Raw genomic sequence first — 115,895 nt, 5'->3', positions numbered from 1 at the left:
TCATGCATCACTTATTATGGCTCACATCAATTGCTCTTAACCCAATAACTGAAACTCAAAGAGTCCACAGTCCTCAAACAAAGGCTCTATTGCAAATAAGATCCAAACTGGATGCTGCAAATAATAGGTACCAAATTCTGCTGTCTTTATATTCCTCTTGCTGGTAGACGCAGATGGTACTGTATATCCTTGAATCAATCCTGAGGTAGCAGTCCTCTATTCAACAGGTGTGGCTACATGAGTCCCAGTCATCTACTCAACAGGTGTGGCTACATGAGGTTTAATTCGTGTATCATTTGCCATTTCCACTGGCTGTGTATTCTTGAATCAGGAACCCACGCTAAGGCAACTGCTCACATCAACTTGCTTAGTATTTCTTAATTTGCATGAATGGTTGGGCTGTGTCTTGTCTTCAGATCATACGAATATTCAAGGAGGCCAACAGACACGCTATATCATTCTCTTGCCCCCTTCTCCCACCACCTGTACACACCTGTAAAAAAAAGGTAAAGGTAGTCCTTTGTGGAAGCACCAGTCGTTTCCGACTCTGGGGTGACATTGCATCGCAATGTTTTCACAGCAGACTTTTTATGGGGTGGTTTGCCGTTGCCTTCCCCAGTCATCGACACTTTACCTCCAGCAAGCTGAGTACTCATTTCACCGACCTCGGAAGGATGGAAGGCTGAGTCAACCTTGAGCCGGCTACCTGAACCCAGCGTCCGTCGGGATCAAACTCAGGTTGTGAGCAGAGAGCTTCGACTGCAGTACTGCAGCTTTACCACTCTGCACCATGGGGCTGTCTACACACACCTGTGTACACATCTGTGCAGGGAGCAAATGTCTTTGAGTTCCAGTATTTTTCACATATACATTTAGAAATATTTCACAGCCCATTTTACAAAGACAATGTGCAATGTTCTTTCTTTCTTTGTAGGACTTCCTGAAGTCCAATCATTCCCAACCGGGTGTGGCTGCAACCAGACCGCAGGAAGTCCTGCAAACACAGAACATTGCACATTGTCTTTGTAAAATGGACTGCAAAATATTTCTAAATTTATATGTGAAAAATACTGTGGTTAATATTTTGTTCTTCAATATATGTATTAGTTAAAACCCTCACAGAGTGTTCAGAAGTCATATACCTTACTCATACCCACGAGCTCTCTGGTTTGATAATCTTAAAATCCCAGCCTGATTCCCCGTAAGATTAAACATTCTCTCCAGGAAACCATTGCGGGTCAATCTACGAAAAGAACTTGATTTAGAAACCGCAAGGGAAAAGGCTAAAGCAGAATAAAGAATGCAACACGGGGCAGCTAGGAAGGAAGCTCTTGCAAGGTCACGGGGCTGCCACTTCTTGGGCCGCGGCCAGATGTACATTTTTATCCAACACAGCAGCGAATGCTCTTCAGATTTAAAGTGCCTGTCCCTATGACAACATCTGGGAGTAGTCGGTGAACTGTGGGTATCCCGTCATGCCGCGCCTTGCTGTTGGACCTTTTTGATAGTGGATAAAATCCGGTCCTAAATGCTTGACGACGGGCCAAAAACAGATTTCCCCTGTCTGATCGCAACAGCGCTAGCAAGTCATCTCAACTTGTATCCCAGACTGGCGCCATTTTAAAAAATCATAGCAATACATGCTTAACCACAGAATCAGCGAAAGGCGGCAGGGGCTCCCGGGTGCTTTAAGCGCCACAACAGAGGCATTCCGAGAAACCGCAAATGTTTCTTTTTAATTTGTTTAATTTTGTGACACAATCATTATTTAGTCCATGCTTCTAGAACAGGGGTGGCCAACAGTAGCTCTCCAGATGTTTTTTTTTTTTTGCCTACAACTCCTATCAGCCCCAGACATTGGCCATGCTGGCTGGGGCTGATGGGAGTTGTGGGCAAAAAACATCTGGAGAGCTACCGTTGGCCACCCCTGTTCTAGAAAATATTCCCTACAAGGTTGAGCCAATCAGTGGCATTGTTTATGCACATGCGCAAAGGTTGGGCCGTCTGATCAGTCAACGACGGGACAGGCACTCTGCAAGGCGGATTATGTTTGGGATGTCTGATAGGGCAACGATGTTTAAAATAAGGATGGACAAAACAGGAGCGTCTTGCTGATGGATTAAATGGTGCATCTGACCGTGGCCTTGAATTGTTTTTTTTTTTTAAAGCTGCTCCAGGGGACAGAGCCCACAGAAGGCTCAAGGGTGACTTGACAGAGCTCAAATGTTTTAGGTGGGTCTGGGGGCGTGAAGAAGTCATCTTCAGGTGACTATGGACAGCAATTGCTGGATGCTTATGACATCGGAGCTATGGAGAAGTCCCTGTTAGTATTAAGTATTGAGGAAAGGTTGAAGGAGCTGGGGATGTTTAGCCAGCCTGGAAAGGAGACAGCTGAGAGGTGATATGATCACCATCTTCAAGTACTTGAAGGGCTGTCATATAGAGGATGGGGTGGAATTGTTTTCTGTGGCCCCAGAAGGTAGGATCAGAATCAATGGGTTGAAATTAAATCAAAAGAGTTTCCGGCTCAACATTAGGAAGAACTTCCTGACCATTAGAGCAGGTCCTCATTGAAACAGGCCTCCTCAGGAGGTGGTGGGCTCTCCTTCTTTGGAGGTTTTGAAACAGAGGCTAGATGGCCATCTGACAGCAATGAACATCCTGTGAATTTAGGGGGAGGTACTTGTGAGTTTCCTGCATTGTGCAGGGGGTTGGACTAGATGACCCTAGAGGTCCCTTCCAACTCTATGATTCTAAGTAAAGCAATGTTCTGCAACATGCACAGTGGAACCCAGCGGTACTTTCCAAAGCACCAGCCAGCTGCAGAAGACTGGGAAAAGCACATAGCTGTTTGGAAAGAGAAGGGTGAAAGATGCCCTTTATCTAAAAGATGAAATGGCAGCTTATCAAGTTGAGAGTTTGTTGTGGCTAATTAGTCTTGGAACCTAACATGTACTTGGAAATATTAATAAAGTGTTGTGCGGAAAGTATCAAGAAAGTAAGTGCCGGGAATGGAATGAAGATAGATCACTGCATAAACCTCAGACTCATTAAGAGTAAAAAGTCACGTTTATGTATCTGACTAATAAATCTACCATGGTTGCTTTTGTGTTCTGTTTTAAAACAATTTCCCTTACAGTTGTATCTTACAGCTGTTTGTGTGGTTATCTCTATGCACATCGGTGAATGACTTTTCTCTCCAGCCCCTCAAATTTCTTAGGTTTGGTGTTTTATCATCTTTTTCTCTGCCAGACAGCCAGATATGACACATGTTTACTGAGTTCTACCGAGTTCTGCTGTGTTGACACCCAAGTATACATAGGGTTTGCGGCCTTTGTCCCTTGCAAGTCCTCCAGTATTTATCTCCTATCCTTATTCTTAGAAGGTTGTGGGTTGTATAAAGTTACCAGGCTCTGAAATGGGCATATTTTCAAAAAATTGAGCCAATATTATTGGAAGAGAAAGTGATTTTGAGGTTGGCATTTCATAACATAGTCAGTGCAAACCATATCAACACCGCCAGGTCCTTTTTTTTACGAAAAATTTTGAATTTTATTAAGAAAGGGAAAGATACAAGCAAAACAAAACACTAAAGCACTAAAAAACACTAAAACGAAAAAGAGCACAAAACACAATGAACATGACAACATACAGCTTCTAACTATAAACAACTACAACATAACTACAAATACCCCCCACAGGAGAGGGAGAGGATTAAGCTTGTACATAAAGCATTCATTACTCCATCACCACTTTAAAGTTGATATAATTATTTTATATCAAAACCTCTGTTTTTAACCCACTCGTATACAGGGTCCCATTCCTCCCGGCATTTCTGCACATTACCACTTCGCAGCCGGGTAGTCAACAAATCTGATTCCGCTATTTCTAAAAGTTTAATGATAAATTCTTCTCTATTAGGGGTTCTATCTTCCTTCCAGTATTTTGCATATAACATTCTGGCAATTGTGACTATATACAACAGTAGTTTCAGCTTGGACACAGGTAAGTTTTGTCTACAAATGTTTATAAGATACAGTTCCGGGACATGTTTCACTTGTATATGTAGGATTTTTTGGATCCAGATGTTGACCTGTGTCCAGTATTTTCTAGCCTTTTTACATTGCCACCATATATGGAACAGAGAGCCTTTAACTTCAGTGCATTTCCAGCATTTGTTAGAATAAGAAGGATATATCTTTGCCAATCTATCTGGTGTTAGGTACCATCTATATACCATTTTGTACATATTTTCCTTAAGATCTGCCGGCTTTATTAACTTTATATTTTGCTTCCATAGCTTTTCCCATTCTTCCAAATCTATATTGTAGCCGAAGTCCTTCAGCCATCTGATCCATGCTTCTTTAACCACCTCATCTTGCATCTTAACTTGGAGCAACCAGTCATATACTTTGGTAATTAATTTTTGTTTAGACTCCAGGATCAAGTCTAAGTCCGAATAAGAGTTCAAGAAGCCGATCTCTTTATCTTTCCGGAATCTTGATCTCACTTGACATTGTAGCCACCAAGATAACTTTGAAATCTCCTCCTCAATCAGTTCGTTTTGGTCATTTAGCAGGAAAGCATAATCTTGTTGGATTTCCCAGTTATATAGTTTGGGGTGTGATGCAGCCTCTATCGGGGATATCCATCTTGGAGTGTGTTTGTACATCACTTTAATTTCACTCCAGACTGCATACAAAGATCTTCTTATTTCATGCCTAAGGAAGCGTCCGGTTTTGATAGGAGTTTTATACCACATGTAGTTATGCCATCCTTCTCCTAACCCATCGCCCTCTAAAGACAGTAATCTTTTATTTTCCAATTTACACCAGGCTCTCAACCACGCAATATTGCACGCTTTATAATACAGTTTCCAGTCAGGAAGAGCTAGTCCTCCTCTTAATTTAGAATCTTGCATAACTTTCATTTTAATTCTGGCCTTCTTACTCTGCCAAATAAACATTTTGGTCAATTCATTAAGTTGCTGAAAGAAGGATTTAGGTAGTGTAATTGGAATCGTTTGAAATAGAAACAGCACTCTCGGCAAAATGTTCATTTTAATCGTTGCGACTCGACCAAGGAGCGAAATTTGGAGATCTTTCCAATTAGTTAGATCCCTCCGGATCTCTCTCAAAATTTTTTCATAATTATCTCTGTATAAATTCTTTAAATTATTAGTCAAGAAAATTCCCAAATATTTCACCTTCTTTTCATTCTTGAATCCAGACAGCTGTTCCAGCCTTTCAATTTGGTCCTTTTCCATATTTTTCGTTAAAATCTTGGTTTTGATGGCATTTAGTTTAAATCCAGATACTTCTCCATACTCTCTTAATCTTTGTTGTAAGAGCTCAATCGATGATATGGGTTGTTCCAATGTAACCAACACCGCCAGGTCCTAAAGCTGTCAGCAGCTGGACCTAATCCAGAATTCCTTAATTTTTTTTTAAAGATCAAAGAGGTTATAAATTTGGCTTCAGAAAGCAGCCATCTAATCCATCTGGGATAGTATATGGCTGCTTGAATTGTCCCCGAATGCAGTCTTCAGGTTATTCCTAATCCTGCCCTCCTGTTATGGTTTAGTTAACCCTCTAGTCTGGTTTCTAATCCTTGTGCTATCGATTCCTCAGCAATTTCAAAGGTGGTTTGTCTGTTGTCTTGATCTCTCCCTTGAGGCTTGGGGCTCTTCAGCTTGGAGAAACGTCAACTGCGGGGTGACAGGATAGAGGTTTACAAGATTATGCATGGGATGGAGAAGGTAGAGAAAGAAGTTCTTTTCTCCCTTTCTCACAATACAAGAACTTGTGGGCATTCAGTGAAATTGCTGAGCAGTCAGGTTAAAACGGATAAAAGGAAGTACTTCTTCACCCAAAGGGCGATTAACATGTGGAATTCACTGCCACAGGAGGTGGTGGCGGCTACAAGCATAGCCAGCTTCAAGAGGGGATTGGATAAAAATATGGAGCAGAGGTCCATCAGTGGCTATTAGCCACAGTGTGTGTGTGTGTTTGTATTTTGGCCACTGTATGATACAGAGTGTTGGACTGGATGGGCCATTGGCCTGATCCAACATGGCTTCTCTTATGTTCTTGCATTTTCCTTGTGCCCTTTCACCTTGATTGGAACACACGTGTGTGTAACAGTGCTTGAAAACTGGAAAGAGACAGGCTGAGGAAAGGCTGTGCTCTGATCTCTGTGCTCCAAACCCCCACTCGTTCTGATACTTTGAAGTGTGTATATGTATTGATCCTATTTCTTAAATATATTTCAGATTTTTTAAAAAAATTAAGTTGTTTCATGGTGTCCTCCCTAAGCCAGGTAATGTTTGCACTATGCCAATAACCTATTTGTCTTGGACGTGTTACCGGTATTAAATGTTCTGCTACTTGGAAAAGTTCTGAAAAATATATTTAAAAAAAAAAACTTCCCAAATTGCCCCCAGCTTTTTAGAAAATGAGTGGGGCGGCCTTTGCAACAGCTGCAGCCACTAGAGCAGGGCAGGCCAAACTTGCTTAATGTAAGGCCACATAGAATAAATGCCAGACGTTTGAGAGCTGCAAGATGGTTGGGAGGGAGGGAGGGAGGAAGAAAGAAGGCAGGGAGGGAAAGAAAGTTGGAAAGAAAGCAAGTTTAACTTTAAATGCATTCTCAAAGTCACTAAGTGGCTTGGCTTGGAGAAGTGATTTAAAGAGACAAATGCCTTCTCCAGGCTGGCCAACAGGATGGTGGGGGCTTTGAGAGCCACACAATATGTGTGAAGGAGCCACACGTGGCTTCCAAGCCACTGTTTGGCCAGCCCTGGGCTAAAAGATGGAAAGGGAAAATGGGCTTGCCCTGGGCTTTTTTTGGCAAATGAACCCAAGGCAAAAAAAATCTATGCAAGCCCTTTTGTCCCAAGGTGCTTGGCAACCCGAATGTGGGGTGGAGTACTTGGGAGAATCCAGGTATTAAAAGAGCACCTGAGGATCATGTTTTTTCATTTGGGGAATGCTGCTCTCATGACCTCAAAAGCCTCTGTTTTAGACCTGGGGTTCAAGAGAGAATCATATGCACCGAGGAGACAATCATAAGCTAATCTTGCTTCCATTTTCAGTTCCGCCAGCTTTTTTGATGAGAGTTATGGGTTACCGTTTATAAATAGCTTCCCCCACCCATCTCTCCTTCACATGTGGTTTGCTGGCTGCTGGCACTGAAACTTGGTGCATTTCCCCTCTGTTGAAAGCTCTTCTCTAAGGCATGTCTGACTCCCGCTCTTCCGTCCCCATGAATTGGCAGAAGCTGCTGGTGGTGGGATCTCTTCTCATCCTGGCCGGGGGTGAGTAGAAGTGAAACAATCTGGCATGGACATTGTTTGTGCTCTGCGACTGGCGTTTTGAGAATCTTGCAGGGGTTGGAAGCTCTTGTGCCTTTCACAGCTGTGTAAAAGAAGCAATTCGTTTCGTTTCTCGATATTACAGTCCTTAGACCAGATGTACATATAAAACGCTTACAGATATAGATATGTATTACAAATAAGACATTTCAAAAGTTTAAAACTAGGATAGAAATTACAATTTCATCTAAAACCTGAGAGCTAACTGCAGAACAGTTTCCGTGCCCTGAGTATCACCGTACGGAACCTGGCTGCTTGGTGGGTAATCTGAGGAAGTCTCTTGTTTAGAAAAGAAGCAATTTTTGCCGGTTGCCCAGTGAATGAGGAACAAAAGTCAGAGCTGCTGAAAAATCCCCCTCTTTAATAGTTGTTAAAGGTAATGAAACCTTCTCACCCTTTCCACTAGGCTGTTTGCCCAAGTTCTCAGTTTATACCCATTACCCCCCCCCCCCGCCTTGAGATTTTGCGATGACTGGGAATGATTTTTTTAAAACAAATCTTCTCTTGGATTGATTGATTGTATTATACGATGTTGTGAGCCGCCCTGAGTCTGCTTGCGGAGAGGGAGGGATATAAATTGAAAGTAATAAATAAATAAATAAATTTATTGTAGTTATTTATGCTTTTCGGAGCCCACATTCTAGCCTTCGCTTGTTTCTTTTGGTTTCAATGGGAAACTTCTTTCTGCCCATAATTAGTTTTCTTTCTTTCCATCTAACGCAGGGGTCCCCAACCCCTGGGCCGTGGTCCGTGGCCTGTTAGCAGAGACCTTCACCTACTCCTTATTTATAGACCCCCGGGGGGGGCAGGGACAGAGGAGCAGTGTGGGGCAGCAAAACCCTCACAGCATCCTCACCCTCACTGGTCCATGGAACAATTGTCTTCACAAAACTGGTCCCTGTTGCCAAAAATGTTGGGGGCTACTGATCTAAAGGATCCACCTGGTTCAACGACCAGCAGAGAGGAGCCCAGGTCTGTATTTAGAGGCAATCAAAATGTCATTGCGGATATTTATTTGACTTGCTTACAGGGAGCTTTTCTGCCACTTCACCCAGGGGGGTTTATAATTCACAATGAATGCCCACAATTCAGTTCATGCAACACAAAAGGAAAAGAAGACTGGGAGAGAAGAAGAATGCAAGGAAATGCAGGTGCTAATTCATAAGGTGCTTCTGGGTGTTCTTGTTCTTAATATTGTCTGTCTGCTGCGGTTCTTGGGGGGATGATCTCCCATTCTGCTCTTATTGCTGCTGTAAATGCAGAGAATTTCACAGCAGCAGTGGAATTTCCACATGGGGGTATTTCCTGCTGTTTCCCTCTTTGGCTCCAGATTGCTTTTCCCCACTGTTTTTTTTTTTTAAATGGTAGTCACAATATCAGAAGTGTGTAATGACACTATGCAGAAGTGGTCAAACTTGTTTAACATAAGAACCACATAGAATAAATGTCAGATGTTTGAGAGCCGCAAGTCGTGAACATCAGATGTTGGAGAGCTGCCAAAAGATAGGGAGAGGTAGAAAGAAAAGTAACTTTAACTTTAAATGAGTTCTCCAAGCTGCCGGCTGGCTTGGCTTGGAGAAGTGATTTAGAGAGACAAACGCCTTCTCAATGCAGTGCTGGGGGCTTCAAGAGCCACACGATATGTGAGAAAGAGACACATGTGGCTCCCGAGCTGTAGTTTGGCCACCCCTGCTAGCAATATATCTATGAACAGTTTTTCAAAAAGACCCACCCAAAAGCCCACCAATGGTGGGAACAAATTGTAGGGAAGGGGTTGAGAAAATTGTGCTAGGAGGTGATGTGGATATGCACCTTCCCATCCATGCTTTCCCAAAACCCACAGAATCAGAACCCAGGGCTCCACAACATCAGGAAACTACAGTTCACCCAAAGTCGTCAGCTCCAGCTGGAAACACCACGGTTACAAATGAGACCACCTCCAAGCCTATCCCCACAGAGTCGATGAACCAGACAACAACCCGACAGACAGCAAACACAGGGGCCTTGAAGAACGTGACATCTGCTCCAGCAAGGAATAAAACCACCGCTCCCTTGCCAACAACCTCAGCGCAGTCCAGCCTCTCACCTAAACCAGCACCTGCTGCAACTGGGGTTTACAGTGTTAAGAACCGAACAGCAGATTGCATTAAAGCTTCCCTGGGATTGACCCTCATCATTCAAAACAGCAAAACAGTAAGCTTCCAGCTTTTCCTTTCCGATTCTTTCCCACACCCCTGGTTTTTTGAAAAGATCGCAGCCAGCGATCCCCAGTGTAGTGTCACAGTGCCTGCTGATGCATTCGCTAATGCCCACTTGTTTTGTCACCCCAGAAAGAAGCCAATACTGGCTTTCAACAAACTCACTGAGCCAGGAGGTACTTCAGAAGACCTCAGGGGACATCCCTTTTGCATCTGAACATAAGAACAGGGGAGGGGACGGTGGCTCAGTGGTAGAGCATCTGCTTGGGAAGCAGAAAGTCCCAGGTTCAATCCCCGGCATCCCCAAAAAAGGGTTGAGGCAAATAGGTGTGAAAATCCTCAGCTTGAGACCCTGGAGAGCCGCTGCCAGTCTGAGAAGACAATACTGACTTTGATGGACCAAGGGTCTGATTCAGTATAAGGCAGCTTCATATGTTCATATGTTCAACATAAGAGAAGCCAAGTTGGATCAAGCCAATGGCCCATCCAGTCCAACACACTTGGCCAAAAAAAGCAGGTGCCATCAGGAGGTCCATCAGTGGGGCCAGGACACTAGAAGCCCTCCCACTGTTGCCCCCCAAGCACCAAGAATACAGAGCATCACTTGCCCCCGACAGAGAGTTCCATAAGGACATAAGAGAAGACATGTTGGATCAGGCCAATGGCCCATCCAGTCCAACACTCTGTGTTACACAGTGGCCAAAAAAAGCAGGTGCCATCAGGAGGTCCATCAGTGGGGCCAGGACACTAGAAGCCCTCCCACTGTTGCCCCCCAAGCACCAAGAATACAGAGCATCACTTGCCCCCGACAGAGAGTTCCATAAGGACATAAGAGAAGACATGTTGGATCAGGCCAATGGCCCATCCAGTCCAACACTCTGTGTTACACAGTGGCCAAAAAAGCAGGTGCCATCAGGAGGTCCATCAGTGTGGCCAGGACACTAGAAGTCCTCCCACTGTTGCCCCCCAAGCACCAAGAATACAGAGCATCACTTGCCCCAGACAGAGAGTTCCATAAGGACATAAGAGAAGACGTGTTGGATCAGACCAATGGCCCATCCAGTCCAACACTCTGTGTCACACAGTGGCCAAAAAACCCAGGTGCCACCAGGAGGTCCATCAGTGTGGCCAGGACACTAGAAGCCCTCCCACTGTGCCCCACTCCCAAGCAGTTCTATCAATAAGCTGTGGCTAATAGCCACTGATGGACCTCTGCTCCAGATGTTGATCCAATCCTCTCTTGAAGCCGTCTATGCTTGTAGCTGCTACCACTTCCTGCGGCTGTGAATTCCATGTGTTAATCACCCTTTGGGTGAAGACAGACTTCCTTTTATCCATTTTAACCTGACTGCTAGGGTTGCCTAGTCCCCCGCAGCCTAGAGTTGCCAGCTCCAGGTTCAGAGATGTACCATAGAGTTTTCCCTCCCAAATTGCTAGAGTGCCTGGGCAAACCATAGAATTTTCCCGGAAATGCCTAGAGCAGCGGGTGCACGACATCACCGGCACGATGATGTCGCTTGCAGGTGACATCATCGTGCGGGTGACGTTGGAGGAGGTTCAGAGCAGGAGAACCCCTGCCCGCCTGAGGGCTTGGCAGCACTACCGACTGCTCAGCAATTTCATCTGCAGGGATTCCCCATTCAGAAGCAACTATGCTCATTGTAGGAGAATGCTTTGCTTGAACCACCAAACATTTTGGCAGCCATTTTTTTGTGACTGGTCCCACCTCCCACAGTACCCATTTTGGGGTGGTTCCCAAACACTCTTTCTCAAAATTCCAAACGTGCCCCCAAATTTAACTGGTTTGGGGTTCACAGAATCATCAGAGTTGAGGAAAGGACTGTAGTGTGGTGCACTGGTAGAACATCTGCTTTGCATGCTAAAGGTCCCATTCACCTGATAGGGGAGGGCGGGGTATAAATGCAATAAATAAATAATAAATACCCAGCACGTCCATCCCCCTCACCCTAAAAAGGGTCAGGTAGAAGGCGATGCAAAAGATCTCTGTCTGAGATCCTGAAGAGCTGCTGCCAGACTAAGCAGAGAACACCAACCTTGGTAGGCCAATGGTCTGACTTGATATAAGGTAGCTTCATCTTTTCTTGCAACTCCAGGTCGAACATATGGAGCAGAGATCCATCAGTGGCTAGCCACAGGGTATAGATGGAACTCTCTGTCTGGGGCAAATGATACTCTCTATTCTTGATGCTTGGGGGGTGGGGCAAACAGTGGGAGGGCTTCCTGGCCCCACTGATGGACCTCCTGATGGCACCTGGTTTTTTGGCCACTGTGTGACACAGAGTGTTGGGCTGGATGGGCCATTGGCCTGATCCAACATGACTTCTCTTGTGTTCTTATGTTCTTTCCTTTGTGCAGGGGGTTGGACTAGATCAGTGGTCCCCAACCTTTTTGGCCCCAGGGACTGGCCCCAGGGACTGGCCCCAGGGCTGGCCCACCAACTGTGACCCCAGAGCCGGCAGGGTGGGGGCACCCAATTCAGCCTCCCCTCCTGCAGCACCCCCTCCCCCTGTTTTCCTCCCCCGTTTCCTCCTCCCTCCTTCCCCCCTTGCGCAGCCTCACCGCCTCTTAAAGGTGAAACTTGACTCCTACTTTGTTCTACTGCTTCAGACCAACACGGCTGTCCACTTGGATCTATCCTCCTCCCCCCTTTTCCTCCTCCTTCCGCTCCCCCATGCAGCCTCGCCTCCTCCTCTTCCCCCCCACTCCCATTTTCACCATTTTAAGGCTGCGGAAGGGGCCATGAAGCTCCTCCCAGGCCGTCCCCCCCTGGGAAGGAGGCAAGGGCAGTGTCCCTTGCCACTGCTTCAGCGTTTTTCCCAGTCAATCAGCTGATCGGTGGGGGGTGGAGTCGACCTGGGAGGCACTTCACCGCCCCTTCCTGGCCCTTAGAATGGTGAACATAGGAAGGAGGCACCGTGGGAGGGGGTGCGGCAAGGCTGCGAAGGGTGGGGCGGGGGCAAGGCTGCGTGGTCCATTGCAAATAGGCCGCAGCCTAGTACCAGTCCCTGGCCCAGGGGTTGGGGACTCCTGGACTAGATGACCCTGGAGGTCCCTTCCAACTCTATGATTCTGTGATTCTTACGCAATCAGATGAAGCCTAGATTTGCAGTCCTGGGTTCTAAAAGCTAGCACACTCCTGATTGTATACAGCAACTCGGGAATATGAAGAACAATGGGGGCAATTAAAACACAGGGAACTGTGAGTCCCTGCAGCTTGCTTCTTGTCCTTTAATCTCTCCAGTCTAGTTTTAGGTCTGCACCAGTCCTCAGTAGAGGAGTCAAAACAGGCCACTATACAGAGGCTACGGCTTGTAAACCAGTATAGTATAGTTCAGGGATGGCTAAACTAGCATAACGTAAGAAGAGCCACATAGAATAAACATCTGATGTTTGAGAACCACAAGGAAGGGAGGGAGAGAGGAGGGAAGGAAGGTAAATCGATGGAAGAGAAAAAGCAACTTTAACTTTAAATGCATTCTCCAAGCTGCCAATTGAAATATAAATAAAATAAATAGCATGGGGGCTTTGAGAACCACACAATATGTGTGAAAGAGCCACATGTGGCTCCTGAGCCACAATTTGGCCACCATGGTATAATTGCTACAATGAATTCAAGATGCTGTGCCTAAGGGGGCAGATGGAACTGCTGAAAAGGGTGGGGCTTCTAAGTAAAAACCCTAGATGGGTAGTTGGCTCTGCATTGCTTTCTTTTCTTTCCGCAGAAGAAAGACGAGTATCTAAACATTGACCCAAACGCCACACAGACATCAGGAAGCTGTGGGATTTGGCAGTCAACTCTGAATATTACTTTCCATGGTGGTTTCATCCGCTTTACTTTTGCAAAGGTAAAAATTCCCTTTGTGCTGATTGTTTGGGACTCAGGATTTAAGGCTTTTTCAGGCTGACAAACAGCTGCTGTGATTCCTTTTCTATGAGATGGATGGATGGGAGGGAGGGAGGGAAGGAAGGAAGTCCCAAGTTCTGTGGCTGCTCAACCGGGTTACCTGAGGCTGCCATGCTAAAGCGTGGCATTCCTAGAACTCATCACCTGCTCCACTGCCTCTCACCACTTCTAAGTGTCCCCTTTCAACAGCCAGAGAAAAGTCATGGGGAAACAGAACCCCCAGCTCCTTTGCCACCTGAAGGAATAGCACCAACTTGCATCTCCCTCTCCTTTCACACTCACTGCTGAGGGGACCAGCGCTCATGGGAGCTGAGCACTCTAGGAGAGTAGTGTTTAACCACTTGCCCCTCCGCTTTTTGCTCCTGGTACATGTGGACTGAACAGGGGCTTAACATGGGTCACAGAGAATACATTGACCACATTCAAAATGAAAAGAGGTTTAATAAGAAAATTAAAAGCACCCACCGAATTTGCAAACACAACAGGCCGAACAAAGATTTTAAAAGGTGATAACACACAGTCCTGTAACCCCCAACTATGTAGATATCCCTACATGTGGTATTGGGACAGGAGATACAATTCTACCTCTATAATGTCCCCTCTTAGTCGTCTCTTTTCTAAACTCAAAGATCCCAGACTCTTCAGCCTTTCCTCATAGGGAAGGTGATCCTACTCCCTAATCATCTTGGTTGCTCTCCTCCATGTTTGCTAGGACCATGTGAACCCAAGACACAGCCTGTGCCCTCCCATCCCAGCCCCAGCTGTGCCTTTACCTCCCCTCTTAACTTCTGACACAAGCAGGCAGACAAACACAATGTTAGCAGTGAGCTCTCTGTAGAAGCCCAAGCTCTCTGCAGGTGTTTCCTCCAGTTTCCTCTCCTGTTATGAGGAGAAAACAGTTTTCTCTCTTGTTATGAGGAGAAAACAGTTTTCCCTTTTGTTGTGAGAAGAAAACAGTTTTCTCTCTTGTTATGAAGAGAAAGTTTTCTCTTTTGTTGTGAGAAGAAAAGTTTTCTCTCCTGTTATGAGGAGAAAACAGTTTTCTCTCCTGTTATGAGGACCCACATATGCTGCCCTGAGGTACCTGGTTGAAAGGTGGAAGAAAAATGTATGAAACCAATAAGAACTGCATTTTGCTAGGAGACGGTGATACCTAAATAATAAAAGTGGAGTTCTGAGGGCAAGGAAGGCCCTGGGAAATTGTGTCATTTCCCAATAAGCACAAAATCCTCATTGTTTGGAATTGCCTCTCGATTCTCGTTCCTTGGGAGCTACCCAAGCGCAAACGCCTCATCTTGCAAATAAAGACTCAGCTTCAAGGGTTTGCTCTTTACTAGAAGAGAGTGTTAATGTTTGCTGAAGGGGGATCCTGAGGATGCATTGTGCAAACGAATGTTCAAGTAGCGCCTGGAACAGCTTCAATGTCAAAAGAAACTTTCGAAAATCTCCTAACCTTTCCCCCCTTCTTTGAGAACAATATGTCTCATAGCGCAACATTGCACAGATTCAACCCTTCCCTCTGAAATGAGGTTTTATGGATTGCTTTGAAATATGAGCAGAAAGGGACTTGCCAGGCAACTTCCCCCCTCTCTCGCTGGGGCTGTGGTGCTCTGTATTCTTGGTGCTGGGGGGCAACAGTGGGAGGGCTTCTAGTGTCCTGACCTCACTGGTGGACCTCCAGATGGCACCTGTTTTGTTTTGTTTTTTGGCCACTGTGTGACAGTGTTGGACTGGATGGCCCGCTGGCCTGATCCAACATGGCTTAATGTCAAGCATCAATATTTCTCAATAATCAGTCTTTTGTCAGTAATCAGTCCTGAGAGGGAGGCAGCTCCACGATAAAATTAAGTGAGACTACTGACCATGGTCTGGTGGCCGTTTCCAAAGGTTGTAACAGTCTGGGAGATTTCCGCCCCCCTTCTTTTAGCCATTATACATATTGGACAAGAGGCAACGTAGGCGGAAATGTCTCTTTTCGTGAATGGCCACCAAAATTGCCTATTTACTAAGTGTAGGGTTTTGACGTAGCCAAAGTGCCCTGAGATTTTGCTGTCGTGACAAAATTGGAGCACTTCCTTTCGGAGACTTTCTGGCATGTACAGTTTACTGCCTTTATGCCAGAATCCTCCTTCACCCTTTACCACTCCTTCAGGTCAGGCTTCTCCTTGGGTGCGTTGGCCTTTGGAGCGAGGGGAGGCCTCGAGGTCATTCCGGGTAGTCAGTCGCCAGGTGGTTTGGGTCGCCACATCGAAAGCAGCGTGGGGGGTGGTAGCTAGAGCTCTCTCCACCATATAGTTTGAAAGTTGCCAGTTCGGTTATGTCCCTCAGTTACGTCCTGTTCTTTGTCTGAGGAACTATAATGGCACTCAGAAATATGCATGCTTGGCACTTCTCTTATGTTCTTATGTTCTAGATGTTTGCCTTTCAGCATCTCAGAACATTTTTTTGGTACATTGAGATGCAATTTAACACACTCCTTTATTATATTTATGTACTTAAAACCTGAGAGCAGAAACATGGCATCGTGTGTGCCAACAAATGGAATATAAACACCCTCCAACATTTCATGGATGAAAATAGGAATATGCTTGTAATACTATAGGATCAAGTGTAGGAAAAGACCTGCTGGATGAGGACAGTCATTCACCTAGTCTGGCATATCAGTGGCCAACTAGATGCACCAAAAGGGTTGCAAAAGAGAGGTGTGGAGCCCCAAGTTTAATCTCAGTGGCTGGCCTCCCCATAAAAGGGTTGCCAACTGCCAGATGGGGCCTGGAGATCTCCTGGAATTACGACGGAGTCCCCAGACTACAGAGATCAGCTCCCCTGGAGGAAATGACTGCTTTGGAGGGTAGCTGTTATGGCACTATGCCCCACTGAAGTCTCTCCTGCCCTCAAACCCTGCTCTCCCCAGGCTCCACCCCCAAATATCCAGGGATTTCACAATCTGGAGTTGGCAACTCCTAATGAAAAAGTTTCTGCTGGACTCTGTTTAAATAGGTAAATAATTCTTACCTTTGGGTGTTCAGCAGCACCTTTGGGTGTTCAGTTAGAAAACATTTGGGCTATGATTGCCTTTGCTTTAAGAATTTGCTAAGAGGTTTATTGCAGCTTGAAGAAGTTCTCTGTTAAGATGTCTATTCCAGCTTGAATAAGCTCTCTACCAAGAGGTGTATTGCAGCTTGAAGAAGTTCTCTGCTAAGAGGTCTTTTATAGCATGAAAAAGCCTTTTTGTGAAACAAGGGTATTAGTACAACCTTGTCCCTTTCCTCTTTGAAAATTGAATTATTTGGCTGCATCCATTGAGAGACATTCATCATTTGGAATATCACACCAGGATTACATGGGAAAGCTGGACAATTTTACCATATAAAGGAAAAGAACTCTTGGTGTAAGTGCTTCCTTTTGTTCTAAGGACTGAGTATTATGGTTGTTTTGATGAAAGTAATATATGTGGTTTAATACAATTATTTATATATGAATGGTTTTTTCTTGTTTATGTAATTTGATATAGAAGCTGGTTTCACGTGGGGATTTTTGCTTTTTGGACTCTGTTTAAATGTCTGTATATTTAAAGAGCTGACCATGTGCTATGTTGTATTAATTCCAAGCAGAAATGTGGGTAATTGTATCATCTTTTTTTTTTCTCCTCAGACTGCAGATGTATATTATGTCTATGTGATCGAAACTAGTTTAACGGTACCCTCTGAGGGTAAGTACTGTTGTGATCCCCTCCCACTTTGTGCATTTGGTGACCACAGTATCATAGAGTTGGAAGAGATCTCCAAGGCCGTCTAGTCCAACCCCTTGCACAATGCAGGAACTTCACAAATATCTCCCCCCCCCCTCACTTCATCCGTACAAATGGCAATGTACAGGCCGGAAAATGTGCCCAATAGCCAGGGTTACAGAGCAACTTGAACTCCCTTGAGCTGATGGCCCTTTTCAGACATACCAGGAGCCTGTGCTTCTCGTCATCTGTATGTGCAGTAAAAGAGGTGACACGCGGTTTTGGCTACAATCAAACACTAATGAAGATTAAAATCCATGTCTTGTCCCAAATTTCAAATGACATTATCTTGACGGGCCTGGGTTGTTGGCCTGGAAGTATGTGTGGAAAGTAATTAGGGCTGCCAGGTCCCTCTGCAGCTCAACGGGGGACTCCTCTCATGTGCACTTTGAGCTCGCAGCATGATGACATCACCCAGAGGTACCATCATCACGCCGGGCACATTGCGCCGGGGGACGCTCTAGGATTTGCGGTAAAACTCTATGGTACCACATATTGCGTGGCTCTTAAAGCCCTCACCGACCCATTTGCTGCCACGTAGAAGGCATTTCTCTCTTTAAATCACTTCTCCAAGCCAAGCCAGCCGTTCAAAGATAAAGTTGCTTTCTTTCCATTTCTCTTTCCCTCCCTTCCCCCATCTATTTGCCTGCCTGTCTTGCGGCTCTCAAATATCTGACGTTAATGACTGACGTTTATTATATGGTTTTTATGTTAAGCAAGTTTGGCCACTGCTGCGTTATACCCCACTGAAGTCCCTCCCCTCCCAAACCTCAGCATTCACAGGCTCCACCCCCCCAACCTCCAGGAATTTCCCAACCTGGAGCTTAGGGTTGCCAATCCCCAGGTGAGGGCAGGGGATCCCCCAGTTTGGAGGCCCTCCCTTGCTTCAGAGTCATCAGAAAGCGGGGGGAGGAGAGGGAAATGTCTGCTGGGAACTCTATTATTCCCTGTGGGGATTTATTCCCAGAGGAAATAATGGAGAATTGATCCGCAGATATCTGGGGCTCTGGGAGGCCCTATTTTTTGAGGTAGAGGCACCAAATTTTCCGTATAGCATCCAGTGCCTCTCCCCAAAATACCCCCCAAGTTTCAAAAAAGATTGGTCCAGGAGGTCCAGTTCTATGAGCCCTAAAAGAAGGTGCCCCTATCCTTCATTATTTCCTATGGAAGGAAGGCTTTTAAAAAGGTGTGCGGTGTCATGGGTGCTGGGGACCCTGCAGAGGAAGACGAGTCTGCCAAGGAAACTGTACCCCTGCCACCTGCACCAGTACCCCTGCCTCCTGCTAAAGAAGATCCCAGCCCCCCTGCCTCGCCCTCTCGGGTGGCTCGTGTGCGTGACCGCCTCCGTCAGGACCTCAGGGATCGGAGGAGGGCGGCACGCTCACAAGCAAGACGCTCCCTGAGTCCTGAGTTTTGAGAGGATTCTGGCCCTCCTAAGAGCAAGGATGCTTGAGTTGTAACAGGATCCTGGCTGCCTCCCAGAGCCAGCAATTAGCCCAAATGGGCAACAGCCAGCAGAGGGCTATATAGCTGTGGGCTTTGGGAGGAGGCTTTGTGGAAGCAACTAGTCATCTCCCTGACGTTCTAGCATCCACTCCGGCTTGACTTTGGTTCCTGACTCCCTGACTTTGGCTTTTGACTTCTGGACTCCCTGACCTCGGCTTCTGGACCTCGGACCTGCGACACTTGCACAGCGATTTGGATTTGGCACCTCGGACACTCCTGCTTGCTGGCTACAGACCTCGGACTGCCTCTGGACTTTGCCTGACCCGGCCCCAGCCGTGACATGCGGTCCCTTTTAATGTGATGGCCGGAACTCCCTTTGGAGTTCAGTTCTGCTTGTCACACCTGTGCTCTGGCTCCACCCCCAATGTCTCCTGGTTCCACCCCCAAAGTCCCCAGATATTTCTTGAATTGGACATGGCAACCCTACTGGAGCGGGCAACTCTAGGCTTAAGCATATATAACTTTCTTGGCATTGATAGATTCAGGTGGGTAGTTGTGTTGGTCTGAAGAAGCAGAGCAAAGTTTGATTCCACTGGCACCTTGAAGACCAACAAAGTTTAATACGGAGGTGATGAGCTTTCGAGCGCACGCACACTGCACCCAATATGGAAGCTTATACCTTGAATAAAACTTTGTTGGCCTTAAAGGTGCCACTGGACTCAAACTGTGTTTCTCTCCACTGAACTTTTTTGGATTTAGCTAATGTAGCAGTGTGGTTACAATGCTGGAACAGGGATTGGGGACGCCCAGGTGTAAACCCCCACTCTATCATGCAGCTTGGGCTAGTCCGGGGTGGCCAAACTTGCTCAATATAAATGTCAGACGTTTGAGAGCTGAAAGACATGAATGTTAGATATTTGAGAGCCGGGAGGGAGGAAGGAAGGAAGGAAGGAAGGAAGGAAGGAAGGAAGGAAGGAAGGAAGGAAGGAAGGAAGGAAGGAAGGAAGGAAGGAAGGAAGGAAGGAAGGAAGGAAGGAAAATAGATGGGGCGAAAGTGGTGGAAAGGAAGCAAGTTTAACTTCAAATGCATTCTCCAAGCTGGCTGGCTTGGCTTGGAGAATTGATTTAAAGAGAGAAACGCCTTCTTCAAACCAGCTGGCATGGCGATGGGAACTTCAGGAGCCACACAATATGTGTGATAGAGCCACATGTGGCTCCTGAACCACAGTTTGGCCATCCCTGGGCTAATCTCTCTCTCCACTGAAAATCTCACAAAGTAGCATGAAGAACATCATGTTTACCTCTCTGAGGCTCTTATAAATTGGACAGAGATCAGCTGCCCTGGAGAAAATGGCTGCTTGGAAGGGTGGGCTCCTTGCCACTGTTCCATGTTGAGGCCCCTCCCCTCCCCAAACCCCACCTTCTCCCAGATCCACCTCCAAAGTCTCCAGGTATCTTCCTACCAATTACTCTTCAACCAAAGTATGATTTCCCTTCCAATACCACTTGGGTATTTATTTGTGTGTTTCAGGCTCCCAGTACTATGGAATCGAAACTGTCCGGCTCTTTTCGACTCCGATTGGCAGCTCTTTTAAATGCTTCAGCAAGCAAACCATAGATGTGGACGTCAGCTTTCAGCTACTGGCCATCAATACCCAACTGCAAGCTTTTGATATTGTCGGGGACCAGTTTGGGAAAGGTAAGGGAATGAATGCATGTTAAGGATTTTCCTACTAAAAGGATCAGACGGATGCATCTCCCCACCCTTAGAAGCAGGTGCAGTGCAGAGACTTTTTTTAAAAAAAGGAATATAGGGAAGACAGGAAATAGGGAAGATATGGGATGTAATTAATGTCATGTATAAACTGGGAGTTCCAGGTTCAGATCTTCCCTCTCTGAAGCTCTGCTGGTGACCTGGAACCAAGCACTCCCTCAGCCTCACTTAGGCTTATCGGGAGGATAAATGGGAAGCAGGGATCAAGTGCACTGTCCTGAGCACGTTTGCTGAATGGCTGGGCCAAAATTCTCCTGTGTGAACTGGAAGAAATGAAGGAAGGGGACATTCACGCCTCCAGTCGAAGGTGCTAGGAAAAGACTCCAGCTTCTGCCGCTGCTTGAAATGAGCAGCAGGAACAAAGCGGAGGGATGCTGTGATGTCACTTCCAGGCAAGCTCCTGTGATGTCACTGTGTTGTGTGATGCTCTATGGGCGCTCTCTTGCAAATGATGTTGCAGTGTCACAGTATGTAATTTTCGTCAGTCTTTGCCAGTGTCTAAGCAGTGTGAGCTAGCTCACAGTTTTTTAGCCTCCAGCTCACACATTTTTGTCTTAGCTCAGGAAGGATGGCCCCAGAGCACACTAATTTGTGTAGTAACTCACAACTTAAATGCCAGCGGCTTACAAAGTAGAATTTTTGCTCACAAAACTCCACAGCTTAGAGGGAGCAATGGTCTTCATGCTCCCCCAACCCCTCCCACTGGTTTTCAGCAGAGGGCCAGCAACCTTGAAAAGGATCAGCGAGTCCTTGGAAGCACATGACCATGTTCTCAGAGTCTTTCCCTCCTTGGCATTTCTGATTTAAGAGAACGAACAGCTGAGAGCTAAGAAATTAATGAATTAAGGTGTGTGGGGGGAAAAAGACTGCTTTGATCATCAATGGCCAGAATATCTAATTAAAACTTCCCAGAACATCTCTTTTAAAGAACGTGCTTCCAGGCTTTGGGTGTCAGAACTGGGAACTTCAAGAACGACGCATTACTTTGTTTCAAAAGTCAAGACGTTTATTTATTTTATTTATTTATTCGGGATTTATATCCCGCCCTTCCCACGAATGGCTCAGGGCGGCTTCCAGCAGTTAATCCAACATAAAATTTAAACAATTTCAAGTATAAAACAATTAAATTTAAACAGTTAAAACCTTAAAAACAGAGTAATTCAGTTTGCTGTAAACAGATGGCTGGCCAGTTACATCAAGTTGTTATCCTAGCTAAATATAGGCTAGGTATAGGCTAGCCGGAAGAGGGTCGTCTTACAGGCCCTGCGGAACTGCGCCAAGTCCCGCAGGGCCCTCACCTCTTCCGGCAGCTGATTCCACCATTATTGAGAACTAGTGTCCAGGAAAAGAGCAGGTTGACTCTGATAACTTTCACAGTTATCGGCACATTCTTATGCAGTGGTAACAGCCACAATAAAACCATTTCTCACACCCAGAGAGACAGGCGTCTGTTCCCAGGCCCCTTATCTCCAAACGCGGGGGAAGGAACCCCGCTGCTCCTCTCTGGCATCTTTGGCTTCAAAGGCCACCTGCAGATGTTTCCCAGGGCTATCTGTCACCCTTCAATGGTTAGTATTTATTTGAAATGCAAAGTTACAGGGTTAGTAGACATTTCTAATATGGAGTCAGTTAGGCTAATAATAGTTGCTCAGCACATAGGAAAGTTACAAGTTCTGACATTGGGTGATTCTGAAAAGCTGCAGTCCGCTAAATGAGAAGCACATGATGGTTACTGTGCAATACATGCTTAACAGGCTGGTTTCCTTTGCAGAGGAAGAGTGTGCTCTGGACAGAAACAAGAGAATCATCCCAGCTACGGTCGGCCTCAGTTTGGCAGGATTACTGGTCATTGTCATCACCACCTGCGCGATTTACAACAGGAAGCCCAACAGAGGATACGAACGCATCTGATTCGTCACGGCACTGAGGAATGTACCCAGCAAGATGGCGTTACGATTGCTTCATAAATTATACCCCACTTAAGTCCCCTTCTCCCCAAATTGCATCCTTCCCAGAATCTACCTCCAGATCTCCAGGAGTCTCCCACCCTGGAGCTGGCAACCCTAACTAGGGGTCACATGAACTCATGAAGCATCTTAACAAGTCAGATCATTGGCCTCCCAGAATTGGTGGCTTTAGCTCCCTGGCTCCACTCACAAATCTCTACGAATTTCCCAAGCAGGAGTTGGCAACCCACAGCCAGTAACACTTGGGCAGGGAAAGCCAGGGCTGGCCCTGCCACTCAGCAAACTAGGCAATCGCCTAGGGCGCTGGCCTTCTGGGGGTACCATAAGAACATAAGAGAAGCCATGTTGGATCAGGCCGATGGCCCATCCAGTCCAACACTCTGTGTCACATAAGAACATAAGAGAAGCCCTGTTGGATCAGGCCAATGGTCCATCCAGTCCAACACTCTGTGTCACATAAGAACATAAGAGAAGCCATGATGGATCAGGCCAATGGTCCATCCAGTCCAACACTCTGTGTCACATAAGAACATAAGAGAAGCCCTGTTGGATCAGGCCAATGGCCCATCCAGTCCAACACTCTGTGTCACATAAGAACATAAGAGAAGCCCTGTTGGATCAGGCCAATGGTCCATCCAGTCCAACACTCTGTGTCACATAAGAACATAAGAGAAGCCATGTTGGATCAGGCCGATGGCCCATCCAGTCCAACACTCTGTGTCACATAAGAACATAAGAGAAGCCCTGTTGGATCAGGCCAATGGTCCATCCAGTCCAACACTCTGTGTCACATAAGAACATAAGAGAAGCCCTGTTGGATCAGGCCAATGGTCCATCCAGTCCAACACTCTGTGTCACATAAGAACATAAGAGAAGCCATGATGGATCAGGCCAATGGTCCATCCAGTCCAACACTCTGTGTCACATAAGAACATAAGAGAAGCCCTGTTGGATCAGGCCAATGGCCCATCCAGTCCAACACTCTGTGTCACATAAGAACATAAGAGAAGCCCTGTTGGATCAGGCCAATGGTCCATCCAGTCCAACACTCTGTGTCACATAAGAACATAAGAGAAGCCATGTTGGATCAGGCCGATGGCCCATCCAGTCCAACACTCTGTGTCACATAAGAACATAAGAGAAGCCATGTTGATCAGGCCAATGGTCCATCCAGTCCAACACTCTGTGTCACACAGTGGCAAAATTTTTATATATATATATATATATACATACACACGCACACACACACACACACTGTGGCTAATAGCCACTGATGGACCTCTGCTCCATATTTTTATCTAAACCCCTCTTAAAGGTGGCTATGCTTGTAGCCGCCACCACCTCCTGTGGCAGTGAATTCCACATGTTAATCACCCTTTGGGTGAAGAAGTACTTCCTTTTATCCGTTTTAACCTGCCTGCTCAGCAATTTCATCGAATGCCCACGAGTTCTTGTATTGTGAGAAAGAGAGAAAAGGACTTCTTTCTCTACTTTCTCCATCCCATGCATTATCTTGTAAACCTCTATCATGTCACCCCGCAGTCGATGTTTCTCCAAGCTAAAGAGCCCCAAGCGTTTCAACCTTTCTTCATAGGGAAAGTTTTCCAGCCCTCTAATCATTCTAGTTGCCCTTCTCTGGACTTTCTCCAATGCTATAATATCCTTTTTGAGGTGCGGCGACCAGAACTGCACACAGTACTCCAAATGAGACCGCACCATCGATTTATACATCAATTTATACCAAATTGGGTGACCCCCATGTGACTCAGTGATGTTATCAGTGTAGTTGGGGGCACCAGAAGTTAGCCTTGCCTAGAGTGCCAGACAGTCTAGGGCCAGCCCTGGTGGGTGCATCTGATTCGTCACAGCACCGAGGAATGTACCCAGCAAGTTGGGTTGCCAGCCTCCAGATGGGGCTGGGAGCTCTCCTGGAATCACAGCTGATTGCCAGACTACCGGGATCAAGCCTGCTTATTTTGCGGGGGCAGCTGCTGTCACCTTTAAAATCCCTTGGTTGCACGCTTTTAAACTGAAAGCCCGGGACACTTGTTAATATCCTGGCTTTCAGTGAAGTCGTAAAAAAAACAACAACCCAACCCTCCCAACCCAACCCAAAGAGAAATTATAATAATAATTAATAATCGCTCAATGTTCAATTCTCTCAGGTTTGAGATTCTTTTGATTAATTTTTAATTTTTTTAGGGGGGTACAGAAGGGAAAAAAGGGGAAGGTTTTGTTGTTGTTGTTCAGTCGCACAGTCGAGTCCAACTCTTTGCAACCCCATGGACCAAGTCACGCCAGGCCCTCCTGTCTTCCACCATCCTCCGAAGTCTGCTCAAATTCGTGTTTGTTACATCAGTAGCGCTGTCCAGCCGTCTCATCTTTTGCCGTCCCCTTCTTCTTTTGCCTTCTGTCTTTCCCAATATGGAAACCAGAAAAGGTCGTGGTTATAAATTACTGGCAACGTATTCAAACTATTAAGGTGTATAATTCAAAAAGTCTTAAAAATACATTTAGTACAAAGCTGATAACATCAATTTACACAAGTGAATTCCTGACATCAAATTTACTCAGCAAAAACCCAGCAAACCGGGAAAACTCGAATAATCAGTCCAAGATATATCAAATTCCACCACAATTATTTCCACACTTTATGAAGCAATCATAATGCCATTTTTCAGAGATTGTGAGTGCAAGAGCTAAACCCCAATTCCATGAGTTGATCACGGGGCCGCACACTGGAGCCAGCTGTTTCACACTGAATGGCTTCGTCAGATGTTCAAAACGGGGTCTTGCAGTATTTCATATATTCATTAATCAATACATTCAACATTCAGAGTCAAGATTGCTAGCTCCTCCCAGGAAATCCAGGTTTTTCAGTCTTTCCCAGCATCAGGATCTTCATTTTGCTAAACCAGCTGGGGGAGGTTTCACACAACTACTTAAATTGTAAGCTACCGTGTTTTTCTGTCTAAGGCTGGCTCTGGAAATTTTCTCATAATTCCACCCCCCCCCCCAAACACTAATAATTGAAGGCTGTGTTCCTTCAAATCACCGGAAACATGATTATGGACAAAATAGGGTTGCCAGCTCTGAGTTGGGAAATGCTTGGAGATTTTGGAGGTATAGCCTGGGGAAGGCAGAGTTTGGGGATGGGAGGGACTTCAGCAGGGTAGAATGCCATAAAATCCATTTCCTCCAGGGGAACTGATCTTGGTTGTCTGGAGATGAATTGTAATAGCGGGAGATCTCCAGGTGCCACCTGGAGGCTGGCAATCCTCGGACAAAGACATGTTTCTATACTTTTCCCACAATAAGAATAATGAATGCAGAATTAAGGCGTTGATGAATCCTGAAATATTACCCTTCTTTGTGTGTTCTGTGTTTTTAAATATATATAGGAAATAGTATGTGTATATATGATAATCATGATAATATGAATACAACTTTAAAATGCTTTTATGGAAATCTGTTACGGCTACGTATCCTTCTGTTTTGCTAATGATTGTATTTTTTTCTGTGTGAGAAAAAGAACTGGAAAAACTAGGACATTTTTGCTTCAGCAATTCCCTTTGTATTCGGAGGAAGAAAGACCATTACTTTCCAAAGTTTGTCCCCAAAGGAAACAGGGAGGGGTTCACATACAACAACGCAGCAGCATCCCAGCAGCTGGTGTATTAGTTAAGAGCGGCAAACTCTAATCTGGACAACTGGGCTTGAATTAGGGTTGCCAGCCTCCAGGTGGGGCCTGGAGATCTCCCGCTTTGATAACTGATCTCCAGCTGGCAGAGATCAGCTCCCCTGGAGAAAATGGCTGCTTGGAAGGGTGGATTCTAGGGCGTTGTACAATGCTGAGGCCCCTCCCCTCCCCACATCCCTCTCCCAGATCCACCCCCAAAGTCTCCAGGTATTTTCCACCACAGCCCTGGCAACCCTAGCTTGATTCTCCACTCTTCCACATGCAGCTGCTGGGTGACGTTGGGTCAGTCACAGTTCTCTCAAGACTAGCCCTCTGAGAGCTCTCTCAGCCCCACCTCCACCTATCTCACAGGAAGAGAAGGAGATTGTAAACTGCTCTGAGACTCAAGGGCAGGGTATAAATTCTTGTCCTCCTCTTTCTGTAGTTTTGCAAGAAACACATGTTAATCTATTGCACTCTTTGATACTTAGCTGTAATTCACTGGGAACTTTATATGCAGCCTCTGAAGATTCAAGAGAGAATGGCACTGCCGTTTGTCTTAGGATGGAACATAAATGTCAGAGTTAACAAGAAAGGAAAATTAAATGCAAAGAATGACACTTAGATCAATCAATCAGCTGTGATTTGCCAGCACTTTACACACACCCCTGCCTCAAATAACAAACAAAAAACCTTTTTTTCTGGGGAACTAGCTATGTTACTTTGTGCCAGGGGAATTGCTATTAGGAGTTTTTAATGCATTAATTAAAAACTCAAGACAGACCTGGATGCAGAATTTGGGTTAAGATATTTAGAACCCTATATAAAAATGCAACGTTTATTTCAGTTTCATGATGTTTGGGGCAAGGTATCTTATCCACAAGTTCACAGATATTTATAGGGGATAGACTTCTCAGCTTTGTAAATACACGTCACTGATGGTGTAAAATTAGGAAGTCTGTTTACATGTCACTCTCCTGGTGAAAAATCCTTAAATGGAGATTGAATGCTATGCTTCTAGATTTCAGAAAGCTGAATTTTTTTTTATTCTGAGGTAAACTGGTGCCAAAAAATTTCCATGACTACACTATGGAAGGCATAGTTGTAGAGACTCATTATCATCCGTTTGCCTGATTAGCTGCATACACAGTGGTTAGAGTGCAGGATTGAGATCAGAGAGACTTGGTTCCATTTCCCAGTCACTGGGAATGTTTGTATGTTTTAAATATTTTTATATATTTATAGTTTACATGCTCTTTTAATGTTTGAAATGGGAGGGAAGGTGGCATCTGATCTCAGAAGCAGAATTTAAAAAAAAATTAATAAAGCCTAATCCACCTCACAGGGTTGTTGTGAGGATAAAATGGAGGGGACAATGATGTAACAAAGAAAGGAATACTTCCTCCTGTTTTAAAGAGGTGTGTGTGTGTATATCATGACAGGAAGGCTCCTGCCTTTTTTTTTTTAAAGGTACATTTAAAGAGCACTAGAGCTAGTGTTAGCAACTCTTGGTTGGCAAATTCCTGGAGATTTGGGTGGAGCGGTGCACACCTGAAAACATTATGTTGTGTGACTATGAAAAACACGAGGGTTGCCAAGTCCAATTCAAGAAATATGTGTGTGTGTGTGGGGGGGGGAACAGAAGCAAGGTTGTGACAAGCATAATTGAACTCCAAAGGAAGTTTTAGCCATCATATTTAAAGGGACCGCACACCTTTTAAAGTCCTTTCCTCCGTTGGAAATAATGAAAGATAGGGGCACCCTCTTTGGGGGCTTATAGAATTGGACCCCCTTGTCCAATCCTTTTGAAACTTGGAGGGTATTTTGGGGAGAGGCACTGGATGCTATGCTGCAAATTTGGTGTCTCTACCTAAAAAACAGCCTCCCCCTGAGAGCCCCAGATACCCGTGGATCAATTCTCCATTATTTTCTATGGGAATCGGTCTCCATAGGGAATAATGGAGTGCCCAGCAGACATCCCCCCCCCTGCTTTCTGATGACCCTGAAGGGGGGGGGAGGGCCTCCAAACCAGGGAATCCCATGCCCCCACCTGGAGATTAGGAATAAGCAACAGCTCCTTGTAGAATGCACCTCTTGTCAATTTTCTATCATCAAAAAAATCCACTCAAAATATTCGTTTTGTATTCCAAATTTTTACTTTTTTGAATAGGTCCGGATTTGCACCAGGTAGGCAAAGAATACTTCAATACACTTTTTAGTATCAGTTTACAGGCATAACTGGTCTAAATTCTCCTGTTTCACAACTGCTTTATCCAAGCCACATTTTAACCAATAATCTGTTGACGTTTCTCACGCTTCTATGTGTCATTCTCATTAAGTTTTCTCCAACCTTCACTATTACGGTTTTTTGATGATAGAAAATTGGCAAAAGGTGCATTCTACATGGAACTGTGGCTTATTCCTTGTCTTCTATCCATGTGACTTTTTTCTGTTGCCCACCTGGAGATTGGCAACCCTAATAAAACACCGATCTGCAAAACAGGCCCGTATGCGAACCCAGAAGGAGGCAAGCTTCTCTAGGATATGACTCCCTGCAGCTGAAGCAGGGGGGTGGGGGAGGGACTGGCATTCTCCTCGCCTCACGTTTACTCAGCAGTAAGTAGGGTTTATTTATTTCATTATATTTATATCCCGCCCTCTCCTATTGGGCTCAGGGTGGCTAACAACAATCAACAATTTAGAACAGATTTAAATTATTAGAACAAGACATTGTTAAAATATTAAAGCAATTTTAAATTGCCAATCCCCAGGTGGGGGCAGGGGATCCCCAGTTTGGAGACCCTTCCTCCCCCTCCTCCCACTTCAGGGTCATCAGAAAGCGGGGGAGGGGAGGGAAATGCCTGCTGGGAACTCCATTATTCCCTATGGAGACTGATTTCCTTAGAGTATAATGGAGAATTGAACTATGGGTATCTGGGGCTCTTGGGGGGGGGGCTGTTTTTTGAGATAGAGGCACCAAATTTTCAAAACAGCCTTAAGTTTCAAAAGGATTGGACCCGGGGGGTCCAATTCTATGAGCCCCATAGAACCCCAAAGAAGGTGCCCTTATCCTTCATTATTTCGGTCCTTTGAAATGTGACCGCCAGAACTCCCTTGCTCCTGGCTCCACCCTCCGCCCCCAAAGTCTCCTGGCTCCACCCCCAAATAGTTCCTGAATTGGACTTGGCAACCCTAGCAGTAAGCTCCCTTGTATTCAGCGGGGCTTACTCCCAGGCAGCGTGGCAAAGCTGCAGGACGAGTTCTCTGCTCATGACCTGAGTTCAATCCCAGCGGAAGCTGGTTCAGGTAGCTGATTCCAGGTTGACAACCTTCCATCCTTCCAAAGTCGGTGAAATGAGTCCCCAGCTTGCTGCGGGGGAAGTGTAGAGCACTGGGGAAGGCAATAGCAAACCACCCCGTAAAAAGTCTGCCGTGAAAGCGGCGTCACCCCAGAGTCGGAGACGACCGGTGCTTGCACAGGGGACGACCTGCGCCTTTTTACTCCCAGGCAAGCGCGGCGCCTCCGCCTTCCGCTCAGTGGCCCGACCTCCTCGTAGGCCCGCCTGATAGGCCCGGAGAAGCGCTGCGGCCCAACCTCCCTCCTCCGCCTCCTCCCAGCTCCCTTGCAGCCATGGCGGCGGCGGGCTTCGTGCGGGCGGCCGACTGGCGGCGCCGGGCCCTGCGGGGCCTGCAAGACCCGTGAGTGCGGCGGGGCTCAGAGTGGGAACGCGGGGCGCGGAGGGGAGGCCTGGAGGGGGCTGCCGCGGCCTCTCCCTCCCCTGTCTTTTTCAGGCCGCCCGAGGGAGAAGGAGGGCCGGAAGGGAAGGAGGTTTCCTTCCAGAGCTGCTGCACCAAGGTGCCTCTGAGCGTGTGCAAAGCGCTTTGGAGCAGTCCGGTCTGCTTCACGGGGTCGTGATGGGGAGGAGGCAGGAGAAGGGAAGGACCTCCGAGGTCTCCCTGAGCTCCGTGGGCGGTGGGGAGTGAACAGAGTTATAGTGGGTGCTGTTTTGAGTCCAGTGGCAACTTGAAGAACAACCAAGTTTACTTTATTTGGGGTATAAGCTTTTGTGTGCAGGCTCTCCTGAATCTATCTGAATGGCCTGGATCAGGGGTGGCCAAACTTGCTTAATGTAAGAGCCGCACAGAATAAATGTCAGATGTCTGAGAGCCACGAGACATGAACGTCAGATGTTTGAGAGCCACAAGGGAAGGAGGGAAATAGATGAAGGAAGGAGGGAGAGGCAGAAAGAAAGCAACTTTAACTTTAAATGCATTTTCCTCGCTGCTGGCTGGCTTGGCTTGGAGAAGTGATCTGAAGAACAAATGCCTTCTCTGTGTAGTAGTGGGGGCTTCAAGAGCTACACAGCATATATGAAAGAGCCACATGTGGCTCCCGAGCCGCAGTTTGGCTGCCCCTGGTCTGGATACTGATAGAACCATAGGAGTTGGAAGAGACCTTCAGGGACATCTTGTCCAACCCCTGCACAATGTTGCCCCCTCACACCCACCCTGTGACATCTGCTGCACACCCAGAAGATGGCAAAAACACCTTCAGGATCCTTTGGAGAGCCAGTTTGGTGTAGTGGTTAAGTGCGCGGACTCTAATCTGGGAGAACCGGGTTTGATTCCCCACTCCTCCACTTGCACCTGCTAACATGGCCTTGGGTCAGCCATAGCTCTGGCAGAGGTTGTCCTTGAAAGGGCAGCTGCTGTGAGAGCCCTCTCCAGCCCCACCCACCTCACAGGGTGTCTGTTGTGGAGGAGGAAGGTAAAGGAGATTGTGAGCGGCTCTGAGACTCTTCAGAGTGGAGGGCGGGATATAAATCCAATATCTTGTTCTTCTTTGCCAAACTGGCCTGCAGAAAATTGTTTCCTGGCCCCAAAGCGGTGAACAGCATTTCCCTGGGCATGTAAGAAAGTGCTACAAGAACTAAACACTGATGCAGCCCTTCCTGTCCTCCTTTTCATGATCAGCCTAAGGTCACAAAATCAGCATTGCTGTCAGATGGCTTTCCTCGCTCCTCTCTTGGCCTTCATCACAGCTGCCGGTTAGGATAAGGATGTAGTTTTATTTTTGCTATGTACTGACTTGTTATTTTTCATCAACCTTCCTCATGGGACTCAAGGTGGGTTATGCAGAGTAAACCAATATAATCAACAGGATTGGACAGGCAATAAACAGTGCAGTAGGATTTGGGTTGCCGAAATCTGGAACCAACCAAAGTGGGGTGTGTCACATTCACCTTTCACACCAGCTGGCAACTTGGTGGCCGATTTGTAGCTGCAGCCACACATAGTGGGATATCGCACACTGTTCAATAATGTGCCCTCAGGACAGTGTTCTTCAAGCAGTAATGATTGCTATAGCTCAGAGGCAGTGCAATGGCCAACTGTGCAGCCTCTGCTGCATGGCCCTAGTTGCTTCCATGACGCCCAAAACATTGCTGTAAGGGGATGCCTCTTTGCATGGCAAATGCAGTGGTTCGGTTGTTGGATTCAGGCTGGGGAGGCTGAGGTTCAAATACCTGCTTAGCCAGGAAAGGTGATTTGGGGCCTGTCACTCTGTCTCCTAACCTAGCTTGCAGGCTTGTTGTGAGGACAAAATGAAGGAGGGGAACACCCAACATAAGCCCTGAGTGAGCATCTTGGAGGGAGGGCGTGGGGAAATGTGGCAAAGAGGTATAGCACAGGAATAGTTTGTTGCATGGCTGGAGCTGAGTGCGGATTCTGGTGCCCATCTCTGAACATATGGAGAGGACTTTGATTTCATTGTGGAGGACCTGGGATGGGGCAGGATTGCATTTTATAGACCTTGCATCAAAGTGTTTGATTCCTGATTTTTTTCTAGCTTTGCCCCTTTATTATCATTTCCATCCTACTATAATTGCATAATTAAACTTGTGAAATGATTACTAACTTCCCGTTTAGGGATAGGAAATAGCTTGGTTGAATCAGTCTTTAATGTACCTGTGTGTTTTGCTGTTTGTCCCCAACACAGAAAATGGATTTGGACTCCAAGAGCCACAAAATATACTTCTGCAACAGGTAACTTGTCTGAATTACTTTCTTCCTAGGAAGCTTGTTTTAAGCGCTTCTGATAGCTTTAGAACACCAGCGTAGTGCAACGGTTGGATGCTGGAGCAGGATCTGGGTTCCAATCCCAACGTGGCCATGGAAGCTCGCTAGGTGACCTTGGGCTGGTCACTTACTCCAGCCTAACCTACTTTACAGGACTGTTGTGAGGATAAATAGGAGGTCGACATAAGCTGTTGGGGTGCCCAGGCATTCCAAGGCACATGGAATTTTCAAGCTCTGCCTGATTTCTAGACTGCAAAGATCAGCTCCCCAGGAAGAAATAGTTGCTTTGGAGGGGGGACTCTATGACGTAACTCAGCTGAGGTCCCTCCCCTCCCCCAAGCCCCACCCTCCCCAGGCTCCACCTCCATTCTCCAGAAATGTCCTAATCCAGAGCTGGCAACCCTAATTTGTTCCAGGTTTCCTCATACCATTCCAGAGTCCTGAAAAGGGACAGAATAGTGAGGTGAAAGGTCCCATCATTCCAGCATACCTGGGCATCATTCTGACCTGGGCTGGAACTCTGCAGCTCTTGCTGGGTGGAGGATTCGTCTTCCTGCTCATCTGGCAAGGCAGCAGCAACCATGCTGTGCCAACCTGCAGTGTTGTAGCTTGGTATGGGCCTGGCTTCCAGGTGGGGTTGCTTAAAGCCTATTCTTTCCTCCTGCGGCACTGAACCTGGACAACCTTCCTGCTTCCTGCATTAAACGTTTCCCACCTCCCATAGGCAGAGAAGAAGAGTGGATGTTTCATGATCAACATTAACATGGTTGAAATGGTTTGGGAGATGGTTTCTTGTGCTTTATCATCACTTCTGGTGGAATGAGTTTTGCAGGGGGTTTGAAACAATACAGAAACCTGTTTCATAGTGGCAAAAAGGCTTGAATGCCCTTTGATTCAAGCAATCCCCCCCCCAAAAGCAACTTCTGCAGTTCCGCAGGGCTTGTAAGGCGGAGATGTTCCGCCAGGCTTTTGAATAATGGACAGTGATGGTATCTGAGTTGGCACCTCACCTCATTTCCTGCCCCTCTGAGCTCTCCCCTCTCCCCCATGTGATGGAACAGAAGAAATTAATAAGCTGCCATCGGGGAGTTTATAAGATGTTTGCAGGGCTTTTTTTTGTAACATGATCTCCTTTGCATATTAGGTCACACACCCCTGATGTAGCCAATCCTCCAAGAGCTTACAGGGCTCTTCTTAACAGCGCCTACTGTAAGCTTCAGGAGGATTGGCTACATCAGAGAGGTGTGGCCTAATATGCAAAGGAGCTTCTGCTAGAATTCCACCCCTGGGCCACACACCCTTGATGTAGCCAATCCTCCAAGAGCTTACAGGGCTCTTAGTTCAGGACCTATTGTAAACGCCAGGAGGATTGGCTACATCAGGAGGGTGTGGCCTAATATGCACAGGAATTCCTGTTACAAAAAAAGCCCTGGATGTTTGAATGTTTTTATTGTTTTAAATGTATGTACTTTGTATTCCTGATGTGCATCGGCCAGAACCTGACATCAGCCAGGATGAGGCGATTAATTAAGCGTAATAAATAAATAGATCCTTTCTAATTACCTTCAACGCTCTCTTAAAAAACAAACCTGTTGGTCTGTCTACAATGACGCATCAACTTTTAAGTGAAAATAAAGCCCAATTAATATGCGAGACGTGCAAATTCTGTTAATTAGACCTCAAAGCATGTCGTTTGGCCTTAAGCAGCTGAGTGCGTGTGAACTCTTTTTCCCATATGCTGTTCCCCTAGTTAAAAATAGGTTTAACAATGCTGTTGTCTGAAGAAGATTGGTACCTGTATTGTGTATGTCTTTTCAATTTTCAAAAAGTTTCAGAAAAAGACAGGGATGGGGAATAGGAAAATAGAAAGCACAATATATTCTGCTATTATTTTGCATAAGAATACTTTCAAAAAGCTTAATTCGGCAATATTTTCTTTACATAAATTGTCCCCTATTATTTTGTCTCAACTGTACATAATCCATTTTCAAATTTTATAGTATACGCCTTTTGTTAAAATTATCTAGTAATTTTAACAATTCCAGTAAATTTTATAGTATAAAATACAGGAAAAAAATAAGTTCACACCAGAGAATCTTAAGAGTCTTGGTTGTCTAACCAGGCATAAAATTTCATCCAATATTTTCTTGCTTCTTTAGATTTCCCAAACCTCCAGGAATTTCTCAACCCAGAACTGACAGCTCTATATTTGACATTTAAGGAGAAGGCAATATGTTTCTAGGGAAGGAGGAGTTAGCTCTCTCATGCATGCATACGCCATTTTCCCTCCTGACAATAGATTCCCTGGGTTAAGTACTATTAGAAAAGACATACACAATGAGTCTAAATTCTAATTGTGTATATCTTTTCTAATAGTACTTAGCCCAGGGAATCTATTGTCAGGAGGGAAAATGGCGTGTGCATGCATGAGAGAGCTAACTCTTCCTTCCCTAGAAAAACATTGCCTTCTCTTTAAATGTCAAATGTAGAGCTGTCAGTTCTGGGTTGGGAAATTCCTGGAGGTTTGGGGTTGGAGCCTGGGGAGGGCAGGGTTTGGAGAGAGAAAGGACCTCATTGATCAGCAGAACTGATCTTGGTGGTCTGGAGATCCATTGGATTTCTGGGAGATTTCCAGGCCTCACATGGAGACTGGCAAGCCTAGCTAAACAACATGCCTGGAATTGCGATCAGCAAACTTAAATGTCACATGTGTATCCTTTCTGTTTGTTATTTGGAAAACAGATTAAAATAATCAAATAAAATTATGCCTAGACATTCTAGACATGGCCTGTTTCTTTTGCAGAGTTGTATTTCCTATTTTTTTTCCTCCCCCCCCAAACCAGGACAAAGCACCATTGAGAAGATCCTGGTTGCCAATCGTGGCGAAATTGCATGCAGGGTTATGCGAACGGCCAAGAAGCTGGGGGTGAAATCTGTGGCGGTCTACAGTGATGCTGACAGGAATTCGATGCACGTTGCAATGGTAGAACATCTCCGTCAAACCTTTGCAGGGCTTCTCTGGAGAAACTGTTGTAAAACTGAGTGAAGCCGTGGCATCGCTGCTGCACAAATTTAGGTGCCATTGTTCCTGATTTAACTTTCTGTTTCACAGAAGCTGCAGGCACAGTGTTTGATTTTTGCAAACTGATGATGTATTTTAAGGGAGGAACAGCTGAACTGTGAAGAAGCAAAAAGGAGTTGTTAATGCAACAAAGATTTCTGTGTCTGGAGATGAACATTTTGGTAGTTCTCAGATTATAGGGTGAGAGCCAGTTTGGTGTAGTGGTTAAGTACGCAGACTCTTATCTGTGAGAACTAGGTTTGATTCTCCACTCCTGCATTTGCAGCTGCTGGAATAGCCTTGGGTCAGCCTTAGCTCTCGCAGGAGTTGTCCTTGAAAGGGCAGCTTCTGGGAGAGCTCTCTCAGCCCCACCCACCTCTCAGGGTGTCTATTGTGGGGCGTGGGAAGGTAAAGGAGATTGTGACCGCTCTGAGATTCAGAGTGTAAGGCAGGATATAAATCCAATATCTTCATCATCTTTCTGCCAGCATCTTGCAGATGCTGGGAATTAATACATAGTTTTATACCTAATTACACAGCTGATTCCCCACTCCTCCACATGCACCTGCTAAGTGAGCTTGGTTCAGTCACAGTTCTTAAAAGAGCTTTCTCTCAAGAACCATTTCTCTCAGAGCTCTCTCAGCCTTACAGGGTGTCTGATGTAGGGAGGAAGCGAAGGAGATTGGAAGCTGCTCTGAGACTCCCAGCGAAGGGTGGGGTATACATCCAATCTCTTTTTCGCCTCTTCTTCTGGCTGCCATCAGCTATGCAGCCTTCTGCACTAGGAACTCCCTTCCAGCAGCCAGACCTTTTTAGGGCCTAGGAACTCCCTTCCAGCAGCCAGACCTTTTTAAGTGTTGTCAAATCACAGGAGATTCATGGCAACCCTGTAGGGCTGTCAAGGCAAGAGACATTCAGAGGTGGTTTGCTGTTGCCTGACTCTACATCATGACCATGGACCACCGTCATGGTCTCCCATCCAAATACTAACCAGGGCTGACCCTGCTTAGCTTTCAAGGTTGGGCAAAATTGGGCTAGCCTGGGCCAGAATAGAGAGTAAACTTTGCTCAGCATGCTCTGCTGTGTCTTATCTATTTAGGGACCGTCTCTTCCTATATATGCCCAGAGGTCACTTCATTTGGCCTCCCAGGATAGGGTGACCATCCCCGGCTCAAGAAATGCCCATCTTGCTTCTACCAGGGCCAGGACCTTTTCATTCCTGGCCCCAACCTGGTGGAATCAGCTCCCTATGGAGATCCAGGCCCTAGCTGGCTTGTTAGGGCCTGTAAAACGGAGCTGTTCCACCAGGCTTTTGGATGAGACGGCGGGTATCTATCCATTAGACCGGTTGGCCTCCCCTACTGTACTATCCTGCTGTGCTGATCTGCTGTACCGTCCTGCTATACCATCTTATTATACCTTGCTGGACCATCCTGTTGTACTGTTACTGAATATTGTAATTGTAATTGGTTTTTATTGTAATGTTATTGTGATTTTATTATTTATGATGTACTCTGCTCTGAGCCCCATGGGGGAATGGGCGGAATATAAATAAACTAATAATAATAGGGTAGAAAGGGTTGTGTCACTGCTTAGATCTCATGACCCTTTCTTACATGCCATTTTGGGGGTCAGGCATTAGTTTTTCTCCAGGCTGCCTGACCCTAGGAGGGGTTTTTTTTTGTGTGGCCATCTTCTGGGCGTGAAACAGGTGTCACTGGGGGTTTGTGATTCCAGGAATTTCCGTGCCACTCTTTCCTATAAAAAGATTCATAGTGTCAAATGTAGAAGACATGAAAGCTCTTTTTACCATATGTGGTGGACTTGTGAAAGAGCGAAAAAGTATTGGCAGATGATTCAACAAGAAATTTCAAAGATCTTGGGATATGGATTCAAGAAAGTAGCAGAGACTTTTTTATTGGGATCACAAATGAAAAAATTTCCAAAAGGAGATAGAACTTTGATCTGGTACTTGCTTTCAGCGGCTAGGACATTGTATGTGCAGTTATGGAAGCAAGAAAAAATACCAGAAAAATGGGATTGGATTGTAAAAGTTATACCATGGAGTGAGATGGACAAACTAACAAGAATCTTAAGAGACTATGATTTGGAAGTGTATGAAAAGGAGTGGGAAAAGTTTAGATGTTATGTAGAAGAAGAATGGAATACAAAAGGATATTGGACAATTTTTTGATAATGATAATACTAGAAAAAAGTAGAATATGAATATAGGTTCTTATGCTTTAAGGGTACCTTTAAATGTTAGTATTTTAAGTATATAACTTCGGCGGGAGTCAAGTAACGGGGAGGGGGGGACTAGAAAATAGCATACGGGATAGATAAAAAGAAGGTATTAATGGATATGGTTACCATATGTTATCAATAAAATTGTGTTTACATATAAAAAAGATTCATAGTGTCTTACAGAAAATTCCAGAGTACACTGCCCTGGTTCCTATGAACGAGGTTGGTGCACATTGAATAATGTCTGCAGTGGAGCTTGCTTTTCCTCTAAAATGTCCTTTTGTGCGAGATGAGTAATTTTCAGTGTGTGCAAATGAAAGCGCTAGAGGCAGAGGGCTCTGCAACAGAGACCAGCATGATGGAACTCGTTCATAAGATCCAAACCTTGGACTGCAACCAATTCAACCATTCTGATAATTTCTGTGATCACAAAACATTTCTGTTTGAAAAATAGTGCGTTCTCTGTTTGCAGTGCCTCCTGTGAAGCTTAAAGATGCCTTTTCCTCTCACTGCAGGCAGATGAAGCATACGCCATCGGCCCTGCGCCTTCCCAACAGAGTTATTTGGCTATGGAGAAGATAATGCAAGTGGCCAAGAAGTCAGCTGCCCAGGTACAGATGTTAACTTCATTTCCCACCTACCCTTGTGTCATGATCGGAGGCCTACTGGAGCCTAGAGGGCAGGGAGAAACTTGCCTGGGAGTAGATACAGGGGCCTACATCTCCCAGGATCCCTTCTGCCCCCCTCATTGAGTGAAGAGGTTTTGGAGGGAAAAGCTAGCCCAAGAGGAGTGGGACCTGGAAGGAAAGCATAAATAGGCCTGGCTGGGAAGGAGGTTTGTTCTGTCTGGCAAAGGCTGCAAGAGAGAAGGCAGCAGGAGAGATCCCTTACCCAAAGGGTGAGATTTTGGTATGAGGGAAGGGAACGTTTAGCAAGTCGCGTTAGGGCTTTTCTTTTTGTTTTGCACCAACCTTTACGGTATATAAGAGCCCTGTGGCGCAGAGTGTTAAGGCTGCAGTACTGCAATCCTAAGCTCTGCTCACGACCTGAGTTCGATCCCAGCGGAAGCTGGTTCAGGTAGCCAGCTCAAGGTTGACTCAGCCTTAGAACGGATAAAAGGAGATACTTCTTCACCCGAAGGGTGATTAACATGTGGAATTCACTGCCACAGGAGGTGGTGGCGGCCGCAAGCATAGCCAGCTTCAAGAGGGGATTGGATAAAAATATGGAGCAGAGGTCCATCAGTGGCTATTAGCCACTGTGTGTGTGTGTGTGTGTGTGTGTGTGTATATTTTGGCCACTGTGTGACAGAGTGTTGGACTGGATGGGCCATTGGCCTGATCCAACATGGTTTCTCTTATGTTCTTCCATCCTTCCGAGGTCGGCAAAATGAGTACCCAGCTTGCTGGGGGGAAAGTGTAGATGACTGGGGAAGGCAATGGCAAACCACCCCGTAAAAAATCTGCCTTGAAAGCAACGTCACCCCAGAGTCAAAAACGACTGGTGCTTGCACAGGGGACCTTTCCTTTTTTCCTTACTGTATATATATTTCACTGTTGCACTAAAAGTTTTTATTAAAAAGGTAAAGGTAGTCCTCTGTGCAAGCACCAGTTGTTTCCGACTCTGGGGTGACGTCGCATCACAACGTTTTCACAGCAGACTTTTTACAGGGTGGTTTGCCATTGCCTTCCCCAGTCATCTACACTTTCCCCCCAGCAAGCTGGGTACTCATTTTACCAACCTTGGAAGGATGGAAGGCTGAATCAACCTGGAGCCGGCTACCTGAACCCAGCTTCTGCTGGGATCGAACTCAGATTACCCACTTATTATTTTAGCACTGTAAATAAACTGTTGTTGTTGCCTGGGTCCTCGCATCTCCTCGGTCACTAGTTCAAAAGTTTTGCTAAAAAAAGAAGATATAGGGGTTGCTGGATGCCCTGGGCTCTCCCATACAGACCCTCACCAGAGTGGTGGCAGTAGTAGAAGGCCGTTCCTGGTCTCCTGCTGTGTGACACCTTGGTATGCTTGTATATTTTTAGAATAAATGACAGCTGGAAGTCTTTCAACATCAATTTCTGTTGGGCCAGTTCTTAGAGGTAACTTTAACTGCTGCGTGAAGAGTTTTATACCACTCCAGCTGATGAGGCATCCTGAAGACGGGGAATGAGTATTGTTGCCAGGCAAAGCCTGGCAACCAACAGGAGGGTTGGAAGCAGGGACGTGGAGGGCATGTGACTTTGGTGACATCACTGACATCACTACATCACTTCCAGTTACAGCCTGGAAGGGTCAATGGGTAACTCTAGGAATTGCCTTAAACTTTGTGGTTTACCATAGAACTTCCAGGGATTCCTAGAGCTACCTGTTGTCACTTCCAGGTCATACCTTGAAGTGACTTGCTAGTGTAGAGGCTGCAGTGTTTTTTTTCTTTAGTTTTCTTCTGCCGCTGTTCGGAGCCATGGCAGGCAGAGGAGAGGATCGGCAGGAAGTCTCCTGCCATAAGCAGGGAGGTCTGAGGACCTTGGAAATGAAGCAAAGTATTGCATCCAAGCCTTGCAGGGCATGTCAACCACCACAAAGACTTGCATTTTCCTTTTCATTATCTTGGAGAGTCCCAGGTGTTCTTTTGGATTTCCTGCAAAGCAGAACTTAAAGAGCTTGTCCAACTTAGAGTACCTCTGCCCATATTTTTCTCCTGTGCACTTAAATCAATAGGAGAGATGCTGTTTCACATCCTGGTTTTTCTCCCCAGTGGCTTAAATGTACCTTAATTAATTTCTACACGAGAACCGCCAGACTCCCTCCCTGTTCTCCTTCCATTGGCAGCTGAAAATGATGGTTGTTGTTTTTAAAAATTAAAGCCTGCCTATCTGGCCTACGATGCTGTGTTTTGTTTTGGCTTCAACACTGCAGTTGATTTTTGCCCACCCTGCTGTGTAACGATTTTGGGTGTTCAGAATCCTTTTTTTTTTTTTTTTACAAATTAAACTTGACCTGTATTTGCAGTTGCTTTTATTTTGTGTACTATTTTAAGGGCCAGTTCGGCTGAGAGAATGCAGCATGCGAGTATTTTAAAGAAACATGTTGGGGCCTAGATGGGTCCCCTTACGGCTGTAGAGCTGTCTGCACACTGGATAAACTCAGGCACCTGATTCAGAGCTCTCCAATGACTCAGAAAAGCTTATACCCCAAAAATCTTGCTGGTCTCTAAGGTGCTGCTGAACTTTTAATCTAGCTCTCCAGGTATCTTTGCATATCAAAATGACCCTATGTGTTAGTGCAGGTCAGTCTGAACCCCCATCACATCCCAGGGTAGCTCAGAGCTGTCATTCCTATTTCTCTGTTCCTCCCACTTTCAGAGGAACTATCGGTTCAGTCCTAAGCAGAATTAATGTCATTGGGCTCAGAAGCGTCCAGCTCTGTTTAGGATTGCATTATAAATGTTCACGAGATAAGAGAGTCTTTTTCTTTATTAGTTAGATTTTTCTTTATTAGTTAGATATGTTACTTACAGTCCACTTTTCTCACTGAGAATTGAGGCGGATTGCACAGTGTGAGTCAAATACCATCAATGGGATTAGTCCCAACACCATCAACAGCATGTTTCCCATATTGGAGTACATAGATGAGAGCCAGTTTGGTGCAGTGGATAAGTGTGCAGGCTTATCTGGGAGAACCGGGTTTGATTCCCCACTCCTCCATTTGCAGCTGCAGGAATGGCCTTGGGTCAGCTATAGCTTTGGCAGAGGTTGTCCTTGAAAGGGCAGCTGCTGTGAGATCCCTCTCAACCCCACCCACCTCACAGGGTGTATGCTGTGGGGGGAGAAGATATAGGAGATTGTAAGCCGCTCTGAGTCTCTGATTCAGAGAGAAGGGCGGGGTATAAATCTGCAGTCTTCTTCTTCTTCTCTCTTAGAATTGAGTGTAGACTGTGGGGAACCAGTGTAATGTGTGTCTGGTGAGCCAGGTCCGTTGGACAGTTGCTATATTTGGGCTTCTGAACAGTCTCCGATGGCAGCCCCAAGTGGAGCATAGTACAGCAGTCAAGTCTCATACGATATGTTATTGGTACTTCCTGTTCTAGGCGATTCATCCAGGCTACGGCTTCCTGTCTGAAAACACAGAGTTTGCAGAACTCTGCAGTCAAGAAGGAATCATCTTTATAGGCCCACCTTCATCTGCCATTAGAGACATGGGCATTAAGAGGTACTTGATTTTGCTTCATGGTTATATGGGACTCTTGATACATGTCTGTATCTGACTGTGGCTTTGACCTCCTCCCTTGTATATGTATATATTTTATTTAGTGTAGCTTTAAGCCTGATCTCGTCAGAAGCGAAGCAGTGATGGCCCTGGCTAGTATTTGGATGGGAGACCTCCAAGAAATACCAAGGTCATGATGCAGAGGCAGGCAATGGCCAACCACCTCTGAACATCTCCTGCCCTGAAAACCCTACAGAAGTCAGCTGTGACTTGATAGTGCTTTCCACCGCCGTACTTACGCTTCTTCTTACCAGCAAATTCCTGACATGGGTTAAAAGAAGAACACGTATACGATTAAAATAGGCAGTAAGATGCGCTGCGTAAAAATTGATAAAAAACGACAGCAAGCAACATTTTAAAAGCAATTCAAAACACAACAACCATCAAAAGATATAGAAAAAAGGCAAGAGTCTGGTAGCGCGTTAATGTAGTGCTGCACAGTTTTCAATAAGCACACGTTTATGATGTAAATCAAATTACTGAGACATGTTACAGTCCAGATACTTTGTGGAAGAACTGACCCTGGAAGGCCGGGCCATACAATGATACTATCACCTTAGCCCAGGGGTGTCAAATTCAATTTATTATGAGGGCTGGGCTGTGTCAGGCCGGGCCATGCGCATACCTATTTAAGATTAGGTAGCAGAGATATAAACTTTATAACGGACACAGACAAACATGACTGAAGAGTTTTTTAAAAAAACACCTTAAAATAAAGTACGCTTAAAACATTAGCACTTGTTGGTCTTAAAGGTCTTTCTATATATTTCTCCCTTGGGATCCAGGGAACTGGACAAAGGGAGCTCTGGCTCTTTTCTTCCTCCCCAGGGGACTGAGGGGGAGGAGCCTCAACCAATGGAGAAAATAGAGGCTTTGCTCTGTAAGCTCCTGTGCAATTGAGCAAGCCTGGCAAAGCAAGCTGTTATGCGGAAGGAAGCAAGAGAGAGGGAGGAGGAAGCAGATGACAGTTGCTTGGGAGCCTGACAGGAGCCTTCTGGGGGCCTGATTCGGCCCCTGGGCCACATGTTTGACACCCCCGCCTCAACTGTCACTACATAAGCACGTTTTGGCGGGTTTGCGAAGCGGGAATCAAGGTTCAAAGTATTTTCCCAGGAGAGGAGCAAAGCCCCTTCCCAGGCAGTTTTCTAAAAACAAATCTTGGGGGACGCTGGTACAACAGATAACAGGTGGCCTTCACAGACTGGGAAGGAATGCAAGCTGTCTGAGCAGGTTTTGTTGTCCAGGGAAGAATGGTTTCATACATTTCACACAGTCAAAACGGACCATGAGTTACAGTTGCACAGCATCAATAGACTATTCGTGGCATTGAAACATTCATGGCAAGATCTGATTCTTGACAGCTAAAGACTTACAAAATTTATGGTGAGGTATGGGCTTTTGTGAGTCACTGCTCACTGCTTCAGATTTCTGAAGGCCAGCCGGGCTACCCTCTGAAACTGTGCACTCCTTTGTTAAATGTTACCAAAACATGACAATGTTAAAAAGTAGAACAGCGCTACAATGGTCACACACAATGCCTAGAAAGCAGAATTAATGCCTAGGAAGCAGGCCTGGGGAAGTGGTTTCTGCTTCAGGAATTCATAACATTTGTAGTGGGTCTGTAGATTGTCAGGGCGAAATAAAGCGCAGCTTTTTGTCGGATGAGATAAAAAAAAGGATAAGAATGTCCCCCTTGCAGTGCTGTTGAGTCTCATGCCACCTTCTTTTGAAGCACTTCCAAGGCCATCATGGCTGCCGCTGGGGTTCCGGTCGTGGAAGGTTATCACGGGGAAGACCAGTCCGACACCTGCTTGAAGGAACATGCCAGAAGAATAGGGTATCCCGTAATGATCAAAGCAGTTCGTGGTGGTGGAGGAAAGGTAAGGGGCACAGGAACATATTCCTTGCTGATTTTACGTTTTCACGTAGAAATAGTGCTGCCGAAAGATCCGCTGCCACAATCTTAGAACATCATGTAATGATTGCTGTGCCAGCGCGACCTCTGGAACCATGGCTTCTTTTTGTCATTCTCCTCAATATTATTTAAGATTCCTGTAACTGTTCATCGTGGTCTTCTGCTCAGGCACACATCCCTCCATCCTGCTTTTTAGAACAGGGCAGCAAACGTGACCTCTTGCTTTTCGTCAACTCCAACTCACTTTGCCTCCCCCAGCTTATTGAGAATATGCCACCTAGTGGGGTAGCATGAGGTTGCAGCTGCTAGGTATTCTTTTAGAATCTGCCTTTCTCACTGAGGACCAAATCGAAACGTTAACAATTTTTAAAGAGTTGGGTCTGGGTCAGTGTTCCCTCTAAGCTGAGTTAGTGTGAGCTAGCTTTGCCCCTGGCTCACACATTTTTGTCTTAGTTCAGGAAGAGTGGCCCCAGAGCAAACTAATTTATTTAGTTGTTCGCAACTTTAATGCCACAGAACAAAGCCAGTCGTTCACAGAGTAGAATTTTTACTCACAAGACTCCACAGCTTAGAGGGAGCCTTGGTCTGGGTCCCCCAGTTTTGTGGCCTCACATGGAGGTATCTGTGCACATTGGGCAGCTCCCCCCCCATGTGGTTTTTGCATGGGTAAACAGGAGCTCATCTCCCCTACTTTGTCCCTTAGCAGCACCATTCCAAGACCATTTGCCCCCCCGCCCCGCTTTTTTGAAGCTTTTCCCTACAGCCACTGCAGCTGCAGGGAACATGAGTCTGGGGAACAGTAACATTTAATGTGGCCCTGAGTCTCAAGGTGGATTAAACAAATGTACATAAGAAGAGCCCTGCTAGATCAGACCAGTGGTCCATCTAGTCCTGTCTTCTGTCTCACGCAGTGACCAGCCAGTTCCACTGGAGGGCCAGCAACAGGGCAGAGAGGCCGAGGCCTTCATAAGAACATCAGAAGAGCCCTGCTGGATCAGACCAGTGGTCCACCTAGTCTAGCATCCTGTCTCACTCAGTGGCCAACCAGTTCCTTTGGAGGGCCAACTACAGGGCAGAGAGGCCGAAGCCTTCATGAGAGCATCAGAAGAGTCCTGCTGGATCAGACCAGTGAGGGTCTACCTAGCCCAGCATCCTGTCTCACACAGTGGCCAACCAGTTCCTCTGGAGGGCCAGCAGCAAGGCAGGGGGGCTGAGGCCTTCCCCTGATGTTGCCTTCCTGTCACTGGGATTCAGAAGTTGACTCTGAGTGTGGAGGTTTTCTTCAGTTCCCATGGCTAGGAGGCACTGATAGACTTGATTTATCTAATCCGCTTTTACAGCTCTTTGTTCCTAGGGCCAAGACTGCAACTTTTGGTAGTGAATTCCACATTTTAATCCCTTGTTGTCTATGTAAAGTAAGTCAGTGCGGCATCTAATAAACAGTGTGCTAGGACCAGGATTACAGAAGTTTGAAACAATAGAAAGAATATTAGACATGATCTGCCTAAAAATGCAGAATGTGGAAGTACACCAGTGGAATAGAATGAAGAAAGAGCTAGACCAGTTTCCCACTCGCCTTATGCCTCTCTCATGCTCCTTTTCTCAGTGGGGCTTCCGTCCGATTTCACACTACCTGCTCCGGGGCTGCAACTAGCTTTGCCTTTTTCACGCAGCAAACAGAAACTGGTTTTTGGAGGTTTCTGTTCACCATGCGAAAAAGCCGAAGCTAATTGCAGCCCCAGGGCAGGTAGTGTGAAATCGGATGAAAGCCCTGCTGAGAAGAGGAGCGTGAGAGCAGCGTAAGGCGAGTCGGAAATCGGTCCTAGATAACACTTAAAACAAGAGCTAATGCATAGCATACACAGGGGTCCCCAGCCATTCTGAGTCTGTGGGCACCTTTGGGATTCTGACAGAGGGTGGTGGGTGCAATCTCAGAATGGCTGCTGCAGGGGGTGGAGCCACATTGTCATGATCCTGGGCCCAGGGAAGCCTGCTTAGGAGTTACTGGGAAAAGCCTACATCTCCCAGGATCCCCTCTCCCCCGCTGATTGGGTAGCAAGGGAAACAAGCCCAGAGAGGGGTGGGGCCTAGGAAGAGAATATATAAAGGCCAAGCCTAGGAAGTGGGTGTTCTTTCCCTGGAAGGCTTAGCTGGAGGCAGGCTGGCCTGGAGAGCTGGAAGCAGGGGAAAGGCCCTTACCCAAGGGGGTAAGTGTTAGTATTAGTTTAGGGACTGTATACATAGACGTGTTGGGGCATTTGTTTATTTTCCCTTCACCCTTTTACTGTTTTATGCACCTTGTTAATTTATATTGCACTGAAATAAATCTTTTTGTTGTCGTTTACTCTGCCTGGTTCTCATGCCCATTATTTGGCCTAGCTAAGGGAGGTCTGGAAGGTCTTGGGAGGGTACTCTGGGCCTTCTCAAGGGAGACCGGTAACCCAGAGTTGTGGCTGCAATTGGTAAGACCTCCCTGAGCTGTGACACACATGCACAGAGGGAAGCACAAGTGCCGGGAAGAAGAGGCGTAATAAAAAACGCACTGGGAAAGAGGGGTGGGAGCATAAACCTGATACTTCCCTGGAAGCTGCCCCTCATTCAGTGTTATTTTAATCTGTATAGCTGATCTCCAATGGCCAATCAGACAAGAGCCCCATCTCTTCCCCACCCACTTCCTAAGAACACTTGGAGGGCACCAAGAAAGGTGTTAATGGGCATCATGGTGGCTACAGGCACCATGTTGTGAACCCCCGGCATAGACAGTGGTACAGTCCACATTCCTGTTCCCTTTATAAAGCACCTTCCAGAACCTCTCTGTTATTGTAGCCATGACCCTTCTTTCTCCTGTGCAACCTCGTCAAGAACTCTGGGATACCTGCCATACTTTCTCTGTTTTATGAGCTCACTCAGTAGCCACTGATTTGTAGTTAGCAGGGGTGGAATTCTAGCGGGAGCTCCTTTACATATTAGGCCACACACCCCTGATGTAGCCAATCCTCCAGGAGCTTACAAAAAAGAGCCTTGCAAGCTCTTGGAGGATTGGCTACATCAGGGGTGTGTGGCCTAATATGCAAAGGAGCTTCTGCTAGAATTCCACCCCTGGAAGTTAGTAAGTTGTACTGATGGTCCCTGGAGCTAGCTTAGCAATAAATATGCTTGGTTTGGGAGATCCTGTTGCTTTTTCTCCCCCCCCCCCCCCCCCAATAACTCTCCCATTTCTTGTTTTTGTAACAAAGTGGCTGTGTTCCTTCCCAGGGCATGAGAATCGCTTTCTCCGAAAAAGAGTTTCAGGAGCAGTTGGAATCGGCCCGGAGAGAAGCAAAGAAGTCTTTCAACGATGACGCCATGTTGATAGAGAAATTTGTTGATAATCCAAGGTGACCAAACAATCTTACCCCGTGTGTAATCCTTTAAGGGAATGTACAAAGGAGGAGGGCAGCCAATGCGTGGAGGTTTCAGGTCAGAGAGAGTAGGAAAGGCATCATTTCCAAACATAAAAGACACAGTATGCAAGAAGCACACCAGCTTACCAAGCAAAAGCATTTGTTCAGCATTGTTCTGGTGGCATCTTAGTCTGTTCTATCAGAAACAGTTTGCATTAGTGAACACAGTTGCCATTGTCATGATCCTTCACTCATTTATTTTTTTAAAAATGCTACAGGCATGTGGAAGTTCAGGTGTTCGGCGATCAGCACGGCAATGCAGTCTACTTGTTTGAAAGAGACTGTAGCGTACAGAGAAGACACCAGAAGATCATTGAGGAAGCTCCAGGGGTAAGCAGCCATTTTCTGAAAAGACCATTGAAGAACTTGCAAATCCCCCCCTGGAAAAAAACTTGGGTTTTTTTGCTTCTCTAATTGGCATAATTTTGGTTGCTTTTTCCTTGTGCTGCCCGATTCACTGACCCCAAAACATGGGAAAGGGCCTTAACACGGAATTTCTTTTTTAGTTGTATTTAATTTTAATTGATGGTCTAACCCAGCATTCTATTTCCAGGCAATATGTAACTCGTCTCCCTAGAAGCACCAAGCAAATTGGTCTAGCAGATTCTGATCATTTATCGGTGGGATACTTGGCTATCAGAGGGTGCAGTTAGATTTTTTTTTTTTGGTGAGGGGAGAGATCTGTGACTGGATGTTCTGGTGTGTAGTTTCAAAAACAGCTGCGGGGAGAGGCATTGTAAGGAGAGGTGGGTCCAACCAGTTTACTTCAGGGGTCAAAATAAAAATAATGCAAGTGATGCCACAGAGAATGTATCAGCAAAATTGAGATGACCTTTGTGGGAGAATTAAGTTCTGTTCAAATAGAAGCGGACAGCCCTGTCCATGGCATGCCGTACACAGTTCCAGGCATGCTAAAATTGTAGTGCAGTCATTTACTTCAGGGGTCTCCCAAGATTTTTGAAGCCGTGAGCACTATCGGAATTTTGAGAGGTCCTCCCCACAAAATGGCTGCCACAGGAGGTGGAGTGAAACCCAAGATGGCTGCCGCAGGAGGCAGAGCCAGACTCAATATGTCTCACTTCACTTTGCATAAGAATAACAGAAGAAGAAGAAAAAGAAATGAAGGGATGACCAGGGGATGGAAGGGAGAACGAAAAGGAGGAAATGGAGCCACAAGCTTAGATGTTTAGTAGTTCTGCTGATCTTGAAGTGGCTGCTGCTATTGCAAAGGCCACTACCCATTTCCTGAAAAGCTCAGGGGGCAACTTGGGAAGTATTGCCGGGTTCCACAGTGCCCTCGGGCAGCATGTTGCAGAACCTTGCTTTACTTAATACTAACAGGGACTTCTCCATAGCTCTGATATCATAACTGTCCAGCAATTGTGGTCTACAGCCACCTGCAGATGACTTAGAATCCTAGAGTTGGAAGGGGCCATCCAGACCATCTAGTCCAACCCGCTGCTCCCTGCAGGATCAGCCTAAAGCATCTCCGACAAATAATCATCCAGCTGCGTTTTGAAGACTGCCAATGAAGGGGAGCTCACTTAGGACTTCTTAGGCTTCAACTTATACGTTAAAGACTTTTATTGTATTAATGGGTTTATTTTATTTTAACAGAGTTCGGGAATTGGCAAGTCCAGTTAGGTACGCCTTCTCCATCAGTCTAGTTCTCTGTGAATGGTCATATGTTGAAATGTAGCCTGTAGAACTATGTCCAAAGACTAGACAACATTTTAGTATCCATTTTTGCTCTGTAGCAAGAGCAGAATGCTGCTCTGTGTAATCAGACCCCTGTCTCATTTGTTCCTAGCCAGGAATTAAACTTGATGTGAGAAGAAAACTCGGAGAGGCGGCTGTCAAGGCTGCTAAAGCTGTGAATTACGTTGGGGCAGGTACTGTAAGCTTCCCTGGATGCTCCTGTGGTGTTGGGTTCATGCTTTGGTTGTAGTTTGTAGATCTGCTCTGCTAATGGCCGTGCTCACTTCCAGAATACAAGAAGAGACCTGCCAGGTCAGACCAGTGGTCCATCTAGTCCAGCATCCTGTCTCACCAGTAACTCTGAAGGGCCAACAACAGGCCAAGGCCTTCATGAGAACATGAGAAGACCCTTGCTGGATCAGACCAGTGGTCCATCTAGTCCAGCATCCTGTCTCACACAGTGGCCAACCAGTTCCTCTGGAGGACCAACAACAGGCCAAGGCCTTCATAAGAACCTAAGAAGAGCCCTGCTGGATCAGACCAGTGGTCTATCTAGTCTAGCACCATGTATCACACAGTGGCCAATAATTTCCTCTGGATGGTCAGCAACAGGCCAATAACAAGACCTTCTGATGTTGCCTTCTGGCTCGGGGTTTCAGAGGCTTAATGCCTCTGGATGGTGGGGGTTAGCCACCATGGCTAGGAGCCACTGATAGACATCCTCCATGAATCTATCTAATCCCCTTTTAAGCCTATTTATATTTTGATATTTGAAAGACAAATACTGATATCATCTTCTTTTTCTTCTGAAGGATTTTGAAGCTCATTGAGATTATCGTTTTGTATTTCATTTAAGATGAACTTTATGCCAGGGACAATGACTGTGTTACTTTCGGACTTACCTGGAGAAGGCATTTCCCACCTCTGTGTAATATTCCTTTCCTTAAATATTCCAGGCACGGTAGAATTCATCATGGATAGCGAGCACAACTTCTACTTCATGGAGATGAACACTCGGCTGCAAGTGGAGCATCCAGTCACAGAGATGATCACGGGGACTGACCTGGTGGAGTGGCAATTGAGGGTAAGGACTGGCAGGTAAAATGCAGGAAGCATCAGTGCCGAGGTCATGTCCAGCAGCCCTTATTTTGCATATGCAGGCTCTCCCCTTTGAATTGTCACTGAATTTTTGCTCCTCTTGCCTGATTCTGAATTGAGCAGGGAATGAAGAACTGTGAGTTGGATCTTCTCCAGATTGTGTCTTAGTGACTTCTCCTTCTCCCTTCTCTTCCCTGCTTTGCTAACAATGTAGAGCAGAGGTGGCCAAACTGTGACTTGGGAGCCACATGTGGCTCTTTCACACATATTGTGTGGCTCTTGAAGCCTTCACTGCCCCATCAGCCGACTTGGAGAAGGCATTTCTCTCTTTAAAACATTTATCCGAGACAAGCCAGCCAGCAGCTTGGAGAAGCCATTTAAAGTTAAAGTTGCTTTCTTTTCACCTCTCCCTCATCTATTTCCTTCCTTCCTTCCTTCCTTCCTTCCTTCCTTCCTTCCTTCCTTCCTTCCTTCCTTCCTTCCTTCCTTCCTTCCTTCCTTCCTTCCTTCCTTCCTTCCTTCCTTCCTTCCTTCCTTCCTTCCTTCCTTCCTTCCTTCCTTCCTTCCTCCTTGCGGCTCTCAAACACCTGATGTTTATTCTATGTGGCTTGTACATTAAGCAAGTTTGGCCACCCCTGATGTCGAGTAAACCATCATATCAATTATTGAGGTGTAAGATAAAGGTAAAGATAAATGCTTGCAGGGAGCATGGGATGTCCTCCTGTCCCTGGAATAGGGTGGTGGTGGGAGGTGCCAGCTGACTTACCTGACTGACAGCAGGAGGAGTGGTCAGTTGACCTAGAAGAGAAGGAGAACAGACTTATCTGTTGAACTGCTGTATACATTTTATGGATTAGTTGTCCCCTTCCCGTTCATATGTGATGTTCTGTCTTTATGAGATGTAAATTTTTGCGATGCGCTATTAAGAAATTTAAGGTTATTTTTTTCTAATTTTTCAGTATTTTGTATTTATTTCTTTAAAAGTATTGCTTGGATATTCTACACAGAAGCGCAGTTTCTCCTCTTTGCCTCATCTAGGACAGCTTAGCACAGAGACATTTTGAATCTGACAAAGGGTAATTAATAACCCCTAATGGAAGACCGTTGATCTCTGAGGCTCCAACTGCAACTGTCTATACAACCATTGTAAAAGCTGGAGAGTGTCTAAATATAAATGTGAAGGAAATACTGGGTGTTTCATTATTGAATTCAAGGCTTTCCCTAGTGTACTGCAGCCTGAAGAAGGTGAATGAAACGGATAGTTAACTAGGCAATCCATTGCTGCTGCTGTAGCTGTAACATCAACCTTCTATTGTAATTTTGCCAATGTTAAAATCTGGCATCTAGTGTGTAGGGTTTTTCTGTCAATAATATTGACAGAATAATAAATTGTTTGTTTCAAAATATAGAGTAGCAAGCCAAGACTTGCATCAAAAGTTGTTACTTTTATACAGGTTTTTTTTCCTTTTGTTAACAATATCACTTTTCTGTATAGCCATCTCTTTCTGTGTATCATCTAGGACAGTGGCTGTAATTCTTCAAATCGTAGTGTAAACGTTAGTTATTATTCACGGATTTTTTTAAATCAGTATTTCAGTTTGCGTTGTGTTCTTTATCCATGATCCTTTGATATCAGGACTTCCTCTTGCTTCCCTTTGTAGGTTGCTGCAGGAGAGGAACTCCCTTTGACTCAGGAAGAGATCTCATTCAAGGGACATGCGTTCGAAGCCCGGATCTATGCTGAAGATCCCAACAACAACTTCATGCCAGGCGCTGGTCCTTTGTTGCATGTGTCCACGCCGCTTGCCGACAGCTGCACCCGCATAGAAACTGGGGTAAGACAAGGTAAAACTGGAAAGCCTTCACTGGGAAAACGTGCAAGGAAGCCTTTTCATGCTTAAACATAGTTTCCTTCAGAACTTTATTGGTGGTTATTAGCCATCAGTGGCTATCAGCCACAGTGTATTGTTGGAACTCTCTGTCTGGGATATTCTTGGTGCTTGAGGGGTGGGGGAACAGTGGGAGGGCTTCTGGTGTCCTGGCCCCGCTGGTGGACCTCCTGATGGTGCCTGTTTTTTTGGCCATGTGTGACACAGTGTTGGACTGGATGGGCCATTGGCCTGATCCAGCATGACTTCTCTTATCTTCCTTCCTTCCTTCCTTCCTTCCTTCCTTCCTTCCTTCCTTCCTTCCTTTGGAGCAGAGGTCCATCAGTGGCTATTAGCCACAAGAAGAAGTTTTTGGATTTATATCCCGCCCTATACTCTGAATCTCAGAGCGGTCACAATCTCCTCTACCTTCCCCCCCACAAAAAACACCCTGCGAGGCAGGTGAGGCTGAGAGAGCTTTTACAGCAACTGCCCTTTCAAGGACAGCTTCTATGAAAGCTATGGCTGACCCAAGGCCATCTCAGCAGGTGCAAGTAGAGGAGTGGGGAATCAAGATAGAACTCTCTCTCTGGGCCAAGTGATGCTCTGTATTCTTGGTGCTTGGTACTTGGCGGGGGGGGGGGGGGCAACAGTGGAAGGGCTTCTGATGGACCTCCTGATGGTGCCTGTTTTTTTTGGCTATTGTGTGACACAGAGTGTTGGACTGGATGGGCCATTGGCCTGATCCAACATGGCTTCTCTTATGTTCTTATGTGACACGGAGTGTTGGACTGGATGGGCCACTGGCCTGATCCAACATGGCTTCTCTTATGTTCTTATGTGACACAGAGTGTTGGACTGGATGGGCCACTGGCCTGATCCAACATGGCTTCTCTTATGTTCTTATGTGACACAGAGTGTTGGACTGGATGGGCCACTGGCCTGATCCAACAGGGCTTCTCTTATGTTCTTATGTGACACAGAGTGTTGGACTGGATGGGCCATTGGCCTGATCCAACAGGGCTTCTCTTATGTTCTTCTGTGACACAGAGTGTTGGACTGGATGGGCCATTGGCCTGATCCAACATGGCTTCTCTTATGTTCTTATGTGACAGAGTGTTGGACTGGATGGGCCATTGGCCTGATCCAACATGGCTTCTCTTATGTTCTTATGTGACACGGAGTGTTGGACTGGATGGGCCACTGGCCTGATCCAACATGGCTTCTCTTATGTTCTTCTGTGACTCAGAGTGTTGGACTGGATGGGCCATTGGCCTGATCCAAGATGGCTTCTCTTATATTCTTATGTGGTGGTAGAGGAAGATGCCACCAAGTCACGGCCGAATGATGGCAACCCTGCAGCGTTTTCAAGGCAAGAGACAGTCAGAGGTGGTTTGCCGTTGCTTGCCTCTGACTTACAGCGACCCCGATGGGGTTTTTAAGTCAAGAGTTGCACAGAGGTGATTTGATATTGCCTGCCTCTGTGTAGCAACCCTGGACTTCCCAGGTGCTCTCCCATCCAAGTACTAACAAGGGCTGACCCAATTTAGCTTCCAAGATAAGGCTAGCGTGGGCTAACTAGATCAGGGCATTCTTCTGTGTAAGAAGAAGAATTGCAGATTTATACCCCACCTTTCTCTCTGAATCAGAGACTCAGAGCAGCTTTCAATCTCCTATATCTTCTCCCCCCACCACAGTCACCCTGTGGGGTGGGTGGGGCCAGGAGAGCTCTCCCAGCAGCTGCCCTTTCAAGGACAACCTCTGCCAGAGCTATGGCTAACCCAAGGCCATTCCAGCAGGTTCAAGTGGAGGAGGGGGGAACAACAGAGCATAGAGGCTGAGGCCTTCCCCTGATTTATCTCCTGGCTCTGGGATTGGGAGGCTGACTACCTTTGAATGCAGAGGTTTCCTTTAGCCCCCATGGCTAGTAGCCATTAACAGATCTGTCTTCCATGAATCTGTATAATCCCCTTTAAAGCTTTCTATCCCTGTGGCCAGGGCTTTTTTTTTTAGTAGAAAAAGCCCAGCAGGAACTCATTTGCCTATTAGGCCACACCCCTTGACACCAGGCCAACCAGAACTGCATTCCTGGGCATTCCTGCTCAGAAAAAAAGCCTTGCCTGTGGCCATCAGTACATGCTCTGACAGCCTTGCTATCCTATGGGACCTTGCTGGGTGACGCTGGCCCCGTCACTCCTTCTCTCAGCCTGACCTACCTCACAGGGTGGTTATTAGGATAAAATTGGAGAGGGGAGAATCATGTCGTAAGCAGCGTTCCCTGTAAGCCGAGTTCGTTTTTTTAGCCTCTGGCTCACACGTTTTTGTCTTAGCTCAGCCTGCTCAGGAAGGAGGACCCCAGAGCGCACCAATTTATGCAGCAGCAGCTCACGGTTTTAATGCCAGTAGCTCACAAAGTAGAATTTCTGCTCACAAGACTCCACAGCTTAGAGGGAACATGGGTTGGAAGCCACTTAAGAGCTTCATTGTTTGTTTGTTTTGTTTAATTCATTTGTACCCCACATGGTGGAGAAAGGTAGGGTGTAAATATCTCATGACAGCAATAATCCAGGACTATGGGAGAGTGAGCAGGCAGCATGCTGTGTAGGGAGGCTGAGGCAGCCATATCCCCATTCAGATAGGCAGTGAAAGAACTGCCCCAGCTGCAGGCCACAGGGCAGATCTTGGAGAGCACTGTGGAGAGCCAGTTTGGTGTAGTAGTTAAGTGTGTGGATTCTTATCTGGGAGAACTGGGTTTGATTCCCCACTCCTCCACTTGCACCTGCGGGAATGGCCTTGGGTCAGCCATAGCTCTGGCAGAGGTTGTCCTTGAAAGGGCTGCTGCTGTGAGAGCCCTCTCAGCCCCACCCACCTCATGGGATGTCTGTTGTGGGGGAGGAAGGTAAAAGAGATTGTGAGCCGCTCTGAGACTCTTCGGAGTGGAGGGCGGGATATAAATCCAATATCTTCTTCTTCCCAGACAGCTTCAGCCTTTTGTCGGTTCCATCCATTGTCTAGAGAGAGCCAGTTTGGTGTAGTTAGTGCATGGGCTCTTATCTGGGAGAACCAGGTTTGATTCCCCACTCCTCCACATGCAGCTGCTGGGTGATCTTGGGTCAGCCACAATTTCTCTCAAGGCTGTTCTCTCAAGAGCAGTTCTCTCAGAGCTCTCTCAGTCCCACCTACCTTGTAGGGTGTCTGTTGTAGGGAGGCGAAGGGAAAAGAGATGGTAAGCCGCTCTGAGACTCCTCCAGCTAGTGAAGGGCAGGGTATAAATCCAATCTCGTCTCTCCTTTTTCTTCTTCGTCTCTTCTAGTACAGATTTCAGTCCACCAGGTATGATAACACAATCTCATCAAATATTTATTTTATTATTAATCAGATTCTTCTTACTTTAAATTTCAGATTGATCAGATTTATCAAATAAAATGGGAGTCCCTAAGCAGGGAAAGTTTGCATAATTCCAAGGGACTTTTTCTGTTCAAATTTGCTTTTCCATGCCTTTTGATTGCAGGAGATGAGGTTTCCATACACTACGACCCTATGATCGCTAAATTAGTAGTTTGGGCAGAGGATCGTCGAGCAGCCTTGAGGAAGTTAAGATACTGCCTTCGACAGTACAATGTGAGTATCAGAGGTCCAGCAGGATTTGAGAAGGAATTAGATTAAAAAGTTACTGTGTATGGTGAGAGGCCATTTGTGTAAGCTTGTGTGTTTGTGTGTATGTGTTGAGTGACATCAAGTCTCTTCCAACTCACCGTGACCCTATGAATCAATATCCTCCAAACCGTCCTGTTGTTAACAGCCTTGCTTGGATCTTACAAACTTGAGGGCCACGACTAACAGCTGCCTAAGTAGTGATAAAGAAACAACAGCAAAAGCACAGTAAAATTGAAAGCGATGTTAAAATGTCTGGGGCCAAAACAGCATAAATTGAAGCACATAAAAAGCTGAGCAAAAAGTTTGAGCGGATTTTCTTAGCACCTGCAGAGAAGTCATCTAAATAACCTGGTGGTGGTTGTCGGAAAGGCGATGGATTATTTTATCTACCACGGAACTCGAATCTAGCCTGGCTGAAGTGATTCATGCTGAGTGGTGAACAGAGCCAGTGCGGGGCAGTGGTTAGGGCGTCAGACTAGGACCTGGGAGATTCCGGTTCGAAATCTGGGAGCCAAGCACTTTGCCAAGTCCTAAGTTTGGAACAGTACAGAGAAGGTTAGCATGGCCCCTGCTTAAAAGGAATTGAGTCCATTGGATGAAATCCATGTTGCTAGAGCAAATAAATGTTGCCAAAAAATTGTAACGTTTCCAAGTTGTTCACATAATTAGGCCTCGTTATATTTGGAGAGCCGTTTAAATCCATACATTGAATTAAAACTGAAAGTCTGGGTAAGTCTTTTCCCTTCTAACTTTAAGGGACTTATTTTCCCCTCCTGACTATATTGAAAATGATTAAAATTCCACAATATTTTTTCACAGTTCAAATAAGATTCAATAGGGCTGCGTTCAGGTGCCATGATGAAGTTCCCGATTAGCGTCAGTTCATGCTGAGTGGTGAACAGAGCCCGTGTGGGGCAGCGGTTAGGGCGTCAGACTAGGATCTGGGAGATTCAGGTTCGAATTTGTGCTCTGCTGTGAAAGCTGGCTGGGTGACCTTGGGCCCTTCACACGCTCCCAACCTAACAGGCCTCATAGGGTTGTTGCGAGGATTCAATGGAGGCAAGGAGAAGGTTGTAAGCCACCTTGGGTCCCCATGGGGGAGAAAAGTTGGATATAAATGAAATGAATAAGATTAATTGTGGCTAACAGTACTATTTATTGAATCTGATCACATTTAGTGATCCAGAATGAACCCGCCTGCCTGGAAACTTAAGTAAGAAACACAGTTTGCCGGCTGCTGTTGAGAGCCAACAGCTGCAGGAGTGGCAAAGGGGGTTTTGTGCCTCTCTGGCACTGTGGCGCTGTGCCCTGGGGGCAGGGCCACCAAACAAGCTAGGATTAAGCCGGGGTTCCCGCATCTGGATGAAAATAACCCGAGTTAGGCTAGAACTCAGGATCCACGACCAGTTAAGAATCCTCGTTTGTGGGCCTCTTGCTAACCAGAATTTCTGGGCTGAGCAGCATACGGACATGCTAAACCAAAACTTATTAGCCACTTCTGAACGCAGCCTGGGTTTCAGTTCGCACCCACACCGATTTCCCACTAGCCTGACCTCGCTCTCGCGCCCCTCTTCTCAACGGGGCTTCTGTCGGATTTCGGACAAGCTGCCCCGAGGCTGCAACTCGCTTTGCTTTTTTTTTGCACAACAAACAAGATCTTCTGAAAAACAGTTTCTGTTTGCCGTGCAAAAAAGGCGAAGCTGGTTGCAGCCCCAGAGCGGATAGTGTGAAATCTGATGGAAGCCCCGCGGAGAAGAGCATGAGCGCGGCATAAGGCCAGTGGAGAAAACCCAAGACACCATCCGCAAACACTGGCAAAGATTCTCGCACCAGGCTGGGTCTAGCAGAGAGAGGCATCGGCTTCCAGAGAAGGTTTCTGCTGATGCTGAGGAGCTCCTGGAGGGGTTCCTGTGGTTCAGTGTGGAACATGCCTTACCAGCGTAAGACATTTAAAGAAATGTGTTTTTAACATGGCATTCATATGCGAGCGTCCCATTCATAACTGCTGCATTATTAAAAGGCGTGTCTGCTCATAGAACGTATGAATGTAAAGTCCTTACCTGAATTCTTGTTTTCACCTAGCGCTTCTCTCCCCCCCCCCCCCCCCGCACAGATTGTAGGGCTGAGCACCAACATTGATTTCTTACTGAGTCTCTCAGGCCACCCGGAGTTTGAGGCTGGGAACGTTCATACCAGCTTCATCCCTCAACACTACAAGGAGCTCTTCCCGCCCAAGGAGGCCGTCTCTAAAGTGGCCCTGTGTCAGGCAGCCTTCGGGCTCCTGCTGAGAGAGAAGGTGGCAACGGATGCTTTTGGAGTGCGCTCCGGAGGTCAGTCGTGAGTCGTCTTTTTCCTTTTAGAGCGCATGGTGCCTCTTACCATCGTGGAGAATGTTGTGTGTGTGCGTGCCATAGGGTTTTCAAGGCAGGAGATGAACAGAGGTGGTTTGCCAATGCCTGCCTCTACATGACGCCCCTGGTATTCCTTCGAGGTCTCCCATCCAAGCACTAACCGGGGCTGACCCTTCTTAGCTTCTGAGATCTGACAAGATCAAGCTACCCTAGGTTATCCATGTTGGAGGTGTTAAGAAGGGACCTGGTATGGGGGAGGGGGGGGGAAGGACAGACAGGCATTTGAACATAGTATTTTTTTTCCTGACCCAATAACAATTTACAGGAACTGGGGTTAAGAGTTAACTTTAGCTTGGAGAAATGTCGACTGCGGGGTGACACGATAGAGGTTTACAAGGTTATGCACGGGATAGAGAAGGTGGAGGAAGAAGTACTTTTCTCCCTTTCTCGCAATATGAGAACTCGTGGGCACTCAATGAAATTGCTGAGCAGTCAGGTTAGAACTGATAAAAGGAAGTCCTTCTTCACCCAAACGGTGATTAACACATGGAATTTAGTGCCACAGGAGTTGGTGGCGGCTACAAGCATAGCCAGCTTCTAGAGGGGATTGGATAAACATCTGGAGCAGAGGTCCATCAGTGTCTGTTAGCCACAGGGTATAGATGGAACTCTCTGTCTGGGGCAGGTGATATTCTGTATTCTTGGTGCTTGGGGGGCAACAATGGGAGGACTTCTAGAGTTCTGGCCCCACTGGTGGACCTCTTGATGGCACTTGGGTTTTTTTGGCCACTGTGTGACACAGAGTGTTGGACTGGATGGGCCATTGGGCTGATCCAACATGGCTTCTCTTATGTTCTTAAGAGCAGCCATATCTTAGAGACCAAAGAGAATCCAGCAGGGGGGATGGGGGGGAAGGTCCAAGACGCAAAGCTGCTTTCTTCAGACTCGCTAAAACATATCCTAAGAAACCTTGTTAATCTCTAAGAACTGCTGGACTCTAATCTAGCTGTTCTGCTGCTGAGTAACAGTAGCTGCTCTCTGATCAGAACTGGGGTTGCGAAGCTCACATGTACCCAAATCCTTTGCTTGTAAAAGCTTTCCTGTGTATGTCAATAAAAACTTCCATCTGAATGTGCACAAGAGGAAGGGTGTGCGTTTAGGTGGATTGGGCAGGCCCTGCTTGCAACAGTACCACGCACACCTCACAATGCGCACGTTGACCACGTAAGAGAGTGGCAAACAATACAGGCACAGTTGTCTACTGTTAAACTAGGATCTCCTGAAAAGAGTTCACACTTGTAGGGATGCCAGCCTCCAGGTTGGACCTGGGGATCTGCTAGAATTACAGCTCGTCCCTAGATTACAGAGCTCACCTCCCCTGGAGAAAATGGATGTTTTGGAGGGTAGACTCTGTGGCATTGCACCCTGTTGAGGTCCTGCCCTTCTCCAGGCTCCACCCCCAAATCTCCAGGAGTTTTCCAACCTGGATCTGGCAACCCTAGTTCACAGAGGTATCAGCAGGACACATTCAAGATGGACGACCTCGCTTGGGCCTGATTCAGAGAGAGAGAGAGAGAGAGAGAGAGGTAGATGCACTTAAGATGCCCTAGGCATCTAGTTAACTTCCTTAGATAATTTAAGTCCTGGCAAGAGACATGCCTCAATAATGTTTTAAGTTCATTATGGGTACAGCAATAAACAAGTGATACTGTTAGAGAATCTTTGCTTCCATTCCAGTGCTTTATTACAGCATAACTGTTTTGTATTTTTAACTCAGTAGACAATTAGAACACATTCCTAGCCCGACTCCCTTATAACCTATGCAGGAAGAGGGGTCACCAAGCCACCATCACCCATCCACCCGCCCCCCCGCCCTCCCCCCCGCAGCAAGAGCAGCCAACTGCATTGAAAAAGAAGATTTCAAGAAGGTTTGGGACAGTGTTCCCTCTACGCTGAGTTAGTGTGAGCTAGCTCACAGTTTTTTAGCCTCCAGCTCACTCATTTTTGTCTTAGCTCATGAAGGATGGCCCCAGAGCACACTGATTTATGCAGTTGCCATATCGCTCACTTACAACTTTAATGCCAGTAGCTCACAAAGACAAATTTTTGCTCCCAAGACTCCACAACTGAGAGCTGAGGTGTTAAACACACGGCCCATGGGCTGGATCAGGCCGCAGAGGGCTCCAATCAGGCCCTCCAGCAACTGGCTGTCATCTGCTTCATTTTCCATTGCCTGCTTTTTTCTGTTGCCATTTTGTGTTTCTCCCTGGATGCCAGGCAGCAAAGCAGCCTTTCCCTCTCCCCCCTCCCTTTTCCCAAAGGAAGGAGGGAGGAGCAGCCTCAGCCAATGAGGGAGCTTGGCTCTATAGCTCTGCTGGGTGATTAAGTTTGCCAGGCTCAATTAATCACCCTGCAGAGCTACTGAGACAAGCCTCCCTTCCTTCTAATTAATGGCTGAGGCTCCTCCCCCTCCTCATGCCCCGGAGAAGGAAAGAAAGAGCCAGAGCATCCTTTGCATAGTCCCCACCATCAGGAGAGCTACAAAGAGTGTTTTTAAGACTAGCAACGTTTTAGTGAAGGTATGAGCTTTTTGCGTTGCTAGAGAAAGAGAGAAAGTTTTATTGGGCTTTTTATGGGTGTATCTGGGTTCCCCTCCTCTTTTTCACTGTACTCATGCCCTCCAGTCTTTCTCAATAGGAAAGCATGTGGACTATTTAGAAGAGAAATATCAGCATTAGGCTGAGAGTGTGTTCCACCCCACATTTACTCAGCAGATGTTCCTTAATTTTTCTTTCACATTTTCCTTTGATTGGGGGTCTTGAATTTAGACTTCCCAGATAGTAGGCTGACACTGACCACTGTACATGGCTGTCTCTCTGTCCTTGTAGTTATTTTTTGATGGGAAGTTGTATTTTTTTTTTAGTTAGTCATTTTTCTGGGGAAAATTATAGTTTTGTAGACAAGCACATAGCCTTCAGTCTGTGCCATGGTGCCTTCACATGTTCTTGCCTAGTATGGGAAGCAACTTCTGTACAAAAGCTCACAATGCCCAGCTGCTTCACGTTCCTCTGGGTCTTAGGCTCAAAGCATTGACCATGAGATGTCTGTAATGAATGTCAATGAATCAAAAGTAGGTTTGCAACTTACAGATGTGCACACCTGAACAGTACATAAGAACATAAGAGAAGCCATGCTGGATCAGGCCAATGGCCCATCCAGTCCAACACTCTGTGTCACATAAGAACAGAAGAGAAGCCATGCTGGATCAGGCCAATTGCCCATCCAGTCCAACACTCTGTGTCACATAAGAACAGAAGAGAAGCCATGTTGGATCAGGCCAATGGCCCATCCAGTCCAACACTCTGTCACATAAGAACATAAGAGAAGCCCTGTTGGATCAGGCCAATGGCCCATCCAGTCCAACACTCTGTGTCACATAAGAACAGAAGAGAAGCCATGTTGGATCAGGCCAATGGCCCATCCAGTCCAACACTCTGTGTCACATAAGAACATAAGAGAAGCCATGTTGGATCAGGCCAATGGCCCATCCAGTCCAACACTCTGTGTCACATAAGGACATAAGAGAAGCTTTGTTGGATCAGGCCAATGGCCCATCCAGTCCAACACTCTGTGTCACACAGTAGCCAAAATATATACACACTGTGGCTAATAGCCACTGATGGACCTCTGCTCCATATTTTTATATAACCCCCTCTGCATATTCAAGCCTGGTACAGCACAGACATTGTCTGCAGTTTTTGATGCAATAATTCATAGCAAGAGGTGACATTTATCAGAGACTGTAAAACAAAATATTGCAAGCGTGCTAATATTTTAAGCATGTTTTATTTTAAGTTTTAAAAAATCTTTAATTGTGTATCTCTGCCCTTTATAAAGTTTATATGTCCGCTGCCTGGCATTACATTTTATGATACACATGGCCCGGCCCAACAAGGTCTCATTTATGTCAAATCTGGCCCTCATAGCAAATGAGTATGATACCCCTGGCTTAGAGGGAGCATTGGTTTGGGATAGGATCACAATGGAACATAGAGCCAGTTTGGTGTAGTGGTGAAGTGTGCGGACTCTTATCTGGGAGAACTGGGTTTGATTCCCCACTCCTCCACTTGCAGCTGCTGGAATGGCCTTGGGTCAGTTATAGCTTGTGTAGGAGTTGTCCTTGAAAGGGCAGCTGCTGTGAGAGCCCTCTCAGCCCCACCTACCTCACAGGGTGTGTGTTGCGGGGGGTGGGGAAGGTAAAGGAGATTGTGAGCCGCTCTGAGACTCTTAAGATTCAGAGTATAGGATGAGATAGAAATCCAGTATCTTCAATAGTGGGCTTGTCTTGATAGCACCTGTGCCTGCAGTGGGTTTTTCCTTGGAAGCTCTTCCCTTAAGTCATGGAGACATTTCTGCATTGTCTTACTGGTCTCTGCAACGGAGCACCAGCTCTTGCTCTGTTTTCCCATCTCTTTGAGTTGGAGTTCAGCTTTGTAACGAGGTTGCTTTTGAACCATGACGGCTGAGGCCAGGTACAGCTGCTACAGACAAGACTGACAGTGGGGTGACGGAGCTCTGGATCATGGCTGTGTAGAAGAAGAAGAAGATACTGGATTTATATCCCGCCCTCCACTCCGAAGAGTCTCAGAGCGGCTCACAATCTCCTTTATCTCCCTCCCCCACAACAGACACCCTGTGAGGTGGGTGGGGCTGAGAGAGCTCTCCCAGCAGCTGCCCTTTCCAGGACAACCTCTGCCAGAGCTATGGCTGACCCAAGGCCATTCCAGCAGGTGCAAGTGAAGGAGTGGGGAATCAAACCCGGTTCTCCCAGATAAGAGTCCGCACACTTAACCACTACACCAAACTGGTTCTGGTGTATGTTTGGGAAGGATGTTGCTGGGGGGGCGGGTTGTATGTTTGCTTTTTAATCTGTTGTCTTTAAAGCGTAAACTTTGCGTTTTTGAAAATATATATTCTAGATAAGTTCTCACCATTTGCATCCAGCAGCGGCAGGAGACTAAACATGCCCTTCGTTAGGAACCTGATTCTTCGAGATGGTGAAAACGGTAAGTGGCTTTAACGGGGAGTAAAGGGAATTTGACTGACGGGTTTTGCCCCGGTTTGTGCGTAGGAAAGGAAGGCAAAGAGATACGAATATCAACACAGTGTTGTTATGAACGCACAGCTTGCAAAGATCGCTCAGCGCTTCTTGGTTGGCGCAGCACTTGGCATGTCTTGCACACAGATGTCCCATTCTTTTCACTTCCATAACCACCTTCTCTTGCAAATCCCAGCTTTGTTTATGCTGCTGCTACTATAGGTTTTTCTATGTTTCTTAACATACATTTCTATCTTTCTTCCTGTTTTTTTTAAAAAAAGACTACTGGTAGAACTTACAGTCAAATAGACTAAAAAACAAGAATGAATGCAGTGGACATACGAAGCCCCAAAACAATCAGCTTCAGTAAAACAGTCAAACCGTAACAACTTTCAGAAGGAAGGAAGGAAGGCCTTAGTGGGCCTCCTGCATGCAGGTAGTCAAGCCCCTCTGAGCAAGGTGTTCCAAAGAGGGGGCCCATGGCAGAGAAGGGGATCTTTAGTTAGTCATGTAGTGGGCTCTTCAATACTCCCATTTTTGTCACATGGCTTCATTTTTTTTCTTTTCTGTATGTGTTTTGCTCCCTCTACTGGTCAGTTTGATATTACATGGCTATATCTCCAGCCTATTTTCCTGCAGCTTTACACTGTAAATATGCTGGAAATATGTGATGTAATATTGAACCAGCCACTAGAGGGAGCCAAGCGTGTGTGTGTTTGGAATCTGCCCCCTCTTCCATCTGCGCAGTTCATATTAATAGAAGAGGCAGGAAGGGCGATTTCCTTCCCCACTGCGCTGCAACCCTCTAACCCAGGGGTGGATGTCAAAGGGGACACCTCCTTCCTCTATCACCAGCAGAAAAGCTGGGTTGGATTCAAAGTCCATCTTCCGTTAGCAGATTGGAGTAGGGGGCTTTTGTTTGTGTTAGCCTCCCGCTGCTTATTGCACAGTGCTTTGGGGTTCCCTTGACGCCCTCCCCCCCCCCCCCGAGCATTATTTCCAGGGACCTGGTGGTGCAGGGGAATGCAGCAGGGAGGGGGAGCAGCAGGAAAGTTCTGTTCTGCAATCGGAGAATGCTGTTTATGTAATTTTGGTGCTGGTCCATAGTTTTTTTCCAGTTCACTAAAGGTACTTTGGAATTGCTGCTCATGTTGAGCACTCTCCTTTCCCTTTTCTTTCTAGTAAACAGGTTTTGTGGGTTTTTTGTTTTGTTTTGTCATCTTCTCTCACAACCACCTTTGTGCCTTCTGCTATGCATTGCCTTCTGCCCAAGACAGCTTCTCTGTCTATCATTCTGTTTTTCCTTCTTCCCCCTCTGAAGAGAAACCATTTTTCCAGGAGCACTGCATGCACAGACTTTTATCCTATCACCCTTAATTTTATCAAGATCATGGCACTGGGCCAGGAGCCTCCCTCCCTCCTTTCTTTCCTCCCTTCCCCACTTCCCTCCCCTCCCCTCCCCTCCCTCTTTCCTGATCTAAATCACACACCACTCTCCACAACTGTAGTTTATTCCACTGGTGGAAAGTGGGCATTTTACTTGGTGGAAAGTGCCAACTAATGGCAACCCTGTAGGATTTTCAGGGCAAGAAACATTCAAAGGGTGGTTTGCCATTGCCTGCCTCTGTGTAGCGACCTTGGACTTCCTAGGTGGTCTCCCAAGTATACCCTATGGCCAACTCAGCCTAGTTTCCAAAATTTGACAAGATCAAGCTAGCTGGGGCCATCCGGGTCAGGGCCTTTTCCCTAGTTAGGCAAATAGAAGATGAAGATATTGGATTTATATCTTGCCCTATATTCTGAATCTCAGAGTGATCACAATCTCCTTTCCCTTCCTCCCCCACAACAGACACCCTGTGAGGTAGCTGAAGATACTGGATTTATATCCCGCCCTCCACTCCGAAGAGTCTCAGAGCAGCTCACAATCTCCTTTACCTTCTCCCCCCCCCCCACAACAGACACCCTGTGAGGTAGATGAAGATATTGGATTTATATCCCGCCCTCCACTCCGAAGAGTCTCAGAGCGGCTCACAATCTCCTTTATCTCCCTCCCCCACAACAGACACCCTGTGAGGTAGCTGAAGATACTGGATTTATATCCCGCCCTCCACTCCGAAGAGTCTCAGAGCAGCTCACAATCTCCTTTACCTTCTCCCCCCCCCCCACAACAGACACCCTGTGAGGTAGATGAAGATATTGGATTTATATCCCGCCCTCCACTCCGAAGAGTCTCAGAGCGGCTCACAATCTCCTTTATCTCCCTCCCCCACAACAGACACCCTGTGAGGTAGATGAAGATACTGGATTTATATCCCGCCCTCCACTCCGAAGAGTCTCAGAGCGGCTCACAATCTCCTTTCCCTTCTCCCCTCCGCACAACAGACACCCTGTGAGGTAGATGAAGATATTGGATTTATATCCCACCCTCCACTCCAAAGAGTCTCAGAGCGGCTCACAATCTCCTTTATCTCCCTCCCCCACAACAGACACCCAGTGAGGTGGGTGGGGCTGAGAGGGCTCTCACAGCAGCTGCCCTTTCAAGCACAACTCCTACGAGAGCTATGGCTGACCCAAGGCCATTCCAGCAGCTGCATGTGGAGTGGGGAATCAAACCTGGTTCTCCCAGATAAGAGTCCACACCGCTTAACCACTACACCAAACTGAAGATGGAGTGAAGCTTTTAAATAGAATGGATGATCCTAAGTCTGCATCTCACTGGGTGGGGTGGGGGAAGGGGATTTTTAAAAAGTCAAAAGTTTACTGATTATATGTTATATAGGATAGTTCAGGTAGTTCTATGTTGAGCTGATATATTTTAGTAATTTAAATTGAATGTCAAAACTTTTTTTTGTTTTGTTTTTAACAGATGTGAATGTAGCTATAACCTACAATCACGATGGGTCATACCACATGCAGGTAAAAGTCTCTGAAGTATAATTAAATTTTCCTGGAGAGGGGTCACAGGGGGCACCTTTGAAATCCTGCACCGTCTTTCTTTCCCCGAGTCTTGCCTTTCTGTGTTGTATCAACCAAGGTGAAGTCACTGACTTCACTCAAGGGATTTTGGACAAGAACATTACGAAAGGCGGGGAGGGGGAGGCGGTCAGCCACGGAAGCACTGAGGTGGGTCCTGCTCCACAGAGAAATGCCGATGCATCTCTTGCATTGCTGCCTTCTGCACAGTGTTTGCACAGCTTGCGCAATCGAGCATGTTTAGTTGCATGTCTGTAAAATGGATCAGCCAGGCCGAGGGATGCCCCCCTGCATTTCTCAAAGCTCTTTGCAGGAATGGGAAACAGAGAAATTCTAGCTAATAGGATTTTCCCATGCTATATGATGTGGCAGCGCTGAAGGACCATCTCCCCCCACAACGTTCCTGTCCAGGAATTAAGATCACATGGAGAAGCCCCCCTGACTGCGCCGTGATTCAAAGCAGCTCGTTTGGTGGGTGGATGAGAGAGGGCCTTTTCAGTGGCAGCCCCGTGATTATGGAACAGCCCGTCTGGAGAGGTGTGCCTGCCTCTCTCACTTTTGATCTTTAGGCGGCAACTGAAGATGGTTTTATTTAGGACTACAAGTGGCTGAGTAGCAGTCCTGAGTAGCGATTTTAAATTTTGGTTTTATGTTTCGAATGTATTTTATTCTGTGTGTTTTATATGTTTGTAAGCCACCTTGAGCCCCGTAAAGAAGAAAAGTGGCTAATAAAGTTTTAAATGAATAAGTATTTAGTGCCTTCCCCAGAGTTTCAAAAGGGCTTTCACTGAGCTGGAAGAGAAGAGCAGGAGCGTAGCAGTTGAAGAAATGCAAGCTCTAAGCATGCAGTTTGTTGGATTCTGGTGGGGCTGAGTGTCTATCCTGGCCAGTGTTCCCTCTAAGCTGAGTTAGCGTGAGCTAGCTCACAGATTTTTAGCCTCCAGCTTTGTCTTAACTCAGGAAGGCTGGCCCCAGAGCACGCTAATTGATGCAGTAGCTCACCACTTTAATGCCAGCAGCTCACAAAGTAGAACTTTTGCTCACAAGGCTCTGCAGCTTAGAGGGAACATTGATCCTGGCCATCCTAACCAGAATTGCACTCTTCCAAGCAGGGCTCTCTTTTTTTGGTAGAAAAAGCCCATCAGGAACTCATTTGCATATTAGGCCACACCCTGTGATACCACCATTGTTTCACACAGGGCTTTTTTGTGTAGAAAAGCCCATTAGGAACTCATTTGCACGTTAAGCCACACCCCCTGGCACCAAGCCCACTGGAACTGCGTTCCTGCTCAAAAAAAGCCCTACTAAGTTCACTGATATTGATGGGCTTCAAATGGTGTAACTTTGCTCTGGATTGCACTGTATAGGTGGGCATGGAAAGGACATACACTCCCGTGTATCACCCATGGGGGTTGGTGTGCATGGGTTTAAAGTGCCATCAAATCACAGCTCTTAGGAGGTTTTCAAGGCAAGAGATGAACATTTGGTTCCATCGCCTGCCTCTTTATAGCAACCCTGAACTCCTTTGGTGGTCTCCCTTCCAAGGAGAAGACTGCAGATTTATATCCCGCCCTTCTCTCTGAATCAGAGACTTAAAGCGGTTTACAACCTCCCTGTATCTTCTCCCCCCCCCCAACAACAGACACCCTGTGAGGTGGGTGGGGCTGAGAGGACTCTCACAGCAGCTGCCCTTTCAAGGACAACCTCTGCCAGAGCTATTGCTGACCCAAGGCCATGCTAGCAGGTGCAAGTGGAGGAGTGGGGAATCAAACCCGGTTCGCCCAGATAAGAGTCCGCACACTTAACCACTACACCAAACAGGCTCTCTAACCGGGGCTGACCCTGGTTAGCTTCTGAGATCTGACAAGATGAGGCTAGCCTGGGCCATCCAGGTCGGGGCATGGGGGTTCGTGGGGTGCACTTATTAGTCAGATTACTGACAGGGGAAGAAAGGTGTCTTCCGCAGCACATCCACCCTCCAGATGCAGGCATTTGGCCATCCCCAGCTTGCTTGCTCAGAAAGGGTAAAAAGCTGTGAACACAAAATGTATTTCAGATCCAGGATCAGTCTTTCCACGTTTGGGGGGACCTTTCAGGCGAGAGCGACTTGGAATGCATAAGATGCTCGGTGAACGGAGTCGTTCATCAATCCAAGATGGTCGTCGCAGATGATGCCGTTTACCTCTTCACGCTGGTAATGTTTCCTACTTCATTTATCAAGGGAATGAAACTCCCAAGCCGTGGAAATGTAGCTAGATCGATAGAAGCCGCAAGCAGCGATGGGTTTAAATAAATGTTTAAATTTGGTTTTTTTTTTCCCAGTAAGTAGCCCGTAAGCTTTCTGTAATCCTCGACAATTTATGGCTTCAATTACAGAATGCTGTTTAGCCAGTTTTGAACCTTTCAGGGAATAAATTGTCCAGGAGAAACTGAGCCCTGCTTAATCTCACTTATGCAAGTTTCAGTTCTGCAGAAGGGATTGGGGAGAATATTCCAGATCAGGGGTCCCCAGTCTTTTGGAGTCTATAAGAACATGAGAGAAGCTATGTTGGATCAGGCCAATGGCCCATCCAGTCCAACACTCTGCATCACACAGTGGCCAAAACCTGGCGCCATCAGGAGGTCCATCAGTGGGGCAAGGGCACTAGAAGCCCTCCCACTGTTGCCCCCCCACCCAAATGGCTGCCACAGGAGGTGGAGGGCAGCCAATAACAAGCCCTGCCTTACAAAGGCCCCTCCTACTTTCTTTAAAGTTTGACAGATGCCAGGATGCCTGCGGGCACCAAGTTCGGGGAGGCCTGTTCTGAACAAATTGCAACAAGTTACAAATCTACATGAGCTTTCCCGAAATGGGAAATAGCCATATTAGGAATTTAATTCACAAAAGGTTAAAACGCTTGGGGCTCTTTAGCTTGGAGAAACGTCGACTCAGGGGTGACATGATAGAGGTTTACAAGATTATGCACAGGATAGAGAAGGTAGAGAAAGAAGTACTTTTCTCCCTTTCTCACAATACGTGGGCACTCAATTAAATTGCTGAGCAGTCAGGTTAGAACGGATAAAAGGAAGTACTTTGTCACCCAAAGGGTGATTAACACATGGAATTTACTGCCACAGGAGTTGGTGGCGGCTACAGGCATAGCCAGCTTCAAGAGGGGATTGGATGAACATATGGAACAGAGGTCCATCAATGGCTATTAGCCACAGCATATTGTTGGAACTCTCTGTCTGGGGCAGGTGATGCTCTGTATTATTGGTGCTTGGGAGGGGCAACAGTGTGAGGACTTCTGGTGTTCTGGCCCCGCTGATGGACCTCCTGATGGTGTCTGGTTTTTTGGTCACTGTGTGACGCAGAGTGTTGGACTGGATGGGTCATTAGCCTGAACCAACATGGCTTCTCTTATGTTCATATGTTCTTAAAGATTGATTTCTAATTCATCGTATCACAGAAAGCACATGGCACATTATAAAATTGGAACAGAAACATGTTACTCAACTAACATGCATCATTTCGTGATACTTGGCTTTTTTTGTGCATTGTATTTTGTCATTCCCATTATCGTTAGCACAGCATAGGTAAGGGCTGGGGAATAAATTCAGATTGATGTAATAAATTACGTTGGTAATTTTCTGCACTGCTTTTGCAATCCTGTTGATAAAGTGGAACATTTTTCGAGGCATTCTCAGAACACTGTTGGCAGTTGATAGCTGTTGTTCCAATAACTGTGATTTAAGGCTAATTAAAGTGATTCTATGACGAATGTAAAAGCTGTGTCACTAAATCATGTATTTAATTCCCGTTCCATTAGCGTCTGTCCTTGTGGAATTTTTTTTGTGTAAGTTGTAGAAGTGTTGTAATGTTACCTACACTGGCCCGATTTTGTTTTCTCTAGGAAGGCAGAGAGCAGATTGGGCTCCCAGTACCAAAATACTTATCTGGAGTGAGTGCAGCCGGAGATCCGGGTGGGGCTGTGGCCCCTATGACGGGGACCATAGAAAAGGTAATTCTGGCAGGCGGGTGGGGGAAGCACAAGAAGCATTTGCTCCCAAGATGAGTAACTGTTTCTGCCTCTTTTTGCCCCATAAATAGTACCACAAAGCAGTTTACAAGGATGCTGGGCACGCTGTGTATCTGGCACTTTTCCTGTTGGTCACTTACAATCTGTCCCTACTTATATTTGAATGAAATTGCCCTGAGGTTTGTCCCTTAGCTTGCCACTAGCCTCTGCTTTCAAACTCTTCGGCCAAGAAACCCACTGATGGGTTGCCATCTTTGAGCTGGGAAAATTCCTGGAGATTTGGGGTGGAGCCTGGAGAGGGTGGAGTTTGGGAACTCCGGGAAGGTGTAGTGCCCTAGAGCAGGGGTGTCAAACATGCGGCTTGGGGGCCGAATCAGGTCTCCGGAGGGCTCCTGTTAGGTCCCTGAGCAACTGGCTGTCATCTGCTTCCCTCTTCCTCTCTCTTGCTTCCTTCTGCATCACAGCTTGCTCAATCGCACAGGAACTACAGAGCAAAACCTCTGTTTTCATTGGCTGAGGCTCCTCCCTTGGGGAGGAAGCGGGGGGGAGGCAGAGCTTGCTTTGCCAGGCTCTCTCAATTGCACAGCAGAGCTACTCAGCCAAGCCTCTCTTCCTTCTATTGGCTGAGGCTCCTCCCCCTCCTGGCCCCTTGGGGAAGGACAGAAAGAGCCAGAGCTTCCTTTGTCCAGTTCCCTGGATCCCATGGGAGAAATACAAAGAAAGCACCTTTAAGACCAATTAGTGCTAAATGTTTTGAGCATGTTTTAATTCCCCCCCCCCTAAAATATTTAATTGTGTTTTCTGTGCCCTTTATAAAATTTATATCTCTGCTACCTAATCTTAAATAGGTACACACACAGCCCGGTCCAACATGGCCCGGCCCAGCAAGGTCTCATTTATGTCAGATCCAGCCCTCTTAACAAATGAGGTTGACACCCCTGCCCTAGAGTCTGGCCTCTAAAGCAGCCATTTCTCCCAGAAAAACTGGCCTCTGTAATCTGGAGACCAATAGTGATTCCATGAGATCTCCAGGTCCCACTTGAAGGTTTGGTTTCCTTCACTGAGAATCTAGACCGCCTGCATCACTGGTTGGACTCATGCCTCTGTGGAATTGCATTTTGAGCAGTCGTCTCAAATGTGATGGTGATTTGAAGAAGGGAGAGCCTCTGGAAACATGTCTGGTTTAAACCCAGGAGACGTGTCATCACTTATCTAAAGCCGAGAGCTCAGAGGAACACCCCTGGAAATTGACCAGTTTTTTTGAAACTGACTAAAAACTTCTAACATGGACTTCTTTTCTGCATTCTAGACATGAATTATGGCTCTGGAAATGTAACTTTGTATTGTTGAGTGCATGAGCGTGTGAATAACAATGATAACAATCTGATTTAAGTAAGATACAGACAGTGTTGTTTATTTTGTGGTTGCTCAGCATGTACACTGTAGTTTCGTGCTTTGCTAAGTACCCACTTGAAGGTGGGGGGGGGCAATCCTACCCTGCTAGCCTCTGTTTGCAGCAGATTCCAGGGCAAGCCCTGGGGCAGTTTGGTGTTCCTACAGGGCACTGCTCAGGCCCCTCATGTCTCAGGGCTGGTGCACACGAATGCAGGGCGGGGTGGGCAGGCTAGCCATATATCCAGGGCTCTCCCAAGCAGAGATGTGAAGTTTCCAGAAATTCTGAAGCTGGGGAGGAAAAAAACTCAGCACTATGCTTTTTATTTCTGGGAAAGATGAAAAGATACGGTATACTTACTTTCCTATCAAACCCAGAGCCATTACACTGCTTTAACAAGATAAAATGCATCATGTATGACTTAGGATATAAAATCATATTACTTTGCACATCGATGGGTGTTAAAAAGCATGAGTGCCTTAGTTCCTCTACAAGCAAAATTGCAAATATATCTGATACCAAAATGAGAGAGCTGTAAATAGCTGCCCTCTGTGCTACTTGAACACATTTCGCTCATCCCCAAAAGAAAGGAGATTCATGGGCATTTCCTTCAGAGCTCTCTAAATTTTCCAATAGAAAAGGTTGCAGATAGCCAGTGTGGTGTAGTGGTTGGGAGTAGGTTCTGAGAGGCCTTGGTTCGAATCCTCTGCCATGGAAGCTCACTGGGTGACCTTGGGCCAGTCACACTCTCTCAGCCTAACCTACCTCATAGGGTTGTTGTGAGGAGAGGGGACAATGTAAGACTCTTTGGGTCCCTGCTGGGGAGGAAGATAGGGCATAAATGAAGTAAATCAATAAATGTACGTTTTGATTGACTAAAACTTTGTCTTAAAAAGTATTTCACTCAGTCTGGGGAGAAAGATCATGGGAGATCGTTCACTGGTCCCCCAAATATCCCAGTTTTCCCAGCTTGTATCTTATTGCTTTGATAGGCCAGTGTACACAGTCAACAAAATCCCATGGAAAAGCTTTTGAGCTACAGCTGAGAAGTCACATTTGAATACTTCCCTGCGAATGAACGCCAGTGTGGAAAAACAGAGGATATCCATGAGAAGATGAAGCTCATCCCTTATCCTTCTTAATCATTTTCTGGGTGCAGGATGGTTTCTCCCCCCCCCCCCTCCCACATTCAGACCTGCAGGTCCCAGCATTATGTAGCTCAGAAAAGCTTTACCATGTGATTTGGCTGATTTGTGCAAACTAGCTTTGCGCTTTGTTCTGCTTTGAGAACTTAACCTGTGTTTAGAACCGAGAGTAAATGCAACAGGTACTTCTTGGATGAAGAAGAACAGCTCCTCTGCACATTACTTGACTGGAAATGCATGGTTGCTATTGCATGCATGTGCAGACAGGAACCACACCGAGAGCCAGTTTGGTGTAGAGGTGAAGTGTGCGGACTCTTATCTGGGAGAACCGGGTTTGATTCCCCACTCCTCCACTTGCACCTGCTGGAATGGCCTTGGGTCAGCCATAGCTCTGGCAGAGGTTGTCCTTGAAAGGGCAGCTGCTGTGAGAGTTCTCTCAGCCCCACCCACCTCACAGGGTGTCTGTTGTGGGGGAGGAAGGTAAAGGAGATTGTGAGCCGCTCTGAGACTCTTCGGAGTGGAGGGCGGGATATAAATCCAATATCTTCATCTACCTCACAGGGTGTCTGTTGTGGGGGAGGAAGGGAAAGGAGATTGTGAGCCGCTCTGAGACTCTTCGAAGTGGAGGGCGGGATATAAATCCAATATCTTCATCTACCTCACAGGGTGTCTGTTGTGGGGGAGGAAGGTAAAGGAGATTGTGAGCCGCTCTGAGACTCTTTGGAGTGGAGGGCGGGATATAAATCCAATATCTTCTTCTTCTTCCTGTCTCTCTGGTACCTGCATCAAACTGTGGGAACACAGGGATTTTTGCATGCTCTTGTTACATTTGTATGAGCACATTTGTATTGGTGCACCTAAAATGGTGTCCTGGTGGGGGAAGCCCTTCCAGGAAGCGCACTCAGAAGCTGCTGCTCAGCTTTGCATAAGGAATCTTTTGTCCGCCTCCTCCTCCTCTTCGTCTGCAGAGAACCCTCCCCTGGTGATGTCCGTATAGCAGGAATGTGACACCCTGCTTCGGCTGTTCTCACTCTCTTCTCAATTCGTAGGTGTTTGTGAAAGCCGGCGATAAAGTCCAAGTTGGGGATCCACTGGTTGTGATGATAGCTATGAAAATGGAGGTGAGCATCGCGATAACACTTTAATTGCGAAAGATAATCTTCCCGGCTTGTTCCTGCCGTGACAGACCATGGCAGCTCTTCACATCCCACCGATGCTGCTGAAAACACTGTTGCATTTTCGTGTTGGCACAATTACTCCTTGTAAGTGGCACAAAACCTTTGCAGAGCATAGTGCGAATCAGTTCTGCTGGGTTCCCTGAGTGGTCGGTAATAACCTCAACTACCATTTGCTCCGTTGGACGTACTAATCAACACCAAATTATCATCTTGCACATTGAGTGCTGTATAAATAGCGGTTGTTTTGTGCCAGGCTGTCTAGTGGGTCATCTTGATGCTAACTGAATCTTTTCCTCCTATCTGGTGCTAACGTTTGATCCAACCGCTGGATAATTATTTGTGCGTGACTCATGTTCAGTCGCAATAATTAGCCTCGGAGCACTCAGCCCAGCCTCCAAGGGGAAGAGAAGTTCCCCACCGGTGGAGACCGCCAATGAAAAGCATGCTGACGGATGCTTCTGCATTCCACCAGAAAACCTGGCTGAAGCGTCGGTTGCTCCTGCTGCAGCAGCTAAATCCTGGCGTACATAACCCATTGTACGATTTGCAATAGTAAAGCTGTGAAAGTTAGTGGGCCAGTCTGCTGGTCTCGCTCCAAGGTAGCTTGATCATGGCAGTCACTCACTCCAAGGTAGCTTGATCATGGCAGTCACCCATTTGGGAAGTAGGAGGAGGCACCTTGCATGTCAATACTACTTCCTCCCCAGCAGATGATCCAGTCATCTGAGCAGCTAAGTGGGAGGAGTCACTTGCTGACCACCAGGGCTTTTTTTGTAGCAGCAACTCCTTTGCATATTAGGCCACACCCCTCTTATGTAGCCAGTCATCCTGTGGAGCTTACAGGGCTCTTAGTACAGGGCCTACTGTAAGCTCCAGGAGGATTGGCTACATCGGGGTGTGTGGCCAAATATGCAAAGGAGTTCTGCTGCAAAAAAAAGCCTTGCTGACTTCTATATAAAAGATAATCGGCATTCTGTTCCCAGTTCTCTGAGAACTCTCTCAGCCCCACCTACCTCACAGGGTGGCTGTTGTGGGGAGGAGGAGATTGTAAGCTGCTCTGAGACTCGGAGTGAAGGGTGGCTGTAAATGTAGTCTGCTCCTCCTCCTCTTCCTCTCCTTTTTCCTTTCCCTCCAGCCCTGCCAATAATTGATGCTATGTTAAGAGTTCCCTAGAAGCAGTGCAGGCTGCTCTTACCTGTTTTGGGGCGGGAGAGGAGGAGCCTGAAGTAAGCCTTTGATGAGACTGGCTGTCGTTTTCTGACCAACAGAGGATGTAGCATCGCCAGCACAATGCTGGCGATCAGTGGGAGACTCGAGGTGGGGAGGGCTCTCAGAGGCAACATGGTGGCATCATGTTCAGGCGCACAGGAAGTGATGTCAGCACGTCAGGGCGCTGCTTGTCACCCTTCCCATTTTCCTCCTTATTGTATTCCTGTTCCCCAGGGAATTGGCAGTGGGAAGGGGACGGGATTCTCTGGCCCCAGCAGGAACCTCATAGTCCTAAGAATGTGTTATACGACACATGTGGGGGATGTTGGAGGTGCTAGTTTGATGTAGTAGTTAAGTGTGCACAGACTCTTATCTGGAAGAACCAGTTTTGATTCCCCGCTCCTCCACATGCACCTGCTGATGTGACCGCGGGTCAGCCACAAGTTCTCTCAGAGCTGTTCTGCTTAAGAGCAGTTTCTGTCAGAGCTCTCTCAGCCCCACCTACCTCACAGGGTGTTGCCTGTTGTGGGGAGGGGAAGGGAAAGGAGATTGTAAGCAGCTCAGATTCCTTTGGTAGTGAAGGGCAGGGTATAAATCCAATCTCCTTCTCTTCTCCTTCTTTGCATCCTGCTTAACAGTTTTTCAGCATGCTCACCCCCCCCCCCCAAAAAAAGCAGGATTTAATTTGGATATTTAGGGCTGAGATTTGCTGGATTTTTTAGAACATTTGCCCCTGCATGTCTCGATTATTTCCTTTGAGCATTAAGATGCTTGTAAGCATCCTGCCCACCATTGCATGTCCCACTCAGGCATTCTGAACTCAGTATAGGAATATTCTGCATATTTTAAATCCTGATTTCATGTGTGATACTCATTTATAACGTCATGTTGCACTGGGCTGGAGTTACAAGAAAGCAAGACTGATTTACAGTCAACTTCTTCCTTTGCAGCACACTATCCGGGCCTCGAAAGCTGGGATAATAAAGAAGGTTCATTACCTGGAGGGATCACAGGCCAGCAGACACGCTCCATTGGTAGAGTTAGTGGACGAAGACTCGGAATCGGAATAATTCCCAGTGAATCAAGGTGGTACATGTTGATTCGATCTTTTCCCCCTCGCGAAATCATCTTAAGATTTTTTTTTTATTTATTTGATTACTAATAAAAGCATTTTCCTATGCTCTCTTGGTTATTTTTCCATCCCGGCTTTGTTCAGCTACCTCAAAGGAGCGAGGTTTGCTGATGTTGAATGAAAGATATGAACACTCTCAGCCACCTCCTCTCCAGGCTGAACATGCCCTGCTCCTTCAACCTTCCTTCAAGTCCTATGAAGAAAGGTTGAAGGAGCTGGGCATGTTTAACCTGAAGAGGAGATGACTGAGAGGTGATATGATCACCATCTTCAAGTACTTAGAGCAAGCGTGGGGAACCTCTGTCCGACCCTCGAGATCACTTGGTCCAGCCCTCGGGGATTGCTGGGCTGAGCCAAGCCACATGGTGGCCTCCCTGGGGCCTGGCTGGCTGGCAAGGATCATCGGGCCCAGCTGCTCTATGCAGCAGCCTCTCAAAGCCCCGGCTGGTCAGCAGGGATTGCGGGGCCCAGGTGTGCTGGTCGGCGGCATCCCTGGGGCCTGGCTGGCCAGCCGTGATTGCTGTGAGGCCTGGAAAAGTCACTGTCACAGTTCAGGTAAGTTTCCCTCTCATTTATTTATTTCCCTTTCTATTTCTTCCCTTCATTTCTTTGTTTCCCTTAATTCATCTTTCTTCCCTTTATTTCCCTTTCTTCCCCCCTTTCTTTATTTTCCTTGATTACCCTTTCTTCCCCCATTTATTTATTTTCCTTTCTTTCCCCGCCCCCATTTCGTTATTTTCCTTTCTTTCCACTTCCACCATTTCTTTCTCTCTCACTCGCTCTGGGAGCAGCTGCAGTTTCTGTGTGAAAGGAGGGAGGGGTGGCAGAGGTGCGGGGTGGGAGCCAGCTACCACCAGTTCAATTTGCACTTGATTATCCCAAATGGTGTGGCCTAATATGCTAATGAGTGTGTGACCTTATATGCTAATGTGGGCTAATATGCTAATGAGTTCCTGCTGGGCTTTTTCTACAAAAAAGCCCTGGACCTAGGCATTTGCCTAGGGCGGCGGGTCAGGGGGAGATGCATGCCAAATTAGGCTCTCCCCACATGACTTCAAATAGAAAAACAATTATTTACATTAATTTTGCCAGCCTGAATAGTTCTCTCTCGGCGGAGCACTGTTTTTTAATTTGATAATTTTGTATGGCCTGCAAATGATGTTATAAATATCCAAATGGCCCTTGGCAGAAAAAAGGTTCCCCATCCCTGATTTAGAGGATGGTGTGGAATTGTTTTCTGTGGCCCCAGAAGGTAGGACCAGAACCAGTGGGTTGAAATTGCATCAAAAGAGTTTCCGACTCAACATTAGGAAGAACTTCCTGACCGTTAGAGCGTTTCCTTAGAAAATCTACAACAACCAGTGGACTTCGGCCGTGAAAGCCTTCAACAACATATTGTCCTCCTCTATATTAAAAAAGTTTATTCCCATCAAAAGCCAGCATTTGTGGGAGAAAGGTTCTAGGCAGGCCTTCTTCTGGGCATGCTAGCAGTTTCTACAAAAAAAAGAGGATATTTTTTAGTATGAATTGTTTCCATACTAAATTTGTGAATTTTGGCAGAACAGGAGAGGGAGGACAAGACAGGATGAGCCAGGGTAGTGCCAAATGCCCTTTTGGGGTTCGGAAGGAATTTTCCTCCAGGCCAGATTGGCCCAAGGACCCTGGAGGGTTCGTCTTCCTCTGGGCACAGAGGAAAGGGTGGCTGAGTTTCCACTGTTGTGCAGGGGGTTGGACTAGATGACCCATGGGGTCCCTTCCAGCTCCATCTTTCTGTGCCTTTTGAAGTGGCATAACAAAGAACCGGCATCATTTAGTGTATATCGCGTCAGATGAAGATCCGGGAACCCAGGTTCAAAACACCACTCTGCTATTAAGTGTACTGGGTGACCTTGGGCAGTCACTCACTCTTAGCGTAACCTACCTTATAAGGTTATTGTGAAGATAAAATGGATATCAGTGTAAGCCACTCTGTGTTCCCGTGGGGAGAAAGGCACACTATAAATAAAACAGATGCAGAACTATGTGATTCTGCTGCATGTGTAGATCGATGTCACCTAAGATGGCTTTTAAAATGATAATACACGCCCATGGAATCAAAAGGCTCAGAGGGCACATTAGCCGCAATGTACTAAGAACGACGAGTGGAAGGAGGCTAATTGCTGGATGCTGAGAATCAGCAGGGGATTCCCATTCTCTACCATGCCTTGCTCGGAAGCTCCCCGGGAGGTCTGCCGGAGGAGAAACGCAAGTGCTGGTCTAGCTATGTCTTTGGCCCGATCCCCAGCAAGCAAGTTTCAGGTGTGTTGGACGAGGATTATGATTCTGAACCGCACAGAAGCCATATAGACAAGAGGGCTTTCAGTAGGCCAGAGAGGTTTGGCTGAGGGGGAACTAAGCGGCAGGACTCGGGCACCAAAGCCAAAGGATGCAGGAGGGAAAGGGGCTGAACGTGAGGGATGAAGCGGTTATTTGAGACGCAGCAGTCAGAGGATGCAGTGGACCATTTTAGATCTATTGTCAACTATGATTGACAGCTCTGGGTTGGGACATCCATCCCTAGTGATTTTGGAGGTGGAGACTGGGGAGGGGCCTCAGTGGGGTCTAATGTCACAGAGTCCACCTTCCAAAGCAGCTATTTTCTCTGGGGAACTGATCTCTGTCTCCTGGACACCAGTTGTAAACCTGGCATGCCCCCAGCAACCCTATCAGGGATTTGCCCAGGAAGATTTCTGCGTCATTCAATGGTCATGTTAATGCTTAAACTTGGTCTTGGCTCCATTGCCAGGTTTCCAAGCCATATTGCTTTCATTTATTGGATGTGCCTGTTGAATATATATGATGTAGATCAGGGGTGTCAAACATGCAATCTGGGGGCCGAATGAGGCCCCCGAGCAACTGGCTGTCATCTGCTTCCTTCTCCCTCTCTCTTGCTTCTTTCTGCATAACAGTTTGCTTTGCAAGGCTTGCTCAATTGCACAGGAGCTACAGAGCACAACCTCTGTTTTCTCCATTGGCTGAGGCTCCTCCCTTGGGGAGGAAGGTGGGGGAGGCAGAGCTTGTTTTTCCAGGCTCTCTCAATCACACAGCCAAGCCTCTCTTCCTTCTGTTGGCTGAGGCTCCTCCCCAGTCCCCTGGGGAAGGAAGGAAAGAGCCACAGCTTTCTTTGCCCAGTTCCCTGGATCACATGGGAGTAATACAAAGAAAGCACCTTTAAGACGAACGAGTGCTAATGTTTTAAGCATGTTTTAATTTTAAAAATATATATTTAATTGTGTTTGTATATTTTATAAAGTTTATCTCTCTGCTACCTAATCTTAAATAGGTACACACATGGCCCAGTTTGACATGGCCGAGCCCAACCCAACAAAGTCTCATTTATGTCAGATCCGGCCCTCATAACAAATGAGTTCGACACCCCTGAATTGTAGACTGCGTAATCCGCCTTGAGTCTCACCGATAAAGGCAGATTATGAACGTACATGAATAAATGTCACTCAAACTATCTGTAGAGGGAATCTTTTTATTTACACACACTTCATCAATACAGTCTCCTCCCACACATTCAGGCTATGTTTATCCTAAGGCTCTTCCTCATGGTGAAATTAATTTTTTTTTCTTGTTTTGACAGAATCATTAACAAGCATACAACATTTAATAATCTTTTTTTTTTCTTTTTTGCAAATATGCCTATTTGGTCTTACTAATGACTAGGAAGAACACACAACTAACATTACAACAGACTCTCATTTGTCACACTTCACACCCAGATTACTTAATGGGTTTAGTACGTGGACATCAATCTGCTTTGTTACCCATCGCTGTTATTTCAGCCCAGTTAACACTAACAAACACCAGACCCCGACTTGTGCTTCTTTTAATCTGCTAAAAAACATTTCCATGACTCTGCATACTAACTCACTGCCCATTCTCTATATTTAGGACTACTTGCCATCCCGTACTTTTGTCTGATGACGCGTGCTTCTAGCACACGAAAGCTTACATTCTGAATAAAACTCTGTTGGTCTTAAAAGGTGCGACTTGACTCTTGCTTTGTTCTACTGCTTCACACCAACACGACTGCCCACCTGGATCTATCCGACACACACTGCGATTGAAAGGAACGCTCCAAGAATGCCATTCCTAAGCAGACATTGAGACCAGGAGAGATTTGGGGCTGGGGCTCCTTTGTGTGTTCTGCTCATCGCTGCCCTTGCTTCGGTTATCGGTTTTGATTCCCAAAGCAACACAGCACAGTACCAGCACCCGCCATTTAAGACGGACTCCCAGTCTGCCGCTCTGTAATCTGCCATCAATTAGTACCTGCATAAATCGTAATTGTTCTGATTAATCTATCCGGCTGCGGGATTGCGTGCTCCTTGGAGGAAGGGCGGACTGCAGCTGTAATGAATAAATAGGCATTATTTCAAAAGAGAGGGGGGAAACCCAACCCTGGCAGCCTCGCCTGATGTTAATCAGTGACTCTGCCTCGCGGAATCTGCCCATAGCAGAAGGGTAATTAGGTAACAACCGGGAAGAATTCTGTGAGGAAGCCCTGGTGAGATGAAACGAAGCGTGAACACCCTTCCCTGTGACCTACAACCTTATAAACCTGGAATGAGTCCTAAGCTAGAGGACTCTTCAGAGGAAACAGGAAGAAATGGCTTGTGCCAGTCCTTTGTGTTGTTTTGAGTGCCAGTTTGGTATAGTGGTTTAACTGCATGGACTCTTATCTGGGAGAACAGGGTTTGATTCCCCACTCCCCCACTTGCACCTGCTGGAATGGCCTTGGGTCAGCCATAGCTCTCACAAGAGTTGTCCTTGAAAGGGCAGTTGCTGTGAGAGCCCACTCAGCCCCACCCACCTCACAGGGTGTCTGTGGTGGGGGGAGAAGATAGAGGAGATTGTAAGATGCTCTGAGTCTCTGATTCAGAGAGAAGGGCGGGGTATAAATCTGCGGTCTTCTTTAGAAGGGAAGGGCCTTAGTTCGGTGGCGGGGCATCTGTTCTGCAAGCAGAAAGGCCCAGCTTCAATCCAGTTGAACAACTAGGCAGTTGGTGATGGGGAAAACCTCTGCCAGAGACCTGGGGGAGCTGCTGCCAGTCTGAGCAGACAATATTGACCTTGATGGCTCAGTGGTCTGATTCAGCAGGAAGCAGCTTCATGTGTAAGGACTGTTAGCGCTGCTTGAATTAGTTTCAGACTGAAATTGGCCTTAAGGTTAAGTGGAGGGCAGGAGTAAAGCACACTACTGTGCAGTTTGTATAGGTGAGTGGGTCAGTATCAAATCTCGAAGAGGAAATGGAAAGGTAGGAAATAACTTTGCATGTTTACGGTGGAAGCACAATTGCTTTCCTTTCTTGAGCATTACGGACCACAGATGACAGTGCTCTTGTTTATCTTTGAAATCTGGCTCCTTCACAAGACTGATAGGTCCAGAATGTATTTTTAAAGAGCTGATTGCCAAATTGCTGGGGGAAGAGTAAAATGACATTTCCTCCTAACAAAGGGGGGGGAAAAACAGTACAAAGGAATCACTGCCATATAAGACAGTGTAGAATTAGAGGTGGGAGACCCAGGTACAAATCGCTTTTGAGCCAAGAAGAAGAATTGCAGATTTAGACCCCGCTCTTCTCTCTGAATCAGAGACTCAGAGCAGCTTACAATCTCCTTTATCTCCTTTTTTAGAGCCAGTTTGGTGTAGTGGTTAAGTGTGCAGACTCTTATCTGGGAGAACCAGGTCTGATTCCCCACTCCTCCACTTGCACCTGCTGGAATGGCCTTGGGTCAGCCATAGCTCTGGCAGAGGTTGTACTTGAAAGGGCAGCTGCTGTGAGAGCCCTCTCCAGCCCCACCCACCTCTCAGGGTGTCTGTTGTGGGGGAGGAAGGTAAAGGAGATTGTGAGCCGCTCTGAGACTCTTCAGAGTGGAGGGCGGGATATAAATCCAATATCATCTTCTTCTATCTTCTTCCCTCACAACAGATACTCTGTGAGGTAGGTGGGGCTGAGAGAGCTCTCCCAGAAGCCGTCCTTTCAAGGACAACTCTTGCGAGAACTATGGCTGACCCAAGGCCATTCCAGCAGGTACAAGTGGGGGAATCAAACCTGGTTCTCCCAGATAAGAGTCCGCGCACTTAACCACTATACCAAACTGGCTCTCAAAGAAGCTCCTTGAGTTACCTGTATTTTAAGCCTACCTGGCAGGAATGTTGTAAAGACAAAGCAGGTATGGTCGCCCTGACTGAACAGAAAGGCAAGATATAAATTTTCTAAATCAAATAAATGGTTATTTAAGAACATAAGAGCCCTGCTGGATGCCCTAGATCAGGGGTGTCAAACATGTGGCCCAAGGGCTGGTTCAGGCTCCTAAAGGGCTCCCATCAGGCCCACGAGCAACGCACTGTCATCTGCTGCCTTCTCTCTCTCGCTTTATTCTGCATCACAGCTTGCTTTTCCAGGCTTGCTCAACCACACAGGAGCTACAGAGCAAAGCCTCTATTTTCTCCATTGGTTGACCAGCACATGAAGCAGCTTACGTTCAAAAGCTTGCAATGCCCAGCCATTTCATGTTTTCCCCTGGGTATCCGGCTCAAAACATTGCCCATGAGAGTTCTGTAACGAATGTCACTAAATCAAAAGTAAGTTTGCAGCTTGCAGACATACATTTGAACAGCATACTCAAGATTGCTACAGCACAGACGATGCCTCCAGATTCTGATGCAATAATTCAGAGCAAGAGTTGTCAGTTATCAGGAACTGTTAAACAAAATATTGCAGGAGTGCTTATCTTTTAAGCATAGCTTGTTTTACGTTTTGAAGAAATCTTTAATTGTGCTTTTGTGTGTCCTTTATAAAAGTTTATATCTTCACTACCCAGCATTATGACACACACGGCCCAGCCTGGCAAGGTCTCATTTATGTCAGATCTGGCCCTCATAATGAATGAGTTGGACACCCCTGCCCTAGAGAGCCAACAATAGTGCATAGAAACTGAGGCCTTCCCCTGATGTTGCCTCCTGGCACTGGTATTCAGAGGTTGACTGCTTCTGAACATGGAGGTTCCCTTTAGTGATCCAGGCTAGTAGCTATTGATAGACCTATAACCCATCTTAAAAAAACCCCAACAACTCTTAATGCTGAAAAATGCTTTTGAAATGACCAGCAATGAAAGGGAGAGAACATGCAATAAAATAAAGAAATGGACTGCCATAAGATCTGATTATCAGTACAGCCCTATGTATAGTTACTCCACTCTAAACCTGTTGACATCAATGGACTTAGAGTGGAGCAGCTCCGTATAAGATTGCTCCGTAAGTAGCTTCGTTAATAGCCTACACACTTTTCCAGTTTGAATCACCGAATTACCAGGAACCAGAAGGATCCAAGTCAAGATCTGTTCTGCAGTAGCTGAATCAATCCAGTTCACACTGTGCTTTAAGTGAGGAGCCCTGTCTTGCTATGTTAGGTTCACCAACCCTATCGGGATTAACGGCTTTACATGGGCCTAACTTTGCCCTGCCCTGGATGGCTCAGGTTAGCCCTCATCAGATCACAGAAGCTAACCAGGTTCAGTCCTATTTAGTGTTTGGATGGGAGACCACCAAGGAAGTCCAGGGCTGCTACTCAGAGGCAGGCCAAGGCAACCCACTTCTAAATGCCTCTTGCTCTGAAAACCTTACATGGTCACCATGAGACAGCTGTGACTTGATGACCCTTTCTACCACCGGCTTTGCACAAAATACTATTTGGTACCTCCAGACTACATATTCTCCTCCAAGGCAACTTGGAAAGATGAGAACAAAGGCTAGAACAGGGGTGGCCAAGCCTGCTTAACGTAAGAGCCACATAGAATAAGCGTCAGATGTTTGAGAGCTGCAAGACATGAACATCAGAAGTTTGAGAAGAAGACTGCAGATTTATACCCTGCCCCTCTCTCTGAATCAGAGACTCAGACCGGCTTACAATCTCCTGTATCTTCTCCCCCCACAACAGACACCCTGTGAGGTAGGTGGGGCTGAGAGAGCTCTCCCAGAAGCTGCCCTTTCAAGGACAACCCCTGCGAGAGCTATGGCTGACCTAAGGCCATTCCAGCAGCTGTAAGTGGAGGAGTGGGGATTCAAACCCGGTTCTCCCAGATAAGAGTCCGTGCACTTAATCACTACACCAAACTGGCAGGAAGGAAGGAAGGCGAATAGATAGGGGAGAGGAAAAGAGAGGTAGAAAGAAAGCAACTTTAACTTTACATGCATTCTCCAAGCCACCAGCTGCCTTGGGTTGGAGAAGTGATTTAAAGAGACAAATGACTTCTCCAAGCCGGTTTGTTTCCCCGTTTGTAGTCAAACCAATAGCAGATGCGGACTGGGCGTGTTTGGAGAAACTTTTGGTGGATGTAAGTTCATCTATCTCTAGACAGATAGCTAAATTCTGCCATTACCTTGTGAAGTTCCATACCAAGAAACAAGAAATTGTAGGTTTTGTATGATCTGTTTGAATTTTAGGTTATAAACGATTTTATATATTCGGATTTAAAGGATTTTATATTAATTTGAACTGATTCTGGATTTTAAAATTGGTTAAATTATATTTTAGTTATCCCCGACCTGTATAGGTGCGGAAAAGTTTTATGTATTTTATTGTATTTTATGTACGTATTTTAGGAGGGGTTTTTTACATGATGTGTTATAGTTTTTATATTGGTCTATGACCGTAATAAAAAGTTCTCTCTCTCTCTCAAGCCGGCTGATGGGGTGTTAAGAACCACACAATATGCATGAAAGAGCCACATATGGCTCCCGAGCCACAGTTTGGCCACCCCTGGGCTAGAACGTGTCATCAGGCTCCTTTCTCTTACTTTGGCGATTGTGTGTTCCACTTTCAAACATTCCAGGTATTGCAGAGAAGAGGTAGGATAGCTGGAGGGAGAGATCCAGCAGGAGGTGGGGCTGAAACATCACTGCTACCTCTAAAGGCAAAAATTAAGGTGTTAAGACTTTCTGTCCAGATAACCCGCTTCTGGAATACTTTCCCAACACAGGAAAACAAAAAAGAACCTTGTGTCATCGTAAAAGACTAAAAAAAATTGCTGAATAATCTGATAAAATGGGTTTTCATTCAAAAGAGTCTATCAAGGAGTACTCTTTCGCTCCCAAAGGTGACCTAATTCAAGTTCAATGGAATGAGCATCCCCCCATTTCTCAGTACTCCCCATGGAGTCAGGATTCCCCCAAACCAATGTCCTTCTAACCGTCCTTCTATAAGTGCAAATTGCTGACTCTGCAGGAATCAAGGTCTGGCCTTCATTCTTGGCAATCACATGCCCTCACCCAAAACCTAGAATCCCTTCCTTTCACCCCTGTAATAAAGCATATCTTTGCTGTTGCCTTCAACAAGGTTGGGGTTTTCTTCTCCCCAGAAAATGTGAACATGAGGTGCCCTTCTGGATCAGAACAGCAGCCCATTTAATTCAGCATCGTTTCACACAGTGGTCAGTTTGTTGCCCTGATGGACCAATAAACAGAGCAGAGACTAAAGGCCTCCCCACTACGCTGTTTTCTAGCGCTGGTGTTCATGTTTATTGCCTCTGGATATGGATGTTCACTTTGATCACTACGGCTAGTACCCACCAATACTCCCTCTAAACTGTGGCGTCTTGTGAGCAAAAATTCTGTTTTGTGAGCTACTGGCATTAAAGTTTTGAGCTGCTGCATAAATTAGTTTGCTCTGGGGCCATTTTTCCTGAGCGAAGACAAAAATGGGTGAGCCAGAAGTTAAAAAAACTGTGAGCTAGCTCACACTACCTCAGCTTAGAGGGAACATTGATGTCTACACATTGAAGTGCTGTTAAGTCACAACCGATGACCCCAGCAAGGGGCTTTCAAGGCGAGTGAGATGAAGAAGTGGCTGGCCATCGCTTTCCTCTGCAGAGCCTTCCTGGGTGGTCTCTCATCCAAGTACCAACCAGTCTGTCAAATCCCCCTGTACATCAGTTGACACTGTCAGCCATTACTACATCCACTGGAAATGAACTGCAGTTTAATTATTTGGTGGGTCATTATGTGCCCACCCCAAATTTTGCCTGGGCAACCTTGCAAAAAGGAGGCAATGCTCTACTTTCTCCATCCCCTGCAAAACTTTGAAAACCTCTATCATGTTCCCCTTCACCTTAGCCTTCTTTTTTCTAAATGGAAAGGTCTCAGATTCTTCTCATAGCTTTTCCTCATAGGAGGGGTACTCCAACCCCTTATTCATCTAGGTTGGGAAATGCATGGAGAAATGTCGACTGCGGGGTGACAAGATAGAGGTTTACAAGATTATACATGGGATGGAGAAAGTAGAGAAAGAAGTCCTTTTCTCCCTTTCTCACAATACAAGAACTCATGGGTATTCGATGAAATTGCTGAGCAGTCAGGTTAGAACGGATAAAAAGAGGTACTTCTTCACCCAAAGGGTGATTAACGCATGGAATTCACTGCCACGGGAGGTGGCAGCAGCTACAAGCATAGCCAGCTTTAAGAGGGGATTGGAAAAAATATGGAGCAGAGGTCCATCAGTGGCTATTAGCCACAGTGTATATGTGTATATATGCGTGTATATATATATGTGTGTGTGTGTGTGCATATATGTGTGAATATGTATGTACACACATATTGGCCACTGTGTGACACAGAGTGTTGGACTGGATGGGCCATTGGCCTAATCCAACATGGCTTCTCTTATGTTCTTATGAGATTGGGGGAGGGGGGAGACCCTGGGCAGGGTGGGGTACGGAAAGGGAAGGAGAGCCAGTTTGGTGTAGTGGTTAAGTGTGAGGATTCTTATCTGGGAGAACCGGGTTTGATTCCCCACTCCTCCTCTTGCACCTGCTGGAATGGCCTTGGGTCAGCCATAGCCCTGGCAGAGGTTGTCCTTGAAAAGGCAGCTGCTGTGAGAGCCCTCTCCAGCCCCACCCACCTCACAGGGTGTCTGTTGTGGGGGAGGAAGGTAAAGGAGATTGTGACCCGCTCTGAGACTCTTCGGAGTGGAGAGCGGGATATATATCCAATATCTTCTTCATCTCAGCAGGGTATAACGCCATAGTGCCTCCCCACCTCCAAAGCAGCTATTTTCTCTCAAATATGATCTCTGTATTCTTAATTAGGGTTGCCAACTCTGGATTGGGAAATGCCTAGAGATTTGGGGAGGGAAGAGCCTGGGGAGGGGAGGATATAGAAAAGGGATTACCTCAGTGGGGTATAATGCCACAGAGGTCTCCCCCTTGCTGCTATTTTCTCCAGGGGAACTGCTCTCTTTCACCTGGAGATGAGTTGTAATTCTAGAAGATCTCCAGGCCTCACATTGGCAAAATGACACCTCCGGGAGATCTCTAGGCTCCACATGGAGACTGGCAAGGCAACCCTGCAGACTAACAATACCCCCAGGGGGTCGCCAGGATAGACCCTCCCCAAGCAGGGGCTATCCCTCTCTTTTCTTTCCTCCCCAAGCAGGGGCTATCCCTCTCTTTTCTTTCGTAGGGTTGCCAAGTCCAATTCAAGAAATATCTGGGGACACTGGGGGTGGATCCAGGAGCAAGGCTGCGACAAGCATAACTGAACTCCAAAGGGACTTGCACATCTTTCAAATGCCCTCCCTCCATTTGGAAACAATGGAAGATAGGGGCACCTTCTTTGGGGGCTCATAGAATGGGACCCGTTGGTCCAATCTACTTGAAACTTGGAGGGTGTTAAGAAGAGAGGCACCGGATGCTATGCTGAAAATCTGGTGCCTCTACCTCAAGAAACGCCCCCCCCCCGAAACTACCAGATACCCACGAATCAATCCTCCATTATACCCTATGGGAATCGGTCTGCATAGGGAATAATGGAGCGCCCAGCAGACACCCCCTCCCCGCTTTCTGACGACCCTGAAGCGGGGGGGGGGAGGGCCTCCAAGCCGGCGGATCCCCTGCCCCCACCTGGGGGTTGGCAACCCTACCTTCTCCTTCCCTCCGAGGCCTGCCCGCTGCTTCCCGCTCCCTCCTCGGGGCCTTTCCCTGCTGAGGCGGCGGTTGAGGGAGGGAGGGAGACCGCCGGCCAACCTCATCCCCGGCTTCCCGGGCCCCTCACTCCGCCGTCGCCGGCGCGCCCAGCCGTCTCTTCCCCGCCTCAGTTCTCGGTTCCCCAGCCCGGGGCGGCCTCGCCGCAGTGCGCATGAGCGGGTCGGCGGCGGAAGGCAGGGCCCGCGAGGAGGAGCCCCGGGAGCCGCCGCCGCCGCCACCGCCGCCTCCTCCTCCTTCCCTCCCTCAGTGTCCGCCCGAGCCGGCCCGGGAGGGGAGAGAGGCCCGCAGCCCCCACCATGGTGAGAGCCCGGCCCGCGCGGAGGCCCAGGAGGGAAGCGCCGCCATCGCCTGGCAACGCGGGCCTAGCTGGGGCGGGGGTGGAAGCGGGGCTGCCTCAGAGGCACCCGGGGGCGGTGGGGGGGGGGAAGGTGGCGGTGTGTGGGGGGGATGAGCCGTTTCTACAGGTGAAAGGGGGGCGAGGGGTATACGGTTGCCAATCCCCAGGTGGGGGCAGGAGGTCCCCCGGTTTGGAGGCCTCCCCCGCCCCCGCTTCAGGGTCATCAGAAAGGGGGGGGGGGAGAAGGGAAGTGTCTGCTGGGCACTCCATTAATCCTGATGGAGAATGATTCCCTTAGGGTAGAATGGAGAATTGAGCCGCGGCTCTCTGGGGCTCTGGAGGGGATGTTTTTTTGAGGCAGAGGCACCAAATTTGCAGCATAGCATCCAACACCTCTCCCCAAGATGCCCTCCGAGTTTCAAAAGGATTGGACCAGGGGGTGCAATTCTAAGAGGCCCCAAAGAAGGTGCCCCCATCCTTCATTGTTTCCAATGGAGGGAAGGCGTTTAAAAAGGTGTGCCGTCCGTTTCAATGTGATGGCCAGAACTCCCTTTGGAGTTCAATGATGCTTGTCGCAACCTTGCTGCTGGCTCCACCCCCCAAAGTCCCCAGATATTTCTTGAATTGGACTTGGCAACCCTAAGGGGGGAGCTGGCAGGGCCTCCTACTTGGGTTGGGGGCAGGTAGCTGCACTCCAAAGTCTGAGGCAGATGGTCTTTTTGGGGTGGGGGGAACCAAGGGTAACTTTTCTAGCTGCGAGGACTGCTGTTGCTAGCGGGGCAGTTTGACATGGGGGGTCCGTCCTTTGCTTGGGGGAGCTTGGGCCTCTCTCTCATTTTGTCTCTGGAGGAGAAGCCTTTTTATGGACCTCTCTGTGTGTCTTGTAGGTACATCTGTTGGTAAATGTATAAAGTGTGTTTGTGTGTGTTCCAGACAGGTGTCTGCAGCCAAAATGACCTCTCCAATACAGTTCTGTGGCGCTTTAAAAGGTCATGGACGATATCATTGTGGGAGAAGCTTTTTGTGGCCCAGGGCCTGTTTTTGTCGGAGGGGTGAACCTTCACTGGGCAGGGAAAAAAGGGCATTTATTGTCATGCTCTAGTAGTCTGAATCTGGCCTATAACAGAGCAAGAGAAAAGAGCAAGAGTTCAGTAGCGCCTTAAAGACTAACAAAATTTGTGGCAGGATAAGAGCTTTTGTGACACTTCATGTTTCAGATACTTCAAGTGAGCAGCGATTCATGAAAGTCACAAATTTTGTTAGTCTTTAAGATGCTACTGGACTCTGTCTATCATCTCTATCCATCCATCTATCCTGTATATCATCAATTTATCCTGTATATCATCTGTCTATCATTGATTTATCATACTGCTGCAGACAGACTAAGTTGGCTACCCATCTTGTTCTGTAGTAGAACAATTAGATTAAAGTCCAGTAGCACCTTAGAGACCAACTAGAGTTCCGTGGTCCGCTGGACTCTGACTTTATTCTAGGGTTTCACGGTATAAGCTTTTGAGAGCCAAAGCTCCCTTCATCAGACACTAGGGCAGAAATGGAGCTCTGAGTCCTTTTATCCTCGTCAGAAGGGGGGAGAGGTGCCATAAAGAATGTTTGTAAAGGAAACTATCCTATAGAAACTATCCTCAAAACTGCAGTGCAGGTGATGAAGCAGACTGTTTTGAAGAGGCATCTATTACAGGGCAGACCCAGAGGATAAAGTGAAAAAACACCACTTGTTGGCACTCCTGATTGGAAGCAATGCCTTTAGTGATCCAGTTTCAGAGGGTAGCTGGGTTGGGTCTGCAGTAGAACAGCTAGATTTGAATCCAGTAGCACAGACCAACAAGATTTTCGGGGCATGAGATTTCGAGAGTCAATGTGTTGGTAGAGGGAGCTTTGACTCTTGAAAGTTCATATCCTGAAAATCTTACTGGTTTTAAGGTGCTATTTGGACTCAAGGTCTGACCTGGATGTCCCAGATCTGGTCATAGAATCATAGAGTTGGAAGGAACCTCCAGGGTCATCAGCGCATAGTGTGGGAAATGCACAGATACCTCTCCCTCCATACCCCCAGTGACACCTGCTCCGTACTCAGAAGATGGTCAGGTCTCAGAAGCTAAGTAGGTTTGGCCCTGGTTAGTACTTGAATGGGAGACTGCCGTGGAAGAGCTGGGTTGCTACGCAGAGGAAGGCAGTGACAAACCACCTCTGAACTTCTCTTGCCTTGGAAACCCTATGGGGTCACCATAAATCAGCTGCCACTTGATGGCAAAAAGAAGGACTTGAATCCAGCTGTCTAGCAATTCAGTGATGGTGGGCCTTCCTTGTCTTTGGATTGGATCTGGTAGAACATTCCTATTGATGGCAGGGAGTTCTGTCAGCAGAGATTTCTGCCAGCAGAACAGCACTTCCTTAACCACCCCCCCCCTTCTGCAGTTTAAAATGCCCCCTGAAATATTGCTTCTGGGAGTACAGGGAAACCCCTAGGAATAGCATAAGAGGAGAGTTAGAGGTCTGTAGCGGAAAGGGGGAGATTGGCAGAAATCAACAAACTCATTAGCCAGCTTTTCAGGCAGCACTATGTTGCAGATCCTGACAGCATCCGTCACAGCGTCAAGAGAGGCCCAATCGCCTGCTCCATCTTTCAGTGTCATAATTGACATCACCCGTTGATGCCCTTCAGTAACAAGTTCACCTATGTGCAAGAAAATAAGTGGACGTAAATCTGACTTAAAAATGAAAATGTACACAAATGAGTGGGAGAATATTTGTGTCTCCCAGGATAATCTGTTGCATGCCTCAAGGTCGCTATCAACAGAAAGATTTCAAGGAAATTGCTGCTTTAGAGTTTATTAGTAAATTTGATTCTGTCAATGTGGACTTAATCTGGTGGGGAGGGTTCCTTTCTGAACTGCTGCACCGTGTTAGCATGACATAATAGTATTCTCACCAGTAACAGCTGTTGTGAATGGGTCTTTTTGTTCTTCTGTTGTACGTACATGGATTATGCACGGAAATATCACAGACCCACAACAATTGCCTTGTAGTTCATGGTCTTTTGGCTCTGTTTACAATTTTTTTCACTGACCTCAGATGCATGTGATTGTCAGAAGAAGAAGAAGAATTGCAGATTTATACCCCGTCCTTCTCTCTGAATCAGAGAAAGAGAGGCTTACAATCTCTTTTACCTTCCTCCCCCACAACAGACACACTGTGAGGTGGGTGGGGCTGAGAGGGCTCTCACAGCAGCTGCCCTTTCAAGGACAACCTTTGAGATAGCTATGGCTAACCCAAGGCCATTCCAGAAGGTGCAAGTGGAGGAGTGGGGAATCAAACTCGGTTCTCCCAGATAAGAGTCCATGCACTTAACCATTACACCAAACTGGCTCTCAAGACATAAGTCAATGGGAGTGAAGTTCTGCCTACTGAAGATAATCCTTCATCCATACAAATGGTATGCCACACTATAGCCGCTACTCTTCAATACCAAAAGATTCTAAACTTTTTTGTTTTGTCTGTATATTTATGTGTTGTGTAGGAGAGTCAGTTTGGTGTAGTGGTTAAGTGTGCAGACTCTTATCTGAGAGAACTGGGTTTGATTCCCCACTCCTCCACTTGCACCTGCTGGAATGGACTTGGGTCAGCCATAGCTCTGGCAGAGGTTGTCCTTGAAAGGGGAGCTGCTATGAGAGCCTTCTCAGCCCCACCCACCTCACAGGGTGTCTGTTGCAGGGGAGGAAGATAAAAGAGTTTGTGAGCCGCTCTGAGATTTGGAGTGGAGGGCGAGATATAAATCCAATATCATCTTCATCTTCTTCTGTATATGCCTATACATTTCCTTCTGATTTTGGTGGAACTTCCATTCAAAAAAGTGTGATCCAGGCATCAGTCCTTGGTGTAAGTCTAATGGAACCTAGTGTGTATGATTTTCAAGTAAGTACACTTAGGATGGGGCTTTAAGGCAAACTTGCATTTGTTTACCAGCATAGCCAGGTTATTGAAGTAAAGGTGAAGAATGCTTTAATTCCCATTTATTTTCTTGCCTTTAGAAATCCTTAATAAAAGAACAAAAGCAGTTTTCTCTAGACCAGTTTGGCCAGGGGTACTGGAGGTTTTTTGCCATCTTCTGGGCGTGGAGCAGGGCTCATTAGCCTTGGGTGTGTATGTGAGGGAGGTATCTGTGAATTTCCTGCATTGTGCAGGGGGTTAGACTGGATGACCCTGGAGGTCCTTTCCAGCTCTATGATTCTAGGGGGTGTGTGGAAAGGGAAGACTTCTTAATAGCTGTTTTATAGGTTGGCATCCCCATGCTACTTTTGAGTAACCCCTTTCAAATCAATGGGACAGTGCTGTATCAAGTGGCTCGAAAACTGCAACCACGGTAGTTTAGTTGCAACAGAAGATTGTTTCAGAGGGTAGCCTTGTTGGTCTGCAGTAGAAGAACTAGATTTGAACCCAGTAGCAGAGACCAACATGATTTTTGGAGTATAGGCTTTCAAAAGTCAAAGCCCCTCTTGTCAGTTATCTGACAAAGGAGCTTTGCCTCTCAAAAGCCAGTGCCCTGGAAATTGTGTAAGGTCCCTAAAGCGCCCCTGGAGATGAATCTAGCTCTCACTTTCAAATTATTGTATTAATGGACTTTTGAGATTCCTTTGAGTGCCGTCTCCTGATTGCTTGACCTTGCTACTTGTTGCTTCAGGTGTGTTGCATAGGGTTCAAAACATCGCATGCGACATTTCAGGAAGTACAGAGGGGAGTGTTATCAAGGCTCATGTTCTACTTAAGGTGCTTGAATGCATTTAACTTTGGCCTCGGAGAACACACCCAGGATGTTTTAGCCTTGACACTAATTTGTTGTCAACATATATATTAAATGTCCAACTTCCTGGGAAGAGGCTAACACAATGGAGCGTTTATCCAGTGTGCATATAACTATCGACAAGGCACTTTTAGGCCTTCGTAGGTGTCTCAAGTGGAGCAGGGTGTCTTCCTTTCATCCTCTGAAAGCAGTCAAGGCAAATAACCAGGAAACAATTCAGTGTGTCTTGCCCCCCTTCAACTTGTTTGGCTATACAATAAGAGTGTAACGGTTTGTTCCTGCTGTCAGAACTTGAAGTTACAGTAAAAGGAAAGTCAATATGATGCATTCTTCCCTTGCGCACAGGATGGCTTGGAACCATGTACCACAGAATAAGTCTGCTGTTGGTTGCAAGATGACTATGTGTTCTTCCTGTTTATCCCCACCTCCCTTCCCCTCCCATTATGCTCCTTGTAGCAAGTTCTAGACCACGGGTGGCCAAACAGGGGCTTGGGAGCCACATGTGACTCTTTCACACATATTGTGTGGCTCTCGAAGCTTTTCTGCCCCATCAGCTGGCTTGGAGAAGGCATTTGTCTCTTTAAATCACTTCTCCAAGCCAAGCCAGCAGCTTGGAGCGTGCATTTAACATTAAAGGTGCTTTCTTTCCACCTCTCCTTCCCTCTTCCCATCTTCCTTCCCCTCCCCTCTTTCCTTTCTTCCCTCCTGGCTCTCGACTTCTGTTGTTCATGTCTTGTGGCTCTCAAACATCTGATGTTTATTCTGTGTGGCTCTTATGTTAAGAAGAAGATGAAGAAGATATTGGATTTATATCCTGCCCTCCACTCCGAAGAGTCTCAGAGCGGCTCACAATCTCCTTTACCTCCCTCCCCCACAACAGACACCCTGTGAGGTGGGTGGGGCTGGAGAGGGCTCTCACAGCAGCTGCCCTTTCAAGGGCAACCTCTGCCAGGGCTATGGCTGACCCAAGGCCATGGAAGCAGGTGCAAGCGGAGGAGTGGGGAATCAAACCCGGTTCTCCCAGATAAGAGTCTGCACACTTAACCACTACACCAAGCTGGCTCTCCCATGGTTTCTGTTAAGAAAGTTTGGCCACCCCTATTCTAGACAGTGAGCACCTCAGAGCAGGGGTCTGTCACCTTATTTTCTACAGAATCTTTTTGCGTTGAAGGCGTTATATGAAAAAAACTGTCTGGATGTTCTCTAAGGATCCAAAATCATCCGGCAAATTTTATGGGATCAACCACTGGCAGACTGTCAGGTTGCCAGATTACATCCTGAGAGCTCCTGTGCGGTTTTAAGTTCCTCAGTGCAGGCTACGGGCGGGGTCCCAGCTTCTCCCATCCTTTTCCTGGCCTTGTCTGCTAACTCTGTCCCCCCCCCCCGCCCCCCATTCTTATGCAGGCGAGGAAGGGGGGCAGATGGTAGGGAAGTGGGTGGGAAAAGCCACAGTTGCCACATCTTCCACTCACTTTAGGAATTCAAAGTCTATGTGTTTCCGGGTTGCAATCTGGTATTCTCAATAGGGCAGGGTATATGTATTGGTTATGCGGTATCTTCCTGAAGCTTCGAAAGAGTTTCTGCTACTCAAAGGCTACCTCTTTTGCTTTCAGAATTGGTAAAATAAAGGGTCTCTCTGGGGGGGAAAAAAGAAGAAGGTTCAGCCTGTTCTTATCTAACTGCTACAGATCAGTAACAGGTTCTTTGAAATGGTTCTTGTGGCTGAGCAGCTGGCAATTGGGAAGGCAGACTTTCTGCAGCAGGGATCTGAATTTGGTTTAAAAGCTTAATGGCTTGTACTACTGCAGGGGTGGCCAAACTTGCTTAACGTAAGAGCCACATAGAATACATGTTAGCTATTTGAGAGTCGCAAGACATGAACATCAGATGCTTGAGAGCTGGGAGGAAGGAAGGAAATAGAGGGGGGGAGAGGGGAGGGGGGGAAGATGTGGAAAGAAAACAGCTTTAACTTTAAATGCATTCTCCAAGTCACCGGCCAATGGGATGGTGGGAGCTTTGAGAGCCACATAATGTGTATGAAAGAGCCATATGTGGCTCCTGAGCCACAGTTTTGCCACCCCTGCACTACTGGAAAGGCACTTCTGTTTTCACAAGGAGAGCAGGCTGACATGCCAATTACCACTTCCTTTGGTAGTGTGTCAACCCCCCCCCCCCACCATTCCCAGGGGTCCCTTGATCCTCAGGACCTTTTTACAGGCAGGATAGGGATCTACAGCAGAAAGATGTAGTTAGTTGAGCTCCACATGGCAGTAGAAGAAGAGGAGATTGGATTTATACTCTGCCTTTTACTCGAGAGTCTTAGAGTGGCTTACAGTCTTCTTCCCTTCCTCACCCCACAACAGACACCCTGTGAGATAGGTGGGGCTGAGAGAGCTCTCAGAAAACAGCTCTGCAAGAACTGTGGCTGACCCAAGGTCACCCAGCAGCTGCATGTGGAGGAATGGGGAATCAAACCTGGCTCTCCAGATTAGACTTCGCTCACTTAACCACTAATACCAAACTTGTTGGATCCAAGCCAGTGTCTTGATACCATATTGTCAGATACTTGAGGTTCATGACATCACTTTTGAAGTTCAAAGATGAATGCCTGTCTGTTTATAAAGTCACTATGGTTGGATAGAGCCAGTATGGTGTAGTAGTGGTTAAGAGCAGTGGACTCTAATCTGGAGAAGTGGGTTGGATTCTCCTCTTCTCCCCATGAAGCCTGCCGGGTGACCTTGGGCCAGTCACAATTCTCTCAGAACTCTCTCAGCCCCACCTACCTCACAAAGTGTCTGCTGTCGGGAGAGGAAGGCAAGGCAATTGTAAGCTGCTTCGAGACTCCTTAGGGTAAGTGGGTAGGGTAGATATACCTTGGGGGGGGTATACCTTTCTTCTCTACTGTTTAACTCTCTGCAGAGCCAGTTGGAGTCTGAATACCCCAACATGCCGGATACCTTTCTAGGTGGACATCCTGTGTTGTTTTTTTTCCCCCATTGTAAAAATTTTTGATCCCTATTTCTCAAACTGGAGCCCGAGGACTGTGCAAGACTGATGCTGTTGCCATCTTCCTGTTTTTGGGCTTCCTAGAGGTAGCTGACTTGTTTGGCGTGACCTGGTCCGTGGGATCGCAAAGAGTCGGACTCGACTGTGCGACTGAACAACAAAAGAGGTAGCTGGCTGGCCACGCTGTGCGAACAGAATGCTGGGCTTAGATGAGCCTTTGGACTGATCCAGCGGGGCCTTACTCCAGAAGTTCAGCGACTCCCACCTTATGGAACGGTCTGCCTGAGGCTGTTAGGAAGGTCCCGACACTTCCGTCATCCCACAAAATGTGCAAAACAGAATTGTTCAGATGGCAGTTCCTGTAGAGGGAGTAGAGCTGTGATGTCATGGATGAACTTAGGAAGCGAATTCTGTTAGCAGTATTTGTATATGTGTGTGTGTGTGTTTTTGGGGGGGCTGGTTCTTCCAGTTCCTCAATCCCAGTCCCTCTGTATTATATTGTTTTATTAGGAATCTTCGCTGCTAGACTCAGATATTGCCATATTTCGAAACTGGTTTACCAATTGACTGAATAGTTGTGTTGTATTTGTAATCTGCCTTGAGTCCCAGTGAGAAAGGTGGACTGTAAGTGAAGAATGGGGATTTTTTTTTTTAAGGACAATGGGTGAGCCCCTCTCATATCTATCTGGCTAATGCAAAAATTGAGCCCTCTCAGTTTTCTTGGAATGGGCAAAGACTCTCAGGGGAAGGGACAGAATTGGCTTCATCCCTTTTGAAGGGGAGGCACTCAACAGAACCATTGTTACCTGGCTTCCAGATCTCCTTGAAGTACTTGCTTAAAAATAATTCTCTTAGTTGCCAGGATCTAGTGGCTCCCTCCTAAGACATCAGATTGGCTTAGTGAACGCCAAAGGAGTCCTGCCATCGTAAAATCCTCATAGACCCTTCAGATATGAAGTTGAATTGGTTTTCCTGGTATTTTCCAAGGAAAAGGATTTTCCCATTGAGAAAGCTGCAGTCTCTCGTTCATAGACAGTAATAGCCAATGGCTGTTTTCCACTAAATGGTGGATGTTCAGGTTTTGTGCATGTCCTCTATTTCTGTGGCCACTCTGAAAAATCTTTACAGGCCCCTTCCCACCCCTGTTCAGCCATCCTCTGGACAGACATCATTAACCAATAACAAAATTTCTTGCTGTCTTTTCCAGTCAAGAGGTGGAGCAAAACTTGGGAGGCACCACACCACCTCTTCCGCCCATCTGGGTCCCAGGCAGATGAAAGAAGCAGCGCAGCCTCACTCCCAAGTACCACCTCTTTAACTCACTCCGAAACACCATCTCTTTAATTCACCTGAGTCCTGGGTGGGTGGGTGGGTGCGGGGGCAGCACAGCAGTGACCTCCACCTACCCCTCATTTAAAGACCCCCATGGGGGCGGGCAGGGCCTTTAGTCCATACCAAAATGCAGGGCCTTTGCTCAGCTGCTTTCCTGGTAGGCCATGTAAAGACTGGAAACGTTTTATTTCTGAAACTTGCTTTTAAAAGTGTAGCTGGTAATAGACCTCTGTATTGTTTTGATATTAGAAGATGGAGGCCTCCATGGGGGGGAGGGGGGCGAATGCCTTGCCATGCACTCTCGAAGAAGGTTATGCTGTTGAAGGGAGCAGGAGAGGGTTTAATGGTCTGAATTTAAAAAAAAAAATCGAAACCAAGAGGTCTTCAGGTTGCTGAAGTTTGAGAACTGTTGTCTAGGGTGATTTCAGAACTGTAATCTTTTGGCTTTTGTGTATTAGTCTTGTCCTTGAGGGAGGGACGATGACTCGGTGGTAGAGCATCTGCTTGGTAAAGCAGAAGGTCCCAGGTTCAATCCCCGGCATCTCCAACTAAAAAGGGTCCAGACAAATCGGTGTGAGAAACCTCAGCTTGAGACCCTGGAGAGCCGCTGCCAGTCTGACTTGAATGGACAGAGGGTCTGATTCAGTATAAGGCAGCTTCATATGTTCCTCTCCTCGAGCATTGTTGTCTCCAGTCATTTTTTGGCAGGGAGACCCCCAAGGAGTACCAGGGTGGCCATGCAGAGGCAGGCCGTGGCAAGTCACCTCTGAACATCTCTTGCTTTGGAAGCCCCACTGGTTGCTATAAGTCAGCTGTGACTTGATGGCAAAAACAAATATTGTGTTTTGCAGTCATGAGTGTTGAAAAATCCATTTCCCACCATGTACGTCTTTCTCCATTTCCTTTGGTTTACAGCAGTTCAGTATAATATAGTGGAATTTGGGGGTCATATGTTTTGTACGTTACTTGACCCAAGTAATTGTGGGTACAGCAGAAGAATGGTTTGCTCCCTGCTGCCTCAAAACAAGGCTTTCAGAGGAGGAATTGGAAAGTAGTTCCACAGGTGTTAATCCATCTCGGGATATAAACTCCTCTTTGCTCAACAGCCTGTCCACAGCACATCTGTTGAGAAGCCGCTGTGGCTACATTTGGGGCAGTGATTTGTAAACCAGATAGTGTTATCCTCAGCTTCGTACTCCACACCCTTATTGTGTGACACTTTGGAGGTGATTCACAGGTCCTTACACTGAGGCGAGCTCATTAAAATAATGTTAGAGCCAGTTTGGTGTAGTGGTTAAGTGCGGGGACTCTTATCTGGGAGAACTGGGTTTGATTCCTCACTCCTCCACTTGCAGCTGCTGGAATGTCCTTGGGTCAGCCATAGCTCTGGCAGAGGTTGTCCTTGAAAGGGCAGCTGCTGTGAGAGCCCTCTCCAGCCCCACCCACCTCACAGGATGTCTGTTGTGGGGGGAGAAGATATAGGAGATTGTAAGCCGCTCTGAGTCTCTGATTCAGAGAGAAGGGCGGGGTATAAATCTGCAGTCGTTCTTCTTCTTAAAGGACAAAACTGGGGACATGAGGTCACTGCCCCCAAACAGCCATGTTGTGGGAACCTCACACTGTTCTTTCTTCTGCCAGCTACCGGTGTGGTGTTGGGGAAGAGAATAACAACATGGGGATGTCAAAACATGACTGATTTATGGGTGGAAAGGGAGAGCTTGCCAGGGGGGGTGCCATTTTCAGTGGCATCTTTGCGGCTTCACCCTCAGAGATTTGCAGAACGCCTCCTAAGAATTCAGGTTGGCACTGCCATCTTCAGATCACTGCTCAGGTGGTTTGGGCGTCGCTGGAAGCTCCGTTAATGAAGGCGTTCAGGTACCAGTCTTTTCCACCCACCAAACAGACCGCATGAGGCTCATTCATCTTAAAATACATTCTTCATAGAGAAGAATACAGTAGATGATTTCTGGGTTTCCCCCAAACTCATCTGGAAGTTCTAAATTTGTATTGACCAGCATTCTCACAGTGCAGCTGGAATCTCAGGAATGACATGACTTATTCTGTGTGTTCGAAGTGGATTTGGCCTTCTGTTTCTCTGCCACCAGTCCGTACCTAAATGCAGGGCTTTTTTGGAGCAGGAATGCACAGGAACACAGTTCCAGCTGGCTTGGCATCGGGGGTGTGGCCTAATATGCAGATGCGTTCCCGCTAGGCTCTTGCTTTAAAAAGCCCTGTGTGAAACGGTGGTGACATCAGGGGGTGTGGCCTAATATGCAAATAAGTTCCTGCTGAGCTTTTTCTACCAAAAAAAAAAGCCCTGCCTGAATGTGATGGAAGGTTGACAAGTAATTTGTCATATGGCATGGGAAACCTGCCTTTCAAAGAAAAATAAGTCGTTCTGAGCACTCTTCAGCTCTGGGCCTGTCCATAGGACTCTGGCTTGCTAGAGCTGTATCCTACGATAAGCGTGTTATCACTCCTTTCCATGCGTGAGTTGATACAGTAAACATGCGCTTTAAAAACACAGCCACACTGCAGCCTTCAGCATTTTGGAGTCTGCCTGGCATATTTTGTCCCTTCCCATTTTGTTTGGGTGATATTCTGTGTTTCCCACCTTTTGCGCTTTATTTGTAAACTGGTTTCTCTTAAAATACACAAAGCAATCTAAATGAGGGGTAGGCTAAGGTCACAGCAGCACTGCCCCTTCTGCCGGCCCGGGACCCGAGTGGAGGAAAGAGGTGGTGTGGCCTTACTTCGAGCAAGGCCCTGCTGCCTCTTTAGCCTGCCCCTCACTTATAGACCTCCACCGATCAGCTGATCAACGGGGGGGTCTTTAAATGGGAGGGGGAAGCAAAAGCAGCCCCAATCTCCCTCCCATTTAAAGACTCCTGTGGGTTGCAGGGATGTGGCGTGGGTGGGGGGGGGCAACCTGGGGTGGCAAACTCTCCGGCGCTGCCTCCCCCACCGGCCCATGGAAAAATTGTCTTCCACAAAACCAGTCCCTGGCGCCCAAAAGGCTTGGAGACACTGAATTAAAGGACATGAAAAGGAACACATTCAAATGAGGTTCTGCTTATCTCACGCGTGGCTCTACACATAAAGCAGGAAAGACCTAGTAGCCATATAGCGGAAAGGTTTAGTGGTTTCTCACTTTTGTAATGTAGGACACCACTTGTTTTATCATGTGAAGCCTTGGCAGAGTAAAGGTTCTGTCACCTGGTGATGCTATTCTGTGTCCTTGTTTTCTGGTAGCTGCAAAACACTCCCCATCCCAATTAGATAGAATGCAGAATACATTGTTAGTCTATTCCCGCATACTTCAGAGTCTGCAATACTGGGAATTGTGTTTTTTTCCAACAAGTGAGATTTCAGTTAAAGTATATGCTATGATCCATAGGGACTTGGGTATGTTTCCTCCATGCTTTTGAAATTTTTTTTGTTTGGTTATCACACTTTTTTTTGGATGTTGCCGTCTAGTATAGCCCCCAGACAGAACCGTTCTTTAAACTCCGCTTGGTGGTTTTTGAGACTTTGCATGAGAACATTTGAAAGGGAAACTTGCCGCCTTGGGGACCCTGTTTTAGGGGAAAGGAGATGCAGAAATGTTTAAACTGCTTCCAGGCTGCATTAGGGGTTCCCCCCCGGGGTCCCTTTAAATTTATGAATTCCCAAACTGTCTTTTGAAACTGGGGCAATTTAAAGAGCACTTTGTAGATTCCACAGCCTTTTGTGTCACAATTTTGCAGTCCTTCTCCAGTTACCTGATGTGTTTTTTGTGGGAGTTTTTGAAGATGTGCGATGTAAGTATTTGTAGAGTTGCTTTTCCTGTCACAAACAAGGAGGATGTAATTCAAGGTTGTAGGGAAGAAGCAATCTTACACGCAACAGCATCAGGGGTGGAATTCTAGCAGAAGCTCCTTTGCATATTAGGCCACACACCCCTTATGTAGCCAATCCTTCTAGAGTTTACAAGGCTCTTTTTCGTAAGCTCTTGGAGGATTGGCTACATCAGGGGTGTGTGGCCTAATATGCAAAGGAGCTTCAGCTAGAATTCCACCCCTGAACAGCATGAACCAAGTTTTGCATGTTCTCTCTCTTATTCCATTATGTGAACTTGTGTGCAGGATTCAGCAATGTTATTTGGAATTAGATCCTTAAATAAATAAAATTTATTTATTATTATTATTAAATAGAAACAGCCTGGACAAGATGAGGAACCTTGTGCAGGCATTCACATGAGGTTTTTGGGGAAAAGTTAGATGTTAGATGTATCTCTCCAGATAAGCACAGAGGGAAGTTTTTAACCAGCGTGCCATCTGATATATATTTCTAGAACAAGTTGAAGTCATCGCAGAAAGACAAAGTTCGCCAATTCATGATCTTCACACAGTCCAGTGAAAAGACCGCCGTGAATTGCCTGTCTCAAAATGACTGGAAATTAGATGTTGCAACAGATAATTTTTTCCAGAATCCTGAACTGTATGTACGAGAAAACATAAAAGGGTCGTTGGACAGAAAGAAGTTAGAGCAATTATATAATCGATATAAAGGTAAGTACCACATTCTAATGTACAGCTCTTAGCTTCAGATGCGGTACCCGGGGCAGAGTGTTTTTCAGAGCACCCCAAGAAGGGGGATGCAGAAGAACAAGCATGATGTGGTGGTTATAAGAGGCAGACTAATCTGAAGAACTGGGTTTGACTTCCCACTCCTCCACTTGCAGCCAGCTGGGTGACCTTGGGCTACTCACAATTCTCTTTGAACTCTCTCAGCCCCACCTACCTGACAAGGTGCCTGCTGTAGGGAGAGGAAGTAGATATGATTGTAAGACTCATTAAGGTAGAGGCCAGTGGGGTATAAGAACTAACTCTATCTTCTTCCCCACAAGTAGGGTCTGATGAGGGGAGCTTTAATTCGCGAAAGCTTCTACCTTGGAAAATTTTGTTGGTCTCTAAGGTGCTACTGGCCTTGCATTTTTTCCCTACAAGTGATAAACCATTCCTCCCCACCCCTTACCACAGTGCTGTTAAAATTACAGCCAAGGAATCTAGTTTGCTTTCCTCAAAATTGTATGATCAACGAGGGCTTTTTTTTGTAGCAGGAATTCCTTTGCATATTTGGCCACACACCCCCTGATGTAGCCAATTCTCCTGGAGCTTACAGTAGGCCCTGTAAGAAGAGTCTTGTAAGCTCGGCTACATCAGGGGGCGTGGCCTAATATGCAAAGGAGTTCCTGCTACAAAAAGAGCCCTGGGTGCCTGACTGCATTCCTCTTAGTAGAAAGGGACTTCAATGAGTTGGTAATTCTCCTTTATTTTATTTCACTTCCAGATCCCCAAGATGAGAATAAAATCGGTATAGATGGTATACAGCAGTTTTGTGATGACCTAGCACTGGATCCCGCCAGTATTAGCGTGTTGATCATTGCCTGGAAGTTCAGAGCCGCAACTCAGTGCGAGTTCTTGAAGATGGAATTCATGGATGGGATGACGGAATTGGGGTAAGTGTTCCACTAGAGTGTACAAAACTCACCCAGTCGTGAACTGTGGTTGTGCAAGAAGCAGAATCTTTTGCTAGCAGATATGGGGAAGGTCTGCTTAGCTGTGGGCACACGTGCTCAGCAAATGCACACACCATCGATTTCCTAACGCTGATTCCAGGCAGACTTTTGCGTGGGCAGTCACAGCCCTGAATGCTCCAGGCTGTCATGCAAGGAACTTTGGCAGTTCCCTCTGCCCTGCTAAAGCCCATCATGACTCTGAAGCTGGGATCGTTCTTCCAAATCCTGTGTGTCCAAGCTCGGTAGAGAGAGGACAGGGCTGCAAATTGAAATGCAGAGAAGGTATTCGATATAACCTGCTCCTATGTGCACTTCGGAATGTAGAAAGTCACAACGCCTTTATTGGCATAACAAGACAACACCATATGGATAACAATAGAGTCCATGGTCATAACTTTGGTTCATACCAAACACCAATTGCCAACTGAACTTTGGGTGGTCCCCTACTTGTCGGCAGATGTCAATCCTCAAACCGCCTATTTTGTTACAGAATTTTTTAACAATAATTTTATCTGTAAAACGGCAAAATCTGGATTGATCTGATTGTAATAGAATCTGGTATATATTTAGGTGAATGATAGGTTTTATTAGAAATTCCTGTTTTAATATTTTATTCACTTTTAGATTTGATTATTTTGACCGTAATTTTTGAATTCTGTAAATACTGTGAGTAATGTTGTATATCCATATATGTTTCGATAACTGATATATCCTGGTTGAGCTTAAGACATTTGGTCATGGAAGCTAATAAAGGAAAAGAAAAGAGTCCATGGTCAAAAAGAACATCTCCTCTTGGAAGCATGGTAAAAGAATTTTGCTACAGATTCAATGCTTTCACTCTTGTTTGGTGTCATGAGCCCTGACGAGGAGGAGCTGGAAGGGTTAACAAACTTGGAAGAGTTGCCAGCCAGTTCCTCAGCTGAACAAACAGCAGCTGGCCCATCAATCACTCTCCAGGCACCAGTGTCAGCTGCTGACGATCAGTCTCCTCCAAGCTCTCCTCCTTCCATCTCAAGAGTTCGAAGCAGGCTCTGGAAAGAACTTTCAGAGCGCAGACATGAGGCACGTCGATGCTTCAGATCTCTCAGCTCTGAGTTCTAGCAGAGTCACTGCCACCCAGGGAGCAGGCTGATTGAGACTCCCATATAGCTCCCACCCAGGACCTGGTAACCTTGTGGAAGCAACAAGTCTATTCTCTGGCTTGCATCCACACTCCTTCCTGGTTCCTGATCCTGACCTGCTTGATTTCCTTGACAACCTGACCTTTTGGCTTTTGGACATTGACTTCTGATTCTGGTTTGTGATTCTGCATCGGTGTCTTGGCTCCTGCTTGACTTCCTGGACTTTGACCTTGGACTGGCTTTGGACTCCTGCCTGCCTGCACCCTGAGAACGTGACATTTCAGGCCACTTCAGAATGAATGAGAATATATATAAGTAAAGGTAGTCCCCTGTGCAAGCACCAGTCGTTTTCGACTCTGGGGTGACATTGCTTTCACGGTTTCACGGCAGACTTTTTTACGGGGTGGTTTGCCATTGCCTTCCCCAGTCATCTACACTTCCCCTCCAGCAAGCTGGGTACTCATTTTACCCACCTCAGAAGGATGAAAGGCTGAGTCGACCTGGAGCCGGCTACCTGAACCGGCTTCTGCTGGGATCAAACTCAGGTCGTGAGCAGAGGGCTCCGGCTGCAGTACTGCAGCATTACCACTCTGCGCCACAGGGCGCTCTCTCTCTCTCTCTCTCTCTAAGTATATATTTTATAGCATCAAATTTATTGGTATGAGGCATGTGAGCTTTGAATTGTAGAAAGAACATATGGCAGTGCAGCTGCCATTACACTCCTTTTGGTATTCTTCAGCCCATCTCTGTTCATAAGAACAGGGAAATGAAGCACCCCGAGATCATTTGAATCCAGTAGCACCTCTTCTGCCCCCAGTAATTTCCCATCTGATTACAATGTGCGTTGTTCCTTTCCATTCTGAGTTCCTTCTTTGCAACACGAAGGGAGTTTTGACTCCTGAAAACTCATACCCCCAAAATTATGTAGGTCTCTTAAGGTGCTACTGGATCCCAATCTGACTTGTACTGCAGTCCAGACCAGCTACACTCAGGAACTAGCTTGAATTAAATAGTCACATTGCTAAATACTATACTTTAGATATTGGCTGGATTTTTTTGTTTTCTGCTGTGTGCCTCTGTAACCATATTCACGGTTCTGAGCAAAGGAAGCATTAGAGCAAAAAAGAGGGGGGTTCTTGGTGTTTTTAAAATTTATTTATTTATTTATTTGTTTGTTTAGCCCATCCTTCCCATAGAACAGGCTCAGGGAAGGTTATGTCATAAAAACAATCAACACTAAAAACAATAAAAGACCAATTTAAAATACATAAAATCTAAAACTACAGAGTGGCAGTAGAGATTAAAATGGCAAATTCTGCCACACAGACATGGCCTGTGGTCCAGGTCCAGCAGATCTTACGGCACTGCGATGGAATGAAGAGGGGAGGCTGATAACAAGTGCCTCAGCTGAAAGCCTGGCGAAGGAGCTCTGTTTTACAGGCCTGCGGAATTGGAGCAGATCCCGCAGGGCCCGGATCTCCAGGGGGAGCTCATTCCACCAGGCTGTGGAGTGAGCCAGATGGACATCTCCGGGGCCTTATCAAGGCCACAAGGACATCTCTGGGGCCAAGTATTACCAAAAGTTGTTGGGTCGCTGATTGTAAAGGCTTGCGGGGCTCATACAAGGAGTGGCGGTCCTGAAGCTATGCTGGCCCCTGGCTGTATAGGGCTTTTAAGGTAAGTACCAACACCCTGGACCAGATCTGGTACTCAATAGGTAGCCAGTGCAGTTTATGCAGCACAAGATGGATTTTATTTTTGTGAAAGGGGCCTCAGCTTGCCCATCCTGGAAACAGTCCGGTTTTTGGCAGCTGACGTAAATTGGTGTTGTTCTAAGATCATGAGAGAAGCAGCATGCTTGCCAGCGAGTGGTTTGGACTGTGTGGACCCATTTCTGCCAGCGATGGTGCTTTCTGGAGGAAAAGGGCTGCACAGGATCCAACTTAGTCTCTCTCTCCCTCTGCCCTTTATTAATGCAACTGTTTATTCATAAATACAGTATGTAAAAGGTGCTTTGAAAACACTGCGTGGCGTGACGTCTCACGTACAGATTTTTGTTCCCCCCTCCCAACCTCAATACAGATGTGACAGCATAGAAAAACTGAAGGCCCAGCTTCCTAAAATGGAGCAAGAGTTAAAAGAGCCGGGAAGATTTAAGGATTTTTATCAGTTCACTTTCAACTTTGCAAAGAACCCAGGACAGAAGGGTTTAGGTACGTATACTTAGCTGCTGTCCTTTCCTGGTCCCGAAACAATGGGAAGGGACAGTGGCTCAGTGGCAGAACGCCTACTTGGTAAGCAGAAGGTCCCAGGTTCAATCCCTGGCATCTCCAACTGAAAAGGGTCCAGGCAAATAGGTGTGAAAAACCTCAGCTTGAGACCCTGGAGAGCCGCTGCCAGTCTGAGTAGAAAATACTGACTTTGATGGACCGAGGGTCTGATTCAGTAGAAGGCAGCTTCATATGTTCAAGTGAGCCAAACAGTGCAACGTATCCCTGCAGGGCTGCTGTGAAAGCTGCTGAGCGAAAAGGCCCTGCATCTGGTGATCAGAGCGACATCAGAACAGAAGCAACCCACACACAAAGCTGCTTTATACTGACCAGGGGTGGAATTCTGTCAGGAGCTCCTTTGCATATTAGGCCGCACACCCCTGATGTAGTCAATCCTCCAAGAGCTTACAAAAAAAAGCCTTGTAAGCTCTAGGAGGATTGGCTGCATCACGGGGTGTGGCCTAATATGCAAAGTTGCTCCTGATAGAATTCCACCCCTAATACTAATCCAGACCCTCGGCCCATCTAGTTGAGTGTTGTCTGCTCAGACTGGCAGCGGCTCTCGGGGGTCCTTCACATCACCAGCTACCCGATCCCTTTAACTGGAGATGCCAGGAACTGAAATGGGCCTGCTGCATGCCAAGCAGAGGTTCCTCCGCTGAGCCACAGTCCCTCCCTCTGAGCTTCCTGGCCTGACGTTTCCTTGTCCCTCCTGAACATATGAACATATGAAGCTGCCTTATACTGAATCAGATCTTTGGTCCATCAAAGTCAGTATTGTCTTCTCAGACTGGCAGCGGCTCTCCAGGGTCTCAAGCTGAGGTTTTTCACACCTATGTGCCTGGACCCTTTTTTGGAGATGCCAGGGATTGAACCTGGGACCTTCTGCTTCCCAAGCAGATGCTCTACCACTGAGCCACCCTCCCTCCCCTCCTGGAAGTGTCCACCTTACCTGATCTCCTGCTCTGGCCTCAGGAGCTGTCAACAAAGCTCTGCGTGCCTCGTGGCGCTTTCAGATTTTCTTTTTCCGACTTCCTTTGCCAGTGGACAACTCATTCCACGGGCTTAATGCCAGTTCAGAACGCCGCCTTTACTACTGCGTGAAGAGCTACGAGGGGTGCAGAGTGAAGCTCCAGCTCATCGCGTAGAGCCTGACCCACATTAGCTACAGTCTGTAGTTGCAGCTGTGGCAGAGAAGCAGCTTTACAGATCTTGGGGCCTTTGGCGCTCCCGTGCTGAGCTTTCTTTGGTAAGCTGCAGCCAGTTTGGTGTAGTGGTTACGTGTGTGGACTCTTATCTGGGAGAACCGGGTATGATTCCCCATTCCTCCACTTATCAGCTGCTGGAATGGCCTTGGGTCAGCTGTAGCTCTCGCAGAGCTGTCCTTGAAAGGGCAGCTTCTGGGAGAGTCCTCTCAGCTCCACTCGCCTCACAGGGTGTCTGTTGTGGGGGAGGAAGATAAAGGAGATTGTGAGCCACTCTGAGATTCAGAGTGAAGGGGGGGATATAAATCCAGTATAAAATACAGGCTTTGTTTTATGTGGTTTCTTTATTAACCCACGTTTTACGTTACAGATTTAGAAATGGCCATCGCCTACTGGAATTTAGTACTTCACGGAAGATTTAAATTCCTAGACTTGTGGAACAAATTTTTATTGGTAAGCTGAAATGTTGTTAGTAGCTCTCAGATCTTGCCTTCTCTCGCTGCCCGGCTGTTCCAGAAAAGATGCAGATCAGCCTTTGCCCTCAAATAGCTGTCGGTGGCTGAGGTCTTTAAGGCGGAGTGTGGCCATTGTCACTAAACCTTTTCTTGATTTTAAGCTCACATGACATGAATTTGCCTTATACTGAATATCAGACCCTTGGCCCATCAAGGTCAGTATTGTCCATTCGGATTGGTAGTGGCTCTCCGGGGTCTTTTGCATCACCTGTTACTTGGTCTGTTAACTGGAGATGCCAGGGATTGGACCTGGGACCCTCTGCGTGCCAAGCAGGTGCTCACCTGCTGAGTCACAGCCTCTCCCCAAAGGTCAAAAGAGGAAGGATGGGTGTGTGTGATTTTTAACATGGGACTGAGTCAGAATCCCCAAGCTGAATGTACCCCACATGACATTAAGGTACCTGCCTGCATTTACTGTTTGACCAGGCTTGCAAAACCAGATGGAAATATGAAACACCGCCTGACAAGTGATACTGTGCGAGGTCATAGGTCAGGTCAGAACGCTGGCCCATCCAACCCAGTGTTGTCTTCTGGACAATGACTGGCAGAGGTTTCCAGGGTTCTGGGCAGCAGGCTTTCTTGGTCCTAATCCTTGAGATCCTTTTAACAGAAGATGCCTGTAGTCCTCTGCCAGCCCCCTAGCCAAAACATTTTGGGCGGAGGGACCCAGGAGCGAAAAAATTTGTTGGGGGGGGCCGTGGGACTTGGCCGCTTCCCTCTCTCCCTTGCTGTTGTGCTCTCTCTCTCCCCCTTGTTCTCTCTCTAGCTGCCCCCCTCTCTCTGCCGCTCTCCCCCTCGCTTCCCCCTCTCTGCCACTCTCCCATTCTCTCTTGCGCCCCCCCTTTCTCTGCTGCACTCCCCCTCGCTTCCCCCTCACTGCCACTTTCTTGTTCTCTCTCTAGCGGCCCCCCCTCTCTCTGCCACTCTCCCCCTCGCTTCCCCCTCTCTGCCACTCTCCCATTCTCTCTTGTGGCCCCCCTCTCTCTGCCACTCTCCCCCTCGCTTCCCCCTCTCTGCCACTCTCCCATTCTCTCTTGTGGCCCCCCCTCTCTCTGTTGCTCTCCCCCTCGCTTCCCCCTCTCTGCCGCTCTCCCATTCTCTCTTCGCCCCCCCCTCTCTCTGTCGCTCTCCCCCTCACTTCCCCCTCTCTGCCACTCTCCCATTCTCTCTTGCGCCCCCCCTTTCTCTGCTGCTCTCCCCCTCGCTTCCCCCTCTCTGCCACTTTCTTGTTCTCTCTCTAGCGGCCCCCCTCTCTCTGCCGCTCTCCCCCTCGCTTTCCCCTCTCTGCCGCTCTCTCATTCTCTCTTGCGGCCCCCCCTCTGCCGCTCTCCCCCTCGCTTCCCCCTCTCTGCCACTCTCCCATTCTCTCTTGTGGCCCCCCTCTCTCTGCTGCTCTCCCCTTCGCTTCCCCCTGCCACTCTCCTGTTCTCTCTCTAGCTGCTCCCCTCTCTCTGCCGCTCTCCCCCTTGCTTCCCCCTCTCTGCCGCTTTCCCATTGTCTCTTGCGGCCCCCCTCTCTCTGCTGCTCTCCCCCTCGCTTCCCCCTCTCTGCCACTCTCCTGTTCTCTCTCTAGCTGCACCCCTCTCTCTGTCGCTTTCCCTCTTACAAGTTCAGCCAGCGAGGGAAGTTTACAAGCTCAGGCAGCGGTGGTATGCTCACACAGCACACCCTGCTACCGGCTGCCGTAGCTCCTCCTCACCACGTCTGTGCTTGAAGCTTGAACTGAAGCACAGATGCAGCGAGGCAAGCGGGGTTGTGGCAGCGGGGCGCGCTGTGCAAGTCGTGGCGCTGCTGGCTGAGCTCGCCCACATTGAGGGCAAGGGTGGAGGAGGGGTGCTGTGTGCTGGGCAAGGGCGAAGAGGGGATGCCGTGCCTGGGGTGCCGGCATTGCCTCCAACGGTGGGGCTCTATAGATGGAAGGGGGGTTAAATAGAGTGGCCAGCCCCCCACAATAGCTACGGGCCTGTCCTGTGCAAACCACCAGTCTCCCTGTTGACGAGGAACCGTGTAGGGAGGAACAGCGGTCATGAACATGAATAGTTTGCACAGTGCAAACAAGTAGGAAACGACTGCACACCCTCCCCATGACCACTAGTGTTCAGAAAGCAGCATTGCTCGTCACATGTAGGGGTGGGATCCATGCGGGCACTTCCTCTATGCGCTCGTGCTGGGCAGGCGATTCGGTGATTGCACAGAAGGGGGCGGGGGCCAGCGTGCAGATGCCTGCTCTCTCCCCCCCTGTGGTGAATCATTGCGAAGACTCGTTGGTTGCCTGGGGCTAGAGACTAACCGTGTATACCTGCAAAACATGTGGTCTGTCTTACTTGAATGTAGAGACCTAGAACTGGAAGAGACCTCAAGGGTCATCTAGTCCAACCCTACACATTGCAGAAAACCCACAGCTTCCTTCTCCCTCCACAGTGACCCCTGCTGTATGCCCAGAGGAAGGCAAAAAAGGTTGCCTGGGCCAATTTTATCTGGAGGAAAATTCCTTCCTGACCGCAAAGTGGTGATTGGCATTCCCCTGGGCATAGAAGAAAGGGTCCCAAGAGCCAAGCGCCAGCTCATCCCTTCTTGCCCCCTCCTCTTACGCTCTCCCTAAAGCCACAGAATAAGCACCGCTGTCAAAGGGCCAACTAACCCCTGCTTAAAAACCTCCCAAGAAAGAGAGCCTCTCCTCCACCTCTCGAGGGAGCGTGCCCCACTGAGGAACCGCTCTGACTGTCAGGAAGTTCTTCCTCGTGTTTAGCTGAACATCAGGAGAAAGCTTCCTAAAAGAAGCTTCCTTCCTATGAAGAAAGGTTAAAGCGCTTGGGACTCTTTAGCTTGGAGAAACGTCGACTGAGGGGTGACATGATAAAAGTTTACACGATAAAGGTTTGCATCTGGATAGAGGTGGCTCGGCAGTGCTGATGTTGTTAGACCTGTCGGCAGTGTTCGACACGGTCGACCATCAGCTACTGACCTGTTGCCTCGCCGACGCTGGGTTCCAGGGGTTGGCCTTGAAGCGGCTCTCCTCCTTTCTCCAGGGTCGGGGACAGAGGGTGGTGCAGGGCCTGCAAAATGGCACTCTTCTGCCAGGCATTTACATGAATGGTAACATCTGCAGCAATGGGACTGGCCCATAAGAACACCACCAATGGCCTACGTCACTTCTGCAGATGTTACCATCTGCCGTTTTGCAGGCCCTGCGGAACTGTAAGAGCTCTCGCAGGGCCCTAACCTCCACCAGCAACTCACTCCACCAGCTGGGGGCAGCAACAGAAAAGGCCCTGCCTCTCGTTGTTTTGAGCTTTGCTTCTCTGATGCTGGGAACTGTCAACAGGTTTTGAGACCTGGACCGAAGTGCTCACTGGGGCATGTGCAGGGAAAGGTGGTCCCTAAGGTATGCAGGACCCTGACCATATAGGGCTTTAATGGTAATAACCAGCACCTTGAAGTGAATCCGGTACATTATCGGTAGCCAGTGCAGCGCTTTCAGCACAGGCTGAATGTGTTCCCGTAAAGGAACTCCCATAAGCAGCCTGACTTGTGCTAACTATTTACATTTATTTACAAGTTTTACAGTTATAAGGCGGCCCCGTGGCGCAGAGTGGTAAAACAGCAGTACTGTGGTCTGAACTATCTGTCCAAGCGGAAGCTGGTTCAGGAAGCCGGCCCAAGGTTGACTCAGCCTTCCATCCTTCCGAGATCAGTAAAATGAGTACCCAAGTTGCTGGGGGGAAAGTGTAGATGACCGGGGAAGGCAATGGCAACCACCCTGTAAAAAAGTCTGCCGTGAAAACGTCGTGAAAGCAACGTCACCCCAGAGTTGGAAACGACCGGTGCTTACAGTTATGCTGGTACACACTGACAAAGTGCTTTGCCAGACAACACGATGGAGAGCAGAGGTGAACTGTACAGTCTGTTCACAGTTATATACATGCAGCAATACAGAAGCCCAATCAGCACGCAATGCTGAGTCACCCTGCGTAGGCACAGTAGTCTGGACAGAACTGGTACGAACCAGATAATGGAAGCTGTCAGGAAGTGTCACAGATCACTGGCATCCAGCAAGCATATGCTGACAGGGCAATCCTGAGACCTCTGAGTATAGCTAACCGCCAGAATTTAAATTGCTGCCTGAAATTATGATTGTCGCACCTGCAATTGTTTTAAATTGTTTTTATGTTGTATGGTTTTATTGTTGTTTTATTGTATCGGTCACACTAATGTGTTTGTGTCGACCCTTGGTTTGTGAGCCGCCCTGCGCCTGCCTTTGGTGGGGAGGGCGGGATGTAAACTAAATTAAATAAATAAATAAATTATGCATGGGATAGAGAAGGCAGAGAAAGAAGAACTTTTCTCCCTTTCTCACAATACGAGAAGTCGTGGGCTTTCCCATGAAATTGCTGATAAAAGGACGTACTTCTTCACCCAAAGGGTGATAAACACACGGAATTCACTGCCGCAGGAGGTGGTGGCAACACTGTAGGATCTTAGCGTACAGCTATGTAAATAAAAAAAAACGCTATGAGACACCATAAATTTTAAACCACAAGACAGTGTAACGTAGAGGTCATTGGTGTTCTGACCAAGCTTGCACATGGAACTTCAAATAGACAAGAGCATGTAGCAAAAAGACATTCACAGAAGACAGTTCAATCACAAAGGGAGTAACAATATCCCAGTATTTAGTTAATAGGACTAAAAGAAGCCCTTCCAAAGACGTCTGTTCTAGATATCAAGACGTTCGTCTTCCTTCACTTTGGAGGCTTATTTATCACTGGAACCCAGTCTTTACAATACATTCACAGAAGACCCAACAAGGTTCACACCAGCAAGGTTCAGAACACGTGTTAGATTTCCAGGCTGTCCACCAACAAGGTTCAGAACATGTCTGTTAGACTGGATAAGCATATAGAACAGAGGTCCATCAGTGGCTATTAGCCACAGGATATAGATGGAACTCTCTGTCTGGGGCTGTGGTGCTTGGGGGGCCACAGTGGGAGGGCTTCTAGTGTTCTGGCCCCACTGATGGACCTCCTGATGGCACCTGGGTTTTTTTGGGCCACCGTGTGACACAGTGTTGGACCGGATGGGCCATTGGCCTGACCCAACACGGCTTCTCTTATGTTCTTAATGCGAAAGCTGCTTGACAATGGATTCGGTTACAGGGGAGAGAGTCAGAGGGGGCACAGGGCGTTTTCTCTCGCTGCAGGTCTTTATGCAGCCGCTGGACCTCCCTCTGTAGCTTTGGATATCTATCAGTGAACAAGCACTCTAAAGCTCTGGTTTGCTGCAGTTTCTGTGTTTCTACGGTGGCCTCTCTTTTGGGCCCACGGAAGATTTTGTGCCTAGATCTCCCTTCTGATGACGGCAGCCTGCTTTTTCCCACCTGCAGGAACATCATAAAAGATCTATACCGAAGGACACTTGGAACCTTCTTCTAGACTTCAGTACGATGATAGCGGATGATATGTCAAATTATGATGAGGAAGGTAATGTTACTCCCTTAAGACCTGTTTAATATTTAGAATGCTTTTTGTTCATGTCCCCCAGCAGCACCCTAGTCCAGGGGTGTCAAACTCATTTGTTATGAGGGCCGGATCTGACATAAATGAGACTTTGTCAGGCTGGGCCGTGTGTGTACCTATTTAAGATTAGGTAGCAGAGATAACGAACTTTTTAAAGGTCACAAACAAACATGACTAAAGATGTTTAAAAACATTCGCACTTGCTGGTCTTAAAGGTGCTTTCTTTGTATTTGTCCCATGGGATCCAGGGAACTGAGCAAAGGAAGCTCTGGCTCTTTCCTCCCTTCCCCAGGGGAGGAGCCGCAGCCGGTAGAAGGAAGAGAGGCTTGGCTCAGTAGCTCTGCTGTGCGCTTAAGAGCCTGGCAAAGCAAGCTCTCCCTCCCCCACTTCCTCCCCAAGGGAAGAGCCTCAGCCAATGGAGAAAATAGAGGTTTTGCTCTGTCACTCCTATGCAGTTAATCGAGCCTTGCAAAGCAAACTGAGATGCAGAAGGAAGCGAGAGGGAGGGAGGGAAGCAGACGACAGCCAGTTGCTTGGGGACCTGATAGGAGCCCTCCGGAGGCCTGATTTGGCCCCTGGGCTGCATGTTTGACACCCCTGCCCTGGTCCTTCAGTGCATAAATTTTCCTTCCTTGGGACTTCTGCAAAGGTTCATCAGTGGCTATTAGCCACAAGGTATAGATGGAACACTCTATCTGAGGCAGTGATGCTTTGTATTTTTGGTGCTTGGGGGGCAACAATGGGAGGGCTTCTGGAGTTCTGGCCCCATTGGTGGCCCTCCTGATGGCACCTAGGATTTGGGCCCCTATGTGACACAGAGTGTTGGACTGGATGGGCCATTGGCTTGATCCAACATGGCTTCATATGTTCTTAACCTTCTGAGGTACCCTGTGACCTCTTCATGGGTCTCACTAACTTCCATTACAGGCCAGTCACCTGTAGGGGCAGGGGATGCATTGGGAGCCCAGGGAAGTCTTGCCCCAGGTACTCCTTTATAAGAGCTGCCTGGGGAGGAGGAGGCCAGGTCTTGTCCTCAACAGCAGGGGGCAGGCAGAGAGGGACCCGAGGTGAAGGAGTGTGTCCCTCCTCTCCACTGCTGAGCCTTTGCTCACAGACATGCTGGAAAAGAAGCTGGAAGACAAGCACCTTCTGGACTCCACTCCCCAGTCGGCGGAGCCTGACAAACATTGGTTATTCTAGCAAACGCCATGAACAGATCAAAATATTTTAGGAAGTTTTGCCTCAGAGAGACAGGTCACGTTTGTTGGGTCGGGACTAAGAGATCTGCATTCGAGTCCCTGTCCCACCGTGAAACTCACTGGTTTGACTGTGGTCCCAGGCACTTCCTCTCTGCCTAACCTACCTTGCAGGGCTTTGGTAAGGAGCAGTGCAGGAGGAGGAGAGAAATGCTTGTGCTGCCCAGAGCTTTTTGGACTAAGGGTGGGATAAGAAATAAGTTGGATAGGAACACAGTGTGACTACGGGTGGGGTGGGGTGGCCTTCCTTTAAATTGGCTTAATTTTAACGATGGATGATGTCCCGCACAGCAAAGAGAACGGCTAGTTTTGAGTCCAGTAGCATCTTGGAGACCAGGGGTCATTTTGTAGCAAAAGAGGTACTAGAGCTCATTAGCACAACTCATTTGCATGGGCCGCACCCTCCTGACATCACCGGAAGGTGTGTTAAATTGTATCAGCTCAGCATCTACCTCAAATGCTTCTTGAATTAGAAGGGTCGTCATAAAACCTTACTTCCCAGCACACTTTTGAAATTACTTTCTCCTGTGGCACGATAAAAGATTTCCATCTATCTGCTTTCTATGTTTTGGCTGTTTCCCCATTTTTTTGTGGGGGGAAATATGAGAAAGTTTGTTAAATCTTAGTGTTCGGCAAAATTCTCACAGGGGGGCTTGAACCATGGAGCCCAGAAGCAATTATTGGGGGGGGGGGAGGGTTAAGAAAGAAAGAGCACAATAAAATTTAGAGGTTCCAGAGCTCTGCTCCTGTGAGCGGCTGCCCAAAGTGAGGTCTATTGGAGACCACGATTTTCACAATATGAGTTTTTGGGAGTCAGAGCTGCCTTCATCAGATTAATAAAGGAGCTTTAACTCTTGAAAGCTGATACCCCAAAACTCTTCTTTTTCTCTGAGGCGCGCCTGGTGCAAAGGTTTCCAGTTCTCTATTTTGTGAAACGTTTATCGAGGCGTA

At 47.0% G+C, this 115,895-nt stretch overlaps 3 protein-coding genes and 1 non-coding gene across 4 annotated transcripts; all 4 read left to right on the top strand.

Annotated features, from left to right (window-relative positions):
• The first annotated feature begins 7,236 nt into the window (after positions 1–7,236).
• Positions 7,237–22,443, top strand: LAMP3 (lysosomal associated membrane protein 3). Its single transcript, XM_060242717.1, has 6 exons — positions 7,237–7,315; positions 9,216–9,565; positions 13,314–13,436; positions 17,150–17,207; positions 20,263–20,430; positions 22,277–22,443. Exons 1-6 carry the CDS (start codon positions 7,237–7,239, stop codon positions 22,414–22,416), a joined length of 918 nt encoding a protein of 305 aa, XP_060098700.1. The 3' UTR covers positions 22,417–22,443.
• Positions 22,444–29,747: 7,304 nt separating this feature from the next.
• LOC132574271 (methylcrotonoyl-CoA carboxylase subunit alpha, mitochondrial-like) lies at positions 29,748–76,022 on the top strand. Its single transcript, XM_060242626.1, has 19 exons — positions 29,748–29,850; positions 32,150–32,196; positions 35,073–35,212; positions 38,050–38,145; positions 41,619–41,740; positions 43,530–43,677; positions 46,968–47,089; positions 47,374–47,485; positions 48,966–49,047; positions 49,810–49,937; positions 51,613–51,796; positions 55,331–55,440; positions 57,590–57,806; positions 62,807–62,893; positions 65,792–65,841; positions 67,955–68,092; positions 69,792–69,899; positions 73,505–73,576; positions 75,793–76,022. The coding sequence occupies exons 1-19, from the start codon at positions 29,783–29,785 to the stop codon at positions 75,910–75,912; spliced, it is 2,151 nt and encodes a 716-aa protein (XP_060098609.1). The 5' UTR covers positions 29,748–29,782; the 3' UTR covers positions 75,913–76,022.
• Positions 55,987–56,088, top strand: LOC132574535 (U6 spliceosomal RNA). Its single transcript, XR_009555613.1, has one exon. It is a non-coding gene; the product is annotated as a U6 spliceosomal RNA (small nuclear RNA).
• A 12,148-nt stretch (positions 76,023–88,170) lies between the features above and the next one.
• LOC132573409 (DCN1-like protein 1) lies at positions 88,171–108,130 on the top strand. The gene is made up of 5 exons (XM_060240912.1): positions 88,171–88,306; positions 101,835–102,051; positions 102,833–103,001; positions 106,265–106,395; positions 108,028–108,130. Exons 1-5 carry the CDS (start codon positions 88,304–88,306, stop codon positions 108,117–108,119), a joined length of 612 nt encoding a protein of 203 aa, XP_060096895.1. The 5' UTR covers positions 88,171–88,303; the 3' UTR covers positions 108,120–108,130.
• Positions 108,131–115,895: the final 7,765 nt, after the last annotated feature.

The sequence above is a fragment of the Heteronotia binoei genome, chromosome 6 (genome assembly GCF_032191835.1).
Source record: "Heteronotia binoei isolate CCM8104 ecotype False Entrance Well chromosome 6, APGP_CSIRO_Hbin_v1, whole genome shotgun sequence".
Lineage (NCBI taxonomy): Eukaryota > Metazoa > Chordata > Lepidosauria > Squamata > Gekkonidae > Heteronotia > Heteronotia binoei.
This window is presented reverse-complemented; position numbering and strand designations above follow the sequence as displayed.

Coding starts and splice junctions, on each gene's coding strand:
- LAMP3 (XM_060242717.1), top strand. CDS start 7,237: ATGTCTGACTCCCGCTCTTCCGTCCCCATGAATTGGCAGAAGCTGCTG. Junction 7,316..9,215: donor TCTTCTCATCCTGGCCGGGG/GTGAGTAGAAGT, acceptor CAAAACCCACAG/AATCAGAACCCAGGGCTCCA. Junction 20,431..22,276: donor CGGGGACCAGTTTGGGAAAG/GTAAGGGAATGA, acceptor TTTCCTTTGCAG/AGGAAGAGTGTGCTCTGGAC.
- LOC132574271 (XM_060242626.1), top strand. CDS start 29,783: ATGGCGGCGGCGGGCTTCGTGCGGGCGGCCGACTGGCGGCGCCGGGCC. Junction 38,146..41,618: donor CCAAGAAGTCAGCTGCCCAG/GTACAGATGTTA, acceptor TTCCTGTTCTAG/GCGATTCATCCAGGCTACGG. Junction 47,486..48,965: donor TCATTGAGGAAGCTCCAGGG/GTAAGCAGCCAT, acceptor ATTTGTTCCTAG/CCAGGAATTAAACTTGATGT.
- LOC132573409 (XM_060240912.1), top strand. Junction 102,052..102,832: donor ATTATATAATCGATATAAAG/GTAAGTACCACA, acceptor TTTCACTTCCAG/ATCCCCAAGATGAGAATAAA. Junction 103,002..106,264: donor GATGGGATGACGGAATTGGG/GTAAGTGTTCCA, acceptor ACCTCAATACAG/ATGTGACAGCATAGAAAAAC.